Source organism: Artibeus jamaicensis, unplaced genomic scaffold (genome assembly GCF_021234435.1).
Source record: "Artibeus jamaicensis isolate MK-2021 breed Jamaican fruit bat unplaced genomic scaffold, CSHL_Jam_final contig_387, whole genome shotgun sequence".
Classification (NCBI taxonomy): Eukaryota; Metazoa; Chordata; class Mammalia; order Chiroptera; family Phyllostomidae; genus Artibeus; species Artibeus jamaicensis.
The window spans coordinates 16,750,264-16,894,442 of record NW_026521812.1 but is presented as its reverse complement, the minus strand read 5'-3'; the positions used below and the strand labels follow the sequence as shown (position 1 = coordinate 16,894,442).

The 144,179-nt window shown below is 39.4% G+C and overlaps 2 protein-coding genes, 1 non-coding gene and 1 pseudogene across 10 annotated transcripts; 3 read left to right on the top strand and 1 right to left on the bottom strand.

Annotated features, from left to right (window-relative positions):
* The first annotated feature begins 24,888 nt into the window (after window positions 1-24,888).
* Window positions 24,889-85,684, top strand: DSE (dermatan sulfate epimerase). Of its 8 annotated transcripts, none has more exons than XM_053664850.1 (7): window positions 40,242-40,300; window positions 43,516-43,603; window positions 47,712-48,180; window positions 72,261-72,514; window positions 78,291-78,530; window positions 80,587-80,794; window positions 83,070-85,684. In XM_053664850.1, the coding sequence occupies exons 3-7, from the start codon at window positions 47,765-47,767 to the stop codon at window positions 84,817-84,819; spliced, it is 2,868 nt and encodes a 955-aa protein (XP_053520825.1). In that variant the 5' UTR covers window positions 40,242-40,300; window positions 43,516-43,603; window positions 47,712-47,764; the 3' UTR covers window positions 84,820-85,684. The 8 variants fall into 8 exon arrangements, with proteins under 8 accessions (XP_037014003.2, XP_037014000.2, XP_053520823.1 ...); XM_037158107.2 differs by having other exon boundaries at window positions 40,265-40,316; XM_037158108.2 differs by lacking the exons at window positions 40,242-40,300; window positions 43,516-43,603 and adding an exon at window positions 24,889-24,908.
* Window positions 85,685-103,292: 17,608 nt separating this feature from the next.
* Window positions 103,293-105,560, top strand: CALHM6 (calcium homeostasis modulator family member 6). The gene is made up of 3 exons (XM_037158114.2): window positions 103,293-103,425; window positions 103,680-104,316; window positions 104,975-105,560. The coding sequence occupies exons 2-3, from the start codon at window positions 103,771-103,773 to the stop codon at window positions 105,398-105,400; spliced, it is 972 nt and encodes a 323-aa protein (XP_037014009.2). The 5' UTR covers window positions 103,293-103,425; window positions 103,680-103,770; the 3' UTR covers window positions 105,401-105,560.
* Window positions 105,561-118,322: 12,762 nt separating this feature from the next.
* Window positions 118,323-118,458, top strand: LOC119058727 (small nucleolar RNA U109). Its single transcript, XR_005084305.2, has one exon. It is a non-coding gene; the product is annotated as a small nucleolar RNA U109 (small nucleolar RNA).
* Window positions 118,459-123,654: 5,196 nt separating this feature from the next.
* LOC119058692 (amine sulfotransferase-like) lies at window positions 123,655-134,325 on the bottom strand (annotated as a pseudogene).
* Between the last annotated feature and the right edge of the window lie 9,854 nt (window positions 134,326-144,179).

Sequence of the window (144,179 nt, the reverse complement as noted above, 5' to 3'; positions counted from 1 at the left end):
TGTTGTGAAAATATTAATAGCTGTGATAGATACATATATAATAATATTTATGACTATAATGAGAATAGACAGTGATTTCCTGATAACCCCTGTTTACCTTTCACCTTTTAATACAATAACCTTATGAGTTGTAAAGACTATCATTACCCCAATTTTACTGATAAGGAAGCTGAGGCACAAACAGTAAGTGTGTGTTCAATGTTGCACTGCTGACACGTGGTAGAGCTGGTGCATAATTTAAAATAATCTGACTCCAGAAGCCTTGCTGCTCTCTGCCATGCAATAGCACCCCACACATATGAGGAAAGCAGAGAAGAAAAGTTGCTTTGTGCAGCATTTACTTTAGCTAAGATTTGCAATAGTCTCATTATTCATCATTTAAAATTAGAAAGTCTTTTTTAAAAGATTTTTTATTTATTTATCTTTAGAGAGGAAGGGAAGGAGAGAGGGAGAGAAACATCAATGTATGGTTGCCTCTTGTGCATCCCCTCCTGAGAACTGGCCTGCAACCCAGGCATGTGCCCTGACTGGGAATCGAACCTCAAATCTTCTGGTTCGCAGGCCTGCGCTCAATCCACTGAGCTATACCAGCCAGGGCTAAAATTAGAAAGTCTTAATTGCAGAATTAATCTGGATAAAATGAAAAGCATTAGTATTACTAATGATTACACAGAATCTTGAGGTCAAATAGAGGCTGAAGATTCAGACAAATTATATTTTGACGAAGTATGAGGTTTCAGATAGATCATAGTAAAATGGATTTAAATACTTCTTAATGACTGTAGCAAAAATGTCCTGTGTGATTTGCTGTTTTTGAAATGGCTCTGAGAACACTGAATATAAGTTAAGTCTGCTCTGATAATTTAGACGTTTTATTCCTACATTCAATAAGACCCTTGGCAGTTTTGGGGGGTGTTGTAAAATTTACTATAACTATAAAGATTACACCTTCAGTAACTGCAACAGAAATTTTACAATTATAGGTTTCCTCACACTATCCAAAAGTAATGTTTCTGTGAAAACTTTCCCAAGACAAAATAGCATAAAGAGTATCCCCACTCTCTGAAAGTTTGCATTCCTCCATTTCACTTTTAGGGAAGACTTATGTCATATCTGTTCTCACTAAATGAATGAAATCTGAAGAAGATTTTTGCTTCTATAAAAAAAAACATTGTCATACTAATGCACATCTTTTGTAAAAGCAAAATGGCATAATGCAAACTTTTGGAAAGCAGGGAATACACGTACATCGATTCTGTCAGGTAAGAGAAACAACAACAATCAACAATAAACTTCATTAGTTCACAACCACACATAACAAACTTCATTAGTTCTTTTATGTAACAAGAGCTTTGTTATTCTTCACATCTTTATTTGATATCCTGATTAACCATCCTTTTTTTAAAAACTCCACTTACCTTTAATTAACATGCATCCTTTTATATTAAAATATTTTAAGTTCAGGTCTTATGAATTCAGAGTTCACTATAAACCATAGAATAAACCAAAGGTCACTTTTGGCATAAGTGCAGAGATTAAAGAGACTATCTAAACAATTTGACCCGTACATAACCAGCATTGGCAGAGTTTTTGTAACCTAATTTGCAAAATCCAGGTCACTTATTCCATTCACAAAGCTGTAGAGTGATAGCAAGCTCTTTTGGTCTTTAGCAAAGCACAGTACAGGCAGCAGCATGTTTATAAAAGCAGCTGATGCCAGTTCATCAAGATTCTTCAGCTTCCTATTTTCAAGGGTCTCTGGACCTCTGAGGGTTTGCCCAGGTGAATCTGGAAGTATAAGTTTCTCTATGGTTCCAAACGGCAAAACTGAATATTCCAGAAATAGTTGCTCTAATCTTTGTTATATTTATCTCACATGCCCTGCGTTAGAAGCTCTGTTCATCTGTATCCACTTACTAGCAACTTGCTCCTGTTCAGTAGATGAATTAGTTTGTCTTTTTGTCTGTAAGTGGTTGAAAAAGTCCAGGGTGGCTCTCCTCCATTCCAACCCTGGGCATCTGCTCACCACATTCCGTGGCCACGTGGCCTGAGCTTCTCATCGCCTGTAGCTCATGTGGCCACACTGCACTACCGAGAACTTACATAATGTTAAATCTTAGAACATTTACAAGTTCTCAGGAATGTGACCGCTCACAAGTCATAACCCTTTCCCCCATTTTTCTTTCTCTTTCTGTAAACTTTATGGTTTATTTCAGTTCAATTAAAATAGTCTACAGGGTTTTTTTTCACAACTGGAATTTGGAGTTGGTGAAGGAAATTGGTAAATAGGCTTTAGAAAGGAAATGTTCTGCTAACAAATACAGATTTTACTTTCTTGAGCCATAGGAAACTATGGTTCAGTTTTGTTGTTTTAACAGGAAGTGAAATCATCAGACCTATAATTTAGGAATATTAATCTGACTATGATATTCTGGATGGATTAAAGAAAGATGAAAACAGGGTCATGAAAGCCAGTTATTGCTGTCAGATAAATCTTTGGTGAGAAAAATAATGAAATTCTGAACTAAGGAAGTAGCAGAGGACATGAACAGGAAGGAAAAAACTGTCAGTAAAATTGGAAGAACTTAGCAACTGAGGAAAGTTGGGGGAGTAGGAAAGTCGGCAGTAACTGAAGTCTCAGATTGCCGCTTGCTGACCCTTAGAGTTAACGGTATTTCAGAAATATGGAACAGCAGAAAAAGAATCTCTACTTTGCACTTAAGAGGCTAGTAAAATATGCAAGAAGAGGTCTCTAACCGGGCATTGGCAATGCAGAAGCCAAAATTTGAAAGTTTCTTTTTTTTAAAGATTTTATTTATTTATTTACTTACCTATTTATTTACTTATTTATTTATGTTTAGAGAGGGGAATGGAGGGAGAAGACAGGGAGAGAAACATCAATGTGTGGTTGCCTCTCATGTGCCCCCTTATGGGGACCTGGCCTGCAACCCAGGCATGTGCCCTGACTGGGAATCGAACTGGTGACCGTTTTGTTCACTGGCTGTTGCTCAATCCACTGAGCCACACCAGCCAAGGCTGAATGTTTCTTTACTGATGGTCAGAGAAATGAATAGAATTTCTACGTGAGAGTAAGTAGTATAGAAAGATAAGAGGTGTATAGGATGTTAAAATGCACTCACAGAGAAGAAAAGGATTGAGAGAGAAAAATACATAAGGGAGGAATAGTCGGGGAGGTTTAAAGGAACCATGAGGGTACACAATCACAAAAAGCTGGGGAGGGAATTTCATTCAGAACGTTTATCTATCTGGGCTTTGTTGAGCCTCTTGGATATGCAGATTAATGTTTTTAATCAAATTTGATAAACTTTCAGTTATTATTTTTTCCAATCCTCTTTTTGTTCTCCTCGCCTTGTGAAGCCCATTATATGGATTTCAAGTACACGTGCCATTGTCCTACAGCTCTCTGTCTTCAGCTTGATCTGTCTTCACGTCCACTGGTTCTTCCCTTCTGCCATCTTGAGTCTGTTACTGAGCTGTTACAGTGAACTTTTATTTCAGTTTTCAAATTGAAAACATGCATTTGTTTTTTCTAGTTTGTATCACCTTACTAAAAATTTCTATTTGTTGATTCATTGCTATCATAATTCCTTTAATTCTCAAACACGTCTTACTTTAGCTCCTTGACATAAATAGCTACTTTTACAAATAAATGCTTTGTCAAAAACTCATAGACACAGACAACAGTACGGTGATTACCAGAAGGAAAGGGTCGGGGGTGGAGGAAGAAGAGGGTACAGGAGGGATAAATGGTGACAGGGCGTGTAATAGAATTGTATGTTTGAAACCTGTATAATTTTATTAACCAGTGTCACACCATTGAATTCAATAAAATTTTTTTTAAAGTACTTTGTATTTTTTTGTCTGAAAAATCCAACTTTTGGAACCAACCAGAGATTATTGCATTTGACTGTTTTATTTCCTGAACATGGGTCACATATTCTTGTTTCTTTGCATATTTAATAATTATTTTATTGAAAACAGGACATATTGGACATTGTTGTAATGAGTTTGGAGTCTGATTATTTTTACTTCTGAAGGTTGTTGTTGCTAATTTTTCTTTAATAACTTGTCTTGGCTAAATTTGTAAAATTTTTCTCCCCTGCCACTTGCATGTGCTCATGCCTCTGCTCAGTTAAAAATACATACATAGAAATCTGTACTTGAACAACAATTAAAATAAAATAAAATAAAATACATATGTAGATGTGGATATATGTGTGTATATATGGATAAACATATATATTATATGTCATATGTATATATCTACTTAAACAGATATATACATGTATGTCCATATATCAGTATATATGCATATATATATGTGTGTGTGTGTATATATATATATATATATATATATATATATAGAGAGAGAGAGAGAGAGAGAGAGAGAGAGGGAATATCTACACACACAGCTGTTTTTATTTCTAAGCCTGGTTTCCTAAGGCCATATGGCTCAGAGGTTGGACAGAGGTTGTGTGCAGCACCTTGAGCCAGTTAGGGTTGCTGTTGTCTGCCAATAAATCTCTGTGTGAGTAGAGGAGCTCATTCAAAGTTCAGACTGTTTTCAAGTCTGCTCGAGCTCCAGCTTTTACTCCCCACTGGGCCTCTTTTTATCTCCTCTGTGCATGCACACAGCTCCAGAGTTGGCCAGGAATGTGTGACTAGCTCAGGCTGTCTCTGGTCTCCACATATATTCAGCCAGGAATATGCCTCAACCATGACCACAACCCCAGACTAGTAGTACTATTGGCTCTCCCTGTTTACCCAGCCAAAAGATCATCACTTCCACAAAAAAATGCTGCTGGGAGCGGCTGTCTCCCACCAGTCCAAACTGAGTGAGCTCATACTTACTATGACAGAGAAGTTGCCAGTGGTCATGGCCTGCTCAGCCTCTACAGAACCTCTGTCCACAGGGGCTGGGGCAGAAGCACAGTGGGGGCGGGCGGTGTGGGGGGAGAGAAGGGGGTGAAGTAGGGGAGGAGCATGAGGTGGGGGCAATTGCTCTTGGTCAGAATGTCACAAATTCTCCTTAATCTTTTATTTTGGTTCCGAACAAAGCTGTTTTATTTTTAAATATTTTTAAATTTTTATTTTTAATAAGATTCTCATTATTTTACTCAAAGTTCAGCAGTTTTTCAGGCCTAAATGTTTCTCAGATTGCTGTATGCTTTTGGATAATTTTCAGAACTGCTGAAATAATCATTTTCATCAACTGTATCCAGCTTTACTATTGTCTTTTGGAGAGAAAATTTGCCAGTCTCCTCCTTGGCCATAATCAGAAACTCCACCCTCATTTATTGTTTTAAAAAGAATGGATTACATATTAATTATGTTTCATATTTACATGGATCAGATTTTTCAAAGATTACCTAAGCATATTTCTTCCTTTTAGAATGCTTAGGATTTCGACTTTGTAATTTTAAGAGACTAAATAGCCCTGACCTAAGTTTCATTTTCAAGTTTTATACTTTACTTTTCTCTGTATCAAAGTGATTTATGTGTCAGAAAAGAATAGGGTAATAAGAAAATTGAAAAATAGTCAGACCATTTCAAATGCCTCAATTAAAACTGTCTGAGGTTACAGTTGAGAAATTGCAGGAATGCCAGTGTAGTACCAATCAATCTACATTATTCTAGGACCTACTACTTACTCACCGAGTGGAAGCTGCCTACTTCACTAACTCCTGCAGCAATAAACTTTATTCTAATAAGCATAATCACATCAAAACTCTTTCTTCTGACAAAGAAACTTGCATATTTCCTTTTCACATCACAAAAGCTTATTCCAGAGAAGCCTGGGCAAGTCAATTTGAAAATCACATTCAGAACTTTCAGGGTCTTGAACTTCTACTCAGTTTATATTAGGGATTAAATAGGACCCTCGTTAGCTTATTATCATATAAAATCCTCTACGAAATTATCTGTACTTTGAGGGAGCAAAGAACCCAGTCAGGCACTGTGCTGTATTCAATTGGTGACTGTGATATTTAAGACCGTTTCTTAAACAACAGTGTATATGGCTCTCTCAGTACCAGGCATACCTTCAGTGTTGTGATGGTTTTCTCAAAGAGGACTTGTGCTCCACACATCTATTTTCACTAAACATGTAGACCACTATACAATCTGCCTCCAGTAAGGGGAAAAAACTAGGGCAATACTTGGGTGTTTTCCATGATGATAGACATGATGGAGATAGACTGTTTCACTGTGTAAGGGTTTCTTTGGCATACCTTCCTTTCAGAAAAAAATAGGTCCTGAAAGTTCTTCTGTTTCATCAAACAGTCCAGTCTTTGCTCTGCATTACAATACTTGACATAGAATTTACAGTCCTGAAAAGAAATGTTCATTTGTAAAAGCTAGTCAAATTGGTTAATATTATTGATATTATAGTTTGTTTTTACATGGTGTTTAGTAGAGCGTTTGTTGTTATCAAGCACAAATTTGATTCTTTGTCTACCTTTCTCTTTTGCTCCAAAGAGTGAACATCATTAATAACTTCCCTATGGCAGAGGTGAGTTCCCAGTCTCATGAATCCACAATCTCAGAACACTTATTTTAACAGACCAGTCATCTGATCTCAGTTTGGCTCTCCCATACCCAGCTCTCCTGGCAGCAACAGAATAACCCTTGCTGGTTAACCCTATGAGGGAAAACAAAGGGTCTGTTTTAAGTGTGGTAGAAGGTAAAAAATAAATCTGATACTTCATTTCACATATTAACATACTTTTATTTTTTATTTTAAAGAAAAGTGCTAATAAATTGGTAACGTATTAACTTTCTTTTAAGAGAGAGAGAAGCATCAATTTGTTGTTCCATTTATTTATGCACACACTGGCTGATTCTTATATGTGCCAAGACCAGGGATTGAGTCCACTGCCTTGGCATATGGGGGCAGCTCTCTGACAAACTGGGCTACCAGGCCAGGGCCGTAACCTATTAACATTTAAATTCCTAGCAACAACTTTGTTAGCTGAGTGTAATATTATATTCTTGTTGACTAAGTATTACACAACTACATTCTATTATATTGTTTTAGTGGTGTTTACTTATTAATAACTTCATTATTTTCGTCTCATCAGAAAATAGCTACATATATACTAAATTTTTAATAGTGTTCCACAGAAGAAAAGAATAAGAATTATAGACCATGTTGGGTTACATTTTATGAATCCAGAGTCCTCAAGTATATAATTTTAGCAACTCAAGTTTATCAATTTAATTCAAATGATTGGTCTTTGCTAAGCAGTCTTCGCTGGCATCCAGTGCACTCCAATTTTAATCTCAGGGCATTTAGGAATTTGAGCTTTGTCTCAGAAAGCTCCCTGATGAGTTATGAATGGAGACAAAGGTCTTAAGGAATATTCAGCCCAAGTCGAGTAGAACATGGACAGTTAGTTGTCTCTATATCTTATTAGACACCTTTCTGGAGGCTGCAGTTCTCTCATCCCAGAGCTGCTGTTTAGTTCATGTTTAGTACTTGTGTGTAACCTCCTTGCTTGTACTTAGTTTCCACTGAATTATAAGCAAAGCTCATCTCAGTTCCTACCCATCACCTGAAAAAAGTTAAAATCTCAGGCCTTAATTCTGTCTAAATATGTAAAATGAAAGGGTCAGACTAGATGTCTGGCTGTGACATTTCATGATTTTAAGAGTATAAACATTCTTGAAATCAGTACCAATACACAGTGGTGCCTCATTGAATGTTTCTTTAAGCAAATCAACTATTATCTATCTACCTCTAGCTTCCTTGGCACAACCAGTCATTTCAGACCTTTGCTTGTCCTGTTACTATGTCTAAGGAGCAATTCAGCTAAATCTGCCAGTCATAACTCCTTCTGCTCTCAATCACAAGGGTTCCCAAGACATAGGGCTGCCTCAGATGATGAAGTACCTGCCTTAGGAAATCTCTCCATATGGTTTTGAATTGGGATGGGTCCTTAATTCCAAATTCTTGACTCTGCATGGAGGTAGGTGTGCTTAGAATGCTGTTTCAGACAGACAAAGGGATTTAAAACCCACAGGTTTAGTGCTGGGTGGAACAGAAGTCTGTCACTCTTGAACTAGGTGGTAAACATCAAAGAAAGAAAAAACAAAAAGTAGGAATGTCGGGATGCTTCGAGGAGCACACCTCAAACTGCCACAGCCTCAGCTGCTGTTTGTGTTAAAGAGGTAAGAAGGCCAAGAAGAAAACATTCGTCAGGTCCAGGACTCCACTCATTCCAATAATAAGCTTGGCAGAGAAATCACTGCTCAGTTTGCAGCATAGCCTCGGGCAAGTCTGGGCAAGCTCAGAGTGGGCAGAGAATCGGCCTCCCGAAATGATCTGCTCGCCAACCCAATCTACACACATGCCCTGTGCATGGAACCTTCTTTTGCCCCCTCCTTTCCTCATTTTGTCCCCTTTCCCTTTTTCCTTCCTCCCTTTTCCCTGCTGCTGCTCTCTTTTCTTTCCCTGCTCGGATGATCTGTGGGAATGTGGAATGTGTGTGTCAGACAAATCCATCAGGGACGGGTAAGAGTAAGACAGAGGCACGAGTCCTGTACTCATCATAAGTGCTTGAGCTCCCCTACCAACTCATTCTTTTATGTTAGCTAAGTACTAAAATTAGGGTTTTTACTAATTTATACTTCAAATATACAGGGGAGTAGTGTGTTTGTGTCTATGCAGGCACATGGAAGTGTATGTGTGTGTGGGTCCTTGTGTATAAACACCGATGGATGTTTTTCCAAATGAATTGATGATGACCTCTAATTTGTGGTTTAGAGAAGGAACTTTGTGTTCTACTTTTCCTCTAGAGAAATGAAGAGGCTACGAAGGGTTGTGGAGAAATAGCATCATGCGTGTGTGTGTGTGTGAGTATGTTAGTGTTAGGTAATATTGGGTGGAAATTTTAGAAATGTTCTCCTTTGTTCTACAAATAATGTTCTACAGATAAATCTGTTATGTCATGGACAGTTATCAGGAATAAATATGTTTTTCATAAGGGCCTTCTTAATTTCCAGAAAAATCTCATAAAGGTCTATCAGTAAGGTCTTTTAATAGACTTTGTTTCCATTATCGTTGTTGCTACCTTTGCGCACTTACTCTGCTAGTCATTGTGTCCACCACTCTACATTCTTTGTGTTTTGTGCTCATAACCTCACAAGATGGGCTTTGGCATCCCCAGAAAACTGAGATCTGGAGAAACTAAGCAATTTGTCTGAGGTTGTAGGACAAATAAATTATATCACCATTATTTGAACATAGATCTGACTATCTCTTGCCATTGGATACTGACAATCGTGACACACAGGAATCAGATGGAGGGGCTTATTTTATCATTTTTAATGAGATCTTGTCTATTTAGATGACTTCTTTTTTGTGATTTTAATGGCCAATTTAAATATTTGATAATAATTATTTTCAGTTTAATAAAATCCTAGTGTCAATCTAAATGCAATTATATACCACGTCCGGAAGTTCGTAGTTATGGTTTTGGAGTAGACGTGAGCAGCCTTCAGACAGAATCACAGGGGCTTATCTGCTTTTATAGAGTGATGGAGCATTGCTTTCTAGAACTTAGACTTCAGGTAGCTTTCAAATATACACTTAATATGTAGCAATATTTACAGGTAATATTTCCTGAAATATAGTTCTTCTTTTAAAGAGAATGAAGATAATATTTACTGCATACTACACAGGAACATAGAGAATCTCCTTTCTCATATTTGTCATTGAGATCCAAGGTGAGGATTAGGGATTAAGTAAATGTTGACCCAGACTATTTAAATTTAAAGGTGAAAATCTTCTAAAAAAAGTTTTAAGGGGCTTGGAAAATAGTAAGTAATGCTGTTTGAAAGTCTGTTGTGTGCTCTGTGCTGCCGGGGTCTTAGATAACACAACCTCACGTGGATGTTACAACAGCTCTGGGGATCAGACATTGTTCTCAAGCAAGGCTTTTCCTTGCAAGAAACAGAGTTTCCAAACAGGTGGGTTAGTTTAAGAAAGAGTGGAGACAGGGTTTGTATAATGAGGGAACCAGGAAGCTCGGGGGCTAAATGGACAATAAGACTCTACCAGAACTTCAGTTAGAACTCTTTCAGAATGGGAAGAAGCTCAAGAAACTGCACCTCAAAGAGGGTAACATTTTTCTGGTATGTATTTATGACTGTTATATTTTCTTGATGAATTGACCCTTTATCATTATATAATAGCCTTCTTTGTCTCTTGTTACCAATTTTTACTTAAAGCCTGTTTTTTCCCCTGATGTAAATATAGCTACCATTGCTTTCTTGGTTTACAGTGGAATAGGTTTTTACATCCCTTAACGTTAAACCTATGTGATCTTAAAGCTGAAGTGAGTCTCTCATAGGCAGCAAACAGTTGAGGTTTTTTTTTAAATCCATTCAGCAGCTGTATGTTTTTTTATTGGAGAATTCAATCTATTTACATTTAAAGTATTTATTGACAGGTAAAGACTTACTTATATCATCTTATTTTTATACTGTTTTGTCATTTTCCACTTTCTTTCTTCCTCTCTTGCTGCCTTCCTTTTTTAATTGATTATTTCCCATATTGATATCCTTGGATTCCCTTCTCTTCATTTTGAATCTACTGTAAGTTTTTGCTTTGTGTTTGCCATAAACTTACATATAACATCTGATAGATATAAAAATCTGTTTTACATTTATAATTAATTAACTTCAATTGCATATCATAACTATTCCCCCTTTTACGTTTTTGATGTACACTTTACCTCTTTGTATGTTGTGTATCCATTGCTTTCAGCATTTTTTATAATTGGTGAAGAACTTCCTCAGCTTTGTTGTTGTTGTTGTTAGGGAAAGTTTTTATTTTACCTTTATTTCTGAGGGATAGCATTGCTGAGGGAAATATTCTTGGTTGGAAGTATCTTTCTTTCAGCCCTTTGAATGTATCACCCCTTTCTCTGCTGGCCTGGAAGGTCTTGGCTGAGAAAGGTGCTGGTAGCTTTAGAGGAGTTTCCTTATATGAGAAAAAATATTTTTCTCTTGATGCTTTAAAATTTTCTTGTTGTCTTTGATTTTAGACAGCTTTATTATAATGTGTCTTGGAGAAAATCATTTTGGATTAAAATTTGGTGGTGATCTATTAGCTTCATGAACTTGTGCATCCAAATCTCCTCCCAGATTTAGAAAATTCCCACCCATTATTTTGTTAAATAAGTTTTCTGTCCCTTTCTCCCTCTCTTCTTCTCTGGGACTCTCATGATACGAACACTGGGTTCTGTGATGATGTCCATAGGCTTTCTTCATTCCTTTTTATTCTATTTGTTTTTCTCCTGTGATTGAATAATTTCAAATGATCTATCTTCTACATCACTTTCTCTTCTTCTTAAGTCAAATTTGCTTTTGAAGTTCTCTTCAGTTCTTCAGTTCAGTCATTGTATTCTTGGGCACCAAAAATCTGTTTATTAAAATGAAAATATAAAAATATCTTTTCAGTATTTCTCTTTGTTGATCATGTCATTTTGTTCTTGTATTGCTTTCCTGATCTTGTTAAGTTGTGTCTGTGTTCTCTTATAGCTCTCTAAGCATCTTTAGAACAATTATTTTGATTTGTTTGTCATGCAATCCTTTATCTCCATTTCTTTAGGGCCAAGTCCTGGAGGTTTTACAGTGTTCATGTTTCCCTGATTCTCTGTGATCACTGTAGTCTTGTAAAGCTGTCTGTGAATTTGAAGTAGCAGTCACCTCTTCCAAATTCCATGGGCTGACTTTGTTTTAAGGAGACTTTCCCCTGTGGGCAGGGCACACTGGAGCGTGCTGTGACCCCAGGTCTGTGACCCTTGGTGCAGGGCACCAAGCATGAGCACAGGGCAGCACCAGGTTGGGGAGCCACGGTGTCTCCTTGGCGCAGACTGCCGGGGTCCACAGCATCGGCAACTCTGTGGTGCTTGGTGAGCACTGAGGGGCATTATATGGTGGCTGCAAAGGCTGTTGGGGTCCTCAGCAGTGCTCCCAGGTCCACTGGCTAGAAACCAGGCCCCAGGAGGGAATGGGAAGGGACTCAAGAGGCTGGCATCAATGAATGAGAATTCCTGTGGGGTGAATGCTGGTGAACTCTGTGGGGGGTCCGTGGCAGCTATATTAGTCATTACTTTTCTTCAGTGGCAAAGACTGCAGATCAGGTCACTGTGAACTACAGTTGCTACTATTGCATGGCTTCTATTGGTAGCTTCTGCTTTCCCCCCTTATTCCTAGCCATTTCTGTATATCTCAGCCCTTCTGGTCTGGGTAGGGTGAAACCAAAGCAAATTCTCTGTGTAGTGTTTGAAAAGGCTGAATAAGCTTTTCCTTTCGGGGAGGAGGGAACTGCTTCTCCATGAGAAGTTCCCTCTTGTCACTGAACAATGACAGCTGAGAGAGGGGATGATATAGGCAAAATGAAACTGTCTTCATTCTCCTTTTGTGTGGTTGTTCTCAGGTTTTGGTTCCAGTTTTCATAAAGTTTATTAAGTGGATTCTAGAGCTCTTCCAGAGTTATTTTTGTTTGTGAATAGCTGTGTCTGCTAATTTTTGTGGGGGTTCTCCTGTGGCACCATATTGGTCCCACCTATTGTTTTTGCCCAATAGTTTTAAAAACCTTTTTTTCTGGTAAGGTGACAGGTAGACTCATCCACACTCAATGCTCCTTTTCTTTCCCTTTGATATAACACTGTCTGGAGCTAATTCAACATAATTTCAACTTGTTTTCTGAACATTCCCTGGTAGCCTCCTGTGTCCGTGCATAATTGGTTTTGGAAGTCCAGAAGGCAGACTTCTAATGCGTATACCCATCCATTTTTTCATGTCAGAAATATTAAAATATTCTGAGACTCTCCATTTGATAAGTCATCTCAACCATCTGTCACCGCTCAGTTGAAGACATCTAAAAGTGGGAATTAGTCCTAGATGGAGGGCAACCAGTCTACGCAAACATTGAACAGACTCCAACATAGATCTGTAACTATGCAGCTCCATCAAGGTACCAGCTAAACTGTTGATGGGTTAAAGAAATATTAAGAATCCTCCTTGTTTATGCCCAAGCCATTACCTTTTATTGTAAAAATGAAATACAGGTGTGCTGTCTCCCAGGGAGAGCTAGCCCTTCTCCACAGAAGACCAAGCACCATTTTTAACTCAGTACCTGTAAACACCTACCGTTTCCTTGGGGAAGAACTGTTTATTCTCCCAGAGGAAATAGTTAGTCAATTGCACCAGGAAAGGCCTTTGGTGTGTAATCACTTTTGTCTAAAACATATTTAAGCAGAGGCCCCAGAGTGAGACTTTGGATCACACCTGAGGGAAGGGTGCTTCACTTGGAACTGTTCCCAGATGGACCCTGAATATGACTGCCTCCAGGATTCCCCAGTGTCTGTATTAGGGTGTGGGCGTTTTTCCCTTATGGTAATGTATGCTCTTAATTCTTGCTTTCTCTTTGCTCTTGCTGAATAAATTGCTTAACTAAAGCAGATAGCTTCTTGGAACATTGATCAAGCAGATAGCTTCTTGGAACATCTGTTAGGGGGGAAAATTTTTACCCCTAGCATGAGCCCCTAGGCCAATGGCTAACCTGAGCACGAGCTGTTCATGAGTCCTGCCAGCCAATCATCAGCAAGATCACGAGCCCTAGCATAAACCCCTGAGCCAATAGCTAACTGCCACCTTTTGCTTCTGGAAGTTGCTTGCTTGCTCACTTCTATAAGAACCCTAGCCTGTAAGCATTAGGCGTGACTCTCATCTGCAGCCATCTTGGCACTGGTGCATCCGGAGGCACCCCGAGAGTTCACCCCTGCGCAGGTAAAACTTTGGCCAATAAAGTAATATCTTTGAACCTCAAAAATAATAATAATAATAATAATAATAATAATAATAATAATAAATAAATTGCTTACCTATTCACCTTTAACTTGGGTTTTTATTGTCTGCAAATTTGAAATTCCAAATTAGGTGGGCACGATCTCATAGGTGGCCCTTAATGGCACGCAGGTCCTGGTTCATTATTCTTTAATACATTTTAACATGAAAAAGTTAGACTGCCTTCAATAACTGAGAGCATCCTACCCTGTCAGGATTAGTGGTGAAACCTCCCAGCCCACACAGCAAATAGAAAATGGTCCTCTTGGTAATTCTATGGAGAGTCTCTGGAGAGATGGCTAATCACATGCCCACTGCTTCCCTTATTCTACGCACTTCTGAATAGGGTTAAAGCTCAGTTAGGCCAGTGAGGAGGTTTTCAAACACTGCCCTGTGTGAATGAACTGGCTGCATGTCAGACTTATCTAGTGAGATTTTCTAAGATATGACGCTTTGCTAAGAAATGGGGTGGGCTAGGAAACATTTTTTAAAGTTCCCCCCATAATTTTGGTGAATAGCCAGGCTTTGCGCCTATGGTTCAGAGCATTAAAGAAAAATGTAGCTTCTGCTCCCATCCTGAGAACCTTACACTACCCTCTAGACCTGCACTGTCCTGTATGCTGGACGGGAGCCATTGGCTAAACGTGGCTATTGAACACTTGAAGTGTGTGTGATTACTCAAGATTCCAGGCATGTCAAAATGACAACACTGTGGACATATTAGGTTAAATAAAAATATTATAAATCATTATTTTACCTTTTTTAATGTACTTAATGTAGCCGATGAATATTTTAAATTACATATGTGGCTTTTATTATATTTCTGCCAAATAGTCCTGGTCTAGAAAGTATCTGTCCCATAGCTTAGAAATGTTGACTCATAAAATTCTGAAGTTCAAAGAACCTAATGAGGATACTAGCATCCAGATAGGTAAAATGACTTGTTTAGTTCACCTGAGTTGGTGACACACCCAGGATGTCCCTAAGTCTCACATCTCTGGGTCCCCATTCAGTATAAGCTTCTCTGTCTCATGCATGTTTGGCTGCGGTAGCCACACTGAATTTGTTTCAGAATTTCTAGTCTGAGACACAGAATAGCTCACCACACACAGACCCCCCTGCAGTCTCTGCTCACCAGGTTTTTTTCTGTACAGCTAGTGCTTTCAAAATTCATTACTAAAGAGCCATATTTGGGCCTTAAGTCAATGTCTTCCCTTTCTTATTAATGATCTGTTTTGACTCCACATATAGCTGTGATTTTAGTGAGGTCTTAGTATCTTTTCAAAGGATGGCCCCAAAGTAATCACTTTTAACTAATTGAGAAGTGTGGATGTTTGAAATTCATTAATACTATTTTCCCCCTCCCCAATGCGTACTACATCTTAGTTGACTTGGGATCCACAAAACAACAGTCCTCTCTTTTCCAGTGCTAGTCTGTTCTTCAGAAGGCTTAAGTGTTGATGGGCAGTGAGGCATTCTCTGGTTCCTGCCCTTTAGCCATAAAAGCAAGTCATTTTTTTACATGGAATCAGCAAAGCCTCACTTATGTAAGACTATTTCTTAAGCCAAAAATATTTTCCTTCTTTCTTGTCCTTTAATAAACTACTTGAGAATTTTAAGAGAATAGTGTTATTGGTAGTATCCAAAATATTTCTAGAATCCCCACCAACTACCATCACCAATAGGAACACTTTTTGCTCTGAATGGTGCAATCTAAGGACCTACGTGATGCCAAGCCTATTAGGATCCATGTATGGACATGTCCCAAAATGCATGAAAATCCATCTGTATGTGTGTGTGTGTCAAAATCAGTGATGATACAGAGAAATGCTTGATGTCTTTGCACTTAGATATATATCCTTCTGGTTTCTTTAGGTTTAAGTTGAGCTGTCAAGTGCAGAATTTATAGCAAGTAATTAACCCAAGTCACCAATAAATTAAAATGCCCCTGGCAAATAAGAATGTGTGAATAAATCTGGTTTTAAGGTTTCTCAAGACCATGCCACAGAATGCCTTCTAATTTTAGTCCTTTACTGTCTAGTTGAATCTTCGCTGCTGGCAGAGGGCCAGCAAGTCTTCTTGGCCTGGCTCCAAAGCCCTGTATCCAATGCAGCAAGAATTTCTGATCATGGCCCTCTTCCCCTCATTATCTATAGATGTCTTTTGCTGCTGTTTATTCTCTTTGACCATACAGATATTTACTCTGTGAAAATAAATAAAAGCAACAATCAATAGATGACATATTTAGAGATCACATTATCAGCACCATCTGCAACTGCGAACTGTAACCTCTGCTGGTATATACTACCACACAATTATTTATAAATGGAGGAGTATTTAGAAGTCTTTAGCTTTGTTGGGAGAAAAGGCTACTTTTTAGTTATTAAAAACCTGAGGTGAGGTAGTAAGAAAATATGATGGGTTTGGTCTGGGATGCGCAGTCCTTGGATGTATCCTTCTCAGTGGCAGGAACTGGTCATACAGTGGACCAGTTATAATGTGGACCATAATGTGGTCATAAAGTGGACCTTCTCATTGATGAACGGATGACTTCTAAGCTGTTGGGAAATCCTGGTGCTCTCTAACAACTGCAAAATTTTCTTGGTGTGCCTCATAAACACATGATATTCCTGTTAGTAGATCTATGTAGCTGTTGGGAAAATCTTAAAGGTAGTGTGTTGTTTAAAACCGTGTCTATTTACTACTGTTCCCTTCTTCTGCCAGTGTGAGCAAGTTCTAGGCAAGGTTGCCTGTACTTGGTTTGGCTTAGGCATCCAGGCATCTTCTTAGGTGTTCAAGAGTCAGATTTAATTGAACAACAATAAAATAAAAAGATATTTGTGAAGTTCAGAAGCCTCTTGGCTTTCAGAGAATGGCATTTTAGAGATTAGGGACATATCAAGATTAAAACTATTTTTTAGACTCAAAATAGAAACCTTTTAATATAGAACTTTAATTTCAATACAGTATAAATAACAGTTATGTGGTTAAGTGGAAACAGCTGGGAGTTTCACAATATCATTATAAATCAGAATTTAAAGCATTTGTTAATCTCATCTCCTCTATGGTTCTAAGTGTTGATGTACCTTGCTTTTCTCATAAAATGATATCCATTGACTTGTGAGGCACCATCCTTTAGGATGCAGTTGTTGAGTTTTCCAAGTTTATAGGAGACAAAAACTCTTTTGGGATATGTCCTAGAACACAGCACTCTCAATTTACAGTCTTAACCCATTTGTCTTCCCCCAACAACATTAAAATTGGTTTAATTCAGGCAGATTCACTCTAAGTGACTTTCCACTATAGTACACTCTAAGAATGTTGTGTTCTATATTTTACGTCTGCTTCATAATATTTGCTATTTGTTGCATATATGTATATACATATATACACACATACAAGTATATATGTATCTATGACTACATGTGTATATGTGTTTGACCTTCACATTGTAACATTAAACTGCTTACCAAGAACAGAAACATTGCTATCTAGCATTACCCTTCTTGTATAACAGCAGAAAACTTAAAAAAAAATTGATACATGCAATAAAAATATGCAGATTTGTTAAAGACTTTTGAATACCTTAAAAATCCCAGTTAAAATGAGGATAAATGACTCAAGATGGATAAAGTTTATTGAAGATTGCACCTTCAGGAAAGGAGTGTGGTTAGGTAGCAACTCACCACTAGGTATGTGGTGATGAGCTTACTGTGCCCACAGGCCGACGGAAAACTATAAGTAACATACACCATCAAGTTTAACAATGCTACATGGAAGGTACCATCACATTTCCATTGTGAGTAGACATTTGATTTTCTCAAAAAATAAAGCTTATTTCTCCTTATGCATGGACATTTTGTCCATGGAAGAAATACATCTTTACATTTTTCTGTAAATTGCCACAGTTCATGTAAATATGAAAACCTCAAAAGGAGAAGTCAGTTGCACTTTCTTGGCCAGTTATGCAGAGGGAGAAGTGGGAAAAAGAAAGTTTGAGTGGGAACTAGGGGATGACTTCTCTTCTCACCTCTGCCAGTAATTAGTAGCAGGAACTGGTAACTATTATCACCTCTGTTAACCTTGGTTTCTTTGTAAAATGAAAGGGTTGGCTCATAATTATTCCAAGTTTCTTTCTACTTTTTTGTACAGATGGTAAGTGCTTCTAAGGAATGCTGTTTTTCTATTAGACTTTAATCAGGCTTTTAACTTTTGTTATTTTAGCATTTTAAAATATTACCCATGTTTTCCATTTGGCCACAAAGAGCAAAAATGGCTATCTAAAAATGGCACTATTTTTAAAAATCATAAAAATTAAGACAGAAGAAAGAACAGTCTGTATTCTTTGCTATTAGGTTAGAAAAAGATATAGAAAGTGTCATTGAATTACAAATTTAGGTTTAATATCAGCAAACTATCGATTATTCCTCATCTAAAAGCTATAAATGCAAAACAGACAAGATTTTCTTTGCTCGGTACTGTTAATCTCATCAGCAGAAGAAAAAATCTGAACAGACTGTTAACTGTTTTATTGAAATTCATTATATAATATCTGGGCAACAGAAACATGAAGTGAAACATTAACTACACTCTGGAAGCAATTTAACTAGTTCAGATAATACTGAAATCAAGCATTATTTCTTCAAACTGTATATCTAACAAAAGCATAGAAATAAGTATGTCAGTGAACTGGTGTAAATGGAAACCCTTCTTCACAATATTTTATTAATTATTAAACTGTACGAACGTGGCAAGTAAACGCATTGTCTGAACCTAACGGTTCATTTGGTTCAAGCGCCTGCTCAGAAGCACTTCCGTGGAACAGTAGTTCCCAAACTTCCCGTATATCAGAATCTCAGGGCTTTACACATGCCAGTCATTATTGATTGGTAAAGGCTATGGCCTGGGCATCAGAAGTTCTAAAAACTCTTCCCCGATGGTCCTAATGGTCAGCAAACTTTGGGAAGCACTGCCTTGGAATACTGGTTTTAACTGGCTGCACACTGGAACCACCTGGTAGATAAAAGCATATGGGTTGTTTGGAGCTCATCCTAGAAAGAATTAAATCAGAATTTCTGAGACAAGGGTGTTTTACATATTCCCCAGGTGACGCTAATATGCAGCCAGGGCTTTGAATTACCCCTACAGAATTCTGCCGGAGCAACTCCTTAGCACCTCTTGAATATGTTAGCATGGAATCCCAACAGGCTTGGCTTCCAAACTGGTGCAAACATGGTGTAATCTCTACTTTTAGCAGGGTTGAGTTTTCTAACTTTGTAGGAGACAAAAAATTCGTGTGAATGAGTGGGGTGCATGGAGACAAGTTGTGCTATTTCTTGAAAAACAGACCATAATAGCACATAGACATTGGGAAATCAGATTCCTGGACCATGAACTTGTCCTCAGAACTTCCTTCACACAATTCTTCCTTAATTGCACTTTTTCTGGAAAAAGCCAGAGCTTGGTAAAAAGAGGAGGATTAAATACTATCCAATTATATTAATAAGGGATCACCAGATTGAATTAAGCCTTAATAAACATTCATTTTCCAAACTCCTCAGTGATGTCTACAGTTCCTTACAGTTCTCAAAAAACACATGTGTAAGAAAATATGAAATGCTCAGACTTCTTTTTATCTGTTTTGTAATTCTGAGGGAAAGAACAAACTTCTTTTATATATATATATTTTTATTGATTATGCCATTACAGTTGTTCTATTCCCCCTCTTCATTCCCCTCCACCCTGCATGCCCCTCCCCCACCATTCTCCCCCCTTTAGTTTATGACCACATGTCTCAAGTTCTTTAGATTCTACATTTCCCCTACTATTCTTGCCCTCCCCCCATCTATTTTCTACCTACCATCTATGCTACTTATTTTCTGTACCTTCTCCCCCCTTCTTCTCCCACTCCCCTGTTGCTAACCCTCCATGTGATCTAATTTCATTCAGTCATGTGGCAAATATCATTAACCATGTTTGTCACTCTGGAGAACAGTGCTGTAATTTGGTAGATGTATGGGGCACCTGGGGTAGTTTCAAATAAAGCAGGAGGTGGTATAAAAATCTTCCATTTCAAAAGTCAGTCAAGAATGGAGAATAGCTTTCACCTGAGGCCAGGACGCTCAAACTACAAGTGGGCTTTAGATAATGAAAAGTTAGTGCAGGCTAGTGATTTAGTGGAAAGCACCTGGATTTGATATCAGGAAACTTAATATATGTGTTCTGAGCCATCTTGGGAAAATCCCTTCAACTTTCTGAGCTTCGTTTCCTCATGAATCAAATGAGCATAGTAATACAACACCAGAACCCATGAGGGTAAAACGAAACACACGGGGTCTGGCACTCAATAATCTACTAGGAGATTGTGAGGCCAGGAGATATACACCAGAAGAATTAGATGTACAAGTTTCCAGTTGGGACCAGGGTGGAGAAGGTGCAACTCAATTCTGTTTAAGAATGTAGGTAGATGTTTCTTTTTTGTTTGTTTGTTTGTTTTTTAATTGAGGCAATACTGGTTTATAACATTATATAAGTTTCAGGTGTACATTATAATCTGACATCTCACCACCAAAATGTTTCCATCTGTCACTACACAAATGACCCCTTTGCCCATTTTGCTCTTCTCCCATCCTTTCCTCTCTGGTAACCACCAAGCTATCGAGTTTGTTTTTGTTTTATGTTCATTTGGGGTTTTTTCAAAAAATCAATATATTCCATATATGAGTGAAATCCTATGGTACTTGCCTTTCTCTATTTCACTTATTTCACTTAGCATGATACCCTCATGTTCCAAACCTGTCATTTCCTTTGGTTTTAATGATGAAAAGTAGGTTTAGGAAGCTTGAGTCATCTGGAGATGAAGCAGTAGCAGCAGAACCAGCAGCCTGGGTTATGGAGAACAGCAGGTCACACTGAAGAAGTCGTGGGAGGCAGCAGCCCCAAGTGAGAGGGTCTGAAGAAGAAGCCTTGGTGGGTGTCTGACCAGAGCAGAATGCCCAGAAGTGGAAGGGGAAGCTGAAAGAGATTATCTCCAAGTACAAGTGTAGGGCAATGGGGCTTAGGTAACTGAAATGATCATACCTCTGCAGTGACTCAAGGATGAACCTTTCAGGTGTAGGGTAAAGTGGGGTTTTTGGGGTTTTTTTTGGTGCGTGTGTGTGTGTTTTAACAATCAGACTAATTTTGCCTGAGGTAGCAAAAACATCAAAGCATTTCAAGGATCAAAATAATTATATAGTCATGAACCAGCTGGCTGGCTAGTAAAACCTAAAGGGCAAATTTGAGTTTAATTTAATAACTAAACAAGGGAACAGAAGACATGTACTTGTGATATCCCTGTAAGATTGGGGTCTGTTGGACTAGAGCCGAGAATAAACTAAGGACACCTGAAAAAAATGTGCTTTTTTGTTTTTTGTCCCGGTAAGCAGAACATAGAAAGGGTGCTCCTACTTGGATAAGCAAATGACGAGCCAGGACTAGTTCCCTTTTTTCTTTCTCTTCTCTGTCATGAAAATATAACCATTCAACTGAAAGAATAAAAGGAACTTTGGAAGAATTAATTAAACACTAAGTGAAGAACTTGTAAGAAAATATACTAGATCCCTGAAACTTAACATCTCTTGCCTAAAAAGTTACATCACAGCAAAGAGAGTTTAAATATTTAGGACTTCCACCTGGAATCAGCACCAAAAGCTATGAACACTAAAAGAGTGGACGTAGACAAATAAGTTTTCACTAAAGAGCAGCTTAATTCCACAAACCAAGACATAGGGCTTTTCACAGATCTTGATCAAAATTAATAAACCTACTATTAAAGTAATATCTGGCCACTTAGAAAAGTAAGAAGAAATTAAGAAGTTAATGAGAATTCACTAAGTAGTCATTTCCTTCTTATGACAATGTTGCGACACCAGCAAAGCAAACTCACTGGATGGACAAAGAACATCTGCTGTTTGGGATTCCGTCTGGGAGGAAGAGGTCAACCCCTCTGCCTGAGTAAGGGTGGCATACCTTCTTCTAATTTCCACAAAGATGCCACTGTACCTGAAAGCAGGTCTGACTGCCTGCTGCAATGAAAGCCAACAGTCAAGAGGCAGGTACTGATGTAAAGGAGAGTAATTTATTTTCTACTATCTGGTTGCCAGCACCAGGTTGCCAGATGCCGGCAACCTGGAAGATGAGGGACTCACATCTCAAGGCTTATCTCCTGGGAAGAGGCGGGACACGCATCTTAAAGCCCATCTCCACATCTCATTGGAGGCAGAGGTTTTCATAAGGAGGGAGAGGGAAACAGAACAAAGAGATCAAGGGAGGGGGTTGCCAAGTTCTCGACCTGCAGACAGACGAGTGGAGTCCATTCTGATAAGGCAAGTGATGGTCTGGTGTGCATCATCCTGGTTTAGTCATTTTGGGTTCACATCATCCTGTTTCACCTCATCCTGACTCTGTGGTTGAAGGTCAGCAAATCTCCCGGAGCTGGGATGACTAAAAGTTGGAGTCTGTATCTTTTGAAGTTAGTTCCCAGGATTCTTATACAAACATGCTGCTCATCTACAAGCTACACATTAGTCAGAATCAGCACTTAAAGAAACAAGGTCAAAGAATGGTGGGGTGGGTTCAATTTCCCACCGTTACAATTTTGCACTGTCACAGCATGCAGCCATGCACATTAAATGCTGCTCTGGGACAAGGAATGAAAATAGGACTCTAACACGTGGGGCCCTATTTGATGTGATTATTCATCAACAGTATGCTAATTCCATTTCATTTGGCATGAAAGGTACAGGAGAATGGGAACATAAGTGATGACATAGCACGTTGATCAAATTTACAGAAGACATGAAATCGGGAGGCAGAATTACCCAGTTACATCACTGACATCCAACATGTGAACAATCTAAGGGGCCCGACTTAGCATGATAGAATTTAATAGACAAACGCGTTAGGCGCTAAACGCAAATTGTAATCTGCGTAGATTGAGAAGGTGTGTTTTGCAACAGTTGTGAAAAAGACACTACTGCTTGAGAATTTTAGTAAATTGTACTATAGGAGTCAACAAAGTAGTATTACAGCCATAAAAGCTCCCAGGATTTACTTGGGGAAATACAGTAATTAGAACAAAGCCAGAAAAAGAACAAAGCCATTAAAATACTTTTACTGTGTGTTATTTGGGTAAAACGCTGAATTAAATTCTTGGGATCAGACTTTCAGAGGGTTGATGGCAAAGTAAACCAACTTCCAAAGGCTTTCAGAAAGGCTGAGAAAAGCTGTAAAGTCAGTAGGTACCCAGGCAAACTGAAGCACTTTTCTGCAGCATCAAGGCTAGCTGCACCCCGGAAGACTGCAGAGGGTAGAATTGCAGATTTTTGAGGCCTACTGTTGGGGGGCACTTTTCAAGAGGTGGATATTATTCAGTGGCAGATTTCCAGGTCCATGGAAGGTAAAATTGGGGGTAAAGGAGCAAATGCCACTTCGAAGAGATCTCCTGCCTCCTTTGAAGAGGTCTCAACATACTGCTTGCACATTATGATGATGTGGGAAGAGAGTTTAAAATGCTGATGCTTAAACTCTAGCCCTGGGGATTCTGATGTATTGGTGTGGTGTGGTGCCTCTGTTAAAAAATATTTTATCAAAGCTCCCCTGATGATTTGATGTTCTAGGCTGAAGAATCACCAAGGCTAGATGACTTGTTGAGCAGTTAAATAAATCAAAACAAATGCTTTTTCTAAAATCTCTTCCAAATTCGAAAAGATAAATGGAAATGAACAAATGGGTTACATACTACAGCTAAACATTTTCAGAATTAATCATCTCCAATATTTGAATTATTACATGTAAATCCCTTAGCACAGTAACTGGCATCAAGTAACTCTCAAATATAAGCTATTTCTATTGCACCCTTTCTATAAGTGTTCTAAGAAGGTATTACTCCTCTCCATTACATATGAGGCTTTGAGGTTAGTTTTCCAAGGCATCTAGTAGTAAACTGCAAAATAAGGATTTAAACCAGAATTCAAAGCTAGTTCTAAATTCTCAAGCCCCTTCTGGTCTCTTCCACAGGCCACCTCTAAAACATCTGGAAGTTTATGCAAATCAGTGGTTTACCTGAGTAAACATCACAAAAAAAAAAAAAGAATAAAACCACTTCCTCTTGACCTGTTTGTAAGGAATCTCTTCAAATGCAATTTCTGAGTTAGAAGCCTTAGGCATCCACATTTTTTCCTGACACGGCCTAAGGGAAACTCTCTGCCGGTCTGCAGAATCTCCGAGGGGGGGGGGCACGGATGGAGGTGGCTCTTCAGAGGCCAAAGCACTTTGAAGCAGAGGAAAAAAGAGCCCTGCTCTCAGGTGAAACATCTCCGTTCTAAGGAATGGGTAAACATCTGTCATTCCTGTACTGTCTAGCGCTGGTTGGTTAATTACATGCTACCTCGGAGAGGCGAAGTTAGCCCTGAGGTGATGGCCTGGGGATGATCTGACACCTCTCAGGAGCCATGTTGGAACAGTGGCTGCTTTTAAGAGAACTGCAGAAACTTCCCCAAGGGAGCTGCGATGACTAAGGTTGCAGAACTCAGACGGCTGAATGCTGTCCCTCTCCTTTTCCCCACCCACCCACACAGGCCTAGGAGATAAGATAAATGGAATTTCTTCTTGTGAGCTGCAGGCATTAAATGCTCTGTTCCTCACCCTTTACCTTTGATGATTAAAATCCATTCAGTTTGCAGGGTTCAGGGGTTTCAATTTAGTGTTTGTTGTTAGTACAGTTACAGTAAGAAGTACTTTTAAATAGGTGATTTTCTGCCTTCTCTCTGAGAGCAGAGTAAAACTGAATGCGGGAGAAAAGGAGGAGTTAACTATTTTGAAAAATTTGAGTGGAGTAGGCAATAGCCTCCCCGCCTCTCCTCCCCGCAGGAAGGTTCTCCAAGTTTTCCTCGATTTCTTTCTCCGGACTCTATGGAAGCATCAGCTCCTCCCCGTGGGCCTCCAAACTATCTTTCGTTTGGGAGTGATTCCTGAGTCCAACCAGCAAAGTACGAGTCATTAGAAACGATTAAGAGCAAGTCAAAGCCAGAGGCCTGGCAAGGCAGGGGTGCTTGGAGTCGTGGTCAGAGTGGAGGGGAAGGCCGGGCGTAGCTCCCCAGCCGCGAGGCCGGGGAGGGGCAGAGGGAGGGGGAAGCGGGGTAGGCCGGAGGTCGGGGTCCCGCAGGGGGAGGGGGTCCCCGTTTCCCCCCTCCCCATCCTCGCCTCTGAGGGATCTGGTGACGTTGCGGTTTCCTCCTCCCTCCGGCTGAGCCTCTAGCCCGCCGCGTCCCGCCCTCCTCCGGATTAGCCCAAACCCCACCCGCCTGCGCCCCACGGGCTCCAAGTAGTGCCACCCGAGGCTGCAGCGGTGCACCCCGAGGCGCGGCGCCCACCGGCACCAATGGCGCGGCGGGCAAGCTGAGGACTTGGCTCCGAGGGCGCTGGGCGCCCTGGAGTTGACGGGCCGGGAAGGGGCTCTGGAGCCTGGGCCGAGGCTGGTGGGGCGACGCCCGAGAGGGCGAAGTCGCGGCAGGGAGCGGTGAGCAGAGGGGCGCGCGAGAGGGCGGACAGGGGCGAGCGGCGGGCTCCGCTCTGGGTTCCCCGCGGCACAACTTTCTTTCGGAGTCTTGGCCGGTGGCGAGCGGGAGGCGCAGAGCCACGTCCCCAGCCGGGCGCAGAGCGCCGTGGGCTGCGTGCCCGGGCCGGACTCGGCGGGGTGCCTGGAGGGTGCGCTAGGCGTGAAGTTCAAGCCCTGCGGTGGCAGGACTTGGGGACAGCCCTTCGTCCCTTTCCACCCCTTGAGTGCTAAGTGCAGAGCCCGGCGCACCGTAAGAGCCCGGAGATCGCTTTCGGTGCGTTGGGTCTAGTTTAGCCACGATTTTTCAGACGGCCTGCTGGGCTCTGGCAACACTCTGCTCGTGGTTGGGGGACGCTTGACTCACAGGCTGGGAAGCTCTGTAAGCGATGCCACATGGGCTCAGGATCTGTCGCTGCTGGAATGGAAGCCAAGTCTGTGACCTGAGAGCTTGCTCATTTTCCCTGCTCACTTGATCGAGGTAGCAGCCTCTGCTTAGGCCTGCTGGCGTGAAAGGTTGAAACCGCATCCGTTGTTTAGAGGAAGGCAGTGCACCTCATTTACCTGGAATTCCTTAGCTCAGGCAATGACACATAATTTCTAGGGATCTTCGTGTAGTAAAATTATTAAATTTTTTGTTATAGAAAGTCATGGTTTAGTTAATGTAACATTAAATTTGAGGATGGACATTCTCACTTAGAAATAGTTTTAAAATAGGGTTTTTTAAGTATTTTTCACATTAAGGGATTTAATCATCTAGTAATTACCTATTTCTCAGGTTTTTTGACTTCTCAGTGTGATAACCTGTGAAAAATACGATGTACAGTAGTCTGTAGAATATTCAGACAGTACTGCTAAAATCGAATCACAAAGATGTTTGTAATATGCAGAAAAGAAATAAAATGTAGGATTATCAATCTGAGTATTTGACTATTTGTGCCAATTTTCTCTGAATATTTGAGTGTTCATGCCAATTTTCTTTTGAAGTCATCAAACAGATGTAAGTCCTTTTATGAAGTGTTGTAGGTAAAAATGTGTTCTAGTAAAATGGAGAAAGGATTGCATTTGATACCTCCATTGTTTAGTGACCCATCTGTGTGGGTTCAGCAAAAAGTACAAGACAGTGTGGTCCATTTCGAGGTATGGAAGGGAATGCATAGCTGTCTTGGAGTTGCTAATGTAGACGGAGAAAACTTAAGTAAATGTTTGAGAGTTTGAGAGCTTGGGAAGTATCCTTTTTCATTGATTGGCGTATGTCAGATCAGTGTCATCATTTTAGTTAATTAAATGAAATAAAAACAGTGGCCTATAAAGTACATTTTTACATCCAGGTTAAAAAATATTGATAATACAGCCCCCGAATAAAAGGGAATGCTCTAAAAAATAGAAAATCTTGGACAAAGAGGGATTTGCAGCAAAACACACTGTATGTAGTAGGCCTTTGCTACTGAGGGGATGATTGGGACTTTCCAGGTCCAGCTGGGTAGACACTGGTTAACATTCCTCCCTGAGGGTAGGGGCTTGGCTATGGACACACCCGCTAACGAGGCAGCTAGGTCTGCCGCATGAGATCAGGATCTTCTTAGTAACTGATTTGTGTGCGCACCTACTTTTGTACTTATAAAACTAGTCCACAATTTAATTTCTGCAGATACACGTTTTTGGTGAGGTTTCTGGTCTTTCCAGTTTGATACCCGACAGTGCTGCTGGAGAGGACCTGGTGGGTAACCATGGGGTGAGGCTCTTAACTTCACAGGTGTCCCCTGCCTTTCCCGATGCCTCATTATAAAGATTTTATAATCTCTAAAAGTGTTTTAAAATCATAGGTGAAAGTGCATTCTGTAATTCAATAATGAAATATTAATACATTTCTCAATGTTATTTGTGGTAGATTATTTTGGTATTTATTTCTACTGCCTGAGATCATAGTGCATTGTGTGAAAGTGCATTGTGTGAAAGCCATTGTATGATTCCCTTTTAGTATTATGATTCCAACCAATGGTTAGAGAGGGATAAAGGAAGATAAAATATTTAAATTTGGGTTTTAATGTATCAGTAATCTTTGTTTCCAAAAGTAGTAAAGAAATTAGTAAGGAAAGACTAACATTTTTGTGGTTGCAGTAGTACTTAACCACTGGCATGTTTGAGTTCTAAGTACTTCTAGTAAATACTCTTACTCTTTTTCACCACCCTAATAAAAAGAGAAATAATTGTTATTAGCCTGTGATGTGTATTGTGGCAGGCCTTTGAGGAGATCTGGCCTGTGGTGGAGGTAACAGCATCATCATACCGGATGCTGTAATTCCATTCACTGGGAAGGCTGGATCTTTACTTTTCTGAAAGCAGGGGGAAGGCACCTGTTGAGATTCAACGACCAGCAACCTTCTGCAAGTGTCTAAGCAGAGAGCAGGACAGTTCTTATTATTTATGCCTTCAGGTTTTCTCATTACATTACCTTCACCTATAGGGATCTGTGGAATAAAACTCTTTGGGAGTCGCCAAATTCCCAGCAGATGTTTGGATGACACAATACAATTCTCTAAATCTAGAATCAGTGCCCAAAATGGGAATTTTGAAAGTGTATAAACCCACAGTACCAAAAAGAGAAATTGTTTTCCCAGGAAATTCACACGGTGAATTAGTGGCAGAAGGGGAAGTAGAGATTAAAATGGCAGAATCCTGACGCACTGATCCATTTGCTGATAGCCATGATTACCAATGGATGAATCCTAAAAAGTCTTACTAACTCCAGTGTGCCATTCTACTGGGGAATTCCTTTTTAAAAATGAAACTTTTCACTAAGTGGATACTATTTAATTGAATAATTGTTTTTTTAAGAAAATACTTTTTATGTAAATAAATGTAGTCCCAAGTTCTGACCCATCTAAATTTAGTGTTTTACAACTTCTAGTTATGTTTAGAATAGTAGTTTCATTAGCTAATGGTGGAGAAGTGTTACAGAAAAAAATCAAACTGGAAAGAGAAATGCAAAGTATTGTGGATTGGTTCAGAAGGGGCCATTAGAGTGAACAAACTCTTCCTTATAAATTCATTTGTGTTTGCACAACTGAAGGAAAGGAAAAGTCCCCGTAGATCATACAGCTACAGGAATACTTGCATTTTAAAATTACCTGGTACTTTCTAATTTTTTTCAAATCTAGTATTTTCATATTTTAGCGCAGTGGAAATGGAGAGTGATGTACAACAGGTAACTTCTCTTTTTAGGAGGAAATGGAAATACTGTGAAAATAAGCAATCTGTTTGTAATCTTGCATGCAAGTTAGTGGCTATTTTAAAAGTGAGATTAAATTGCATGTTTAATTATACTTTTCTCCTTTAATTATACTATACTCCAAATTTATTTTATTAAAGACTCTTGCATTTTATTTTTCTACAGATCCAATTTATTGTCCCTTTTAATACTCACTACCGTCCATGAACTGTCAGTTCTGTAGAATAGTTCTGTGCTTCTCAGGCTTCTGTAAACTGTCCACTGCTCCCTCCTCTTCCTCTCTTCTATATCTTTTCTCAGGCCTTACAAGGATTCAATTGTGGGCCTCTGTTAGTTTTTGTTGGGCCCTTTATTTCTGCAGGGCCCTCGGCTTATCACTCTGTTCTCATTACCTGGCCTCAGGTCTTTGGTTGCTTTACCAAGTATGTTGCTTCCTACTGACTATGCAGGCAAGCTCCAGCCTGTTGAGGGTGTAGCAGATCCTCTTTCAAATGCCCAGAAGAGTATAAACCTACAGGAGATAGAGTGTTCAGAGACATGGTTGGAGATCAAAAAGAAGAAAAGGGATTTGGAAAGAGGAAAGAAAACTACTGATGTCATGTGTTTATTTCTTGAATGCAGTAGTTAGTTCAGTCCTAAATTCACAATAACATTATGAATTTCAGTGTGCTTAAAGATTACCACTGGATTTCTGTTTGTTCAACTGTCTTGGGATATCCCATAAACATGAGTTTGGTTAGTGTTGTCACTAAATGTTAGTAAACAAGTCCCGAAGGAACAGAAGTTGCCTCTTCAGTAATATTTAGAAGCTAGAAACCTACTGATAATAAGCATTACTTATTTTGGCATTGCATATTTGGGAGTAGTTATAACTATTAGGCAAGTAAAGGCCTGTTTTTAAAAATATAACAAAAGACATATGCAGTTAAGTCTCAGGTACGCATATGTGACACATTCATTGTTGATTGTTGGTTGTGTCCACCTGCTTTTCCTAGACATGGTCAGAGTGAATTTGCAACTGAGTGTGTCTCCATGCCAAAATATTTTTTGGTATTATTTATATAATTAATAATGCCTTTTTCCTCTCCAGTTAATGTGGAAAATAGGACAATCATAGTAAAATTCCTTGTGTGTGTTTAAATGAATGTACAAGCTCTTTTGGTAGAGGTGGAATAGGTTCACAGTCAGTTGAAAAAGCTGCCATTTAAATCTGAAATATTTGTCACACACACATGCCATAGAGACGTAAGTGTGTATCTGTTGATTAAATCAAGACCTTTGTGTTAAACTTAGCTACTAAGCAACAGGTATTTAATACATGCAGATGTGATACCACAACAAAGTTGAATCAGCATTTCATAACTCTTAAAAGAGATTTGTAAAGGAAATCGCCTCACCAAGCTTGTGGGTCTATAATATTTTTATTGATGAAGTAGGCAGGCAATATACTGACTTTACTGTTGCAGCCTAATGGCGATTGCAAGAAAAATGAGAATAATTGTTAGCTTCCTGGAGTGGAAGGTAACAACATTAGGTTGCTTATATAAATTTTGGTCTAAAATGTGATCTGCAGATTATGTTGTGAATCTAGTAGCGGTAGTTCATTTAAAGAAATAATGGGCTGCAAATTGACACTTTGATTTAGAGTAGTCCTTTAGATGGCAGGGTTGCAGGAGTTCCTGCATTTCTGAGGTTAGCTTACATCCAGAAAGTTGTGTCAGTGACAAGAAACTCAAGAACTGCATGATAAAATCACCAAGCAGTTCAGACGTATGCCATGCCAAGGGGCCCTCCCCACGACACGCAGAGTGACGTGGCAGTGAAGATCAGGGCGGTGGGCTGCCGGGCAGTGTTGCTTACCTTCTTTACAGCTCTGATAAAAAATGTCTTGAAACTGAGCTGTTTTTGTTGTTTGACTGTATCTGAGGACAGACTATAAGCAGTAGGTTTCTAGAATTTCACACATTCTGGTAAAGAACTGTTCGTGGGGTCTTTGCAGTTCCAAGATGTTGTTCCAGGAGGGACAAGTGGGGCGGGGCTTGCCAGCCCCGCGGGTCATCAGGCCTGGGCCAGCTGGGTTTAGGAATCACCTGCGGTGTTCACACTTCTCCCGTGGGCTGGGGTGGGGCCTCTGGCGGGGGTGTTGGGCCTGGCAGGAAAGACAAAGGAGCCCGAACGGGGATGCAGAGCAGCTGCTTTCCATCTTCCCTGAAGGAAAAGGAGAGGAAATAGACTGACAGCTGGCATCAAGAGGGATTTATGCTAAACACAGGGAAGTTTTTCTGGAATTTTTAACCTTCAGAATAGATTTCTGATGGAGGCCTTTGAGGTGTTCTCTGTTTAGGAAGGTTTAAGAAAGGCTGTCTTGAGGGGATATTAGCATTCATCTCCTGGGGGTTTAACTTCATGACTTCTGCTCAGCTGGAGTAGAAAATCGTAGAAATTAACGATTATTTAATTACAGTTGACCCTTGAACAACACAGGTTTGAATTGGGTGGGTCCACTTATGTACAGGTTTTTGCAATAAATACATACAGCACTGTAAATGTAGTATCCTTATGACTTTTTTCAAGTAAGATTTTCCTCTAGCTTACTTTGTATTGTAAGACTACAGTATATAATTCATATACAAAATTTGTGTTAACTGTTTATGTTATCAGTGAGGCTTCCTGGTCCACAGTTGGCTACCAGTCTATAGAGTTTTTGTGGCATCAAAAGCAATATGGAGATTTTCGGCTGAGCTGGGGGTGGTGTCCACTGCGCAAGGACCAGCTGTATCCTGAAGGTAGAAGACGTGGTCGGTTTTAGTGTCTGAAATACAGTTGCCTTTACTGTTTCTACTTAGCATTTTTATTTGTTATTACAGAGTATGGGCTAACTGGTTAAACATTGAGCATACATTAAACTCCTTTACCTTTCCATGTAGGTACACATTACAATAGATGAAAATCCTCTGTGCTTCGTCTGTTTTTACTTCAAACAGGTCACTTTTCTTTGTATTTCTTTTTGTTTCCAGAAAATCTTGAAAGGGGTTTTTGGCATCGGACCGTGGTGTTCCATTTGGGCTTTCAGTAACAATTTCACGTTTCTCTGCTGCGTGTCTCACACTAGAGCTAGATGGGCCCCAGTGACCACACAGGTCCCGGGCATTCATCGGTCGTTGGGCAAACTGCACAGGTTGCGTGCATCAGAAAGGGTCTTGTGCCAGATTTGTTGTAGCAGTATCGATGCTTGAAACTAATAATGATATTTGTAGAAACAATGTGAACTTTGATTCATTTTTGTTTAGGAAGATAGAATCTCCAGTCGATCGATTCTGTGGTTTAAGGCCAGTGGTTCTATTTTTTCTCAATATTAAAATTAGGCAATACTGAAGATGTAATTATCCTAAAAGAGGGTTCATTTTGATGAGTGAAAGGTATTTGAAAATGCATTCTCAGCCAAATTGGATCGGTGGACTTGGGGGATGCCAAAAAATTAAGCCCAAGCAAGTCAGTGTCTTAGGCAGTTGGAATTAGTGTTCCAACTTAGTTTTATAGCCCCTGTTGTAAAGCAGTTTTGAAATGCTTTTCACAGTTACCTTTCTCAAAGACAACTGATTCTTGGGAGTACTAAAAAAGATGCAGAGTTATCTTAGGTAAGAGTGTTTTTTGCTGGCCCCTTGAGTTGTGAAGTTAATTTCTTCTTTCCTTCTTTATTATTTATTGTAAAAATCGACAAGTTAGACTCTGTTGCACAGGTGGCAAACACAAGGCCCGAGGGCCAAATCTGGCCCTCCACCTTGTTTTTATCCAGCAGCAGCACCAAGCTCCTTGCTCCTAGCCAAGGAGTAGTTGCTTTTCTACAGTCCGAAAGTTACATTTGACCCTTTGAAAGCAACTGTGAGGCTGATGTGGCCCCCAGTGAAAATGAGTTTGACATACCTGCCCTATCAGTACTAATGAGAGCCCAGCATAATTGGAGAGTGAAATAAGAATCCATCTGTTGCTTTTGTGTAGTAGTTCAGCTTATCCCTTCCTAAACACTGGTGTGAAATTTTAAGATCCACCTTTTTCCCTTAAGGAGACTAATATTGTTCAGATTGGTTATCCATGTGCTATGATACGGTTCTAAGATTTTCACTGTTAAATAAAAAAATTTAAGTTTATTAATTTTTAGAGAGAAAGGAATGGGTGGGTAGGGGAGAGAGAAAGAGAGAGCAAGAGAAACATTAATTTGTTGTTTGACTTATTTATGCATTCATTGGTTGATTCTTGTATGTGTCCTGACTGGAGATTGATCCTGCAACCTTGGTGTATTGGGACAGTGTTCTAACCACCTGAGGTACCTGACCAGGGCACATTAAGAGTTTTAGACATTTGTGACTTGCATAGCATTCTGTATAAAAGTCAAATTAATAAATGGTCTTTGAGTATCTGCTGCGGGAACTTGGGAACTTTTAAAATGCAATTTCACCTCTCCTTTTTACATTTCATGTTGCAAGTTTTAGGTTAAGTTGGACCACTTCCAATGCCTCTTTCTTGAGGAAGAAATGTGTGGCGGTATTTATTCTACTAAATTGCCATAAAATGATAAATCCTGTGCCTAAACAAGTTGAGTTGAGCTCGCAGCATTAGGCAGTTACATAACAGATGCTTCTTTGTGTGCTTATGCCTTTTTTCTTTTTGGTGAAGCCACTGAAGTTGGGTTCAGTGATTGCAAGTTTTAGAAAAGATAAATCTGTGTTACTTGGCAATGAATACTTTGATATATGACTGTTTCCAATGTACTTTTGAACCTGGAGAGTCAGATGAAAGAATGTTATACTTTAGCAATAGAAATACTGAAAGGATTTAGTCATTCAGCAAGTATTTGCCTGGTTGTGTTTGAGGGGATATCTGGGTGGAGGTCAAGAGGGGAGGCATACAAAATAAATATGACATAGTTTCCAGCTTTGGGGAGCTATAAAATTTGGTTGGAGAAATAACTGAGCCATGGGTCTTTGTGAGAACAATTAAATGCATGTAGTAGAATTGCAGGCGGGAAGAGATCTGTAAAGGTTGCATGGGCAGAGAATACTCAACTAGGAGGGGAGAACGGACTAGGTCTCAGAGGATTTCGTGCCAAAAACGGAGGGAGAAAAAAAAAACATTGTAAGGAGGGCAGATGCACAGGAAGAGGAGTGGGCAGCAAAATGGGGTGGCTGTCAGGTCAAGGAGAACTAACTAGAAAAATTACGGAAAGTCACTTAATGATATTTTCTTTCTTCCTTCCCTTCCTCAGTAAAATCCTCACCATTGAGAAGGAAAGGGAAGAATTCAATTCTCCCTTCATCTTGTGGACTTTCAGATAATCATATATCACCCAAATTTACAGAGAGGACTGAAATTTACCAGTGCAAGTATAGTGTCCCTGATCTTATCTTAATACCCTTATCTCCAATACCAAATGGCTAGAAGTCACAGATATTGCTATGCTGGAAAGAAGAAAGGCAAAAAGTAGATCCTTTCAGGAGACAGGGAGCATACGAACATCCCAAGGCCTGCTGTGACCTGTCCATTGCTGTGGCTGCTCTGGGAACAGTTCAGATATAAGGCAAAGAGGAGATAGACGAGCCAAGGACAGCTCATTCAGACACACACAGGAAGAGTGTCATGTGAAGATAAAGGCAGAGAGTGGAGTGAAGCGTCTACAAACACTATAGCACATCATACCTTCAGATGGTTTGTCTTGTTGCCCAAAGATTTTTATTGCTTCTATTTATGTAATTAAGTTTATACAGCTATATAATTATATGTATAGTTATCTCTGAGTTTTTGAAGGTTTATATCTTCCTTAACGCATTAGTTAATCTATTAATTAATAAATCTGAGGGTTTATAAATTGCCTGGCACTCTTCTAAGGTGTTAGGGATATAACAGAAAACTAATGCCCTCATGGAGTTTACATGCAGTCTTGATGAGAGAGCCAGACACATAAAAATGAGTAAATTATATAATAGATTAGAAGATTATAAGTACAATGAAGAAAAATAAAAACCCAGGAGGGAGCTAGGGAATGGTGGTGATTGTGTACGGAAAGGGTATGATTTAAATAAGATGCTCATGGACAGCCTCACTGAGGAAGTGTCATTGTAGCAAATACTTAAAGGGGGTGAGGGAGCAAACCCCATGGATCCCTGGGGGGTCAGGCACGCAGGCCCTGAAGAGGGAGGGCTCCTCACATGTACAAGAATAGCAACAAGACCACGTGGCGAGAACTGGGAAAGCCAGCCTCGAGTTGTCGGATGAGAAGGCAGGGAGGTAACAGGGCCAGACCACCTAGAGCCTGGAAAGGTATTGTCAGCGCTGTGGTTCTTACTCTGAATGAGATAGGGAGCCATTGCAGGGTTTTAAACACAGTGGTGACATAATCTGAATTGTGCTTAGACAGGATGGCTCTGGTCCCGATGTTGAGAAGGACCAGTAGGAGGTGAGGGTGAAAGCAGAAAAGCTAATTTGGAGGCTTTTGCAGCAATTCAGGCAAGATGTGGTGTGGCTTAGGCCATTATGGGGGTGGCACAATTGGCTGGATTCTGAGTGTATTTTGAGGGTGGATTCAACAGAATTTGCTGATGGTTTGGATATGGGTAAAGGGGAAGGGAAGGAAAGGAGGGGCATTTGGGCCTGAGTTGCTGGCAGGATTTGTGGCCGTTAACTGAAATGAGGAAGTCTAAGAAGGCAGTGCCTGCGTCTTTGGGTTAAGCACATCTGTGTCACTGTTTTACAAACCAAATCTGTGGTGTTCTGGGATTTGATTATGATTCATAAGAGGACGTTTGGAAAGTACTCAGATTTTGATGCCAACAAACTATGATTTGTGATACAAAAATGACAAAAAGTACATACAAAAATGTTTGAGTGTGTGGAAGGCAGCAAAAAAAAAGAAATTTATCATTGGTGAGTATTTGAAGATTGAAAAATGGAAGAATATTTGAATATAAGGAATAAAAAAGCTTTATGTATAGTGCTAAAAGTATCAATCCATATATATTCATCCAATAAATAAAACTTGTATTTTAAATTAATTATACTGGAAATGTAGGTTTAATGCCAACAAAGTACATTCGATGAGATTCTTCAAAGCTTTTTGCCTACCATCTATTTATTTCATTTTTAGACAATACCTAAAACTTTAAAGTGGTTTGTAAGTCCAGCATTTTCTGCTATGTACTTTGTTCTAGTAGTAACATCCTTGGATAGAATCCTTTTTTCTGGGTTTAAGTCAGAAAACAATAACAAAAGTTGAGTAAAGAGAAGGATTTGGTGAAAAGTATCACAACATTTTTTATTCCAATAGGAAAGAGTATTGTAGCAAGACTCATAATTTTAACAGGAATTTAGATGACTAAAACCAAAGGTTGGTGTCCCCGAGACCACTTTTGGGCTCAGCAAGTCACTGGAAGGACTCACATAAAGCTGTTAGAATCACGGTTTATACAGCCGAAGGATAAACAGATGACAATCAGCAAAGGGGAAAGGTGCATAGGCCAAACAGTCCAGGAGAAACCAAGCCCAGGCCTCCAGGTGTCCTCCCTAGTGGAGCTGCACTTCAACAACAATATGCGACCACCCGTGCAAAGTGTTGCCAGCCAGCGGAGCTCACTCCAGCCTTGGTGTCCGGGGCTTTTATTGGGGTTCCATCATGTGGACAGACTCTAGCCTCCCGGAGCAACACTAACAGTTTGTCATAAATCACACTTAGTTTAAACTCTCTGATCACACTGGTACCACCTGCCTCAAGGCCTCAGGCACACAAAAAACTCATATCAGAATATCACAAGGGATCCAGCCTTGTCTACCCTGAGCAAGACAAGGGCCAGTACCGAAGACAGGCCTTTTTTTTTAAAACAGGTCTTAGGAAGGTGTGGTGCTTGTGCACTACGCCTGCTGATTTAGCACTTTTCTGCCTAGCGTGGTAGAGCCTTGAACGTGGTATTAGTGCTTCATAGAGTCATTATTATTAGGGCTAAACTTACAGGACCTGATCCTGGAGATGAAATAAGGACAGACCCCAAATATGCACAATGTTAGGTAACTTTGCATAGTGTTTGCACAGTGTTTGTGAACCAGAGTAGATCACATACAAGAGGTTAAACATATTTTGTGGTACTTTGCTTAATAATCTGTAATTGATGTCGTGACTCATGCCAAAGAACCTTGCAGGTACTCATCTAGAAGAGCAGAAGAATGTGTGGTATTGGCTGGAATCAGGAAGGAGGTGGAAAAGAGGAAATGGAGCCTGAAAGTTGATGTTCAGGTGGAGGAATGAGCTCGTGTGACTATGGAGTCTGAGATGCCCTGGTGTGAGTTCCAGTCGAAAGGCAGGAGAAAACTGGTATCCCTGCTCAGCGAGGGGGGGACAGTAAGAGTGAGGGAGAGCAGGAGAAAGTTTTTCTGTATAAGTGTGTGTGTATGTGTTATACATTTATACACACACACACACACATATTAGTATGGTATGTCTGTAAGCTTTATCTCTATATAAATTTTGTTGATGAATAGACAGTATTATATTTGAAGACTTCTTTTCTCCTTTGATGTCTTCAGTTACTTGGAATATGTACCTCGAAAGTTATGTGCAGTTGAGCAGCAAGAAGGAAGACCTCTTGGCATCAAATACTTTATATTTGTCAAAATATTTGCTATTTTTAGTGTCTTGAAAGTCCCCAAGGTTATGAATACACAGTACACTGTCTCTAGTTTTTGTGAGCACCTCCTCCTGGCATACGGCACACTCCCTCTGGTTGGAATGACCTTGGTGTTCTCCTTGATAGACAGTGATGCTTCTGCAAGCCTTTATTGAACGCTTTGTAAATCCTTGGCACCCTTTTATTGCTTGGAGTGTGTCAGCTAACTTAAGGTCACAGAGACCCTGTGGGGAAGGCACTGTTATTTCATCCATACAGGCATGGCTGAGGATGTAGTAGTACAGGGATTTGAACCCTGGAAGTCTGGCTCCAACTTATGCCCTCAACCCCTAACCATGTTCTGAGGGGAATGATGGTCAACTAGTATTTTGAAGACACACTTACCAGAAAGTGGTAAGTGTTTTATAGGTGTTATCTCATTTAATCTCCCAGCCAGTCTGGGAGAGAAAGGCCATTTTTATCCTCACATTAAGTGACTAGGTTTAGATGCTTAGCTCCTGAAGCCATACAGTGGTGAAGAAAGCCACTCGGCCGCCTGTGCACTCCTCTTAGCCACCTCTCGGGGCCGCACTCGTGAGCCTACGGCAGGGAGAGCGTTTATGCTTTAGTTTTCATGGCCATTTCATGGGTTGGTTTAATGTTATTTGAAACTGTGTGTCTTTATATTTAACTGTTGGCTTCGTTATCTCTATTCATCTTCTTTTCTCTGCTTTATTTTTTTAGCCTGGAGTGCCAGAAAAGAGTGTTTTCATGCTTAAAGCTATTGCAGAGAAAGCTATAGGTGGTTTCTCAGACCCTTCCAGACAACCTTTGGTTACTTACTGTTAAGAAAAAAATTGAAAAGAAAGATTTTTCATTTTCTTTTGAAGTCAGGCACATAATTTAAATAAATTGCTTTGGACTAAGGGAGAAATTCCTATTTAACTTTAATGGCAGACAGAGTAATACAAATACTGCAGTTAAAAAAAAGAACCTCAGAAACACCAGTTTTTTAGATTTTTTTAATCCTATAGTATTTAGGGCAGAACATAATTTTTCTTGTTTACATTGTCTCCTCATGGCTAGCACATTTCCTGGGTTTAACAGCTGCTCAGGACATAGCTGAATTAATTAATATATATAAGAAATTCTTAACCCCAACATGGATAAGGAATTGATATTCTATTCTGAAAAACAGTGCATTGGAAAATTTAACACATTTAAAATTTAACGCATAAAAATTACTTTTTAAAAGATTCAGAATACCAAAAATAAATACACTTAGTTATACTCAACATTATTTTGAAAATAATATCAGAACTAAAAATTAAGATATTGCATTCCAACACCATCATTGGGGAAATCAATTAAAAGTGTAATAAAGAAATACCAATCAGATGTCCAGTTGTTAGACTGCTAGATAAACTGGAATTTACTTACAGCATAACTTAGAAAGTCTAACCATTTCTTTTTCTATGTTAGCCTTTTTAAAGCAAAATGGAGTATTCCAGGAGTTGGGTCCGTGGATTTGCAGGCTCCCCACTCTGCTTTCTCTTTGCTCCATGAAAGTGATGCAGATTTAACTTCCTTTCTACATTTTATATGACAACCATTCTCTCAAGAGCTGGATCTTAATGGTTCTTAATTTTGTAATAATGTGCACCAGGCAAAAACTCTACTACTAAATTAACGCCTGCAGCTAGATAGCCACTAAATTACTCTTTTAAGTAGCCTCTGGTGAGTGGGAGATGAAGCCTTCTGACTTGACACCAGAAAACATGTATAGCCCCACTTTAAACATAATTTAGATTAATTACTGTTTTCATAAAAGGAGGTTCTACAACTGTCATTGTTGATATAGGAAAGAAGTGAGCTTCAGATGTGTTATGAGAAAATGTGGCATGCACAGAAACTTTCCTGGGGACAACGCAGAAATGTTCCTTGACTGCACAGAGCTGCACTTAACTTGCAAACCTAACCTGAAGTTTCTCCAGTGTTGAGTGTGGAGGTTGTGAACACCATTATTATACACAGTGTGGTTTTGCTGTGTGGGTTCAGGGTTATAATTACTCCCTCAGTAGTTTGTGTAAATTCTTGGGGGTTCCATGTGGTATAATTTCATATTGTGGATTTTTGTTTGGAAATGACTTTTTAGGGAGATATATTTCATTTCACCCTTAAATAAGGAAACAATAAGCCCTCAGTAAAAGGAACTTTCATTTTGATTAAGAGCCCTTGGTTTTTAAATTTTTCTCTTTTGGCTGAGTCTGCAGACTTTACACATCAGGGAGTATAATTTTAGGGAATGATTGTATAGTACCCAAACCATATGTTTTCTTAGGATTTGACATTTTTAAGAATAATGTTAGATTTATTTCACTACAAAAATTTACCAAGAACACGTAAGGTTTATTTTGCTATTTCAGAAAAAATATTTTTCAAAAAATTATTCTAAATATACATTTAATAAAATTGAAATAGAAAAGTAAGGAGAACTTTAAAAATATGTGCATTCCATAAATTAAAATATGTGGAAACAGTGAGGGTAGTATGTATGAGACCATGGTGAGATGTTTCTCAATTACAGGGTCTGTCTGAGAGTTAAATGCTACACTAGATCAGAGAAGGAAATGCGCAGCTCCATTAGGATATGTTAGTGCTCTCAGGCCATCAGAGTTCGCAGAAAACCAGATCAGAGGTCTAAAGAGGGAGGGAACTTGGGTTTCGGTGGAAGCACGAATAAGGAAGTGTCGCAGATGCTAACTAATGCAGTGTCCACACATTTTTCAGGGGAAAGGGTATGACGTCAGGAGCATCCAGTTATCTGGTCTGCTGGATTGTTTTAGGCCTTTATTGTGTTTCCTGCCTTTGTGTGGAGGTATTTGACTCTCCTAATCATGTAACTGACTACGAGGCCCATCCATTGGGTTAGAAGAACTGGAACGGGTACTCTTGGGTGAACGTGAGTCTGTTGTGGGGGGTAGGGGTGGCAGGAGCTGTGGGGGATGTTCATTTTTGATCTTCTTTCCTAAATGCCATGACTATTCAATTTTTAAATTTTTGTTTTTAATGACATCCCAGATGCTGGCAATTCAGCCCCCTTTCAAGTGCAGTTATGGCGGTGATCTTGACTGGTTGAGTCGCCCCTCCCACTGCTTGTGTTCTGACTCTTTGTTCATCAGGCAATTATCTAATCATTTTACTTCTTGTGTAGTTTTTTGATGAAGCCAGAAATATTCTCCAGTCTGCTCGATCATTTTATTCCTTATAAATGAATGCAGACATTCTGGTTTTATTTATGTTGGGGAAGGAGAGTTTTAGTTTTATTAATGTTGGAGAGCATTTCCTGGGCTGATCAGCGGAGATATTGGTGACATTGACTGAGCTGAGCCCTGACCCTGGACTGAGGTTAGCACAGCAGTTCTGGCAAGGACAGCAGATGTCCCAAGAGAACTCAGGTACCCCTTTCATAATATAAATTCATTACTAGGAAACAGATCCCCAGCCAGAGACAACAGTATTTCTCAGTCCTTACTGTATCACTTGGCCTTTCTTTTGAAATGATGCAGTAAGAAGTGTCACCTTTTGTACATCAAGAATTGCTGGCCTTGGGAAGCAATCAAACTCAGATAATAGCTTATTTTGTTGTTGTTCTTTTCTTTGGGAGCAAAATCCCCAACAAATACTTAAAACATTTCAAGGATTGCATGCTTTCTTTCTTAGTGAGTGTTGAGCTTACTGTGAATGATGTGTTGAAGAGTCAGGGGCATTGTGTTGGAGCTTCAGCTATCTCTTAACACGTGCCAGGACCTTGTCCTAGTCATTTCCCATCTCTGGTTCTCATTCTTTTGCTTGTAATATTCCATTTCTTTCAAATAAAATAGTTTATGGGTAGGATAATATAATCTTACATGTCTACAACTTCTTCTCCTTTTGAAAAATTGCAAATATTTATTGAGCTCCTACTTCATGTTAGATTCCGCATTACACAGTATTTCATCTCCCCGTGAGGTTGGGGCCATTTTACAAATGAGAGAATGGAGGCTTTGGGACCAAAAGTCACTTGATCAGAACTAGCAGACAACGCAGCTGCAATTCCATGCCCATGTCTGCCCAGCCCGACGCACATTATGTTCGTCGTAATGCCGTCCTCCTTAGACTTGGCACATCTTATAGAATGGTTTTTAATCCATCCTAATTTGGGATATGTTTTACTTTCTACAGGTTGATTTCTCTCTTCCATTCTTATACATTCAATGTTTTAACTTTTTTTAATTATTTTTTAATCCTTTTTGTATTTTGTAAGGCCAGAGGAACTGAAAGAACATTTGCACTGCTATGCGTTTCATTTTTAGACACTCTCAGACCACTTGGGAACGCACTTCATTTTGGAAACTTGGTGGACCAATCTAGTTTTCAGTTCTTTTCACTTTCATACTCTTCTGGACTTTCTTTGTGGAAGGATGGCAGAAATGTTGAATTGTTAAAAATTTGGTTACGGGAAAGAATCTTGGCTTAGGATTTAGGAAATTCGAGTTCTAGTTCTGTCTCTGAAGTTTAAGACACTGTTAGAGTAACAACATGCAGTAACTCTCCATACTGTCTTGCCACCTTAACTTATTGTAAGTAAAACATCAAATATGTGAGAAAGCATTTCACACGAAATTCCTCTGTGTGTCAGAAATCAAAGTAGCTGCAGTGGACAGTTGGGACCAAAGCTAAAGCAAAATAATTTCAGGCATATTTTTGTTGTACAAGGACCTGCTTAGGATAATTAGAATTTGGAAATCTTGTTAAATACTTTTTGTGTCCTCTGGCTTGGCCTAAGCAAAATGTCAAACTAGGATTATTGCAGGTATATGTAGGGCATACGGGCAGAGAGGTGGTCAAGTTGCTATCCGAGCTGTCTTGTAGTGACAGGTTAGTTCTTAAAGGACTATATTGTATTCATTAGTTGGTTATACATTTGGGAATGTTTTGCTCTCTGATCTGTGTAAAAGGAGACAAAAGAATGGGAAAGAAACCTGGATTAGGAAAACCAGTGTATTATAGTGGAAGAGAAAAGACTTTTAGGGGAAATGAAGCCTAACACAGTCTCTCGGAAACGTCCTGAGAACTGACTTTTGGGTAAGCTGTATTATTAGAGTCGGCTGTGGAGGGTAGCCTGCAATTTTGCCATGTTGAAAATGCCATGCTTTTGAGCTGGGCCAAGTACAACTAAAGACTTAAGTGAGTTGGCTCTTGCTGGGTCTGCAATGCAATCAACAAGGTAGGAAATGACTAGAGAGATCACCCACAGACATGTGGAAGTACAGAATGATTTGTCCAAGGTCTGCGTGTGTGTGTTTTGTGGTGGGGGAGTTGGCCATTCTGGTAAACTCATTAGCCTTTAACGGCCACTGTTTCATTTCACTCAGCATTCTCAGCGTTTAGTCATTCAGGCAAGACCTTCAACAAATTTTGCCTTATCCATTTACTTAAAAAAAAACCACCCAAAACTTTAAAACTTAACTGTGCTGAAACAGGAACTTTCTGTATCTGTTGAAATCTCAGGTTTGTTGTGCTAGTTACAGTTTTTCCTGGTGGTTATTGAAATAAGTATGTAGCTTAACACTTGTCCATCTGAGGTTCACCGAAAACTATGTTGAGAAAAGTTCCTTTCATCTAATTTTAGCTCTTCTCTTTACACAGTGAGTGCACGGAATGCCAAGGTAGAGGGGAAAGGGGAAACACAGGGCTGAAAATAGGGGCTTTGGATGGAATGTTCTAGACAGACTTAAGATGGTGGTAGATGGGAATCAGGTTTCCATGTAGGTTATCAGCCTAAAGTAAGCTTGGGTTAGACTTTAGTTAAGTTTAATTCCTTCCTTCCTTCCTTCCTTCCTTCCTTCCTTCCTTCCTTCCTTCCTTCCTTCCTTCCTTCCTTCCTTCCTTCCTTCTTTTAAGGCTACAGGACTTTCTAGGCCTTGTAGGTGTTTCCCTCCATTAGTTTCCTAGCAGACATTTTTTTCTGAAAAATTCTAAACTTGCATTGGCTTCGAATAAGAGGGAATAAGGTTTCTCCTTGCTCACTTTTAGTGATGATATCTACTCTGCCAGATCCTAAGCCCAGGAGTCGGTTCAGTTCAGCCAGAGTTTATGAGCCGCTTTTTGTGTGTCAGGTACAGTGCTGAGCCCTGTGATGCGAAGAGAAAGCTGTGGTCCTGCCTCCTGTGTGGCACAGCGTGTAAACAGCCAAAACAACCCAAGGTAATCCAGCCCGATGCAGGGAAAATGAGTTCTTCGGGTAGGTGGACAAAGGCCTTAGTAGCTGGGAGAGTGCTGGGGGCTGGGCGTGTGGAGGGTGATATAAGGGAGGCAACACACCTTTCGTTCCGCCGTGAAGGCTGTGGCTTTTTCTCCCCGGGCAGTCTTTGCTAATCGTTCTGCAGAATTTCTGTGGGTTCTGCACTGGCCCACATGGTGTTCCAACAGGAATTAATGTTTTACATGTGCAGTAACGCACAGCCTTGCTGCCCTGACACCCTCACATGAATTTCAAGTAATAACTAGGGAACCTTCCATAACAGTTGGCATATTGAGATGGCACCATTCCCAAAACAACATCTTAATGAGGTTCTGTGCTTCAGGAGCAACTCTTTTTGTTTAAATATACTCAGGTACGTCCTACTGAACGGGAAACAGTGTGGCAGAAGGGGCTGGGCTCGTAGCGTGAGCCCGAAATTGTGAGGGACTCTGTGGAGCAGCACTGACTTCCTCGGTGACTCTGTACCTGGGTAGGAGGAGGTTATGCATGAGGAAAGAGAAAAATAATAAAACAAATCAGCCTTAAGCACCTTGACAGAATGTTTGTACGGCCACCTCCTACCCACCTAGAATGGGAGCTGCACTTTCAAAAACCAGGCCCCGGCCAGGCAGCTCGGTCAGTTCAACTCTAGGTAGACCTTCGGACCGTGAGAGGGTTGTCCTGATGTGCCAGGGTTGCAGGTTTGATCCCCAAGAATCAACCAAGGAATGCATAAATAAGTGGAACAACGAATAATTGTTGCGTGTTCTCTCTCTCAAAATCAGTTTTTAAAAAAGCAGTGGAGAGATCTCTACTTCTATGCATGTAGGGGTCAGTTAAAGGAGAAACTAACAACCCATCCACACTCTGGGTACCTAAACCCCCCACAGTGTTAATTTTATTGATGGTTGCAATTCAATCTTAAACTTTGGGAATTTAATACATACAGGCTTGACAGAAATTGTTAGCATAATTATTGTCTAAAAGAGCAAGAAATAAAGCTGGGGTGGGGTGGGCAGTGGGGACTGAGCATTATCCCCTCAGATCCAGCCACATCTGTGTTGCCAGACACCACACCCCTTCTCAGACACAGCCGCGAAGGATTATTTCTTTTGGCCAGGTCTCTGACCTTCAAGAATCCAGCCAGCTGCCTTGAAGCTCTGGGTGCTAGACATAATATAGGCAGAGTCCAAGAGTTATTTCTGTTTTATATATTTTATTTAGTGTGGCTATATTGATCTTTCTTTATTTACCACCAGTTCCACTCTTGAAGTAAATCTAAAATGCTTGGCAAAACCACTGCCACTGATTTCTTACACTGTGTGTATAGTCTGCAGCACTTTGAGAAGTGTAAAGAATACTAGAATTTATGGCGGTATCCACCAGGGAGGCCTCAGTGCCTTTCTCTTGGAGATTTAGCAAGTTGGGAACCTGGATTGATCTCTAATGTGTGCTAAATGCTTAGTTTTCTTTTTTCTGAATGTGATGAGGCAGTTTTTCCTTGGAAAAATAGTTTCTGTTCAGCTGGGTGGGTTGATTTTTCTCCATCAGCTTCTCCCTTTAATAATTGAAAACTACTGTTCATTATTTACATAAAAGCTGTCTTTTTCTGGTCTGCTTTCTATAACCTTTCCCCTCTGAAGAATTTTAAGAATTCCCTGACTTTCCTCTAGGGGATTTTATGCGTGCTTTATCCCAGATGTGAGACACAGACGACTAGGCTGAGGGTTTTCTTTCTCTTTTTTTTCCCTAATGATCCTACATTTGAAAGACGTTCTTTTAACCTGTGAGCAAAGCTGCCACTGAGAAAAGTACTTTAAAGAAAGTTAAGTAGTAAGAAAATATGTGAGCTTGGTTTAAATGTCTGGCTTACTGAATGACACCAAAATCCCATGGGCACAATGAAAAAGTAGACAGTAGTTTCAAATAATAAGGGGGAAGTGCACACGTGTTATTTTAGCCTTTTAATTCTGGGATTTTATTTCCTGACTGAAGGCATGTCAGTTTCTAGTCCCAGCAAGCCGGTGTCTGGTCTTCCCCCGCGTGCTTGCTGATGGCGGCCTAGGGAATGAATGCCCAGGCCTGGCAGATGTTTATCCTGGTTTTGTCTTCTCTGTCCCCACCTTCTGCTGACACAAAGAGGATATTAAGCCTTACTCATAATATTTTGTCTGCTTACATTCTTATAGACATATTGATCCTAATCCCCGGTTCAAAATATAGAATGTTAGGAAGCAGGGAGCGATTAGAGTGAAGGAGACTATGTTAAGAAAGATAGGATTTTCTGGGTTTTTTTTTCCTAATGTCCATTTAGATTCCCAGACCACATTTCACCACCAGCTTTTGGTTATTGTGGTTTTCATATCAGTGACTAAAAAATAACCATAAAACCTAAAATTTTTTGTGCTATGAGAAGAATGCCTACTTACACAAGTATTGGATTGGCTGGAAAGTTCATTTGGTTTTCTCTGTAAGATGGTTCTAGTAGTGCTTAGTTGTCTTTAATTTCATTAGAAACAATTTTGTTAGATTGTATTGTGTCAGCGTGCATTAAAAAATAAAACTGATCAAAATTGGTGAATTTTTGTGAAGCCATATTAATATTGAAGATAGAAGAAAATATGCAACATTTTCAGCATATTATGCTTTAATATTTCAACAAAAGTAAAAACACACAACTGAAACCAAAAGGAGATTTGAGCAGTGTATAAAGAAGGTGCTGTGACTGATCGAACATGTCAAAAGTGTTGCGCAAAGTTTCATGCTAGAGATTTCTTGCTGGACAATGGGTGCTCCATGGGTGGGTAGACCAGTTGAAGTTGATAGCAATCAAATCGAGGCATTAATTAAAAATCAATGTTATACCATGTGGGGGAGATAGCTAACTCAAACTATTCAAATCAATAAAGTTTTTGATGAAAATGAAACTACATGTCTTTTATGGAAAAAACCACATGGAGTTTGGCCAACCTAATATCATTCTGTTTCGCCAAGTCCAAAATTCTGTTTTCCACAGTGAATATATGCCTGGTGTATCATGCCTAATTAATTAATTTTAAATTATTAAGATTCAGTGAGTTTCTTCCTAGTTTAAATTTTGTTGTGGGTAAGGGGAGGTGTAAGAAGGTAAAAGGTGGTGTAAATGGTGATGGAAGGAGACTTGATGAAGGAGACAGATGATGTGTTATACAATTGTATACCTGAAACCTGTATAATTTTATTAACTGTCACTCCATTAAATTTAAAAAAATAAAGCATATACATAGTTAAAAAGAAAAAATCTAAATCATATGCTTTATTTTTTAATACAACGCCTGTCTGGGAAGAAGTCCAGCCATTGTTAATATAACAAGAACAATTTGTGCAACATTGATATAATCTGGCAGCCAAGGAGAGTGGACTGGAATGCACATGTGTGAACAATGACGACTTCACTGTACTAGTCATTGGGGGTGGTAGATGCTGTTGAGTGAGCATGTGTGGCTATGGCATTCAAAATAACTGAGTGAGTAGGGCAATAAATCTGCATCAAATTTTGTGTTAAGCTGGAACATTCCTCTGTGGAAACTATTTGAATGGTTCAGAAGGGCACAGCTGTGTGCAACTGGTGATTGGCGGCTTCATCACGACAATGTACCCACTTGTGCATCACGTCTCATGCAGACTTTTATGGCAAAACATTAAATCATCCAGGTGACTCAGTGCTAGATTTGGCACGTCGTGACTTCTGCCTTTTCCCAGAACTAAAATCACCTTTGAAAGAGAAGCAGTTTCAGACCATGGATGAGATTCAGGAAAATATGACAGGGTGGACCATGGAGCTTGGGAGAACTGTGTGATGTCCCAAGGTGCCCACTTTGAAGGGGCCTGAGGCATCACTGTCCTGTGTTCAGTGTTTCTTGTGTCTTGTATCTTCAAGAAATGTTTCTGCTTCTCATATTACATGGCAGAATACCTTCTGTATAGTCCTCATATTTAGATCTTTTCCTAGTAAGTGGGGTGGCTACCTACCATGTTTCTACTTTGCAATGTTTCTTCAGTTAACATATTTTTCTTTTCTTTTTCTTATAGTATCTTTCGAAGATGGTTTGGCTGCCTTGGAGATTTGGAGATCTGATGCCACGATGAGGACTCACACACGGGGGGCTCCCAGTGTGTTTTTCATATCTTTATTCTGCTTTGTGTCAGCCTACGTCAGCGACGAGAACCCAGATGTCATGATTCCCTTCACCAATGCCAACTATGACAACCACCCAATGCTGTACTTTTCCAGGGCGGAGGTGGCGGAGCTCCAGCTCAGGGCCACCAGCTCGCATGCGCACATCGCTGCCCGGATCACGGAGGCTGTGCATACCATGCTGTCCAGCCCCTTGGAGTACCTGCCTCCCTGGGATCCCAAGGACTACAGCGCCCGCTGGAATGAAATCTACGGCAACAACCTGGGTGCCTTGGCGATGTTCTGTGTGCTGTATCCTGAGAACATCGAAGCCCGAGACATGGCCAAAGACTACATGGAGAGGATGGCAGCGCAGCCTAGTTGGTAGATTTTTGTCTTTTTCTTCTTACTGTATAAACTTTGCAATTTAAAGAAACACGTTTATACTCAGATAAAATATCAGGAGGTCGGAGTTTCACGTGTGTGTGTGAATGTGCATGAAGAGAGGAGTTACTTGTGATTTGTGTTACCAGTGGCTTCTCAAAGGTCCACAGTTTCAAAAGATCTAGTAACTTCGGTGTTTAAAGTTAGAAGAAAAATATTTAGATACAACCTAACTAACAAAAAAATAATTTGCTGAGTTGAGTAAACAGTACCATGTTGATTATTGAGAGTTTCTTCCATGTTGTTTAAAAAGTATCAAGGTATGTGTATATTACTGTCATCTGCCTTTAGGTTCTGGTTGACCCTATCCCGAAGTGGTTAAAACCTTTATTCATCAAGAAATTTCAGACACTTAAAAATGTTTTGCATGCTAACATTTATTTTTATAATAATTAGGAGCTAAAAGTAAATGTAATGGGATTAACTTGCAGTTTATAAACAAGATCCTATTTAGTTACCAGCAAATTATACAAACTTGCAGGAAAACCGGTGTTGTAGGATAAGTGGGTGAGGAATTCTTATTTGTAATCATTTACATTTAGAAATTCAGATTTGAGGAGAAACTTTCTCTTTCTTTTTGATTAATTAACTATATTTGTAACTGATGTGCCTACTTGCTTCCAAAAAGATATGGATAAATTGATTAATTTAGAGATTCAGTGGGTATTCTTACTTAAACTATGTTTTAATACATATTCATGGTTCAGTTGCACTAAAAAATTTACAAACTATATGAAATATCCTTTTAAAGTTATATAAACTGCTACTTGTCATAGGGCTAGAGAAAGGTCATTGTTAAATGCTTAGGAAAGTCAGTGAATGTGTTTAATGCTGTGATGAGTTACATTTGAATGTTACATTTCATAGGGGTGAGGGATGGTGGTTTGCAGGCTTCCTGAGTTTCTCTTATGGGGTAAAGGCATTTAAGTCTTTCTAAATTTCTGCTAATATGGTAAAGACTGCTGTTTGCCTATAGAGTTTGAAAATTTTTCTGGATTTTGTTGCTGAAAAAGATTATGGAAGAGTTTGCATTAAATCTATATCAGAGCTGATTTTAAAGACATATTAAGTATATGACAGTAAAGTAGCATTTTTTCAGTGGAGATTTTTTTTAGCACAAATATAATAACATTTAGAGAATTGCACAAGTAGTGCCCTTTTGTTTGCTATAGTATTAAACATTCAGGCATATAAATATCGGCTTGAATGAATGCCGTTATTAGAGAGGATTACACTCCTATCACAAAGGAGAATAAGTGACTTCCAATAAAAATGACAATTTTTACATAGTGTTTTTGGGCTTACATTTGCTGGTTATTGGAAATGTGTAGAAATTTACTAGAGGACTAGTACTTTATTCATGTTAGTATTGATAAAAATAGGTATAACTCTGTGCCATTATCCAATAATCTAAAAACCAACCTGAACAATTGTCTTCTTGTGCTTGCGCTCTGGAAAGCTGAAGGCTAGAAATTGAGAATTTATCTTTTCATCTAGTTTCTAGTTCCAGAAGGGATCCTAGCATAAAAATTTGAGCTACTGGAACATTTTGTCTTGGCAAGTACTATTACCAGGCTGTGCTTTTTAATGATTTTATGGAAATTTTAACTTTTTAAAAGCTACCACACCTAATCCCTAGACTCTTAGATTTTCATTTTAATTTGTAGTTGAACATAATCACTTTTTGACAACTTAAAACACTGCTTGGTATTTTTATGGTTTAACTGTCTCTGTTTAAACCCACTATGCATCCCCACTATGCACAGAGAAGTGTAGTATATCACAGGGGCAGGCATTGTCTCAGGATAGTTCATTTATATTTTCAGAGGGGAAAAAAAGACTAGCTATTACAAAAGATCAATAATTAATATTTTGGGGCAAAAAACCTTTTTACAGTGGCTTCATCAGACTGAAAAAATTTGCCATTTCCTTGAAGAACATTTCCACTCTTTAGAAAAACCAATAACCACATTGTGTTCGTTGACTTAATCAACAAACACTGAGTATCTCTTATGACATGCATGAAGAAAGAGCCCACTGACTTTATAATTTGCACCTGGGGTAAGGGGTGCAAATGTCGGGCATTTGAAACTGAAGCTGGGGCTATATCCTCTTCTCTGAAATGAGTATACTGGCGACGTACTTAAAGGTCTGTGTCCTGCCGCCCTCCAATGCAGCAGAAGGGGGCAGTACGGGAGTCTGGCCGCCGGGAGGCGGACCCCAGCTCCCGGTCTGCAGCTGTGTCTGAGTCTCAGCAGTCTGACATATAAAGTGACAGTAGCAACAGTGTCTACTGCATAGGGTATAAGGATTAAGTGAGATAATGGGAAGTATTTAGCACAGTTGTCATCACATATTAAGCCTCCAATAAATAAGAATATCGCAGTAATAATTATTGTTATTCTTATTTACTTAGCCCTAGGCCCTGTTTGGTTTGTAATTTGGTGTACGTAGGCTTTAAGGAAATAGTATTTGGGATTTATTTGGAGAGTTTACTCATTTTTGTTCAGATTGCTCTGAAAACTCATGAAATTTTCCTTTTGGCTTTGTTCCATTAAAACTTTCAGCGGTGTTCCCCTGGGCCTTTCTTCGTGCGTCTAAGAATCTGATGGTGACACCAGTGAAGAAGGTTTAGGGCAAAGTCACAATGACGCATCTTTCGTCTGGTATTAGAAAGACCCACATCTGAGATAAGCATGAATACAGATTTATTCATGTGGTTCATTTCATTTGAGTAATTTGTACATGAAAATCTGAAAGAGCACATCTGTGGATTCACTTAATGATGATGAAATCTTGGGCCATTGTAAACGTTAAATGGGAAATGTTCTCCAATTCTACTGATCTTGTCATGCACCCATCTGATGTAATGTGCTGCAAAGTGGAAAGGAAATCTGATAGACATAATGATGTGGTGGAGATTTGTCACCACAGAGAGGAGACCGTGCTGTGTCTGCCTTTGCAGAGATACCCACATCCTGTTGCAGAAGCTTTTTCTCCTTTGTTCTCCCTTCTGCAATGTTCATAGTCTTCATAACAATAAAAGTACCATATTTTGCCAAATAGAATGCACATTTTTGGCCCAAATTTTTGAGGGAAAATAAGTATGCATATGATACCTGGGTAGTACCTGAAATACTTTGTATCTGTTCTTGTGTTTTGTGATTATTTGTTACATACAATTTCTTAGACCATTGTATGTTCAAAAATAAATGCTAAAATTATTTTATAGTACAAAAAACCAAGTATCTAAATAGAAATAAATAAATAATTGAATTAAAAACTTAAAACAAGATTTTTTTTGAAAGTTTGGGCCAAAAACATGGGTGCACATTATACATAGCAATTTGCTAATTTAAACTTACACTTAACTTAGTTCTAAAAATCAAATTTTGAAAGATATTTTAACATATATATGTAATGGCAAATTATTTTTTGCCCAGTGAGTAATGTCTTTGACATTGAACTAAGCCTTTTCCCCACATAGCTCTCATCTTCTGAATGAGATTTGGGTTGCATTTGGCTCTGTGTTAGGTGAAAGCGTGGCTAGAATTTATTATGCTACCATTTTAAGTCTGCTTAATGAGCTGAGATCATAAATCTAGGGCTAATAACAATAGAAAGTGCATCTTAATGCACTTAAATGAATTCATTTTTTATACAATATCACCTAGTCACTAGAACAAGTTCTGTATATGCCAGTCGGCACATGGGGGTATTCTCATTTATAAATGGTTGCTTCGTGCATTCAGTTCTGGCATAGTTCAGAAAAAGAGCACAGTTGAACTCCAAATAACTAACCATCTTTCATTATTTTTTTCCTCAAGTGTTTAATAAAGTAGCAAAATAATAAAAGAAGTTCTTTTTTTAAAAGAAGATTTTATTTATTTTCAGAGAGAGGGGAAGGGAAGGAGAAAAAGGGAGAGAAACATCAATGTGTGGTTGCCTCTCAAGTGCCCCCCACTGGGGACCTGGCCTGCAACCCACACATGTGCCCTGACTGGGAACCAAACTGGCAACCCTTTGGTCACAGGCTGGTGCTCAATTCACTGAGCCACACCAACCAGGGCATGAAAGCAGTTCTTAGTAGAGATTTAAAGCAACGTCCATAAAGTCAGTTTCTATGATGAGTTTTTGGAATCAGCACATACTATTCTACTCTCCTAATTTTTTAAACATTTATGTATGTGTGCATGTATGTATTTATCGTTTGTGTCTTTCCTTCAGAAGAGTAAGGAAGCGTAAAGTATAAGACTCAAATTAGAAGTAGCTGAGAAAGAAAAGAGAGGAGAAAAAGATGAGGGGCACCAGCTAGACCAGGAGTGAGATAGTTGCTGAAATGTATCTTGTGCACCGCGAGTGGGCCATGGGTGGGCTCCGCATTTTTTAGCCGTAGAGGAAGGAGGCTCAGTTAGTTTTCAGTATACAGTGCCTTGGGATTAAAAACAGATGAGTTTTTAGAAATGCTGTTTTAAACCTAAGGATCAGACAGAAATTTCTCCTGGGGTTTTCATGAAGAACTTCCACTGTAGTCTCAGGAACATCCTTGTTTGACATGTGATGAGTTGTACAGTGCTGTTGTCTTTACACAGACTAGACCAAGGGGCAGGACCATGTGTGTTCTGCTCATGTGTGCATCCCTGATATCAAGTGTATTTCTGCCGAATGCATGCATGAATGCCGTAACATCCCTGGATGGAGGATCTCCAAAGTAAAGTTCCACGAAATGAGGTGGAGGAGAAGAGCATATGGTTAAGCCACAGGCCCCTATTTCCCCCCAGGTCTAGCCTAATCCTTCAGTACAATTTTGTATACATAGAAAAATGAAATGACTGCATGTCTATCAGGCAGCCCCCCTATACATCGTGTATCTCAGCCCAGTTCTTGATAGATGTGGTGGGGTTGACATCACGGTCCTCAGAAAGTTCTTACAGTAATTAATCTACAGCTGAAATAAACAAAAAACTCACTCCAATGATTATTGGAAAGCCCTAGAGATCCTGAATTACTTAAGAAAAGGGCAGTTAGGTTGACCATATTTTACTTAACAATATGAAAAGGTGAATGCATTTAAAAGAGATTGAAGGTAGGGTTGTAACAGCAAGGATTTGTTGGCCAAGCTCTAACTGACAGTGTACAGTCCTCTGGTGCCCACTGCCAGTCCTCAGGCTTGGGGACTTCTGTGTGAGCCTGCCAGCCACAGGGAACAGGCCTTGCATGGCGCGCCTTGCACTCGCCTCTTGCCAGTTTATTAGCCAGGCGCCCTTTGGCAGATCGCTTAACTTCTTTAAACCTCAGTTTCTTCATCTATAAAACGTGGGTGATTCTTTTCATATATCAATAAGATTGTGCCAAGGACTAAATAAGATAATGCATGTAAAGCTCCGAGTGTTATGTGCCTGGCACATAGTTTCAATAAAAACTTTACTGTTATTATACTGAAGTACATATGCACGTGTAGCTTTATTTTTAAGCTTCTCAATACACAGCACTTTCCCTACCTGGTCACTCTGGAGTTGTGTGTTTGAGAAGTATTCATTGGGAATTATTCTTTCCCCATTTCTCTATGGCATTTTTGCTCCCTTATCATCAGAAAATAAATCACAGAGGAAAGAAATTACTTCACTCTTGCATGAGAGCCAGTCGGCTAAGGAAATCAGAACTGGTGAGGGAAACAAAGGAAGTTGAACTTCGGGCAGAGAAGTAATTATATTTTTATTTGCAACAAACTGCATATTAAGTCCTTACCTGTGAACTACAAGTGTCTGGAGAGTGACATCTGAGGATGTATTTGCAAAATAAAATAAAATTAAAATAAAATAATAAACAGAGAAAAAGAGAAAGAAGAGCCCCTGGCACATTGAAATGAACCCATCAGTTTCATTTCTGCGCATTCCAAAATGATGACTGTGTCTGTCTTGCTCAGCCCTGCTGGGCTCCAAATGCAGTTCCCCTCAACTGTTTTTGTGGGCTCTTTACTTTTCTAATTTGCATGTTAAGGCTGGGAATCAAAGTCGGGGAGGAGGTGGCCTGGCCCCCCAACACGAGGAGCTATAGCACCATGAGTCAGGGTTTCCTCCACTGTTTGTCCTCCTTCACTTTAGAGTGGTAAAGAAAGGCGGCTGAACCCAGAATGCACCTGGAATCCATTGCGGTCAAATCCAGTGGACTCTGGAAACAAAAGCTGGGCTCTCAGAAAACCCAGCCCCCATTCCCCTGGTTTGTTCGCAATCATGTTTTCCCTTCCTTCTACTCTTCCTCCTCTCTCTCTTTCTGCCTCTCATTTCTTCTGTTCCTTTCATTCTGAGATCTAAGGACACTTATCCCCTTTTATTCCACTTAAGATCCTTGGAAATAAAATGCTAAAACTGATGACTTGAAGGTTTTTAATATGATCGGATTCTTTAAAAGTTATAGAAACACATTTTAGGAACCTGGTCACTGGGATTTCCCTTTTTCAAAAAGCAGGTTATTGTCAGCATCTTTCCAAGTGAAGATATGGGGCAAGGTCGAGGTCAGGTGACCTGTGGCAGGGGAGGCATGGAGGAGTTGCTAAGGGAGAGGTGAAGTCAGCTGTGCTCATTAGCTGAGCATCTCAGCGTGATTGTTCAGTACTTACCAGGCAAACTGGGCTTCATCCGTTTCAAATGCAAATGAGGATAAAGTAGTTTTAATAAGGCTTCTTTCTAAAAACTATTCGAAGATACCGAACAAAAGTGGTAATAATACACAATTGAAAAGAAATCCAAAGTTCATTTCCTTTGTGGGGTCTGTTTGTTGTTTGGCACTTAGATTCAGGATTGGTCTGAGCTTGCTGAGGTTCAACACGTCTCTGTGATGAGTGACTCGCTGTCCCCTACCTCCTTCCCTTTCATTATCGTGAGCTGCCTTTTAAAATACAAGGTGGGCTTTCAGAGTTGCTGAGGGAGCTGTGCCTATAAGCCAGGGGAGTTTTCCTCCTTTTGTGGGGGTTCTAAATCAGCACCCCACATAATGCAAAGACATGGATATCTTAAGTTCAACATAGTCTTTAAATTTGCCTCTTAAATTTTCCTTATTAAAAACTTGCCAGTGATGATGTTTATTTAAATTTTGTGCATTCCTTGCCCCATGTATTGAGGGAAAAATGTTAGTTAGCAAGTGCTACATATATGAGGTCTGTCCGAAAAAAGTCAAGCCATTGTTAATATAATGAGAATGGTTTGAGTCATACAGATGTAACGTAGCAGCCAAGAAGAGTGGACTGGAATGTGTACGCATGAACAGTGACAGCTTCACTGCACTAGTCACTGGGCAATAGAGCCATTGAGTGAGCACGTGTACTGTGTGGCCGTTGCATTCAAACTGACTAGTGAGAAGAGCAGTGAATCTACATCAGATTTTTTGTTGAGCTTGAACATTCCTCCATGGAAACTATTCATATAATTCAGAAGGCTTTCAGGGACAATGCGATTGAGTGCAGCACAAATAAAAGTGTGGCACAAATGCTTCAAAGATGCTCGAGAATCAGTTGAAAGTGATTCACACTCTGGAAGGAGGCCTGCAACAAGCAGAACACCTGAGAATGTTGAGTGTGTACAGGCTGCAGTCAGCAAAGATCAGCGACAGTGGGAGAACTAGAAGCCGATCTGGAGATTCCAAAAAACTACTGTGTCTGAGATTTTTGACACAGGACCTTGGCATGAATTGTTTTGTGTCAAAATTCATTCCACACCTCTGCTACCAGGGCAGAAGGAACATGTTGCTGCGGTTGCTAATGACTTGATTCAAACCACTACCAATGAACCCGATTTTCTCAAGAAGGTGGTAACCAGAGATGAATGGTGGGTCTATGACTATGATACACAAACAAAGGCCCAGCTGTGCCAGTTGAAGTCCACCTGACTCTCCACGCCCAAAGGAGGCAGGGCAAAGTTGCAGCAATACCAAACCATGTTAACTGTACTTTTTAATTGGGAAGGTGTTTATCATAAGTACACTCCTCCAGGCCAAACAGTTAATAGCAGTACTACCTCAGTGTTCTTCACTGGTTGAGAGATGCAAAATGGCAAAAATGGCCACAGCTATGGGCAACTGGTGATTGGCAGCTTCATCACGACTACGTGCCCAGGTATCATGTCTCGTGCAGAATTTTTTAGTGAAACATCAAATCACCCAGGTGACTCAGTGCTCCTATAGCCCAAATTCGGTACCCTGTGACTTCTGGCTTTTCCCAAAACTTAAATCACCTTTGAAAGGGAAGAGTTTTCAGACTCATGAGATTTCCCAAATCATGAGATTTGAGAAAATAAAACAGGGCACCTGATGGTGATTGGGAGAACTGTGTGAGGTCCCAGGGTACCTACTTTGAAGGGGACTGAGGTGTCATTGTCCTATGTACAATGTTTGTTTCTTTTAAAGATTTTATTTATTTATTTTTAGAGAGAGTGGTAAGGAGGGAGAAAGAGAGGGAGAAAAACATAAATGTGTGGTTGCCTCTTACAGACCCTGAACTGGGGACCTGGCCCACAACCCACGCATGCACCTTGACTGGGAATTGAACCAGCAACCCTTTGGTTTGCAGGCTGGCACTCAGTCCACTGAGCCACACTGGCCAGGGCTATATGATGTTTCTTGTATCTTCTTCAATAAATGTCTATTTTTCATATTGCAGTGCTGGATACTTTCTGGACAGACCTTGTATATCTGTATTCTATTTCAGTAATGCTTTATAATTACTTTTAAAAGTTGGTTTTATCTGTGAAGTGAAATAACTATTCACTTTTTATACCACTTAAGAATAGGGTCTTACTCAGAGAAAGACCAATACCATCTGATTTCACTTACATGTAGAATCCAAAGAACAAAATACACAAGGAAACATAACTAAAACAGACTCATAGACACAGAGAACAAAATGACCGTTGCCAGAGGGGAGGGGGGAAAGCACCGCATGGGGAACATAGCCAACAATAGTGTAATAACTATGTGTGGTGCCAGGTGGGCACTCGGAACATCGGGGCATCACTTTGTAAAGGATATGGCCGTCTAACCACTGTGTTATACACCTGAAACTAACACATAATAATATTGATTGCAAAGTACATTGAAAAATAAAATGAAAACAATAGGGTCTTGCTGACATTCAGTTCTTACTAATGCTGTATAGACATTTATAAGTGCTAGAGAGTAATGATGACAGGTATATGCCCATGGAGTCTCATAAAGCTGGGTAGTTCATTTTACTGTAGTTATCTTCACAATTGCTTTTTTACCTCTTCATTTCCTTCTGCCATATCCATTAAGGAAATGTGGTTTAGCCATGCTTCACACAGCTTCTCATCCATCTTTCCTGTTCGTTTCCAGCGTCAACATGCTGGCATAGGGCAGCAGGCAGAGACACGGCCAGGGGCCAGATCGTTGCCAATCCCATGTAAGCCTGTGGTTTAGAAGCTTTGTGTGTGGAACGCCTTGGAGGTGAGAAACCAGGAGGAAGGGGACGCAGTAGAAGCTCATAATATTAGTCTAGGAAGGAGATGAAAACCACAATTAAGACAGTATGGTGGCGAGAAGGTGGGATGAATTTTAAGAGACGTTGCGGACAGAGTAGCTACGTAGAGATTGGTCAGATAAGGGACAGTTTTTCTGAAGTTTGATTCTTTCACCAGAATCATATCAGTAGTCTTAAAAAGACAGCTTCCAGGGCTCTGCCCAAGTTCAGTAAATGATTTCTTGGAGTAGATCAAAGAGCCTGCCCTTCTAACGAGTCCCCATGTGATCCTGAGGCACACTGAGATTTAAATGATAAAGGAAAGGGAGGTGTAAAGAATGGTACTTGGTTTTTGTCTTGGGTGAATGACAGCTCAAAGATGCCGCAGATAAGATAGAAGAGAAAGTAGGTTTTGGGGGAGAGAAAAGATAATTCACTTTTCTACATGCCTTTTTGAGTCACTCTACCTCACCTTTATTCTCCCCTTTTCTCCTCCCTCCAATTTATTTTGTTCTTGTTCTTGTTCTTGCTACATTGCAAATACATTTTGTTAATTGTTGTTTGTGTCCTTACGGCACATGGACACCTCCTTCAAGAAAAAGTATCTTCGGATGGTAAAAAAAAAGTTAGCCTGTCATCACCGTCACTATAAAACATGCCTCCATCCAGCAGAGCTTACAGATTTTTCGAGTCTCTTTTTTCTAGAACTTGGTGATTTTAGTGTTTCAGGCTTTTCACTGACAGGCATTGATGTGCGCTCCCCAGTGGTCCGCTTGTACCAGGTGCGCTGACATTTGCAACTCTGCCTGGGTCTGGCGGTGATACCTTTACAGACCAGTCCTGAACTGGCCTTTCTGCTGCAGGGAGCCCAGACTTATCCGGCCCTTCTCCTCCTCCTTCCCCTCCAACCCTACTCAGACTTCAGGAAGCAGTTAACTTCTCCTTCCTCTATAACATTTTCTCTAATGTCTGCCCCTCTCGAATCCCATAGTTACCACTTTTCATGTGACTCCCTGGTTTGCAAACATTAACTGGGTTACTTTCCTTGTTCTCTCATCAGAAGTGTATGTCTTCAAGATGTAGCCTCAAAGAAACTTCTTTTAGAAACCTCCTGAAGTCCAACTTCTACTCATACCTTTGCCAATGTGATTGAGATATGTCAAGGAACCCATGCAAAACTCTTAGAGGATGCTTCTCCTGTACTCTGATTCTTGGTTTATTTGTTTTCCTCTCCCACTAACCTAAGCTTATTGAGGGTAGCGCCATCATCATGTTTTGCTGTCGAGTCCTGAGACCAGATGTGTTATATTGCCCTTAAAGGCTCTAGTAAGACATAGTTAATGAATGAATAAGTGATCTTATTTTGATTGAGAGTCTAAGCTTACCAAGAACAGAAGTCCTGGATCTGTATACAACTTTAAGTCTGGTTTGGTGCCTTGTACACTGGGTGCTAGCTGTCTGGTCTCACATCCTCTCTGAAGACCTGCCTGTTGTCTGCCTGTAGTCACAAAGGCATTGCACCTTTGGCCTAGTTGGAGGCCGGTAAAAGGTACGTCAGGACTTGACATCTGGGTGCCTAGTTTACTAGAGAGTCTTGGATTAGTTGCACTTTGAAGTGCTCCTCCTGCACTTGGTATTTTCTCCTCCCTACTCCTTGAATTTTGTCATCCAGCATCTAAACATATATGTGATATTCATGAATGTTTCCTATCAAATAAACTCAATAATTTTTTTTAATGCAGAGCCACCTGTCTCAATCTTCGAAATGAGTGGCAATGATGTTAGATGTTGGAAGGTGATGCTTTATTGGAATTAAGGGCAGGAACTGTGGAGCCAGACTGTCTTCCAATCCCATTCAAGAGCTGTGTGACTTAGCGCATGGCACCTGACTTCTCCGTGGCTCACTTTCTTCACTGTAAATTGGTGATAAATACAATACTTACCTCATAGTGTTGTGTAGAGGATTAAATGAGTTCATGAGAGCAGCACCTGGCATAATGTGTCAGCTTTAACTATTACTTTGTTCATATTTTGTGTTCTTATAAATTAATGCCAGCAAAGGCGATTTTAATTTATAATGAATGTATGCATGTATCCATTTTATGTAAGTTTATTGTGTACTTATTCTGTTTTAGGCATTGTGCTAGGTATCAGGGACACAAAAAAATCTGAGGACAAGTTAAACATCTTGCCTTCATTTGTTGACCTCTGGAAGATATAGACTAATAGACAGTGTGAATGCAGATGTTAATGTTGCGAGAGGGGAAAGTACAGTGTGTGATGGGAAGACGCCAACTTGGAGCATCGGGGAAGGCTTTGCCACTGGGCCCTGAAGGACATAAAACAATCAGTTAAAGGAAAGGGGAAGAGAGCACATTTGAATGTTCCAAGCAGAAGCGACTGATGTTCAGAGAGCGGATCTATCCCATAGCTAGTAGTACCCCAGTGCCCACGAGGCGATGTAGCTCCGATTTCTTTTTACCAGGAAGCAAGGAGGCTGCTAAGGAGTGTTTCTGGAAATTGGACAGAATAGAGACAGGAGCAGATAGAGATAAGTGTAGTAAAGACTCAGGGCTGGAATGAAGACCTAAATTTGTACCGCATTATAGCGTGTGCTATACATGTACCATATATGGTATAACATGTTATACTGGTGAGGAGAGAGAACAGGCTACTCCATAATGAGGGAGTGAAGCAGCGTGACTCTTTTTAGAGAAACTTAACAGACAGCTTATCTTGGTAGTAGGAGAAAGAAATAAAAATTGGCTCAAAAATTCACAAACACTAATTGAGGGTACGCTAGGTGTCCATGACCCAGGGGTGCATAAGCCAGGTGAGGAGAAGAGGCAGCAACAATTAAAGTTATCAGAGCACAAAGTGAGTCCGCATTACCCAAAATGGTTTAAGGCAAAGTGAAATTAAAAGCCAAGTAAGTGGAAGTTCCCATGTTATATGATTCCGTGTATGTGAAATGTTCTGAACAGGGAGATCTTTGGAGACAGAGTGTGGGTTAGCGGCAGCCTAGGGCCCAGCAGAGTAGGCCTGGGAGCCTAGGAGGGTTATGAGCAAAGAGTGTTGGGTTCCTTTCCAAGGTGGTGAGTGTGTCCTCAAGTTGACTATGGCGATGGTCACATATGTCTGTGAATTTACTGAAAACGATCGAAGCACACATTGTAAATGGTTTTGTTGTGTGGTATGTAAATCATATCTCAGCAAAGCCATTATATGAAAAAGGTTAAAAAATAAAGAGAAAGCAGAGACCTTTTGAGGAACTGAAAATTTAATGTAGGAAGGAGACAAGCAAGCTTTGAGTGGAGAACCAGATGCTGCAAGGCCTTGCCCACCCTGTGAAGGAACTTGAACTTTTCCTTACAAGCACTGTGAGGCCAGTGCAGGGTTTTCACAGGGCAGCGACACGATCCGATTTGTGTGTGACAGGATATTTTTCTAACCTTTTCATTGCAAAATGAAATAGAACACCATACAGACATGTGTAGCTTAATAAAGCAACTAACACCCATTGCCCTGGTAACCACAGCACAGGTTAAAAAAGAGAACTTGCCAGCCACCCAGAGAAGCCCCTTCATGGGCCCCATTCCAATCACAGTTCTCTCTGTCCCCACAAAGACCACCCTGACTTCTATACTTATCATGCCCCTGGGTTTCTTTATACTTCACTCAAGGGTGCATCCCTGGGCATATGTTTAGTTTTGCTCACTTTTAAAAAATTGTCTTTTGAAAGTCATTTTTATCAGCAGTTTTTCTTCCATCTCTTCACTTTTGTTGCAATTATCTATGAAAGGACCCAAGGCTCTTCGAAGACCTGTGCCACGTTCCATAGTCTGGATGCTGTTGACTGTACATCAAGGTGTAGCTCTGAGTCACCCCGCCTGGGGTATTTCCTGCAGACTGACCACAGGATGCTATGGCTTGCTCCAGCTCAGTTTTGATCACTTTGACACCAGCATGGGTAGTGGCTGTGCTCCATTAGGGGACAGAAAATGGCTGCTGGTTTCTCCATGTGACAGATTTGTGCTTTAGGAAGGAAGAATCTCTGACCACCTGGGGAGAGCAATTGCAGAGGTCAAACCAGGAAGACCAGTTAGTCCTTTTGTGTTTATCCAGATGAAACCCTGGAATAGGGACTCAGAATGGAAGGAAATAATGGTTTTGAGAAAGAATTAAGAGTTAGCATGTATGAGACTTGACCATTGTATTTGATGACAAAGAGGACAGAGAAATACCTTTCTGGGATGCCGAGAGGACAGTGGGGTCTTTCCGTGAGAGTAAAACTTGGAGCTGTCGGGGAAGGCTAATAAAGTGTTTGGTTTGGGATATACCGAATTCGAAGTGCCTGTGGACGGAAGAGGAGAGATCAAGTTCACATCTCTCAAGCATTATTTTTAACCACTTCCTGTTTGCCAGTAGTGTATTGTGACTTAAAAAAAATGTTGCCAACAAAAAAATTGAAATATTTTTTCAAGTACAACAAACATAGTTTCTGTAGGTGATAAAAAAAGGTAGAAGGAAAATTCAAAGAAGGTAAGGTTTAATTCAAGTGGGGCTCTCACTATACATGAATGAATAACAGCCAGAAGCATGAAAAGAGAAAGCAAGGTGCTACAGAACATTCTAGCCACATGGGTGTCCTCAAATCACTTTCCGGAAGTGAAGTGGAAATGAAACACCGTGTGGTGCCTCTTTAAGAGGGAAGCATCAGCTTGAGTGAGTTACGCTATTTTTTTACTGAAGTTAGAAAAAGAAAAAAAATTCTTGATGAAGCACAGATAGTGGTTTGGTTTTGTCACAATTTAGTGAACAATTTTTAGTTCATTTCTGTGATTTCTTTACAGTGAATTCACTGTGACAAAAAATCAGGGGAAGGAAGAGATAAGAATAAATTCACAGATATGGCTAAAACTTTATCTTCTTGCCCTAAACTTTTATCCACAACTAGAAAAACCACAAGGACTTTACTATTTTCCTTTCTTTGGAGAGTTTTTTTGACCTGGGGGAGATTTTAAAGTATTACTGAAGCTAGTTTGGATTGAAGCCAGTTTGAATCTTTGACTCTTTGCTTTTCTACCCTGGCCTGTCACTTGGGGCGGGGTCAACTTTCACTTTCAATATGACAAATAACTAAAGATCTGGAATTTGGGAAACTGTTTAATGACCATGACACGTTGAAGACAGCCCGCAATTTTGACTCATAATTTAATTTAAATTTAATTTATTCATTCTTTTTTGTGGCAGCATATGAGATAGCACATCTTCCAATTTTTTATGATCCCCAAAGCACAATCCTAAACTGACTTTGTCCCACTTTATTGCCAAATACTTTTGAAGAAGTGCTCCTTGAAACTGTGTTCCCAGGACATGAAATAAATACTATTCGTGTCGGGTGCTGTTCACAGGCATTGTTTCATTACCCCACTGGAATAGAAATGGCTTCAAAGCCTAGCAGAACTGTTTTGGGGGATAAGAGATGTTTTATTGATTTTTTTAAAAGATTTTATTTATTCATTTTTAGAGATAGGGGAAGAGAAAGAGAGAAATATTGATGTGTGGTTTGCCTCTCACATGCCCTGTACTGGGGACCTGGCTTGCAACCCAGGCTTGTGCCCTGACTGGGAATCGAACTGACAACCCTTTGGTTCACAGCCCAAGCTCAATCCACTGAGCTACACTACCCAGTTTTATTGTTGTTTTCCCACACACTGATGAATTATTCTTTTGCTCCTGCATTGGCTGCCTAGACTTATTTGGTGTTTCTTATCTGCCTTCATCAGACAACACCTTCTGCCCTCTACTTGGAGCAGTTGGCACTTCTCTGGTGTCTCGGTTCCTTCCTGATGATCTCACAGCCTCAGTGCTGGCCCCACATCCTCTGCTCTGAGAAAGTGCTTTGGGAAGCCCAGGACTCAACCCAGCTCCACACAGGGAACTGGGTCCGGGTCCTCTGCCTACAGGAGGCATTTGAGGGACTGCTTGTTTCATGTCACCTTTACTTTCTAAGACAGTGGTTTTCAAACCTTTTTTCACTGTGACTCACAATAAGAATTAAAGTTGACATCACATCCCAATGTAGACATCACTGTAACTCTACATGTGTAAATAGTAAAAGTTGCACAAATGAGCCCTTGCATTTAGACCATGCTTTGTAGTCTATTTTCTATTCTATTTCATTTCATTAAATTACACTAAAAATATGCTTGTCATAACCCATTATGTTTATTTACAATCTGTTAATAGCTTGTAATTTATATTTTGGAAACTCTGCCTAACATTCTGATAAACACGATTTGTTTTCAAAGAATCCCTTCTTAATATACCCCTGATCTTGGCTATCTCCAGAGAGGAAACCGCTTCGATCTTTGAGGTGGCCACTTTATTCCATACTTTTAGTGTTTACAGAGTACTTGTTCCTAAAATATACTAGGAAGCATCTTTTTTTCATTAGGAAACAGTGCAGGTCTGTGATTGATGACTCCATTTCAGGTTTCCAGGGCTGAGTGGAATAAATTCTTCAGTTTGTTATTTCCTATTGGCGCCCAGAATAAAATAGGCCACAGTTAACTCCCTGTTTTAAAAAGGTAACTTCAGCAAAAACCTTTAAAAGTTATATTGTAAAAGAAAAAAATTGATAAAGCATCAGAAAGTGGGCATCTTGTGTAAATACCACCCTTACCGAGGAGGCCACAAGGAAGCATGAAGTGTCATTGTATGTACCTAACACCTCAAGATCCACCTCATTCTGTTTTTATGTTTTCCTATCATTAGGGTGCCACGATTTACCAATTTGAGTACAGTTTTTGCCATTGAGACAGTTTAATCTATCACTTTTTAAATGTTACACTGCAAGAAATTTTTTGCATGTGTTGTCGGAATGTTAGAGGATTGCTCTCTGAAATAAGTGGCAGTGTGTGTGCAGGCGGCAGCAGGGAGATAGTGGGGGCATGAAGACTGTGATGGTGGGTCGATTCCGTAAGGTGCGTGTGCTCACGGCCAAGACAGGTGCAACAAAGCACCACAGATGGGGTGTCTTAAAAGAAACCCATTAATTCTCTCACAGTGCTGGCGGCTGGGTGTCTGACACCAAGGTGTAGCAGGATTGGGTCTTCCTGGAGGCTTCCAGGAGAAATTGTCCCATGACAATCCCATGCCACTCTCCTAACTTTGGGTGGTCATAGGTGGCCCTGGGCATTCCTGGGCTTACAGATGGGTCACTCACCTGTCTCTCATACAGACCATCCATCACCAACACCTGTATGCTCTTGTCCCTCCATCTTGCCAATATAGATAGGGAAACGTTGTGATTTTAACTAGATGAATATTGTGTTTGCGTATTTTAACAAGGCAAAAGCTATTGACAACTGAACCATAGCATGTACTTAATGATCACTTTTCAATTTGCACCTCACTTTTTGTTTTCTCTAGGATGGTTAGCTTCTTTCCTTCTTTCTTTTTAAATTCTCATGCAAGGACATGCACACGGATTTTAGAGAGAGGGGAAGGGAAGAAAAGAGAGGGAGAGAAACACTGATGTGAGAGACGTCAGTTGGTTGTCCTTTGCATGCACCCCAGCTTGGAACTGAACCCTCTATCTAGGCATGTGCCTTGACCAGGAATCAAACATTTGACCTTTCAGTTTACAGGATGACGCTCCAGTCTACTGAGTCACACAGGACAGGGCACAACTTTCTTGTTTTACTTGCTTAGTTTCCTATACATTTATTACTATTACCAGCCAGACCTGAGGGTTAATCTTCTCAATCCATTCATACAAGACGTCATTTTTAAGACATTATTTGTAACAATTCATCTTAAAGAAGTAACTGCCAAAGCCACTTGGCTCACCGTGATCTACCTCCGTACAGCTGCCGACTTGGTCTCCGGTGTTGCCTGGTATTGGCTCTCCTGGCCATGATCTCACATATGTTCCTTTTTGTCATACGCCTTAATTTTGGTGGAGAAATTCTCCACTAGTTTCCAGAGGAAGTATTGAAGACAAGTACATTTTGCAACCCCAGATGCCTGCATCTATTTTTTCTGCCCTGGTGCTTAAGTAGAAGCTTATCTGGGTATGGAATTATAGTCTGGACATTGTCTCTTATTTTCAGTGGTACTGTTTTTGTGGTCTTCTGGCTTCTAGTGCCCTTTTGAGATGTGTGATTCCACTCTGATTCTTGATACTTTGAATGAACGCTGATTTTTCTTTTTGAAGCTCTTAGGGTCTTTTCTATGTCACCGGTGTTATGAATTGTAGGATCATGTGCCTTGGTTAGGGACGAGTCTGTTTTCACTCACATCCTATGAACTTGATGGACTATTGCAGTGTGAAAACTCATGCCCTATAGTTCTAGGAAATTGTCTTGATATAGTTTGATTTTTTCCCCCCATTGTTTTTTCTTGCTGATTGTTTGTTTGGGGGTGGGGCTCTTTTCTTACTCAATTGTTCAACCTTTTGGGACAATTCTTTCATTTTCTTTTCTTTCTTTTTTTGTCTTATTTTCCTGCTTTCTCGATATTTCCTCAACTTTCCTTTAGCCCTTCTATTGAATTTGTCTTTCTGCCATCTTATTTTTCATTTTCAAGAGTTCTTTTTTGTTTTGAAATTTTTTCCTCCCTGCATAGTTTAATTTTATCATTTTGTTAATTTGCTGCATTTATCATTTTGTTCACTTGGACCTCTTCTATTAAGGGATTTCCTTAAATCTCTGCTAGTCATTGAGCGCCTACTCATATATTAGAGTAGGTATTACATGTTTCCTATTGTTGCTGTCACAAATTACCATGAACCTAGTAACTTAAACAACACAGGCTTAGCTTACATTTCTGTAGCTTAGAAATCTAATGTGGGTCTCTCACTGGACTAAAATTAAGGTGTTAGTAGGATTGTGTTCCTTTTTGGAAGCTCTAGGGCAGAGTTTATTGCCTTGACATTTTATAGCCTCTGGAGGCTGCATAAATTCCTTTTCTCTTGCCTTCCTTCCTCCATCTCCAAAGCTAACAATACCGCATCTCTGATTTTTCCACTTCGGTTACATTTCTTTTTGACCACAGCTGGAAAAGATTCTTTGCTTTTTAAGTACCCATGTGATTGGATTGGGTTTACCCAGATTGTCTAGGACAAGCCCCCACCACAAGGTCCTTACTCTGATCACTTCTGCAAACTTCCTTTTGCCATAGAAGGCAAGGTATTCATAGATTCTGGGAATTAGGATATAGACATCTTGAGCGGATTGTTATTCTGCCTTCCACAAGTTCTAAATAGCTGATTATCCACTCTGTGAGTGTATTGTGGGGGATGGCGGAGGCAGTTCGAAGCACCATAAGTTTGACAACAATTTGGCTAAACCTTCCTTGGGAAACTCTTGATGTGAAAATCTTTTGATCTTTATTCTCAGTTCTAGAATAGTTACTTTCCCTTGATATATCATGTTATGTTTGAAATGGATGGCATGTTTTTAATGTTGCATGTTACAAAATTTACATTGAAGTTTAGAAGGTAAATACATAAAAATACACAGAATTATAACTGATCAGTTACTGTCAGAGCCAACATTTATAAATTATCATTTTTCCTGAACTTTTTAATTTGAAAAATTTCAAATGCATAGAAATTAAATATTATGCAGTTGATGTTACTTATATTCTCAATATCTGTATTCAGTTATTTGTATTTTCAGAGAACCAGTTTTGCCTTTGTTGATTTTTCCCTTATTACTTGTCTGTTTTGTATTTCATATATACATATATTTTTGTCTAATCCATATTATTCATTTAATTTGCTTTTCCTGCTGGAAGCTCAGACTGTTAATGTTATACCTTTTTATTTTGTGCTCTAAGACTTGTAGCACCGTAAGTCTCCTCTAAGGACTGTGTCAGCTGTATTCTACAGATTCAGATGTGTTGTGTTTCCATTGCCATTTGCGATGATTTATAATTGTGCTTACAACTTCTTCTTTGACCCATGAGTTATTTAGAGTTGCTTTTATATAACTATATGATATATTAGTAAGCTCTTAAGCTCATGGTAGCGGATAGAAGTTTACCAAAATTCTTGTTTTCACTTGAAAGCTCAAAATTTGTCATTGGCAACCAAAACTTTTAGTTTTCCTTGACCTGAAAAGCTTCCTTGTTCATTTTTTTACAAAGCGTCATTTTAAATACCCAAGTCCAGATAACTCTAGTTTATTAGTTGACCATTTTCTCATGTAAAAATGGCGTTTCATGAAAAAAAGCAGCCAGTTCAGATCCCAACTCAGTGCACAGTTTCTCTCTCTGTGACTGTTACTGCATGTGGGTATGTGTCCATCATGCTTTTAATATATTTCCCATTTCATCATACACTCAAAGAGTGTAAGAAATACACTCAAAGAGTTAAGATTTTATAAAATTAATTATTGTACCACTTTATCAAGGATAGTCTTAAGGGAAACTGTTTTTGTTGTTGTTGTTTTAATTTAGAGTGCATGGCAGCAGTGAAAAATTATATAAGGATTACTAGCGCAGTTCGGTGCCCCTGCCTGGAGTTTTCCTAAGGCACCAGCATTTTTAGCCATTAGTGTTTTGCTCCATCAGTGCGTAGGTCAACATACAACATCTTTATATTATTATGAAAAACTTTTTACTTGGGGAGCCCCTGAAAGAGGCTTGGAGACCCAAGGGGTCCATGGACCTTACTTAAGAACATCTCTCTAAGGAGAGAAAAGTATAGCTCATAAAAAGAAGAATACACTAAAGGTTTTCCCAACTTGCCTCCTCTTATCAGACTTGCCAGTGAAATTAACCTCCAGTCCTTGCTGGAGGGAGCAGAAACTCTCACAGCGGGCCAGGAGGGGCGGGAGGGGCCAGGAGGGGCGGGAGGGGCCAGGAGGGGCGGGAGGGGCCGGGCTGGCTGGCCATTCTCTGTTACGTCCATTCATTTCTCTTCCCACCAGTAGAGTTACCTGCTTAGCAAATAGCAGTTGTATTTATTCTCAAACCAGTTGATGCCGGTTTCACTAATACTTGTAATTACACAATTGTAATACTATTATGTAAATAGAGTAAGTGTGTTCAAAAATAAAAAGAATTAATGTTTGAAAAACCACCCTCAATGCTTTGGAATGACTTACTGTAAAACACTGCTGTCATCATTTAGTGTGGATGAGATTTGTAAAAGTTTAGGGGAAAACTCATAAAAACCTGGAAGGATTCTACAGTCTTTTAAACATATCATTAATTTCTCCCTTTATTATAGAGAAAACAAAGCTAGAAATAGTGATGATGTGTTTCTTGAAGGAAGGAAGAATGAGACTCTAGTCTGTAGATAATCAACTATATTCAAAGAAAGACATTTAGCTCACCTTCAAAATAATGGTGAATCTGTGTACATGTAGGTGTTTTAAACCAAAATAAAATTCATAAATTAATACTGACCTCCTTGTTTAATGATTCCCCACTTAACCATCCATTCCACTAAACTGATTAACCACTGGTCAGAATTGTATTGCGTAAGACGGTTTCTTTGCTGCCATCCGTGAGCTGGAAGAAAATTCCCTTTGTTTCCATGGCAGTAAAACACTCTCTCTTCCATTACTGTACTTTGTATCTGAGGCTGGGTAAGGTTTCATTGGTAAAGGATTTAGATAACCTTTTAGAAATATAGTTGTTACAGGCCAGATTTTGTAACGACTTAGTAGTGATGAACCCAGTGGTGCCGTGAACTATTTTATGTCCGTATACTAGTATTTTATTGAATTAAAAACTGCTTGGGAGCAATAATTGTATGCAGGAGCTTAGAAATTGTCACAGAAATTGTATTATAATATTCCCTGAAGAAAGAGGCTATATTAAATGACCTATCTACAAAAATAAGTTTACTGGTTAGTCAGATGTGTCAGGGGTTGGTAGATGGTCATAGTTCATCGATGTCAGTTTTATTGCAGCTAGGTGCATATGCTGTCACCTATAGATGCAGCATGACATGGGGTAGCAACATGGAGCTGGGAACCACATGAGTTGGCTTCTCTGCCCGGCTCACCAATCACCATGAGTCAGTGGAGACTGTGTTCTTAACTCCTGGCAGTGAGCTTGCAGTGTGAAGTGTTTCCCCTCCATTGTCAGAAGCAGGGACTTAATTCATTCTCTTCACAGTCTGTTTACAACCAGTATACACTGGCCAGCTGACTGGCAAGGTGACTTTGTGACCAAATGGTTAACGAATTCATCAACCTTAGTCACTTTAGCCCCAGTCTATATCACCAGCACAGCCAAACTGATATTATTCTGAAATACCAAGGGATTCCTCCAAATTTCTGATTTCATAATGATTGCATATTCATTGTCAACAGTGTGGCCTAGCTTTATAAACTTGTTCCTTCATTTTTTTCTTTTAACAAAAATATTTTTTGAGTGTCTACTATGTGCTAGACACTGGTGTGGGATTGAGGATCCAGCAGTGAATACGACAAAGAGGGAAAATAACCCTGCTGTTGCGGAACTGAAATTCCAGTAAGGCATACATACACATGCAGTACACACACACACACACACACACACACACACACACACACACGCAGTATACATACACACGTGCAGTTTATAGAGACATGCTATTGTATTTTAATTGTTACTAATTGTAACTGAAGTTTATCATTTCTTCCAAATTATAAATATAGATAACCAACCATAGTAATATTGGGAGGACCTGTAACTTTGTCATAGCAATCACGGATATTTTCATACCATATTACGGTTATTATAGACATCTCAAAATATTGTTGTGCTCATCACTACTTTTAAATTATGGTAGTTACTATCCTTGCTGTTAAATCTTATTATTCAATAAAAAAGTGCCAGGGGCACCCCAAAACAGAATTTATTTATAAAAAATTGTGTTATTCATATATTTGTAAACTTCAGTCACCTTCGAAGTACTCTCCATTTGATGTAATGCACCTATCGGCATTTTGTCCACTGTTCAAAACAGTTTTCGAACTCATCACTTTTGATGCCTTTTAGTGCTTCTGCTATTTTTTTGTTTCACCTCTTCCACATGGGCAAAATGTTTCCCTTTGAAGACTTTTTCATCCAAGGAAACCAAAAAAAAAAGTCTCTTGGGTCGAGATTAGGTATTAGGGAAGGTGGGGCATGGGGTCATGCCATTTTGGGGGGAAAACTGCTGAACACAGTGTGGTGTGGGCAGGTTCACTCGTAAATCACCCATCATGAAATGGGCAGACGCATCGGAAGAGTCCTCAAAAACGATGCACTGAAGCCGTCTGCAGCCTCTCCCAGTGGTGCCAGCTGATACACTGATGCAGTGGTACACTGATGCAGTGGTACACTGATGCAGATGAGTTCCTGTAACATTCACCTAATGGGGGAAGCCTGTACAAGGGGCCTGCCCTCCAGAAGATATTTCTGTTTTTGTTTTTGCTTTTGGTGGGGAGGGGGCTTCTCCCTCGTATTTATCACAATTAAAAAAAAATCTGTATTAATAATTATATTTCAGAGTAATAGGTTTCGTTATAGCCCTATGTATTTTAGCTCATGAATTTTAAAACACATTGAGAAAGACTAAGGCTTTACTAAATTGCCAAAAGGAGCTCATGGAATTGAATTGTTAAGCTTTCGTTTAATCCCTAACTGAGAGCTTGCTTCCACCTCCCACAAGAACAGCACACTCTTCATTTGCTTTCCTCTCTTGGAGATTACTCAGATACATCCTGAACAGATGGGGAGGGTTCTCTGGATAATACCATAGAACTCTGATTGTGGCAGATCCTTTTAGCTTCCTGTTTAGCGCAGGCCACACACTATTAAAATACTTGCTGAATAACGTAGCGAGTCAAGCAGAAATTTGACTTCCTAGAAAAATGAGTTTTAATGCTTCACAGATCAGCTTTTTAACTTCTCTAAAAAATACTCGAAAAAGCCAGTAAAGGCAGTGCAGTTTCTTTTCTGAGAAGAATGAGATGTAGAAATAGTTAGAATCAGTTTATTTCACTCATTTACATCAGTGTTTTAGCCACTCTCTCCATCATGGTGTTGACCAAGTGGGTCTGTCCAGATTGACAGGCCATAAACTTACATAGAACATGGCACCTTCGCCTGGACCAGCCTATGGGGAATAACACAGGATATTCGTATCTGACAGTTTTAGCAAGGCAGCCATTGGAACAACCTCTTAGGCTGGTGAAAAGGGGAAGGGGAGCACTAGTTAAATGGGTGTGCTGGAGAATTTTGCCTTGCTCCTCCATGGTATGGGCTTCAGATCTCTTTTGATTCTGCTACCTCTCCACCAAGAGAAAAAAACAGCAATAAAAATTCTCAACATCCTGATGTTGCCGGAATTCTGAGAGAAATGTTAACTCTGTAATTTTCACATTAGATAAACTTTGTGCTTGTGTCTGATGTAGAAGGAAGCTGATTCTGTGTGGTTAAACCTGTTGGATCATATCTTCAGTTGTACCCTTGAGTCATGAGTAATAGGCACTTAAAAAGCGTGATGACAGCTGGGAGCCTTGTTGCCCTCATTTGCCTGCCTTATGTTTCTTTGCAGGTTGGTGAAGGATGCCCCCTGGGATGAAGTCCCACTTGCTCACTCCCTGGTTGGTTTTGCCACTGCCTATGACTTCCTGTACAGCTACCTGAGCAAGACCCAGCAGGAGAGGTTTCTTGAAGTGATTGCCAATGCCTCAGGATATATGTATGAAACCTCGTACAGGAGAGGATGGGGATTTCAATACCTGCACAATCATCAGCCCACCAACTGCATGGCTTTGCTCACAGGAAGCCTAGTTCTGATGAACCAAGGTACGTGAGGGCTGTCCAGGCTGACATGAGTGGTGGTTGCCACGTGATGAGCGAAGCATTTTTATGACTATTCTTAGAACATGTTTATACTTGAACCTAACGAAGCCTATGAGATGAAGTAATATGTAGGGCATCTCAGAGAATTGAGACACATCTTTCATCATTTCTGCTAGGTACATTAGCATGCAAGTTATTTAATCACGGCTTTTTGACCATCCCAGCCATATTGCGATAGCACAGGATCATTGGTAAATATTGATTTTTCCAAAGAATTTTGACAGTGAAGACAGCCAGTCTGGCTAAATGGAGTTTTTAATATCTAAATGGGTGGCTTATTATTTGAAATGAGTGTTCCTTGCACAGATGTGCATCATTGTCTCAGTACTCTTTCATTCTCTAAAGACTTAACACAACCAGTATAGATCACTTAGGTCAAACTGGAAGTAACGTTTGTGGGTTGCGGAGCTGTGTTTCCTTACGTATAACATAATTGCTCTGTTCTTATAATTCTGACTTAATTGCAAGTTCTGTGGAAATCCATAAATTACTAAATAAGATTGTATTTAAGAAAAGCAGCTCTAAAATCACAGTGAATTGTGAGGATATTAAATATATACTTGGAGGCAGCAAATCTAAAAGAATTTAACGCTTAATTATATTCCTCATAAGAATAAATAAACATTTTGTAGATTCTCCAACATCAGACTTTCCTCAAGTCTAGCTTTCTTTCTTGTCGTATTAGCCAACTATCACATTTGATTAGATCTTAGAGGAAAAGTAACACCAGTTGAGCATTTGACAAATGCTGATTCTTGTCCGTAGTTCATCTAATTCTCACATCAACCATTCAAGGAAGGTACTTGGGATTTGGACTCAGTTCTGGTCAAACTCAAAGTTCATTCTCTTTTCACTATATTTGGTTGCCACTCTGGGAATAGGAATTTGATTTATAGTATTAAGGAAAGCTGCTTACTTAAGAGGGTGAATCTTCTTTTTTACTGAATTTATTGGGATGACATTGGTGAATAAAATTATAAAGGTTTCATGTGTACAATTCTATAATACATTGTGTGTTCACCACCCTAAGTCAAGTCTCTTTCCATTATCATTTATCCTACCTTTACCCTCCTCTACCTCCCCCACCTCCCTTTCCTTTTCTGCTAATCACCATGTTATTGTCTGTGTCTATGAGTTGGTTTTTGGGGGAGCTAATCTCTTCACCTTTTATATCACCCCTGAATCCCAATAGTTGTCAGTCTGTTCTCAATGAGACAGTTTCTGTTTTGTTTGTTAGGTTTTTTATTCATTAGATACCACATATGAGTGAGATTATATGGTACTTGTCTTTCTCTGACTGTCTTATTTCACTTAGAATAATACTATCCAGGTCCATCTATGCTGTCGCAAAGGGTAAGATTTCATTTTTTTTTTACAGCCCAGTAGTATTCCACTGTGTAAATGTACCACAGCTTTTTTTATCCACTCATCCACTGATAGACACGTGGGCTGCTTCCAAATCTTGGCTATTATAAATATGCTGCAGTGAACATAGGGGTCCATATATTCATTCAAATTAGTGTTTCATTTTGATTTTCTTTGGATATGTTCCCAGAACTGGAATTGCTAGGTAAAAAGTCAGTTCTATTTTTAGAGTTAACTCCATACTGTTTTCCACAGTGGCTGCACCAATCTGCATTCCCACCAACAATTCGTGAAGCTTCCCTTTTCTCCACATCCTTGCAAACACTTGTTTGTTGACTTATTTGGATGTGTATGAGATGATATTTCATTGTGGTTTTAATTTGCATTTCTCTGATGATTAGTGATGTTGAACATCTTTTCATATGTCTCTTGGTCATCTATATGTTCTTTTTGGAGATGTGTTCATTCAGGTCCTTTGCTCATTTTTTAATTGGATCATTTATTTTACTGGTGTTAAGGTTTATATGTTCTTTATAAACATTGGATATTAACCCCTTATCAGGTTCTTATTGGCAAATATGTTCTACCATTCAGTGGGTTGTCTTTTTATTTTGTTGATGGTTTCTTTATTGTGCAAAATCTTTTAGTTTGATGAAGTCCCATTTGTTTTTTTTTTCTCTTTCATTTCTCTAGCTTGGGGAGATGTATCAGAAAAATAATATTATAAGAAATGTCCAAAATTTTACTGCCTGTGTTTTCTTCTAGCATTGTTATGGTTTCAGGTCTAACATTTAAGTCTTTAATCTATTTTGAGTTTATTCTCATGTGTGGTGGAAGAAGGCGGTCTAGTTTCAGTTTCTTGCACATATCAGTCCAGTTTTCCCAACACCATTTGTTGAATAAATTATCTTTACCCCATCACAAGTTTTTGCCTTCTTTGTCAAATGTGAATTGACTATAAAAGTGTGGGTTTATTTCTCGGCTCTTTATTCTGTTCCATTAATTTATATGTCTGTTTTTATGCCAGTACTATGCTGTTTTGATTATTGACCTTTGGCCTTATAGTATAGTTTAATATCAGGTAGTGTGATTCCTCCAACTTTGTTCTTCTTTCTCAAGATTGCTGTGTCTACTTGGGGTCTTTTGTGGTTTCACATAAATGTTTGCAATATTTGTTCAAGTTCTGTGAAATAAGCCATCGGTAGGAACTGTGTTGAATCTATAGATTGCTTTGGGGAATATAAACACTTTATTTTATTTATTATTATTTTTAATTTTTTTAAAATTGTCATTGTTTACACTATTACAGTTGTCTTCACTTTTCCCCTCCTTGCCCACCTCCACGCAGCCCCCTCCCCTCAGGCCATCACCACGTGGTTGTCTGCATCTCTGGGTCATGCATGTATGTTCTTTGGCCAATCCCTTCATCTTCTTTCATCCAAGTCCTCCTTCCTCCTCCCCTCCGACAGCTGTCAGTCTGATGTGTCTGTGCCTCTGTTTCTATTTTGTTTGTCAGTTTATTTTGTTCATTAGTTTGCACATGTAAGTGGAATCATGTGGTATTTGTCTTTTACTGACTGGCTTATTTCACTTAGTTTAATATTCTTCAGGTCCTGGAGAATGGACATTTTAATGATGTTAATTCTTCCTACCCACAAACAGAATATGTGCTTATTTGTATCTTCTTATATTTCTTTTTCTAGTGTCTTATAATTTTCTGAGTACAGGTTTTTTTTTTACATTCTTGGTTGAATTTATTCCTAGGATTCTTTCTTTTAAGCAAATGTAAATGGGGTTGTTTTCTTAGTTTTCCTTTCTGATAGTTTATCATCAGTGTATAAAAGTGCAACTGATTTTGTATCCTGAGGGTGAATTTTCATCCTAGCTTTCTTTGCCCCCTACTCTCACAAAAACAAAATTTAATCTCAAGGTCTGTGACTGGTACAGACTGGAGCAAAATTTGTACTTCCCTGGCAGGTGTTGTCATCTGCATTCATTTTCTGGTTGAAGTCATAGGTTGCTCTGGGATGCACTGTTCTAGAGCCCCTACCTAAGCAGTGCACACATTTATAAGATGACAGGGTAGAAAAAGGGATGAACTGTCTGGTTCTGCATATCTCAGTTAATATTTGGCTCACAGTCCTTTGTTGCATACTCACCCCAACTTTAGGAGCTACTTTGGCCTGGCTGTTTCCATATTCTGTGTTCTTTAGACCAGGCTTGTATAATACGTACTGCCCAAGGTGGCTTAGAACACACCTGTAGTTCCAGCTGGACTCACGTGACATCCCAAAAGTGGCAGAATTAGAATTTTCTGTCTGTTCTGCTAACTCTGTCTAAGGCTTGGTGCACAGAGACCACAGGACCCCATGCAATCAGTTTACAAATCATTTGGAAAGAAGAGAGATGTGAAGTGTTTAAATGATTACTCAATAGTTATAATAGCACTGGGGAATGAAATAAGAGGTATCATGAAGTTATGGTTACATATCAGTTGAGTGTATTAAATTTCAATTCAAAGGAACAACATTCTTTAGGTAAGTTTGAGAAGGTTCATGGAACTTTGAAGGATGGATAGGATATATTAAGTGAAACTATGAAGAACACTCTAGAAAAGGTATGTGGATGGTGGAAAAATAGCATCAGTAATGATGTCACAGGTATGTCATATGATAGAGTTGAAGTTTACGAAGTATGTTAGTGGGCACTGCCTTGTATTTCCAGAACAGGGCTGTTAACCAGGAAAAAATAGGGAATATCAGGTAATGTGATACCCAGGGAGCAGCAAGTAACAGACCTGATTCTAGGCATCAGTTGCAATGGTGTCTGGTTGCAGATGGAGGAAAGAGAGAGGGAAAAGATGAAGGTGATTGGAATTTTAAAACTGAAAGATCAGAAAATGGAAATTGAAAAGTGTATCCAGAAGACTGGCATGTCAGGTGTGGAGCTGGATGGCAGGCAGATCAGGGTGCAGTTAACAGTCACCTCTTCCCAGACGAGCCTGAGAATGGTGTTGCCTCATGAGATGGGAGAGGGACTTAGCCTGCGACCTTGGATTTAGGCCCGAAACTGTGGTACTGGGCCTCTGGCAGCCCCTCACCCAGCAGACCTCGTGGACCACATGGAGTGTTCAGCACGGATGGTCACGTACACACCTGTGGGTGTGAACCAATAAGACTCCACCCACATTAAGAAGCAGTGAGCTTAATTTTATCCTCAGGGATTGCATGTTTTAAATGCAAGAAAACAAAACAAACCTTAAATCTCAAAACCTGGGTTCAAGTCAAAGTTCTGTTCATTTATAGTCATGTGCCAGAGGTCTTGAACAAGTCAGCCTTTCAGTAATTGGGAGGTAATAGTGCGTTAACTGAGTTGTTAAAAGGATTAAGTAAGATTATGTTCAGTGCTGTGTAAATTACAGATGTTATAAAAATGTGAGGAGTCGTTATTGTTACTTAAATGCTAGTCTCACAAGAATTACAGAAGGCTGGCATTTCTGAGTTGTATGGATTTTTAAGAAGTTTTTAGACCTTTAATTTTTAGTTGGGGAGATGCATGAAGGTAACAGGTTGAAGAACTGCTTGAGCAAAATCACATAGCTCATTTTCGACAGATTCTGGACTCCCAGCTGATTTTTTTCTTTTTTGCCCTTAACTTGCCACTCCAATTGTCTCTTCACTCAATTGTGCTGCCTTTTCAGATCCAAAGGAATCCAAAAGCACAGAAAAACATGAGAAATTTTCTAATGATGAAACAAATTGAAGACTGCTTGATTAGCCTTTATAATATATACAGCTTATTATAAGTCCTATAAAATAATGGTGAAGGTTTTGTAAAGTGATAAACCTCAACAAATATTTTCAAGTAGTTTTCAGAAAAATTGAATTTAAAAGTCTCAATGTACAGATATTTTCCTGCAAACATAAAGTTGTATGCAATTTGTGATTTTAGATGTGATGTAGTTTTAGTTTATTAAAGATTGGGAAATGACTAATACTCACTTTAAAGGTTTATCTTCATTTAAGTAATAAATGACCTGTATTCTAGAACTTCTTAACTTATATCACGTACCCATCACAAACTGGGACTAGCAGGATGTTATTTATAATGTTGACAAATGGGAGTTTTTCAAAATGCAAAGGGGGGTGAATATGGGTGGGAGAGGGTGTGCAGGATGGAGGGGAGTGAAGGGGGGAAATGGGACAACTGTAATAGCATAATCAATAAAATATATTTTAAAAATGCAGTTTGTAATATAAACTAGTCAGATAACTGAGAGGGTTTTATTTGTGCATACTTTTATTTCTGTTTTGTACAGCCTCAGTCATTGTCTCCACATGTTTTCTTCTCTCAGGGTATCTTCAGGAAGCCTACTTATGGACCAAACAAGTTCTGACCATCATGGAGAAGTCACTGGTCTTGCTCCGAGAGGTGACCGATGGCTCGCTCTACGAAGGGGTCGCGTATGGCAGCTACACCACGAGATCACTCTTCCAATACATGTTTCTCGTTCAGAGGCACTTTGACATCAACCACTTTGGCCATCCGTGGCTTAAGCAACACTTTGCATTTATGTATAGAACCATCCTGCCAGGTACAGTGAGGAATCACTAGTGGGTCAACATTAACTCTGGTCATTTTTCCAGATTGTGAAAGTGAGCTAGAGAAACATGGGGTTTGAGCCACATTGCAGTTAAAAGGACTTTTAAAAAAATCAAAGTAGTGTTCAATGTAAGAGTTATATAGCCAGAACATCTTGGGAGTTAATGTGAAAGATATATGATTTAGGTATTGTGAAGTTGGAGTGTAATGGATCAAATATAATCTGTAGCCTCCACAGAAACTTTTGTCTTTGTATCTAGAAAACTTGCGTACATGTACAAACTGATTTTCTTGAATCTAAATAGAATATAAGTATTTATGATTACATGTTAGTTTTCCTTTATGTGTGATCCTTGATCAATCCTATTTCAGTTTTTAGTTTATAATTTTTTTCTTCCAAACTATATAGACATGATTCAAAATGAAAGCTTACACCTACATGTTTAAGTTGTAGCTTGAATTATTTTCTTTAAATATTTTATTGAAATAAGTAGTATAAAATATAGGAATATAATGCAAAAAATGCATCTATAAACCTAATCATTTATTGCTGTATAGTTTAGTCTTCTAAGAGAACTGGCTCAAAAAACTAAACTAAACAAAAACGTTATATATAATTTAAGAACTTACTTATTTCTAGGAGAGCCTATGACTCTCCTTATTTCTGAACAGGACTAAGATGTAAGGAAAAGTTTAGGAGGTATTTTTTTTCATCAGGATGGATTCTTTTCACCCTAGTGAAATGCAATTTTTAGGTGGTGATTCTAGACCTAGAGTAAAGAATCTAGTATTTCAGTCTTTTTGCTGTGGTTATTTACACATGGATTGGCTAGAATCTCCATTTTTGGACTAGTTTTCAAAAAAATACTCCAGAACAAGAGAACCATATTAAGCTTTAGTTTAGACTTACATTCAGAACTCTATTTGTTTTATTGCTTATTATTAGATATTCAGGAGAACCCTGTTTTGTGGTTTATCTTGATAACCAAAGGCCATCTATAGTAAGGGACCTTTATTGGTCTCAGTGTTCTGTAATTTAGCTGGAACCCTACAGCCACAGCAGGGCCAGGGTCTGCTGTGAGCTGTGTGTGTGGCTGCTTCTTAAGCTGAAAAAGGCAGTGTGAACACCTTTGTGCTGGGCAAGTGATTCAAAGAGGAATAAAACATATCTGTTTTCAGGATCTTACAAACCAGTAGATGATTCAGAAAATCACATTTTATAATAAGATTTATTTAGAAGAGCATTTACTAGACTGCTAGAAGCAAAATATTAGCTCCGAATGGTAGAAATATGGTCATGGTACCATTTAGAAGGAATTCTGTGTTAAGTCCATCTGTTTCAACAACATTTCTCTTTTTCCCACTGTTCTAGTCATGATTAGTCCCGTCTGACCCAGAGATCTCTCCCATTCTTTTTCAAGAATGCCCGGAGCATAGCCTGCCTTAGCTGCTTTTATTTTCTGACCCATTTCGGTATGATCTTTCCCTCTTTTCTTTACCTGCCAGCAACACATACTGGCAGGATCTTCTGTGGAAATTGTTTTCTTCCTGTAGGAACTCAATTTCTTCCCTAAACTTTATAACTTCCACTTTATTGGAGGCCAAACTGGAGCATTTATGTTATATATTGGCATAGGCTGTGGTTTGAGTTGGTAGGAGAGCTCGTGCTCATTTGGGCGCGAGAGGATAGCACATGTATCTGTGTAAATGTAGCGCACATACCACGGACACAGGAAAGTGAGAAAGGTGGGCTGCATGTGTCGTCAGTCGTTGCGGCATTTTCATCACCAGTGACAAGTTGACACATAGGTGCAAATTTGAACACAAGGTTTGTGGAAGACCTTCAGAGGGATTCTGATTAATTGGTCTGGGGAGGACTGTGGGCATTGTGGCTTTGTTTGTGATTTTGTATCTAAGATACACAATTAAGTCTCATTTGCAGGCAGGATTGAACAACAATAAAAATAAAGAAAAAAACCATTGTTCAGGCGTTTATAGGAGTATGCAGTTTTAAACTTATCTTAGTTCTATCAAACTTCTTTCCCCAGGGTTTCAAAGAACTGTGGCCATTGCGGACTCAAATTACAACTGGTTTTATGGTCCTGAAAGCCAGTTAGTGTTCCTGGATAAATTTGTCATGCGTAACGGCAGTGGTAACTGGCTGGCTGACCAAATCAGAAAGAACCGCGTGGTAGAAGGCCCAGGGACACCATCCAAAGGGCAGCGCTGGTGTACTCTTCACACGGAATTTCTCTGGTATGACGCATCGCACTGGCTGGGGAAAGAAATTGTACCCAGGGTTACAGTGTGCAAGTTTTTTGCCTTAAAAAAACAAAAACAATAATCCAAAGTACTTTATAACTAAGCACTTGCAACTTTGATCCCTATCATAGTGTTTGAAACTGTTAGAAATATTTTCTTATATTTAAGTCTAATTACTATTCGCAGATTTTTTTAAATATTAGAGCTGTCCTAGGCTCACACTATTTCATAAATATGCATATTTTGATTTACATTATTTTTGAAACTGTGTAAAGAGAAAACAACAAACTATAAACTGGGTTATTCTGAAAATCACACCAAAAAAGGTTGTAAAATATTTTGTTTTATTTTGGTAAATGGAGCATTATAATCTTCTAGTAGCAAAGCTGTTACTGAGTTTTCAATTTGAAAGTGTTTGACAGTATTTGATAGTTTCACTTTGATAATAAAAGAACCATGTAATTTTTTTTGTCTTAATCTTTTAAGCCATGAAAGAGAAGCCAGCATTTCCTTTTTAAAGTACTGCCAAATATATTGTTGGCATCCAATAAATTAAAATAAAAATTACAGGAAAGTAGTTAATAGTGAATCCCTGACATATTTTTAAACTTTGGGTATTTGCAGTGAATTCCAAAATAATCTTCTGTGGTTTACTTGTTTCTCTTCATTTTTTTAAAAAAAATTTAAATAGTTAAGAGGAAAATAACACTACAAAAGAGGTATAGTTTAACCAGCACTTTTAACAATTATATTCACAGGTGAACTAAATATATTACCATATTTTTCAGACTATAAGATACACTTTTTTTACAACATTTTTTTTGCCTTAAAATTTTTTCCCTACCTTCCTCCTCTAAAAACTAGGTGTGTCTGGGGTCTGCACCATAAGATACACCTAGATTTTAGAGGAGGAAAATAGGGGAAAAAATTTGAAGCAAAAAGTGTGGTAAAAAGATGTGTCTTATGGTCCAAAAAATACGGTAATGTGCAACCATTCTTGACTCCTTTTAGGGGTATAGTTATCTAATTGTGTTTTCACTTACACATAAAAAAGCAACCAAGAAAGTTCTACAGAGCTGACTATAGGAGTCAGATTAGTGCTAAGTCTAACTTGGTTTAAAATCTGCTTTATAGGAATATGCAAACTGACCAAAAACTGAGAGAAGGATAGAAGATTCAGCTTCTATCTGGATTTGTTAAATCACAAAATGAAGCCAACATTATTATACTAGACCTAAGTAGAGACACATTTTCTTATGTGCTGAAACTAAGACTCTCGAACAACAGATGAAATGGCCACAGTTAGGCACCAATAAGATTAACTCCTCCATAGGTAATGGAGTCACTTTAGAAAAAAGTATCTAAGAGCTAGTAATACAGGTCTGCCTTTCTGCCCTTGAGCAGGAGATTATATGAGCCTGTCAAGGACATTACTTGAAATCACCAGAAGTAAACAGTCATGTTTATTATTATTTTTGTAGTCTTTCTGAACCAAAAACCTGTGTTCTTAATCACTTAGAAGTTTAATGTTAGCTCTCTGTTACTTTGATAATAAACATTTATCCTAAATAAAAATAAGGTGTCATTTATTGTCCAAACTTCATGATATCATCTGCAGATTAAAACAAAACCTTTAGATCTGGGCTAGGCAGTGGAAGCCACATTTAGAAATCCTCCAGGATTAACGGTTTCCTGAATTTATCCATTTTTATTCTTAAATGTGGTATTCACAATAAATTTTATCTAATATGTAAAGCTCAACCCTATTTAAAGGGTCAGAAGTACTCTGCCAAACTTTAACAAAACCATTTGTTGTAGAACAATATTTCATTGCAACCCAAGGCTTGTTAAATTCTAGACTCTAACACAGGGTTCTCTGAAACAGGAGCCCTCCACACTAGATGTCTGGATGTGAAGGGCTTACTTCTGTGATCTGTGAGCCCCAGCCATTTGGACAGCTCTGTTATGGTTAAGTGAAAAAGGTTCACAGAGTGATTAGCAGCAGTTATCATTTCAGGCTCACATCCAAGGATCACATATTGTAAAGAGATTCTCCTCTCCCTTTCCCAAAGGGTGTTCCTTCCACTGCAGTCTGATCATCCAAGGGTGTTGCTGGAAATGTCCCAGGTAGAGTCTGCTCTGCCGGCACTTCGGTGACGTTTGTGTATTAACTTCTTCCAGCTGCATGACCATGTGGCATCACAGTTCTCATATGCTATTTTCACTTCCACCAGAAAATCAATTAATTTTTAAAAATTAATTCTTTCAGGTATGACGCCAGCTTGAAACCTGTCGCTCCTCCTGACTTTGGTACCCCGACGCTGCATTATTTTGAAGACTGGGGTGTTGTGACGTATGGAAGTGCACTGCCTGCGGAAATCAATAGATCTTTTCTTTCCTTCAAGTCAGGAAAACTTGGGGGACGTGCAATACACGACATTGTCCACAGAAACAAGTACAAAGATTGGATCAAAGGATGGAGGAATTTTAATGCAGGGCATGAGCACCCCGATCAGAACTCATTCACTTTTGCCCCCAATGGTGTGCCCTTCATTACTGAGGCTCTCTACGGGCCAAAGTATACCTTCTTCAACAACGTCTTGATGTTTTCCCCAGCTGTTTCAAAGAGCTGCTTTTATCCCTGGGAGGGTCAGGTCACGGAAGACTGTTCATCAAAATGGTCTAAATATAAGCATGACCTGGCAGCTAGCTGTCAGGGGAGAGTGGTTGCAGCCATGGAGAAAAATGGAATGGTTTTCATCCAAGGAGAAGGTGTGGGAGCTTATAACCCCCAGCTCAATCTAAAGAATGTTCAGAGGAATCTAATCCTCCTACATCCACAGCTTCTCCTGCTTGTGGATGAAATACACCTGGGAGAGGACAGCCCCTTGGAGACAGCAACGAGCTTCTTCCACAACGTAGACTTCCCTTTTGAGGAGACGGTGGTAGATGGGGTCCATGGGGCCTTCATCAGGCAGCGAGATGGTCTCTATAAAATGTACTGGATGGATGATACTGGCTACAGTGAAAAAGCAACTTTTGCTTCAGTGACGTACCCTCGGGGCTATCCCTACAATGGGACGAACTATGTGAATGTCACCATGCACCTCCGAAGTCCCATCACCAGGGCAGCTTACCTCTTCATAGGGCCATCTGTGGATGTCCAGAGCTTCAGCATCCATGGAGACCCTCAGCAACTGGATGTGTTCATAGCCACCAGAGAACACGCCTATGCTGTTTACCTTTGGACAGGTGAGGCCACAGGGCAGTCTGCCTTTGCACAGGTCATTGCAGATAATCAGAAAATTCTGTTTGACCGGAGTTCAGCCATCAGGAGCACCACAGTCCCTGAGGTGAAGGACTATGCTGCTATTGTGGAACACAGCCTGCAGCATTTTAAGCCAGTGTTCCAACTGCTGGAGAAGCAGATCCTGTCCCGGGTGCGGAACACAGCTAGCTTCAGGAAGACTGCTGAGCGCCTGCTGAGGTTTTCAGACAAGAGACAGACTGAGGAGGCCATCGACAGGATTTTTGCCATATCGCAGCAGCAGCAGCAAAGCAAGTCAAAGAAAAACCGAAGGGCAGGCAAACGCTATAAATTTGTGGACGCCGTCCCTGATATTTTTGCACAGATTGAAGTCAATGAAAAAAAGATCCGACAGAAAGCTCAGATTTTGGCACAGAAAGAAAAGCCCATAGATGAAGATGAGGAAATGAAAGACCTTTTAGACTTTGCAGATGTAACATACGAGAAACACAAAAGTAACGGCTTGATGAAAGGCCGGTTCGGACGGATGGCAACAACTACTCACAGCAAGGCTCCGTCACTGTCTGCTTCTTACACCAGACTGTTCCTGATTCTGAACATTGCTATTTTTTTCGTCATGTTGGCAATGCAACTGACTTATTTCCAGAGGGCCCAGAGCCTGCATAGCCAAAGATGTCTCTATGCAGTCCTTCTGATTGACAGCTGTATTTTATTGTGGTTGTACTCTTCTTGTTCCCAGTCACAGTGCTAGCACTGACGCTGTTGATTGCTTGACCATTTGTACTCACAAATCTATGCAAAAAAAATTTATTGCCCTAGTTTATTATTGGATTTCCCCCCCCAGATTCATTTTAACGAATTCAGTGCAAGACATCTTCACACTAGAAGGCAAGGGAATGGAGAAATCAGAATTGGAACAGGCAAAGAACTTGTCGGAGGAATAAAAGTTGCTTGGTTGTCACAAGATGTTTCTGAAGTGTTTAGTTTGACTAATCCATATAATACTACTCTTAGAAGAAACAAAAAGTCTGGTTTTAAGTAATATTTAAGAAACAAAAAAGACTTAGAATTGGATTTTATTAATATTAATTTAATGCTTTTAGCAATCTTCAGATACTATTTTATAAGAAGGCTAAAGCAAACAATTCTGAGAAATGAATCTTGCTAAGTCGGGTATGGTGGTGTCAACTGCCTGGGAGAGTAGTTCATTAGTTAAGCAAATAACAGCACCTGTGTTTTGGATTACTATTCAGGTAATAGTAAAAATGGCAGAAATTCAGCAAAAACTTAAAGTACATTTCCAATAGAATACATGTATCTGTGAATGACTATTTGCTTGATGATGTCAGTCTGCACACACAACTGATTTTGCTTTTATTCATCCATTGGTTATCCAATAATGACAATTACAGGGAATTTGATTTCCTATTTACTTTATATAGAAAACTGTTGAAGTCCCAATGACTAAACTTCAGAATAAAATATTTTATATCCTGAACATTGCAATACCAAAGAAGATGGGGAAGCTAACATTTGGATATGATTCTTATGTTTTTTAATAGAAAATTTTCTTTAAATTTATTTTGTTAAATAAACATTATAATTGTGATTTTCAATAGTGTCTTTCTACTTTGTTCCATTATATTCAATACATGCAGCAGTTGTGAAGTCTTTGAAGAGAAATGTTTATTTGGGCATGCATTAATTAAACCTATAAAAGTGTTTGAATTGAAGTAATTGCTTACTTCCCTTGTATTATTTAAACATCTTCAATACTTAAAACAAAAGCCAGCTTCTGAAATGTGCGTAATGCCACGGTTATAAAAACAAAATTTTCTTATTTATTTGCCGTCAAGTCTTCAGGAGGTTAACAGCAGCGCAGAGGACTGGAAAGACAGTCCACAGTTTACACTTCAGCATAAGAAAGTGACATACTTCATAAGAACTGAAGAGTAAATGATCTTACATTTGGCATACTTGAGTCTTCTCTATTTCTCCCCTGAAATCATGTTTGCCTCCAATTTTACCATTAAGACATGTTCACCAATTTGTAGGTCTGACATCATAATGGCAATATTTCCCTTTCACTTCTTTTTGTTTGTGGAAATAGCAGTAGGTAACAGAAAACAGTACCACGGAGAAGCTCCTTTATGAGCACCTTTTTACAGTTCTACTTTTGAACCTTCTTCCACAAATAAAACACAAGTCTGACTTTTAACTGTGCTTTGCACTCATACTGGGAATCTAGAACATGACTTCTGGGGAAGTATTTTTTTTTTCTTTCACGGAAAAGGCCTCTAGGGAGGATGTCATTACACACTGTTTAGAAGAATAATGTTTTCAAAAGAAGAACGCTTCCGTTTGTCCTGCATGGATGATGTTACTGGGATTTAAACTTGCTTTATGTGACAGATTCTCCATTTACTTAACCCCATTCGACATTCCTCTCTTCTCCTCTTTCTCATTCAAAAGGATGAATTGTCTGAAATGATCAAAAGCAAATTTTGGAAAAAAAGGGAAAATTGCCCTTTGAGGCCACCAAGCAAACCCGATCTCAGATCCAAACGCCGAGGCATACTTAGCTAAGAGATGAAAAGTGCAAGCAAGTGCCAAATCCAGCTTTCCTCTTGTTTTCATTAGTTTAGGGACAGATGAGAAAGCAGTTTAAAAGTAATTCTTAAGGATTTTATTTATTTATTTTTAGAGTATTTTTTAAATGTGGTAGTCATATATCTTTAAAACCAAATTAATTACATGGGGTTTTCCCCCCTTCTGGTGGACCTCATATCTATTTCACTTAAAAAGAAATTTCCACGGGCAGGGGTTGAGTAAAAAAATAATAATGCGGAACAAATCCCTGCCCTTCACACAAGTCATGTTTTGCATCAGGGCTAGTGCCTATTTGATGAAAACTAAGGAACTCTTTGTATCTTCCAGAAAACCAAGCAATGTCAAATCTCCCTTGTAGCTGAGTAATCAATTATGGAATCTGTGTCAGTGCTGCTCACTATGAAAGGAGTGTTTCAAGTTCGTGGGATAATATGTGAGCTGTAGTTCAGGGCATTGGCAGGACTTTTCGTCCTGGCCTTAAAGAGCATTTGGGAATCACTAATTAGCATACAGAGGCTGTCTGTGCAGTGACGGGGGCATATTCCCCTTTTAGTAACTAATTAAGTAATTAACAGTTGTGATGATGGATAAGACCTTTATTATCTGCTGAGAGAACATTCTCTTGAGATCATCATAATTGGTAATAAAATTGGAAGACCTTATTCTGTGACTTATTAATTAAAAATCTATTGTTTAGAATATTGAATTCTTCCACAATGTCTGTCATAATTTTTAAGAGTACACAATGTTCTAAGGTTATTAAAAATGATTTTAACAGAATGTTATACACAGTGAATTAATATATTTTTTAAAAGAATAGTTCACATTTTCAATCTGTTTCTAAAAAATTCTTCATGGTCCACAAACCACCCACAAAGAAATCAAATCTCTCCAAATTTTTTTAATTTTAATTGTTCAAGTACATTTTTCTGCCTCTTACTCCCATCCCAGTCCCCCAAGCCCTCTCCATCTCCCTCCTGTTTCCACCAACCACCCCCCCCCCGCTTGTTTTTGTCCGTATGTCCTTTAGATTTGTTCCTGTAAACCCTTCCCCTTCCCCCTGAAATTCCCCACCCCCTTCTCCCCTCTGGTCACTGTCAGTCTGTTCTCTATTTCAGTGTCTTTGGTTATATTTTGCTTGTTTGTTTGTTTTGTTGATTAGGTTCCTGTCAAAGGTGAGATCATTTGGTGTTTGTCTTTCACCGCCTATTTCACTCAGCATAATACTTTCCAGTTCCATCCATGCTGTTGCAAAGGGTAGGAGCTCCCTTCTGCTGCATAGAATTCCATTGTGTAAATGTACATTTTCACTAATATGTCTCCTAGAGTAAGTAAGGGACATAAAGGAAAGAATAAACAGATGGGATCTTATCAAAATAAAAAGCTTCTGCACAGCTAAAGAAAACAGTATTAAAAAGAGAACCAACCATATGGGAAACATGTTTGCCAATGATACCTCAGATAAGGGTTTAATCTCCAAAATATATAAAAAGAACTCATGACTCCATTCTAAGAAGACGAACAACCCAATTAAAAAATGGTCAAAGGACTTGAAATTCCTCCAAATTTTTAAGAGAATTCAAGTTATGAAATATACAGGGGTGGGCAAAAGTAGGTTAATAATAAATAATACAATAATTACTTAAAAACAATACAAGAGGAGCAAACAACAGATATGAACTCAGACAGTTGTAGGAAAACTAGGGTATATGATCATCAGTGTCAGAGATTAACTCAGGAAATAAACGGGGTTAGGGAGGTGTGTGGAGGTCTAACTTGGAGTTGAGTGCTAAAAAACGAACTTGAGGTGATCTGATCAAGCCTCCAAAATCTGTTCAGAGAGAAAACAGGCTTGAGCAAAGGGGCATTTCTCTCTCCCACTCCTGGCCCTTTGTATATTCCTGTGCTTATTTCAATTCTGTTGGCAAAGCCCGCTGACTTGATTCTCTCCTCTTGATGTTTATGTTGAAAAAGGGTCAGTTTCTGCTTTATTTACCTCACTGGCAAGAACAACATATTTACCAGCCATATTTCAGCTAGACATCTGCTTTGTGCTATACATCATCAATGAAGTACTGGCAGGTTTTCAGGAAATGACAAAGCATGTTTCACTACATGGACTAAATATTTAATTTTTGGTCTTTTATGTTATATTTTTAAGTGTATTTTATTGATTATGCTATTACAGTTCTCCCATTCTTTTTCTCCCCTTTATCTTTCTCTGCCCTGCACCCCTCTTCCACCAGCATCCCCCACCCCCCTGCCCTCGGCCTTAGCGTTACTTCATGTCCATGGGTCGTAACAGACGTTCTTTGTCTTCTCCATTTCCCATACTATTCTGCCCTCCCCCTGTCTATTTTCTACCAACCATCTATGCTTCTTATTCCCTATACCTTTTCCCCCCATTCTCCCCCCTGCCCCCTCCCAGCTGATAACCCTCCAAATGATCTCTGTACCGATGACTGTGATCCTGTTCTAGTTTACTTGGTTTTTCATTTTTGTTTTATTTTCTCCTTAGGTTCAGTTGATAGTTGTGAGTTTGTTGTCATTTTACTGCTTATAGTTTTGATCTTCTTTTTCTTAGAAAAGTCCCTTTTAACATTTCACATAATAAGGGCTCAGTGATGATGAACTTTTTTAACTTGACCTTATCTGGGAAGCACTTTATCTGCCCTTGCATTCTAAATGATAGCTTTGCTAGATAGAGTTATCTAGGTTGTAGGTCCTTGCCTTTCATAACTTTGAATACTTCTTTCCAGCCCCTTCTTGCCTGCAAGGTTTCTTTTGAGAAATCAGCTGATAGTCTTATGGGGACTCTAGGTTCATTCATTTTAAAAGATAGGCCCAAACTCTGTTAAACAAGACATTAACACAATGTGAAGAGTAAGAGTTGAAGTTGCATTACAACTTTTCTCTCATTTTTCTTAGCTGTATTTTATATTAATTATAAATATATATGATTGAAAAAATCATACTAGCAGGCTTATATTTTTAAAACTTTTCCCACTCTCTTTGTAACCTTATAGAAACCTTTTCTTTCTCCTGGCCTTTTATTTTTATTTATTTTTTCCTTTGACTCAAACTGGCCTCACCCGGCGCCCAGACTCACTGCCTTCTCCCTTCATAGCCCTCAAGCCAATGAGGTTGTGGTCCGCATCCAGTAGTCTTAGGAACAAGGACCTCAGTCTATATAGTAATGAGACTGATTTAAACATAATATCTTGGCCTCAATTGTGCTTTAGCACTGGACCCAGGAAAGTGGAACAATCCGACAGGACAAATCCTTGTCAAATTGGACAGAACAACTCCAAGGCTGACATCAGGACCAAACTTGATGATCAGTTACCCTGTACCTGGGCTCCAGCCAGTCAGTAGAGACCACAGCCCTTAATCACCATGATTACTGATTTTTTTTCTTAAATGATCCACCCCCTAGAAGGCATCTGGGAGCCAGGGCTTTGAGCATGAGCTACCTGTGACTCCAGCACAGTGCCATGTCCTTAATAAATCCTTAATTTCTTTGGCTGCAAACTCCTGTTTGTGTCTTACGGGGCTTTGATGTGCACAGGCAAATGGACCCCTTCAGTCGGATAACACCTTCTCACTCTTGATTCATGCTTCCCAGAAGCAACCAATTTCTGATTATCTTAGCTGTTATATTTATTATGTCCCTGTTTAGGATAAGGTCTAAAACTTGTTACCCATGAGGAAGAGGATGAGATTTTTTTATCCATCTCTTTCTCTTCATACCAGTTTCATTCATCCCCAACCTTCTAACAGAGTTTTCATAATTTTTGGTTGTCAGTATTTAGTATTTGTGTTACAACTATGTAAATGTAGACTCACAGGTTAGCCATGAAGAGTACTATTTTCCCTTCATACACAGCTTTGACTTCCTCGTAGTGATTATTTCTTTTTTGCATTTGCTTAGTCATCAAGCAATGTTCTTTTATCCCCCAATTTCCTACCCTAAGTGTACATCTCCTCACTGTGTGTTCAGGCGTGCCTCTGTAACCCGACAGTTCTTCTTGTCCTCAGGGCCAGCCCTCCTTGCGTGTTGGTTGCCCTCAGGTCTCCTTTCTGCATCCGTCTGAGGATTCTGTACGCCTCTTTTCTGTGTGAAGATGTTTTCTGAATTGCATGGTTTCCTTTTTCTTCATCAGTGCCTCATTTTGGTGATGCCTATTCTCCCTGACATTCCACGGGGAGTAATATTTTGCCTCCTTTCATTTTTGAAAATATCTTTATTATCTCCTTCATTTGATTGATCACTGAGGCCAACAATTCTAGGTTGGAAGTAACTTTTCCTGAGATTAGTGCAAATCTGATATTGTTGAAAAGTCTGTTACAGAGTTTTTCTCTCCGACAAAGCAATTTTAAGCAGAGAGAAGCTCCAGTCTTCTTTCTAGTTAGTTTGGTGGATGGATGCTAGAGGAAGGAATTGATTAATAGGACTAACTGTGTTCTCAAAGTCAGTTGAAGAAAGGGAGTGAGAGATCTCTGTTGAGTAGGCATATCCTCTGATTAACTATAGTGTCTCCAGCTGTGCTGTGTCTTTAAACCAGAATCCCTCTTCTCTGTCTTTATAGGGAGTTATCTGCTGAAATCCAAGTGCACTCTGCCTGCTGTGGTTCCATTTTCCACTCAGGTGCATTCCCACTTTCAGAGGTACCTGCTGAGCAAAAAGACTTGTTTTTGTCAACTACAACCCTGTTCTCTTGCTGGCTGGGATTTCAGCCTCCTATTTAGTTGCCATTCATCCATCATCTCTCAGCTGTGGGCTTGTTCAATTTCTCCACTCATTCATTTTGCAAATATTGTTTGAGCACCCACTAAGAGCTAGGCACTTTTGTGGTGCTTAAAATATGACAGCGAATAAAATTAAGATCCTGCCTTCTTGGCATTGACATTCTAGGAATAGGTTTGGCAAATTAGCCTATGCATAAGTAAGTTATACAATCGGTCAAAAGATAGTAGGTGCTATAAGGAGTAAAGGGAGGGTGAGGAGACTGAGAGCAGAGGCTGTGATAGGGTGGTGAGGGGAGGCTCTGCTGAGGCTATGTCCCCACTCCTATGCTCTCTTTTTGGTGTCAATTTAATGGGATTTTGGGAAGGAACAAATAAAATTCATATACCAAACCTAATGTGTTTAACTGAAAGCCCAACATCATGTTTCAGGTAGGTGGACAAATAAAAGGAATGGACACCTGTTCACTGAGCACCTACTATGTGCCAGGCACTGTTTTAGAAATGAGATTTGGTAAAGAACAATAAGAAAATAAAGTCTGGTCTTCACGTTTATGTTCTGATTTTGGGAGGGGGAAAATAGCGACACAAATACATTATGTCAAGTAATGATAAGTACTATGGAGAAATAGCAAGGGGAAAGGATATAGAGTGCTGGTGAGATGCTACTCTATACAAAGAGCTTTCAGATGAGACGACATAGAGGCACTTGGAGGAGGTGAGGTGTGACTCCATAGGGATATCTGGAGAAGAAGAACACTGCAGAGAGAGAAAATAGCAGTTACAAAGATTTTGAAGTCAATGTGTTTCATGTATTTCAGGAATAAGGCCAGTGTGGTTGAAGCAGATGGGAAAGAAGGGAGTGATGGGAAGCAATATTCAGTCATACGTGTCCTCATAGATTGTAGCAGAGTTGGATTTTGAGGTGGGAAGTCCGCTGAACGGGTAGAGCTGCAGCTAACTGAGGTGTGGTGAGCTGTAGGAGGTACACGTATTGGAAGGTGGGTTCTGGACCTCGCACATTTTCTAAACATCCAAGAGTAAATGTGCAAGTTTGGAATCCACAGGCAAGTCTGGCAGGAGATAAAATTGTTGGTGTCTTCTCAAAGGCTAAATGGAAAAGCACTGGCTATGTAAGAGGAGAAATGCCTTCTGGGTAAATGAACTAGCACACACACACAAAAAAACAAGCTTTGCTCAAGAATTTACCCAGATTGATGTGGTTGGCTCACAGGGTATATAATGGGAAATGGTTGAAGATGAGACTGGAAAGGCTGGAGGATTTTGTGCGGGACCTTGTATGGCATGCCAAGGAATTTGGACTTTATTCTGCAGTGAGTGCTCCTTACCATTTTGCATGTCTCAGCATAACTGAGGGGCACAACAAACACCCCTTACTGAGCCAGAAAGGCTGCATTTTCACCGGGTGAGATATGTGGATGAGGGCAATAATGAGCTGGGTGAAGGGAGATGATGATGTCACATCCTCATATGTGGAGGGTGGAGGTTGAAAAATCTTTCAGGTGGTGCTGATGTGCCCTCCTTTTCCATATATTCACTGTGGGGAGGGGTTTCCCTTTAAGTGAAAATCACTGCAAGCAGTGGGAAGCCACTGAAGGATTTCCTTTCTTTTTTTTCTTTACTGCAGGGAAATTGGTTAATAAAATTATATAGGTTTCAGGCATACAATTCCATAATAATACATTATCTGTATATTGTATTGTGTGTTCACCACCCAAAGCCACGTCTCCTTCCATCACCCTTTATCTCCCCTTTACCCTCTCCTACCTTTCCCACCCCTCCCCCTTTCCCTCTGGTAATCACCATACTGCTGTCTGTGTCTATAATTTTTGAGGTTTGTTTTTTTTTTTTGCTAAATCACTTTACCTTTTTCACCCAGCTCCTCAACCCCCCTCCTATAGGGTTTGTAAATAATCCGATTTGCACTTTAGATGGATGGCTTTAGCTTCAACACAGAGCATGGAGAAGAGATTTGGAGGCTATTTTCCTAATCCAAGCAAGAGATAACCAGCTTCTTAACAAAATCTAGAGAGGGAGTATTTATGGCCTAGCTTACAGGTAAAACGTGGCCAAAGGAATGTAAGTTTTGTGGGAGTATCCGTACAAAGATGATAAACCTAAGGACCTTCAGGATGCTTGTGTCTCTGTGTCCCATTTACTGTAGAAGAACATGGCAGCCTACCATGGCTCTGCCCCAGTTACCCCGACTTTCCCTTAATAAACTTGGGAAATTGTCACATCTTCCTGCCATTGTCATCGTCGGCCCACCTGTTTAGTAGTGACTCCACCTGGACTGTTGTGACGGGAGTGTAGGGTATGTAATGGCAGGTGGTGGAAAACAAGCCTGGGAAGGTAGACAGGGCTTGCAGGGGATGTCCCCCCTTATCCTCTCCACTTAGTTTTTTAAGAATAGTGCCAACCATATGAGCATGGTTAACTCAGGCGGTTGGAGTATCTTCTAAATGGGTAAAGTAAAGATGCCACTCTTTCTGCATGCTCCTAGAAATTAGTTATGGGAAGCCTTTGTCAGGCAAGGATCACATGACCTGAGTAGTGAGTCCCAGAGGGAACACTCAGGACTTGGGATGGGCCTTTGAGGCTTCGATTTAAAGTAGAATTTCTTCAAGCAACAGCTTCTAAAAGCATTTCAGGTGGCCAGAACTTTCCAAATTAAACAATGAAAAGTGATGCTAGTGGCCCTGTCTGGTATAGCTCAGTGGACTGAGCGCAGACCTGTGAACCAAAAGATTGCAGTTCGATTTGCAGTCAGGGCACATGCCTGGGTTGCAGGCCAGTTCCCAGCAGGGGACGCACAAGAGGCAAACATACATTAATATTTCTCTCCCTCTCTCCTTCCCTTCCCCTCTAAAGATAAATAAATAATAATTTAAAATCTTTAAAAAATAAAAGACTAAAAAAAAGAAAAGTGATGCTAGTATATATTTAAGGAATTATTTCTTGCACAAATCTTCAATAGTCAAGAACCTTATTTTTCTTCCAAAGAAATAGTAACAAAAAGATAACTTTTCTCTAGGAGGGGAACATCTAACCAGTTTTTCCTGCTCTCCACTTTCCAGTCTTTGTTGTTTACCACTTTTTAAATGTTGTCCAGGATAAGAGACAACTGGTAAAATAAAGGAAAATCCCATTTATTGACTTCTTATACAGATAACCTTGATTTCTTAGCTCCTTCACGGAACTAAGGAATTGTTTTTTGGACAATGGATCTATGTCATTAATTAGTTCTGAGGAGAATTTCTTTGAGTATTATGCATATTGTATGTTTTTGACATAAAAAGAACTGAAGATAGGAAAATGTGATTATTTTGAAAGGTGAATTCACAGAATTTTTCTAAATCAAAGCTGAAATATAAGTTGCCCCACCCTCCCTAATCACCTGATGTCACCACAAGAGACTTTTTTTTGCTACATGGAGTAAGTCCTTGAAGGGAAATGTCTTGTCAATGTGGAAGAGGCAAAACAAAAAATGGCAGAAGCACTAAAAGGCATCAAAATCAATGAGTTCAAAAACTGTTTTGAGCAGTGGAGAAAAGTCTTATTGGATGTTTTGCATCAAATGAAGGGCACTTGAAAGGTAACAGAAGTTTAAATATGTGAGAATAAATAAACAATTTTTAATAAATACATTCTAGTTTATTTTGGATCCCTCCTCATACTTGGTTCTTACACAGTCCTGGCACAAACATGGTATTCAAAAAATTGGCATTTGGCAATAAGTAAATAGAGCACCGGAGACTGTGGTCCCCAAAAACCTTACGTATAAAGCTCCAGCTCTTACAATGAGCTAACATCACTAACCTCCCACAAAGCCGTGGACTTTGGCCCTGAGAGATGCTCCAGCTGGAGCCGTTTCATCATTGTCACCTCAGGGCTGTGGTAGCCCTAAAATTCAACCCCTGACACAGGGTATATCAGAAAGGCAGATGTAAACAAGCTACACCTGCAGTTGCTGTATAGCTGTTACACACGTGTTGGTCCCAAGTGGGATAGAAGGCCCAGATCTCAAAGCACAACTTAAAATAACACACCATTTGTGTGGGATGCTGTAAACCACAAGTCATCAACAGGTTGTTGCTAAGCTTCAGCAATTGCCCATGGGAATGCCTTTTGGATTCAGAACATTGTGCAAACCAGCAAGCATGCCTCACCAGCACAGCTGACTTCCTAGAGAAAAATGGGGCGATGTGGTGTGGGTGCAGGGGATGTGGGTGAGCAGAGGGGCCGGTAGGGCTGCTTATGCAGCTGGTTTTCAGCCACACCTGCACACATGGAGAGTCACACCCTGGCACCTCAAAGAACACTAGACTTTCTGAAAAAGACTCTGGCAAGGGGAGTGTCACATATAAGTTACTACACGTTTTTTCCACTTCTAAATAGCTTCTGTGTTGCTTAGTGGATGTGTGAAGAGCATGATAGATGATGACAGGACCTTTGCGAATTCACTGCCGAAGAGAGGTCATTTTTAATAAAAATTTAGGATGCCGGAGAAAGCAATAAGTAATGAAAGAGTATTTGGTAATTCTGTGAGATAAGTTTTGTTGTAAAAAATGGATAAAAGGAAACCACATGCTAGGTTTATTTTATAAAATGTGTTGAAGTTCATGAAAATATTGCTCAGTCCATATTTATAGCATTATTATATTAAGACATAATAACAATGATATTAATAGCCATCTTGCTGAGGCTTATAGATTTTAAGAACTTTGCACACATCTGCACATGATTCTGTAAGGAACATACTATGTATATCCTCATCTTATCAATTAGGAAGCTAGGGTCAGAGAAGTTAAGAAATGTGACCTGAAACATACAGCCAGCAATTATTAAGGGCTTTTGCATGAAGCTCAAAATAAAACAATGTTTTTAATATTTGTTTTTAATTGTTCGGAATTTTCAACATGCTATTTTGTAATTGTTTAAACTATCAATTTATGAGCATAATTATATAGAAACTATGTCTCACCTTAATGTTCTACCTTTAATTTTAAGAAACTGAAAAGAGCAAGAAAATTTTTTTGGTCCAACTAGATTTCTAAAAATAAGATAGACTAAAGGACATACTCATATTTCAGAAATTACTACAACTATTTGTCACAAGTTAGGATCCTGCAGCATGGCTTACAGAGAGCATAAGATACACCATCAGTGCTAAGTCGGACTTCTGTTTTCTGTTTCTAGTCTTGCGTTGCACTCAAATTTTGATTCTTTCATTGTAGAAAATCTTCATAAACGTAAAAAACAAATTATTTACTAATTTCTTTATATGCATCTCTTTGTTTAGTGCTGTTCCCTGGACTTTGTCTTTGGTCATAAATGTTTGTTGTTTCTCAGGTAGTTGAAATGAGTGACATGATTGTAAAACTATAATTCTTTCAATGGGCCGGCTAATACTTTATATAAAATAAGCCTACTTTATCAACCTCTCCTAAAGAAGACACACGTCTCCTAAAGAAGATAATAATAATTGGCAGGCGTGGAGAATTAATGTGTCTTTCAGACAGTCACATTGCATTTAAACCCTAGCATCATTTGGAAGGAAAAAAATGCATCTACAGTTTTCTTTTTTTGCCTGTTTGGGCAGATTTTAAAAATTCTTTGCTTTTAGCTGAATTTTGTCACTGCTTGCTTCAGAGTTACTATCTTTTGAGATCGTGCCTGCCCTCTTCTAGATCTAGAATTGTGTGTTATAGAATGTTAGAGTCGAAGAGGAGTGCGAAGATGAGCCAGTCCACCCCTCCCATTCTAAGTTGAGGAAATGCCTTGCTTGGCATCTCGTCCCTTTAGGGCAGGTGAGTGTAACACCTAAATCAACATCAGCTGCTTTGTTTGACTTTTTCACTGCTAGTTGGACCAGTCCTCAGGTGGGGAATAAAAAAACACAAACAAAAATAAGTTTATGACACCATCAATCTGCCTGTTGGATTGTTCTTTAACAAAATATTTTCAAGTAAGTTATAGACTTAAATGTTTGAACTACATTAACTTATCTTATTGAACAAAGATGGATGATTTTTTTTTTTTTTTTACCAAGCATCTAATTCTTCCTTTGGTTCCTGCTTAGATGAATGAACAAGTCAAGTGTTAACAGCCCATAGAGCGCAATAGTCTATTATGGTGGTGAATTAGCGCCCTCTAGCACATGTCTGAGTCACTGCTACTTCAAAAAATCATGAAGTGTAACAAACTAAAATGTTCTAAATACTGTGCTGGGTTCTTTATATTATCTCATTTTAATTGTCACAAAAATCATATGACATCCTTTGAAACATTTTTAAGGAGATAAAGCTAACATGCAATGTGGTGAGGGCTCCTTCAGGTGTGAAAGGAGAGTTGTGAACGGGGAATGATTCATTTCATTGAGGAATGCAATGATGAATAAGACGTCCTGGCTCTCTGGGAGCACTCAGATTAGCAAGGTAAACAGGATTCTAAAAAGGAATGTCGCAATAGGCACGTTAAGAACTATTTCAGGATTATTATTTGTTTAATGGTGTGGAAGAGACTAAACTGAACCACTAACTCTGCCTGGAGGTTTTGAAGATGGCTTCAATGAAGAAATGACTTAGAACAAAGTATTAAAGGAGGAGAGTAGTTTTCCAGGTGAAGAACAGAGAAATGTCATTCAAGGCCGCAACAGAATAAAGGGGGACCATGATACGTAAGTTCAGGTACTGTTAAGGGGGTCATTGTTGTTGGAAACTGGGGTACGTGGGATGGAGTGGGGTGGAAACGGATGGAACGAGTCCAGGAAGGGCTTCTATGCCAAAGTAGGGAGTATGGAGCTTGTCCTCTTGACCGTTGGGAGCATTGGGGATTTTCGAGTGGAAAATAACGCAATTAGATTTCTTTCTTTTCCTGCCTTATACATTGAGAAATATAACTGATAGTCAGAAAACTACTAAAACAAATATACTATAAAAGCATAATTATAAAGCAAACACTTCCATACTCTCACCCTGGTATAGAAATATAACACTGTTTATACCCTACTCCTCCCTGATGCCCAAATCCTAGTCCCCTTCAAGTCCCACTGTCTTTGTATTCTTAATCACTGTTTGGTTTTCCTTTATAGTTTTATTGGCATATCCTCAGAACATAAAGTTTAGCTTGACTATTTCTCAACATCTTACAAATGGAGTCATACTGAATGTATTCTTAATGTTTGATTTCTATTACTCAACATTATTTTTAAGACTCATCCTTGTTACTGCTTGTTGCTATAGGAGTATTTATTTATATTTATTCCTGTACCACTCTTTTTTTTTTAACATTTTACAGTTTATCTTCTCTGCTGTTGTCGAAGATATGTTCTTTGATTTAAAAAAATCAGTTCTTGCCTAATACAAATGATATCATTATGAGTTTTCATACCCTGTATCCTGTTCATCTGTGGCTAACAGTGTGTAGAACATATTCAGCTCCTTTTTTCAGGAAGTTAGCTGTGATGGGACTGTGTGGCCCAAACTGCAGTGGTGTGAAGTACTAACGGTCTGGTCCATTTTCAGTGAGGGTGGAGAGCGAGGTCCCATCCGAAGGACAGTCCGGAGACAGAGCGGGCTCACCGGAAGTGGAGTGTCGCCCTCAGGTGATCCTGAGTTTTCCTTAAATGACTTAGAAACTCTGTTGGAGAACTAAGTTGTTAGGGGAAATGAGTTCTATTTTGGGTTTGAGGTGACTGCTGGACACACAAGTGGGAAGGAATATCACTAAGCAATCAGAAATGCCTATCTAGAACTTAGGAAAGGGAGGAGCTAGACATGAAGATTTGGAAGTGGTAACATACAGTCGGTTGTCAAAGCCATAGGAAAGGAGAATAATGATAACTGACAATACTTTTTGAGCATTTGTTATGAGCTAGGCACTATTCTAAAAATGTTACATGTATCAATTCATTTAATCTTCACAACAACCTAACGAGGCAGGTAATCATACACTAGAGAATTGCAGCACAGAAAAACTCAATTAGCTTTCCCAAGGTCACACATCTAGTCACTGGTGATGCCAAGAGGAGATTATTTGAGAAGTGTATGTGGAAAGGATCAAACTTTAATGAGTATTAATATTGATGATGAGGAGGAGGAAGAGGAGCCTGGGAGGAAGCCTTAGAGGACTAGTTATGGAGTCGGGAGGAGAGCCAGCGAGTGTCATTGATAGCCTAATTTAAGTGAACTTAATAAGGAAGAACTGCAGGTGCCTGGCACTACTGTAGGAAGTTAAATGCCAAAGTAGAGTCATAGTCAAGCTCTGAAACTTGGTGTTAGCCAAATCTATTCAGGCTTGGTTCCTTGCTTCCAAGAAAGAAAGTGAAAACTCCTAAGGAATCCAATAAAATATAGAAAAATAATGATTTGCTTTTGGTTGCAGTTTATGGCTAAAGCATAAAAAAATCCCTTCCTTAAGGAACTCATTATGTGGGAAGATGGGAAGATGGTGGGAAAATGGGAAAGGTAGTGGGCATCCCACACCAGAGAACTCCGCCGAGTAAACAAGCTGAGCTGGGCAGGAAGGTGGGAAGGAGGGAATCAAGGGAGAGTCCCTGCTCAGCCAAGGCCCGCAGCTCCCCCATCCCTACCTGTGGCCCGGAGACTCTGATGAAAGTGGGTGTCTAGGTGACCCTTCATCTGTGCCTGAAACCTGCCCCATGGACCTTGCTTCTCCCTGCTGTTGTCTTGTTTCTCTCTGGATAGACTTAACTACTGTTTGTCACAAGGCTGGCACTTGAAATGTCATTGGTTAAGTGGCACTCCTATGCCAAGGAAAAGTCTGCTCTTTCTTTCTGTTTAAACTTCCATAGGAAGAACTTTTATAAACATTCAGAAGTCTAAACATAATAATAAGTTCCATATTTTTAAATACATTATTTAACCTAAACAATATATCTACAAATTATAACACACAGAATGGTATTCTTTAAGATTAAGAGCATCACACTTTTTAAATTGTTAAGTTTGGCATCCAGAGTTGTGTCTTGCACATGATAGATATTTGTGGGTATCAACCTTAATCTGATTTGACTCTTGTAGGTGAGTCTTGGGGACAGGATTGACACTTTGCTAGAATCTAGCAGTTCTATCCAAGGAGGGCCAGAGCACGCCAAGCATTAGCCAGAGTTCTCATGAGGGTTACAGAAAGTGATGCTTGAACCAACCCCCTTGAAGATGATTGCAAAGAACAATGTGAATGTGTGTTTCATTTCAAGAGTTTATCTTGCTTTTCTGAGAAGTTTTTCATGGTTTCTGAAACCAGTGATAATGATAGTGTTGAGAAACAAAGTGGTACAGTTCACAAAAACAAATAAAACCAATAACCACTGGTTTTCCATTGTGCTTAACATGAGACTCTCTTATTTCTTAAAAAGTAAAGGAAATTGGTGTTGAATTATGAATTTTTAAAAGTGTAAAGGTCTTTCAGATATTCTTTAGCCTAGCCTCAGAAAAAGTTCTTGAATCCTCTATGCATCATTACTTTTTATTTTCTAGTTCCACTAAGAGTTAAACATCTGAGTGATGTGTTCTCAGAACAGACCTGGGTGTAAAAGGCTTGGTAATCTTCAACAGACCCAGAACTAGAACCACTCACTGTCCCAGAGATGACAGGGGTGGATGCCACAGTATTAGACTCAGTTGCAGGTGTTGGGGGAAAATGTGGGCTGGCAGGCAGCACCCAGACTTTCATGGCTCTGGAAACATGTGACAAGGACAGAATGATCATCAGTATCTGTGGGATACATAATTGTTGCAGACTCTGTCCAGCAGAGTCCACCTGTTGTGGTTGACAACGAGAATCAATGCACAGGTGACAACAATCCTGTGTGGAAAAAGGGAACAGGCACAACTACTCTCTCAAGGGGAGAGTGCCTATGGCGCCTCGGCCACTCCCTCAAGAGGGGAGCGCCCCGGCCCTTGCCTAGACAGGCTTTTATTGTTTTCCTGAGGTCTTGTATGATAGAAAGATTTATTATTTATCACATAGAATATTATTGTCTACATTCTAGGTACAATCAAGGAAATAAAAATAACAGGCAAAGAGGAATGGCGATGAGCTCATTAGCTCTGTCCTTGGGACAACTCATACAGGCTTTGGATATTATCTTGAAGACAGACAATACACATTTGTTGCTTTAGACCAGGGTGATAGAGTTTTAGCAAGAGCAAGCCATAACAGTCTTTAAGTATTTTCTAGGCCTGATTCCCACGGGAAAACTCGGTTTGAAGGTCTGGCTCCTGCCCACCACTTTGCTTCTGTAGGTTTTCCATACAGAGCTGAATCACATTTGCCAGGCCAAGACAAATCAATCCCCTACACATAATGGGGAAGCACAGTGGTAGCAACACCACAGTGTGGTGTTTGGAGACACGAGTGGACAGAATAATAGGTAGGGATACAGCTCAGTCTGTAATGCGTTCCAGGGGCAGGAGTTCCTGGTCTATAAAGACTTTAAATCTGAGGTCGACCTGGAGCTCTGCCCCCACAACGGGCCATCTTCCTTCTCACCCTCGGTATTCCTGTCACTTGGCTTTCTGTCTAACCACAGAATGCCAAGCTCCTCGGCACCCTCGGAGTCTTAGTCATTCCGATTTCTGCTCAAATGTCCTCTCCTCATAGCAGCTCTCTAGCACAGGATTCTATTCTAATAATTTGCATAACCTTTGAGGATGTTCCCCTCACTATCGATGAAAGCTGTTCATCTGTCTTTTTCTTGTTGTATCCAATAATCCCAGTCACATCAGGGTCAAGGACTTATGGACATGGAAAATGGTGTGGTGATTGCAGGGGAGAGGGGGTAAAGGGGGCTAAATGGTAACAGAAAACACAATAAAATTAAGTCAAAAAATAAAAATAAAAGAACACTGCTTAAAAAATCCCAAACTTGCAATGTAAGAGGCAATCTCTTACATTGAGTGTTCATTTAATTTTATTTTATTGATTTGAGACATGGAACAATGGAGGAGGAGAGCAAGAGTGAGAGAGAGAGAGAAACAGAGATTGGTTGTCTCCCATACACATCCTGGCCGAGGCTCGAACCTATAACCTAGGTATGTGTCCTTACCAGGGATTTAGCCTGCAACCTTTTGGTATACAGGACAATGCTCCAGCAAACTGAGGCACAGGGCCAGGGTAAGTATTCATTCAATAGGCACACCTTATACGTAAAAGTGCTTTACATATGCTAATCTATTTACTTAGCTCAGCAATCTTGAAAAGTGAGCTCTATTATCCTGCTTACACAAACCGCAATGCTGAGTCTCACAGACGCTAACTTATTACACACACACACCGCACCGAACTTCAGAGGCCGTGTCCTTGCCAGTTCACTTCACCTCTGTCTGGAGCCACCTCTGTGGTGTAGGCTCAGCTTCACAGAAGTGCTTACGCTTTGTGTCAAAGGACTGGTATTGGAAAAAACTAAAAGGAGAGGAAACAACATGTTGGTTAGATGTAGCTGCAGTTTGAAATGTTTTGGGTTTAAGCAGTATTTTTGAATGACCATGTGCCCCTTCACCCGCACTGATCAACTTGTTAATCACTGAGTAAGAATTTGACACTCCTCCAGGGACCAATAGGATAAGGATATACCTGGAGAAAAAAGGGAAGAAGTTAATAAATCATATATTCAGCCTAATATTCTTTGTGACCTGTGGGAAATCAGGCAGAGGAGAGAACGGTCAAGGTGAATGAGGCTGGGAGTCTGTCCAGAAGTGAGACAGGAGGGGGGCAGATATGAGGAAGGTACTAGACGAGCAGGGCTTTGTTTTAAATTAGCTTGTGAAAGAGAAACCAGAAATCTGCCCTTGAATAATGTTTCCTGTAAATGGTCATGGGATTTTTTGTAGCTGTTTGGTCTTACTGGGTCAGGAACTAGGGTGGCTGCAATAGAGGAAAATCTGCTCTTTTTTCCAGCAGTTTCCCCAAGTAAGAAGCATTGTTTGCATTGGGCAGATGCATTGGGGCAGGAAAGGTAAGGAGAGTCTTCTGGTTCATTGTCAGCTGGGCAGAAACAAAAGTTACCATGGAACAGAGTCTACTCCCAGTCAGAGTCCAGGAACTGGGGAAGAAAGGCCACAAGTGCAGTAGCATTGTGAAAAGTGATATATTGGGTAGCGCAATGGTGTGCGTGACTGAACTGCCTCCTCAGCCAGGAAGATATGGTTTGGTTGAGGTAAGAAAACGAAAGATCACAAGGCCTGAGAAGCCCTCTAACCTCTTTCTAAGTTGACTCTCAGCAGAGCAGACCACAGTACAAAAGCATCTGAGGAGCAGGGCAGCCAAGAGGTAGAAGCATCGGGCCTGCCTGCTGTGCCAAATGAAGGAGCCAATGGAGAAGCTTAAGACGGTACTGGAACTGCACTTGAAGCACTATGGAGTACTGGGTTATGGTCTGGTGACTGCGCTGACTGCGGGGCTGGAGCGCATCTTCTCCTCCACGGTGTTCCAGTGCCCCTGCAATTCCACCTGGAACCTGGCCTATGGCCTGGTGTTCCTGTTGGTACCCGCTCTGGCGCTCTTCTTCTTGGGCTACCTGCTCAGCGCTCGCACTTGGCGCCTGCTAACCGGATGCTGCGCGCCAGGCGCCTGCACCGGCTGCTGTAGCGGGATGCTGCGCAGGGCCCTGGTGTTCACGCAGCTCAGCGGGTGGGCTGCTGTTGCTCCCCTCACCTGGGTGGCCGTTGCACTGCTCGGGGGCGACTTCTATGAGTGCGCGGCCAGTGGGAGCCAGGCCTTGGTGCGGCGCCTGTGCTCGGGCCACCGCGACCCCAACTGTACTGCCCTGCTGCCGATGGTGCCCTGCGGGGATAAACAGGCTAAGGACGTGATGGGCCTCCAGAAGGATCTCAAGGCACAGTCGCAGGTAGGCGCTGGGTGCTATAAGGAGCTATAAGGAGGAGAGGAGAGGGAGGGCTTCTGTGCACTGACCGAATGAAGTAGAGATCTGTGCCCTTTTCCCAGACGTAGGACACGTAAGACGAACTGGAATGGCTTCTTGCTTCTAATGAGCTAACAGGCAAACGTTTTAAATAAACAAATAAAAAGCAGGAAAGGCGATAGGTCCTTTGATTCCTGCCTTAGTCTCCTGCGTCTTCAGAGAGAATCCACTGAGTCTAGGTCAGGTTGTTTGCCCCACCCAAAACGGCAGAATTGGTGCAGTGAAATGGGTCTGCCTGGCTCCTAAGCCACCACCCCACACGGCTTCTTGGAATACAAAGCTCAGAGGTTCTTGAAAATGAATGCTTGCTTCTTTGGATTTGCCGCTGTCCCACGTTGAGTTCTCGGGCAGTGACACACTGGCATCTCCCTGGGCTCCATGACTTGGAATAGACTGACCTGCACAGCAAGCAGTTGTACTGAGGGTTTCCAGAGGTCACGGCCACTCTTCCCTCTAAGAGAGCACAACTTAAAACGGTTGCTTGTTCATCATCATAACTGCTGAGTAGTTCCAACTTCAGCTGATGATTTTAAAATTACTTGTAAAAAAAGGTGACTAAATTGGTATTTTGCTGTTTTTCTAGGTGGCGGGCTGGATCCTGATAGCAGCAGTTATCATCGGCCTTGTGATTTTTGTATCTATCACACGATGCCGATCTCCAGTTAGTCTTCAGCAGCTGAACTTCTGGAAAATCTATTTGGAACAAGAGCAGAAGATTTTCAAAAATCAGGCCACAGAGCATGCAACCAAATTGGCAGAAAATAATGTTAAATGTTTCTTTGAGTGCTCGCATCAAGAGGGGGAATACAAAACCCCAAGCATGGAAGACTGGCAGCAAATCTCATCACTGTATAGTTTTAATCCAAAGGCGCAGCACTACAGCACATTGCACAAGTACATTAACAGAAACAAAGAGATGAGCAGTGTGAAACGTCCTGAAGAAGGTGAGCTGGTTTCTGCTCTCAGCTTTGTAGATGCCTATGGGCTGAGCACCACTGTTGGCTTATGACCTTATGAGTGAAAAGGAAAAAAAGGTTGTTTTGAATTATTGCTTCATTTAAAAAAAATAAAGATTAATATTTTATGTTGGCTTTTTTGTGTCTTCCAAATTATGGAAACATGGAATTGCAGGTTTGAAATAAAATTTTAGAATTTTGCCTCTTCGTTATATTAATTATTTAAAACAGGAGTGAGATTAAATGATTCATTGAAATTGACAAACTTGAACTAGATCAACAGTTTTATATCCTTCACCTAGGGCCACTTTTATTGAATAATATTGCTGCTTTCAAATAAAAGACTTTATGTACTAGCAAAAACAACAAAAGGACAATTGTGCTTCAGGCTTTCTTTTTTTACCTAAGGCTAATTTCAAGTTCACCTTCTTGCAGGCAAGACCTTCTCACGAACTTCAAAATACTGACATTGAATGTCTCTAAAATGGTTTTTGAACAAAAATACAAAAATTTATCCTAAAAAATAAAGTGCCATATTTTTGGACTATCAGACACACTTCCCCCCCAAATTTGGGAGGAAAATGGGAGTGCATCTTATAGTCTGAATGCAGTTTTACATTTACTTTGGTGAAATATTATGTTATTTATGTTATTAAATATTTCACCCCATTTTTGCTTCAATTTTTTTTCCTATTTTTCTCCTCTAAAACCTATGGGTGTCTTATGGTCCAAAGAATACAGTAACATTCTTTAAATACAAAATTTAAAAATCTAGTTTAGGTTAATTGCAGACAATAATTGCCTTTAGTTTGTAGCATCCGAGGGAAAAATTTCAAGCTGATTATTGTAGTAAATTTCAAATACACACAGAAGTAGAAGAGTTAATATTATGAAACTCCACATAGTCATTGCACAGCTTCAACAAAATGGGGAAGCCCAATAAAACCCAATACAAACTGTGACTCAATTTAGATCAGGGGAGGGGTGGGTTCGGAGGAGTCTGTGAGAAACACAAATCTGAAGGAGGAAGGCATTTCAGTTTGCAGGAATAGTGTGAGTGAAGGCTGAGGTGACACAGATCTCAGCAGAGCTGGAAGCCTTAAAGGTAACTGGGGAAAATGAGCAAGGGACTGATTGTGGAGCCTCTTGAGGTCGTGCAAAGGGTTGGGGGGAATATTGATATGTGTTTCTTGTGGAAAAAAAGAATGGCAGGGGGAAGAGAGAGAGCCAAGGTGGAAATGGAGAGTCTAGTCAGGAGGCCTCTGCAGTGGGAATGGATAGGAGTAAACTTGAACTCGGTTGATGAAGAGAGAAAAAGCAGATAGATTCAAGGCAGACTGTGAATATAGACATAACAGGATGTGTTCATGGAAAGGGTGCAAAGATTTATTAAGAACAAGTTTATCTACAGATAAATTGTATTGCTCAGTTATGTCCGGATTTTTCAGGGCACATTAGGTTGTCATTTCTGTCCATCCCACAAATTTATGGCTGTTTTGTGCATTTTTTAAATGTGAGTTATGAAAACTTTAAACTGTGAAACAGTTGAGCACTGATCATTTTTGGTCCTTGCTCTCTTGGCTGACCCTGGTGCTGGTTTTGTTTGCCCTTTGTCATCGAGGGTCATTACCATGAACTAGTCAGCAGGACTGAATATCCTGTGATTGGGAGTCATATACAACGAGACAGTTGGCAACAGAAACTACATCATCAGTTTTTCTCTATTTCCTAATGAGTACTTTTGAAAACCGTATCGTGCCTGCTTTCAGTTTTGCTTCTTTATTTCATTTCCCAATTTCTTTTGTATATTCTTCCCTGCTAATATGTTCCATTTTCTCTTACCAAATCTTTATTTTAATTTTAATTTAATTTTATTTTATTTTAGTATCCTCACCCAAGGATACACTCACTAATTTTAAAGAGAAACAAAGGGTTGGGGAGAGAGAAAAAGTGAACCAGAGAGGGAGAGAGGGAGAAAGAAAGAAAGAATCATTAATATGAGAAACATGTTGGCTGCCTCACAAACATGCCCCGACTGGGAACCAGCTCACAAACTGGGTATGTGTCCTGACTGAGGAATAGAAGCCCCAAACTTTTGGTGCATGGGACGATGCTCCAATCAATTGAGCCACCAGGCCAGGACTTACCCAGTCTTTAATAATTACTGTGAAAGTATATATGCTTAAGATAAAAAAATAATAATGCTAGAAAAGTATGTGAAGTAAAGCATAAAACTTTCTCATTCCTTTGCAATATGTTCTTCCCAGAGGAAACCATATACTCTGTCTACACAAATATTATTGACACTGAAAATGTGGTTCTGCAATGTGGTCACCTAAAATATTGTTCCATGTACATATATAGTAATTTGCATCATAAATATTACTTCATAGTATTCTGATTAGTAGACTATGATCCCCTTTATTAAAAAAGTATATGTGCACACACATACATAACACTTTTATATAAAGATACGCAGCAAATTATCAAATTTGGTCAATTATAAACATTAATAATGAAGGAGGGAATTTGTTTCTAAATCTCATGCACTTCTGTTGTTTGGATTTTTTGGTAATGAATAAGAAATATTAACTGTTGTTAGAAAAGATTACAAAGATCCTCTACACTGTCAGCAAAGCAGGTTTTGCATCTTTCATTTCGTTTTCGTGTGATTATCAGATACCCATGCAACACACCTGTCATATTTATAAGTGAGGAATTAAAGATTAGAGAGGTTACATTACTAGTCCAAGGTCACATGGTCAGTGAAGATAGAAGTGAAAAAAGAGGGTTGGTCTTCTCTGGATCGTGTGGTACAAAGTGGCCACATGGCTATTTTTATTACAGATTTTTCTTTTGTTTTTATCCCATGTCCTTATAAGCAGAGAGAAATATCAATGGTATATGAACTGATTAAAGAAGCAAGTCCCGAGGGAAGCATACAAAAATAGAACTAACCATGTGTAGAAATGTCTCTGACTGAAAAACACCTTGGAAACTTAAAGTTTCCTACCTCACTAGGTGGCCTATTGTAAATAACTCTTCCCAAGAGAAAATATGGAGAGATGCCCTCTGAGTCAACTCCAGCAGCAACAACCACTGTCTATTCTGTCAGCCACAAACCCCCCCTGAGTGCCTACCATGTGTCAGATACCCGGCTGGCCTTTGGTTGATCTTCTTCTGTCTCTTACTCTGTGTTACCTGCTTCTGAGGGATCTATTGCCAGTGCAATGTAAGGACTGCAGGACTGACTACATTCCATTCTGACCCAAGGAAAAAGACTTGCATCGAAAAAAGGAACATGTTCTATCAAGACCTTTTGCCACAAAGAACTGAACATTGAAAACTTCCAAATGAAAGAAAAAGTGTACCAGATTAGGCGATTTCTTACTCTAAAATTTGGGAGCCATCAAAGGTAGGGAAGAGTAACTGAAACATTCACATACAGTTTAAAGAATAATGCCAGCCTGGCTGGTGTAGCTCAGTGGATTGAACATGGGCCTGCAAACCAAAGGGTCACTGGTCCAATTCCCTGTCGGGCACACGGCTGGGATGCAGGCCAGGTCCCCAGTAGGGGATGCATGAGAGGCAACCACACATTGATGTGTCTCTCTCTCTCTTTCTCCCTCCCTTCCCTTCCCTCTAGAAAATAAATATATAAAATCTTTAAAAAATGAAAGAAGAATAATGACAAACATCCATGTAACTACCACAGAACGACCACAGAGGGGAGAGAAATAGAACATCTCCAGTAACCCCAAACTCCTTGCTCAAGTGCCTCTCCACCAACTCCCCCCCCCCCCCGGCAGTGTGTGGTGAGAGGGGTCATTTCCTTACTTTATCACCTAACTGTGCATTCCTAAACTATTAACCTTTAGTTTTCTCTGCTTTTGAACTTTTTATCCATGAAATCATTCTCTAAGTGTTATTTTATTACCTTTTTTCTTTGAAAGATTCATCTATATTATGTCTAGAACAACTTATTTTGACTGTGGTATAATATTCTACCACATGAATATATACCACCTATAACAGTCTACTTAGTCATTTAACTGATGGGGTTTGTTCTCAGTTTCTGGCTCCTACGAGCGATGCCGGAGTGGACATTCATGTATTTATATTCTGGTGGACCTGGGAGCGTTTCTTCAGGGTGTATTCCCAGGAATAGAGAGTGCCACAGGCACATATTCTAGTTTAGCAGATAATGCGTCAAATGTTCTCCATAAGGGTTGTACTGATTTACACTGTAAGGAGAGTTCCCAGTGCTTCTGATCCCTGTAACAATTGGTATTTCCAATTATTTAGTTTTGTCACTCTGGTGAACATATAATGGCATTTTCCATTACAGTTTTAGTTGGCATTTCCCTAGACATTAAAGGAATTTGGCAGCTTTTTATGTTTACTAACCACTTGAATATCCTCTTTTATGAAAGGTCTATTCAAGCATTTTGCCCAGTTTTTAATTTTCAGGTTGTCTATCTTTTTCCTGTTGATTTATGAGATTTCATTATTATTTTATTCACTTGAACCAACAAGTATTTATTGAGAGCCTGCTAAGTCCTGGGCATATTTTAGGTATTTGGGATACATCAGTGAACCAACAGCAAATCTCCTGACCTTGTGGCATCTATATTCTAGGGGAGGAGAGAGATAATATGGAATAAGCATTATAAAGAAGTAAATAATTAGGTGTTTTAGGAGGAAAAGAATAGCATTAAAAAAGGAGAACATTCTAAGAGGTATTAGAAATGTTGGAGGTTGGTGAACTGTTACCCCACTGGGGCAGAGGCTTGAAAGGGTGGCTGGGGCAGCGAGGTAGGGGACAAAAGTAGACCATGAGGTCAAAGAGGTAAGGGTCTGGGGGGCAGATCATGTCAGTCCTTCAGACCCTTGCAAAGACTTTGGTTTTTACTCTGCATGAACTCACATGTTCCTTACACCTAAATCACCTGGTGACTGAGTCAGACCATTGGATGCTCTGAGGTATGAAGAAGGCAAGAAGATGCGGGTTTTAAAAACAGAGGAAGTGATGCTCCCTTTTAGAGGACGCCTGCCCGTTGCCTCAGAATTGGTCACGTGATGCCTGAGACCTAACGGAATATGTTACTGTGGAGTTAAAGTCAGGTGGGAAGTGTGTGTATGCATACATGTGTGTGTACATGAGTTGTCTTACAGTGCCTTGTGTACATTTTTAATACTTTGTTTTGCTAGGAGGCTATGACTTAAGAAACTTAATTTGGCAAGATTACTGACAGTGGTCAGAAATGAATTTATATATTCAATAGTTACAGGTTGCTTTTAGAACTTTGCAGCTCACTTTTCAGTGATTCTCCTTGTCCAGTTTTGGGCTCCATTTTACCAGTGCCCTCATTTCACCATCAGCTTCTTAATATATTCACTTTCAGCCATTCAGAGAATGTCCAAACACGTATTGAAAAGGCCTATATGTGAGAGTCTTTGTAATACTAAGATTAATAATTCAGTCACTGGAGGCAAAGTACAATTACTAAGTGGCTTATGAACAACAAAAACTCATTTCTCACAGTTCTGGTGGCTGGAAGTCCAAGATCAAGGCACCAGCAGATTCTGTGTGTGGTGAGGGCCCGCTTCCTAGTCCCTAAGTGGCTGGTTTCTCATTGTGTCCTCACATGATGAAGGGACAAGGGGGCTCTCTGGGGTTTCTTTTAAAGGACATTTTTCACCTTTTCAGCCCATCTCAAACACAGTTTCTTCTCAATGCATTTCCCAATGACAGCAGTCCATGGTAACGTCTTCCTTCTCTGAACTCTTATGATTTCACCTCTCAAAATTGTACACCTCTTTGTATTGTATTAAAACTGTTTTCTGACTTCCAGCCAAGATGGAGGCATAGGTAGATACACTTTGCCTCCTCGCACAACCAAAAGAAGGACAACAACAATTTAAAAAACAAAAAAACAACCAGAACTGACAGAAAATTGAACTGTATGGAAGTCTGACCACCAAGGATTTAAAGAAGACACATTCGTCCAGCTGGTAGGAGGGGTGGAGTCAGGGAGCTGGGAGGAGAGGACTCTCTGCAAGGCTGTAGGACCCAGCTGCAGAACCCAGCAAGGTGGTGGCTAGAGGAGCAGGTGGTCCCACATTCATATGTGGATAAACCAGGAGGAACCTGGGGAACAGGACAGATCTCACCACCCAGGGTTACAGTATGGGGAAATAAAGCCTCAAACCACCCATTAAAATACCTGTGGGAGTCGAGGCAGTATTGGGAGAAACTCCTAGCCTTATAATAGAGTTCCTTGGAGACACCCACAGGGTCCTAGAATATACACAAGCCCGCCCACCTGGGAGTCAGCACCAGAAGGGCCCACTCTGCTTGGAGGAAGCAGTGGAAGTGACTGAAATCTGGCAGAGAGCAGAGCAAGGCCATTGTTCCCTCTTAACCCCTTCCCTGTATACAGCACCACAACGCAGTGAAATGGGTTTCCCTGCCCTGGTGAACACCTAAGACTCTGCCCTTATATGTAGCAGACACACTGAGACAAAAAAAAAGTGACCCAAATGAAAGAACACTTCAAAGCTCCAGACAAAATACAAAGTAAGTTCCAGACAAACTAAGCAATGAAGAGATAGCCAACCTATCAGATGCACAGTTCCAAATACTGGTAATCAGGATGCTCACAGGATTGACTGAATTTGTTTGAAAATTAGATGAAAAATGAAGGCAATGCTAAGTTAAATAAAGAAAAATAAACAGGGAACCAATAGTGATGGGAAGAAAACTGGGACTCTAATCAAAGGTGTGGAGCAGAAGGAAGAAATAAACATTCAACCAGAACAGAATGAAGAACTAAGAATTCAAAAAATGAGGAGAGGCTTAGGAACCCCTGGGACATCTTTAAAAGCTCCAACATCCGAATTATAGGGGTGCCGCAAGGAGAAGAGGAAGATCAAGAAATTGAAAATTTATTTGAACAAATAATAAAGGAGAACTTCCCTAATCTGGCACAGGAAATAGACTTCCAGGACGTCCAGGAAGCTCAGAGTCCCAAAGAAGTTGGACCCAAGGAGCAACACACCAAGGCACATCATAGTTACGTTAGCCAAGATTAAAAATAAGGAGAGAATCTTAGAAGCAGCAAGAGAAAAGAAGACAGTTACCTACAAATGAGTTCCCACAAGACTGTCAGCTGATTTCTCAAAAGAGACCTTACAGGCAAGAAGGGGCTGGGAAGAAGTATTCAAAGTCATGAAAGGCAAGGACCTACATCCAAGATTACTCTAACCAGCAAAGCTTTCATTTAGAATAGAAGGGCAGATAAAGTGCTTCCCAGATAAGGTCAAGTTCAAGGAGTTTATCATCACCAAGCCCTTATTATATGTAATGTTAAAGGGATTTATCTAAGAAAAAGAAGATTAAAAATATGAACAGTAAAAAGACAGCAAACTCACAGTTATTAACAAACATACCTAAAACAAAAGCAAACTAAGCAAACAACTAGAACAGGAACAGAACCACAGAAAAGGAGATCACATGGAGGGTTATCAATAAGGGAGTGGGAGGGGGAGAGAGGGGGAAAAGGTACAGAGAATAAGTAGCATAAATGGTAGGTAGAAAATAGACAGGGGGAAGTTAAGAACAGTATAGAAAATGTAGAAGCCAAAGAACTTATATGTATGACCCATGGACATGAACTAAAGGTGGGTGAATGTTGTTGGGAGGGGGTGTGCAGGGTGGAGGGAAATAAAGGGGGGGAATGAGACAATTGTAATGGCATAATAAATAAAATATATTAAAAAAAACTGTTTTCTCTTTCCAGCATGTTTATGCCTTATAAAGAGTTTAAAAAGCAGGAGCATCTTGTAAATGCCATAAAAGAGCAACAAGGGAGATAAAAAAAGTTTTTAAAAGCCAAGTGAGAAATAAATTGGATGGTTGCTTCTCAAAGGCCCCCAACTGGAATCAAACCAACAAAACCAACAAACAAGCAAATTATAACCAGCGACATTGAAACAAAGAACAAACTGACAGTAACCAGAGGGAGTGAGGAAAGGGGTAATGGTTGAAAATAGGGGAAGGGCCACCAAGAACATGTATAAAGGACACAGGGACAAAGCCAAAATGGCTAGGATTGAGGGTGGAAGTCGGGTATGGGGGCATGGTGGGGAAAAATGGAGACAACTGTACTTGAACAACAATTTTTTAAAAAGAAATATGTATGGTTTACCTTTGAGCTGATGGCTATCCGTGCTGTAATATCGGCCTTTGCTAACGAGATTTCCTGAGAATTTGACTCTCTGTTTTAAGGTTGTAGAGAGAATCCAGTTAATACAGAGGAACACAATAAAAACTAATCAGAAAAAAACAAGTGAGAAAGATTAAATGTTTTATTAATTTATTAAGAGGAAATAGAGTATTACCAGCATTTTTTGACATCTTAAGACACAAGATACACAACCATAGAAAACAAACCAAAAACAGAAGCCTGCACACATTGGTGGTTATGGTGTCGCTCCCAGACTCAAAGACTGTGTGTGCAGAGACCAGGCTATTTCTTGATACATGTTGGCCTTTTGTGCATGACACTCCATTTCTTACAGACAAACTGTAGTAGAAGGAAGGCAATTACCACATGTAAATATATTTACTATTTTTACATATAGTAAAGAAACAAAATTTAGAAGAACAAAGGTTGTTTTTTCTTTCATGGAGTACTCACCAACAACTTGGGTTATTGATGTTCCACAGAACACAGTTTGGGAAACAGCACTGCAGATAATCAGAGGCAGATGAAAAATCAAGCGTTGTTTGGCTTACTTCACCATATTCTTAAGTCACATAGTCTGTCCAAAAATAGCAACATGAATAACCTCAAGATTGAGACGTGGTTAAACGGTGGGGCAACTACTACAATGGCCAAGCCAGTTGACAGATGGACAGGGGATTCGTTAAACCACACTTTATCTCATGGAGACCAGACAACTGTGTGTCTAGGCATCTTTAGAGATACTTAAGCACACTTGGAGAGAAGGCAGCGTATACAATAAAAAGCAGATGTTTTTCCTGTTAAAAATCAAAGCACTCCTAACCCCTTTCTTAGTTCCCAGCTCTGCTCAAGCTTTTCTCGATGAGATAACTGTTCCTAACTTTTCCACCAGATGTACAGTGAAGCTCTCACTATAAAATAGCTACTGATTTTTTAAAGACCTAAACTTTTGTTCCAGATGCTCAATATTCCCACTCCAATATAAGATTCAATAATGCACACTTTTAAAAATAATGCTTTGTAAAGACAGTTCCTGGCAGTGAAAGACAGCTGAGAGAGGTACTTCTGGTTAAAAATGTTGGTATGAAAATACATATTCAACCACAATGAAACAAAAGCAAAGAGATCTTTTAAAAAATGTTATAAAGCAGAAAAAAGATTGAAAAAACAATGCACTTTTTGGAAGTTGAAAAGCAGATGGAAAGTGGTAATTGGCCTAAGCCAGAACCAAAGAAAGATAAGAAGCAATATAAGTTGTACCATGGAATCTGTGTTTTAAAAAGGGCTCAAAAATGAGCAGCACCAGTTACCTGTGGCAGTGGGGACCAGAGGCAAGGCTGAAGACAGGAGTCACTGAAAGCTTCAGAATCAGCCCCTCAGCCCTGGCCAGGTGGTTCAGTCTCATGCTGTGCACCGGAGGGCTGCAGGTCGATCCTCTGTCAGGGCAATACCTAGATTGTGGGTGTGATCCCTGGCTGGATTCGTACACGAGGCAGCTGACCTCACTCTCTCTCTCTATTCCTCTCCCTTCCTCTTCCTCTAAAATCAGTGAACACATCCTCAGATAAGGATTTTTTAAAAAGCACTAAAAAAATAGCCCCTCAGAGTTCTATTCCCATGCCAAACATCTGGGCAACTGCTTCGCTTGATCCCAGCAAAATGTGGGAGTCTTAATCTCTAGATGTTGCTTTCCAAAAGGTTTCTTAACTGAGAGACACTAGACTACATGAAAGCAGGGACACTAGAGAAAGAAATGAGAATCGTATCCAAATAAACACACCGATTTTTCCCCCAACCTTATTCCCAAACCTGGCTCCCTACTGCTGGCATTCAGCCAGTGTTCTCCAGGCAGTTGATCCTAGAAAAACTGACTGCTCAAGAGAGGAGACTTCAATAAAATGACTCATTCTGATTTACATTTAAACCCCCCACTAATCATACTGTGTTGAAGCTGATAATCTACAACCTCCAGCAAAGTTCATATTTTATCCAATGTAAGTAGATAACCAAGGAGCTCCAGAGATTTGAGAAATGCATGAAGGACAAAAGCCAAAACAAACTAAACTACTTGTAGGAAACAGAAACCATGCACTTTTAAGAAAATGAAAAATAATACCTCTCATAATTTTAGGGATATAGGAGACACTACATGTATGAAATAAGAATAGAATGGTGTTAAAACACATTTGAGAACAAAAGAGTTCTTGTGATGAGGACTCTGACCAGCAGTGTCTGTGGTGTTGAGGATGAGACGAGACGAATTCACACAAACTACCAAAGTCCTGCGGAGAAAAAGGGGTGGCAAGGCCACTCTCTCAAGGGGGGAGCACCTTGACCCTTGCCTGGACAGGCTTTTATTGGCTTTCTAACAGCATTCATCAAAGAAGGTTCTCATTCATTGTGCTCAGGTTTGCTTTAGGTGATTACTTTTTACGGATAACAAAGGAAAGGATGTTACTGACTACTTCTTACAGAGTAACAAGGAAAAAGGTTGCAAATGCAAGGGAACAATAAGAGTGATTGGTCTGGTTACACTCTGTCCTTGGGAGGTTTAGCACAGACTTCAGGAAGTCACTTTAAAGATATGCAGTAAGCATTTGCTGCTTCTACTCAGGGTGCAGGCAGTACGTACACATCTATGATGAAGTTTAATTTATAAATTAGGCATAGTAAGAGATTAACAAAAACAATGACAAAATAGAACAGTTACAGCACGCTAGAATAAATGTTATGGGAATGTGGTCTTTGTCACTAATAACCGATCTGATAACTGAGTTGGCTACCAAGTAACTGAGAGGGTAGCGTATGTAGGCGAATACTCTGAACAAATGGGTAATTAAAGTCCTCTTAATAGTTTTCATAAAAATTTCTATGCTGAATACAAATTAATTGTATATCTTTCTAAAACATCTAAAATCACCTCTGCTTACCTTCAGATTGTGTGTGTATTTAGAAGCCCTAATGATGTCACAAAATTATTTAAAAATTTTTTTATTTTAATTGTTGTTCAAGTACAACAATTAAAAACAAGTATAGTTTTCTTTTACTCCCATCCCAGTGCACCCCCCACCCCAGTCCTCCTCATGACATCTTTTTCATGCTAAAATTTATGACATGAGATACAATGGAAGAACTCACCAAAAAAATTTCACTGATAAAGTTAACATTTATAAATAAAATATAGAAATCATGCTGCTTTGTGACTTTGGTGTTGTAAGGCAACACAGTTTTCATGTGGGAACACGCCAGAGCAGAAAACATAAAATCTGACGTTTATGACAATATTCAGGTCTCCATACAGTAAAGGATCCCCTTAAAGAAAATAGTAACTAAATAAAAGGTTGCAATGCAGACATAAAAAATCATTTAGTGGCTTAGAAAAGTCCCACTGTCTGTAGAATTAGGGACAGTAATATAACAAGGTACTTCTATTTATTTCAAGAACAAGCACAGGAAATTAACATGTACTGAATTACATGTGTGTGTGGTACGGGCAAATGTTTTTCACATTTGTGACTTTTTATAACCCTTCTGCTTCCTGTCAGTAAATATTCTTACTACCTCTTTATCTAGGAGTAAGTGAGGCTCCATACAGTCCAGTGCCTTGGCCAGGGTTACCACAGCTAAACTATAACCCTGTGAGCCTGGTAAGCCTGACCGCAGTAGGCCTGTGGGACTCTGGGCTCACTCCACTGCCCTTGTTGTTTTTCCCACAATTCAGAGTTGCTTGTATTTAGTTATGTAAGTCAGGTTGAAAAAATATTAGTTGGCTGGACATAGTCCAGAAAAGTAAAAGAACTTGGACATGGCATCTGGAATTTTACTTTGCTCTCAGTCTTACTAGATTTTGGAATCTCTGATTTAGATACGTGACGTTTGTTCTCAGCAGTGGTCGGCAGTCCCTGGTTGGAGCGTATCGGAGGCTGGCACACTCCTGAGGTGGCCTCACTATTCTGTTGCCTGGGAGAAAATGAAGGAGGTTTGTTGTGTGCTTCAGTTTTGATGCTACCAAAATTTTTTGTCACACTGGTGCATAACATAGACACAAAATACATGTATTTAAACACATTTTATGACACACTTTAAAGTTCTTACCATTTTTCACTTTTTATTTTAAAATAATTATAAGTTCACACAAAGTTGCAAAAAAAAAAAAACAACTGGGAAGCCCCATAAACCCTTTCTCCAGCTCCTCCCCGTAGCAGCATCTTGCATCACACGCGATCGCCACCTGGAGACAGGCTGCCACTGAGCAGCCCCCAGAGCTCCGTCACAGCCCACCAGTGTTACCAGTGCTCGTGTGTGCACGCACGCGTGTGCAGTTCTGTGCAATTCTATCACCTGCACAGCTTCACGTCATCACCACCGTAACTCTGGCAACCAGTGGTCCATCTTCAGCTCTTCAATTTTATTTCAAGAATGTTAAATAAAAGTAATCACATAACATATGACCACTTGAGACTGACTGAGATTCTATTTTTAAAATGTACGTGTCTAAGGATCTTTTAGATAAAAGGTTTTTTGGTTTTTAACTTAGCCGTGAGACTTGACTAGAAATTTCAAAAATGCACAGGTTTAAATTATTCTTAAGCTTTCACGTTTCCCTTCAAGTTAGGCAATAATTTACTTATTTATTCTTTCATTCACAAATTCATCCTGTTCTTGTTACACATTCTGTGTACCTTTCTAAACGCTGCACAAAACAGACAAAACACCCCTCTTCTCCTTGCACGTGGAAATGTGTCTGCCCCTCGTTCCTTTGGGAGTGGGAACCGGTCCACCACACGCCACATTAAAAAGGGGCTCTTGGGGCTGCCAACCTCACAGTGGACGTGGAGTGGTGGTATATTTCTCCCACTTAAAACATCCCTATGTTCCTAGAGCTAACCTAACAGTGGCGGAAGGCAGACCCTGGACATTAAATCGTGTAAATAATCAAATTGTTTAGTATATTGGAAAGAGATTGGAAATGAAAAAGGAATGGAGAAAACTGGTGATCAGAGGAAGTGCAGGAAGGGAATGCAGTCTGCAGTATTAAACAGCGTAGCTGGGGATAAGATACCCCAATATTTTCTAAGTAAATTACTTCATAACACAAAATTAGATATAGTGCGTTTTTCCTTTTGCCACAAAATGAGATTATCACTGAGGGCTATTTAACAAAATGTTCAGCTCTGAATAGGATGGCAGAGACAGCCTTTTGTTCTACAATGTAACTGTTCACTGCCCCATACAATTGATGTTGCTAGTCTTCCAGTATTCATGTTCACGTGGAAAAATTTGTCAGGGGTTTTAGCTAAGGTCAAGAAAATAGACATAGAGCACGCCCTAGCTTCTTGTTTGTCTAATTATAAGCTCAATTAACATTCTGGGTAGGGATTTATAAAATCTGGCCATAGTTTTGCTAGTAGCTGCCTAGATTTCCACAGCTCCTGCCAAACGCCCAAAACGCCACTCATCCCCATCTGTGCCTCCTGCCTCCTGCCTCCTGCCTCCTGCGGCGGTGGGGGCTGCGGCGGCGGCTGCGGTGGCCTAGTCATCACAGTCCGCAGCAGGAGCAGCGTTGGCTGCCTCGATCTGCTCTACAGGCCCTGAGCAGGTGCTAAACCCGGGGCGGCAACACCAGGATGCCAGTCAGAAAGGCAAAGGCCCCTTAGAAGCCTACTTTACTGATGTAGTCAGGCCAAGCAGGAGGCAGCCTCTGATAATGAGAAAGGCGCCAATCCCAAACTGCAGGGTGGTGCAGGCAATAAATGGCCTTATGAAAGATCTTATTAGAGGTTTTCGTAAACTTCGGTAAGTGAGATCTTGCCACACCTGGGCATCTTTTGGATTGAAAGCTGTATCTTCAGCAGGTAAAGTTTCTTTCTGACGGTTAATGTGCCCACCATCAGTACTGGGGAGCATAAGCCTTTCATGTTGCTACTGGCGGTCCCAGCAGTCAGGTCGGTGCGAGTGGGCACTACAACTCACGAAGTGGGTGGGGAGCTCACCCGCGGCCACGCAGTGGGCAGATGTGTCAACGTCCACACGCCCACCACCCAAGTGGCTCTAGAACCTGCGTGGAGGGTTTCTTCAGCATCTCTCGTTCACCTGTCCCCCAGCCCCAGATTAACTCCTTCTGGGAGACCACCTCATTTTTGATGGAATCCCTCTTTTATCATGCAAAGCTACAGGTATGTAGTTTGATGGTGTATTGATTCTCTTTGTTATATTCTTAGCTCACTTCTAGTAAACTCCCAGACTTATCCTTAAAACGTTTAGATTTGAATAGATCAGACTTTGTGGGGGCAACTTTGCCAGCAAGTCAACCCCCCCCCCCCGTCTGCCACGGATGAAAGTGAAACTACCAGGACATGACCTACTTGGGGAGGAAAGGTAGCCAATCTCTCAGAGGAGAAAGGCCAAGAGCCTTTTCCTCAATGGGCTTTTATTGGGTTCATTTGGACCAGAATATAGGTATGGATCAAACAGTAGATAGCATTGAAAGAACTACGAGGGCTTATTCTCAGTCAGGGTCAGATAGCTAAATAGCCATAAAACCTTGAGGAACAAACTTCTTGCTTGGACCCTTATCATTTCAATGAGAACATTCTAAACAAAGCAGGTTTCACAGGACTTTTAGGAACTTTTTCTTATGCCCAGTCACCCCAGGCCCTTCTTCAGCTGGCTAGGGGCTGCACTGCCTCCCCCATCATAGGTTTTCAGGCTTAAGTGGATTAGAGCCAAGAAGTGCTTCTCCCAGATGGAAATGGGGACTCAGGCTATGTCAGAACAGCCGGGGGGCGAGGCTCCATCACTCCCTCTTTGTTGCAGCCCCCTCCCGATATCCTTCCATGATGGCCTCCCAAGTGATCGTGTCTGGCTTAGGTTGCCCCTCCTCTGAGTGGTCTTACCCGTCATGGACTAACTAACCAACCAAGCGCTGGGGGCAAGGAGAGGAAGCAGAAGCAGTATTGCTGCCAGAGCTAAGCTTTGTCTCTTAAGTGGCTCACATTCTGGAGGTTGCTCACTCATCCTTAGCCATGGGGGGCACTTAGAACTCCTGAAACCAGGCAGAGTGGTTCCCAACAAGACTTCATTCAATTTTCCCAGGATTTCCATTTTCTCTAAAATTTTGTAATCACATCTCAGTCTTGCGTATCTCCTCTTCCATTGGTCTAACATGCAGCACACACAGCCCATCTGATCAGCCCCAAATGGCCGAGCCAGAGGAGAGGAGACGCGGGTGTTGGCATCAAACCTGAGTGAAATCCTCGCTCTGCTCCTTATGAACTGAGTGAGACTGACCGACGTGCGTGTCTAGGACCCTACTTCCTGCGCTGAGTGCACAGCGTGTACACGCTGTGTGAGGTTACTGCGAATACTTGCTGAATGAAGATTGAGAACAGCCTGCTTGTAGTGGGTACCCTCTGTGAAACTTGATGGCATTTCATTCCTATCTGGGCTCACTTTACAGGTAACGACTTTCCTGTGCTGCCTGAACATTGACTTGGCTGCCTTGTGGGCTCTTCGGAGTACAAGCATTTAATCAGAAGCAGCGTGGTCTCTGCCAGGCTGTTGCAGAGGAGGCTTCCACTTTGCCAGAGGCTGAGCCGGAGCCCTCTGTGCTCTCTGAGCTCCCAGCAGAGCTCGGGCCTGAGCTGCAGCCTCTGTTCCAAGGCTCCTTACCAAACAAATGCGTGATTTGTCCCCTGCCTGTGCTCTCTGCATACTTACTAATCTGTGCCTCTTCAGTAGATTATAATTCACCTTAGAATTTCTCACCCACTATATTCATTATGCCATTTAATTCCATTTAACCTCATTAAGAATGTGCATTTTAACTTTGACCAGCGAGTTCTATTTTTAAAATGTATTCTTTTCCAGTGTCACCTCAGTAACTAAACTAGAATATACGCTTTTCTATGGAAGTATAACTGTTTTTCTTCAAAATGTTCTTAACCACAGAGAGCCCACTTGTTACTTTTTGCAGACCCAATGTTTGTTGGTTAAATTTACTATAAAATGCAGATATGCCACAAGTTAAGATAATTCTTCTATAAGTATTCAAATTTAAATGATAATATTAATTTTATTTTACAGTATTTTTAAATGTCCAATCTCTTTTCCCCAATATCGCTGAAACATAAAGTTGGATTTGTATATTTGACCCCAAGCTCACACAGCTAGTTAATATCAAAGCTTGGAATGAGTTACATGCGGAGAATCTCCCAGCTATTCAGAGCCTGAGGCAAGACATTTGTAATGGAGTCGAACTTTGTTCTTCATTTCAACTTAGTGTGTTATACACACATCATCACACTTGGGATGAACTAGATGACACAAATCATATCCCAGAGCTTTCATTTAGGGGGTGTTGAGACCAGACCTTCACATTATGAAAGAGAAGAGCAATCAGGAGAGACCTGTTTGAGAAAGCCAAGTTGTACTGAAGCATGGGGAATGCATTTTTACTCCAAAAGGGCCAATCTTAAGAGACAATCTCACTGTAGGATCTACAGTGAGATCCTACTGGTGCAAAGGAGACCTGTGCCTGAGGTTGAAATTATGCTCCTGGGAACTAAGAGGAAAAGGCCTGATAGGGCATAAACCGTAAAGCCACACTGACATGCTGGAGTCCAGAGAGTAAGTACTTCACCACAGAAATCTGTGTCAGAGAACTTAACATTGATATATTGTTTTGGTATATTAATTCTATCAGTTGGAGCAGTGTTATGTTTGCTTAAATAATGCAGTTAGTTTTATTTGTATGTGAGTACATAATCAGTTTTAAGTTAAAAATGGAGGTAATTTCAGCACTCATTGAAAATAGCTCATTTGATAGATGACAGCTTTCCTGCAAGTCGTATTCTCTGAACATTGGATTGGCTGTTTTGTGGGAGTCCAGGCTTTTGGCCAGTTGTTATTTGGGATTATTAAGGGAACAGTTGATTCTGTCGACCTGACCCAGGAACTACTTGACACTTCCCTAAATTCAAAGGGGCAGAGATGCAGTACACTTCTCAGAAATCTGATAGCTCTCAACAAAATATAGCATGTCTGAGTAAAACTCACATGCAACTGATCTTTTCTCTTTTTCTCTCCTCTGTACCCATCACTATTATATACCATCACTGACTACTACAAGCAATGACACTGTTTTACTGCTGTGTCCCCTCCCATTAGCATGCATAATAAATACACGAGGGGGAGCTAAAGTATTTCCAAAGGGCTCTATCTCACCACTGTCAATAATGTATGTGAGTGGGTTCACTCTAATCTACACAATAGTACATTCTTTCTCACAATCTTCTTATTTATTTTACTGTACATGGACACTGAGTTGTTTTCATTTGTTGATTCTCATGGATGGTGGTGCCTCAAATTTACTAAACTCTTATTTTTCTCCCACTGGCTTTATGCTTCAAAAAATTTTTTTCATTTGGAAATTACAAACAAATTTACCTATATTTTTCTAGTAATTCAAAATGATTTTATATTAAATATTTCAGTGTCAATACATGTGGAATTAGTGATGTGTTATGAATAAATTTTTTATCTGAACAGTTAAACGATTGAACCACTAGATGATTAATTCATCTTTGATCCTCTGACCCTTTAGGGTAATTGGAGTGATCTGGTAAATTATTAAATAGAGGCATGTCCTTGCCTGAGTTCTCTACTTATTTTGACATTCATAATGATTTTAAATAAAAGAATTAATGTTTAATTATAATAATAAAATACAGTTTAAGATTTCATTGATACTAAATTTAATTGTAGATTAAAAAGTACACACTCCAGAAAGCTCTGTCAGAACATTTATAATTCACATTACACACTTTCTGATTTTCACTTTATAATACAGACTATCAATGCAGGCTATCTCCTAAATCACTTTAATGTTTGAAATTTCAAGGTGTTTATCAAACTCATGGCAACTAATCTAAACAGTTTACTCATTTTTTATCAATAAAGTTTTATGATTAACATTTGCATAACAAGTATAAATTAATGTGTCTATTAAAGTATGCTTCCTAGTCTGTAGACTATTTTATAATTTTTTTGCACTCATTTTACCCTTCATTTATATCCCAGATGAACTTCAAGGGAACATCGTGCATCTTCCTGTTGTAGACCGCTCTGCCTGATTTTAGGAATTATATCTCTACCCCTTGTGGCTAAGGGTGAGAGACGACCTTTGGAATGCCAGCCACAGGAGACAAAGATTGTCTCTGGTAGCAAACGCTACTTCAGTTCCTCTCCCTGCCCCCAAAGCTTGGTCGGAAGTCAATGACAGGTAAGACCCCCTCACAGCAGGGGGCAACCTAAGCCAGACTCCATCACTTGGGAGGCCTTCATGGAAGAACTGGGGGGGGGGGCTGCAACAAAGAGCAATGGACTCTCATTCCCCCCACCCCCAGCTTTGTCAAAGCCCAAGTCCCCATGTTCTCTGGGAGAAGCGCTTCCTGGTTCCAATCCCCTTAAGCCTGAATACCTGTTGGGGAGAGGTGCAGCTCCTTGCCTTGCATGAGCATGTCCTGGAGAAAAATCTGGCATCACAAAGACTTGCTGATTAACCTGTGAAATCTGCTCTGCTAAGAGTGCTTTCATTCATATAAGGGTCTGAGAGGAAATGAGTATGTCTCCCAAAGTTTCTGCAACTCTCTTTCTGACAGACACTGACTCATACTAAGCCCTCAGATTTCTTTGTAATGTTATGTACTGTTTGATCCTTGTCGCCTTGTATTTCTGTGTATTACCACCCAATAAAAGGCTATGGAGAAATAGGCTTGGAGCCTTTTTCTCCTTGGAGAAACTGGCTGCTGCTGGCCTTTGTCTCCCCTGAGAAACTGGCCACAGCCCACACCTCATCCCCAAGCAGATCTCATCTTGTCCCAGCCATATTTACTCATTCACGCATCTCCGTGGCACCGGGGGGACTCGAAAAGTAGTCGCCCCCACATCTTCCTTTGGAATACTTGGTCCAACCTCTCATTTTGCTCCACTGTCAAGTGATGTTTCCAGTCTCCAGTGGTCCCTAGAGAGATAAGCACAGGGCCAGCACCCAGGTGAGTAAGTGGTGCTTGCAGGTTAACAGTTTCTTCCAACCCACTTTAGTCTCCTCTTCAAGCCGAACTAAGTAGCTGATAGTTCTCTGTAGGGTTTGATATTTCAGGTTTCCTTATAGAAAAATGAACTAAGAAACAAACTTAAAAACGCTTCCAAAGTACACTATCCTTATACTTTCCTCTACCACTACCATTTAAGTATAACTTTTACTGAGAAGGTATAACAAAAGTGAAATATATGACTAGGTTAGAATTTTTACATATTTTACTAAATGCCAGGCACCATACTTGGCAAACTTGGCAAACTGGAATATAAATCTCTAACACAACTCTACAGTGTCACTATTTCTTCATTTTTTAATTAAAAAAGAAAAGAGGAGATTATGAAGTATAAATTAGTAGTTACACATAGTCATGGGATATAAAATACAGCATAGGAAATATAGTCAATAATATTGTAACAACTTTGTATGGTGCCAGGAGGGTACTGGAATTATTGGTGGGATCACTTCATAAATTATATAAATGTTTAACCACTATGCTATACACCTGAAACTAATCTAAAATAATTTTGAATGTCAACAGTAATTTAAAAATTAAAAATAAATAAATAAGTAAAAAGCTAAAGATAAATAAATAAAATTTTAAAAATGAGACCTACAGTTTTTCAAGTAATGAAGTCAAGGTCACAGAGAGTGTTCAGAGCTTCCATTGCTTCAGTTTTACTTGATGGAAGTTAGAAACTGTCATTAGGCCAATATTTTAATGAAGATTATTTGGCATCTTTGGCTATTGAATTTGCTTGTTTAAACGTTATCATCAGCATTTGGAACAATTAGCAAGGTATTAATGGGCATAAGAGTTGCTTTATATTTGATCAAGTTAATCAATGAGACATTAAAGTTGATGATAAATGGGGCAAAAGAAGAAACAATTTTTTAAAAATACTGGTATCAAAAGCAGCTTATATAATTAAGAATATCCATCATCAAAATGCTCTTATGAATAAATTAGTGAATAAAGAATGAATAAAATAAAAAAGAACAAATTATGTTTTAGAAAAATATACATTAAAGAGATCAAAGAAGTATCGGGGAAAAATATATTCATTCTTAACTCCTGGTATGCCATAAAAGCACAGTAAAAACTAATTGCAAATTGTTGAGTACTTGAATTCATAACACATTGGGTTAATGAAATATTAATCTACTTTTTACATTGAAGAAATCTGACCCCTGAGGCTATAACTATAATTCAAACTTCCTCCCCCACAACAAAACACATATTGTGTTTACTTTTGGAATGTTCTAGAAGAAATTGAAAAAAATTGGAGTGTCCTGGTCACATGTATCCATCACCTTCAGGTAAGTCTTACTAATTTTAAAAAGTAGGATCACATAGACTAAAAGGAAAGAATATAATATTGATCAATTAGGTTCACGTGTTAGGCTCTGTACTAAGGAACTGTTTAGTTTCCTGGGACACTTTTCATGGCCATTTTCAGGTAGGATCTTTGATTCTCTCTAGAGCCCAAGTGATGGTACTTGGAGACACAGGGTAGAAGTATTCCTTAATTAGTGTAGACACCAAGGACTCATGGGAACTCTTAACACTTTTGCTTCTATAAACCCCTGAGCATCACCTTTGCGCAGAAAACATCACTCATTTGTTCTTTTCCCAGTGTTATTGCTTAGAATATTCTCACAATTTGCTTCTACACAATTACTACACCATACTTGGCAAACTTGGCAAACTTGAATATAAATCTCTAACACAACTCTACAATGTCACTATTTCTTTATTTTTTAACTAAAAAAGAGGAGATTATGAAGTATAAATTAGTAGTTACACATAGTCATGGGATGTAAAATACAGCATAGGGAATATAGTCAATAATATTGTAACAACTTTGTATGGTGCCAGGAGGGTACTGGAATTATTGGTGGGATCAGATTTTATGTTCTGAAACATATCCTGTTTCACAATAGCTTCCACATCCTCTTCACTCAGTTCTTTCTCAAGAAAACTGTGGATCTTAAGCACAGAACTTCTGAGATCCTGAAAGAGTTGTGGGTATGAGAAACTGTTCAGCTTATGAAGAATGTATGAGTTATATCCCAACATCTTACACATTTTGAAAATCTGAACTTGATTGGGCTTATTGTAAGTCTAAAGATTGACGTGATATGTTCCTTCGCTGTTCCTTCTATGGAAATAGTGCTCTGATTGTCAGCTTTGTTAGAGCTTCCTAGTGTTTGGTTTTACAGGACAGCTCACCTTCATTCTCTCATTCAACCAACACTTTTAAGGCATCTTATATGTTTTAGAAACCGTGATAGATGCTGGAGAAGTTTAAGAAAACAGTAATGTGCTAGCAGTGCTTTTTAAGAGTTTCCCATTTTATGAGAGAAAGAGTAAAGCAAGTAAGAAATTCAATACAATGGCTGCCACAAAAAGGAAAGTGCAGGTCTCAGTGGCTTCACTGGTAACACCAACCAACCATATGAAGAAGAATGAACACAAATCCTCCTCAAACTCTTCCCAAAAATCAGAGGAAGAAACACTTCCAAACTCACTCTATGAGGCCAGCATCACCCTGCTACCAAAGTCTAATGAAAACACTACAGATAAAAAAAAAACTGAAGATCAATATCACTTATGAAAGTAAGATATGAAAATCCCCAACACATTGCTAGCAAAACAAGTTCAACTACATATTAAAAGGATTATATACCATGAACAAGCAGGACTTACTCCTGACATGCAAAGATGGTTCAACACATGAAAATTAATTAATGTGATACCACATTTACAGAAAGAAGGGGAAAGAAGCCACACAACCATCTCTCAATTGATGAGGAAAAGCATTTGATTCCTTCTAATCCAAAACCTTACTTATTTTCAGTGGATTAACACTGATCTCTAACTAGTTTGCCTATATTTTGAAACCAAGCAACAGCAAGACATTATAAGAATACTAATTTCACCCATTGTTATTCTAATATCTTTTAAAGGGCTCCTCATTGCCTTTAAGATTAAAGAATTGACTATCACTAACGTAGTCTACAGATCTTGCTGGGTCTGGTTCCTACACACCTCCCTAATCTTCATCTCATATCACTGCTCTTTAACCTCTCCCTTCAGTCTTCAAAGATATGCCATGTACTTATTTCTTCAGATAATTTGTGCATTCCCTTTCCTTGGCTTAGAATTCTCTTTTACCTCTCTTCCAAGCCATATTTATTAGTTTGCTTTTATCATATTACCTTTTCTAGAAATAATTGCCTATCACCTTTAATTATACCAGATCAGTATATCTCACATACTGATATCATACCTGCACTTTTCCTTGATAACACCTATCACAGCTTTTAATTATATATACCTACTTGGTGAATACATATCTTCCTGTTGGATGATAAATTCTATAAAGGCATCAGTTCTTTTATCTCATGATTTAGTGTCTGTCACATAGTAGGCATTTAATAACTTTGAATTAGTGAATCAGATATGTAGTAGTGAATCCACATATCTATCAGAGATTACAAAATAGTGAACTTCAAAGTGTTTGGTTCCTGCAATGTTTTAAAACAGTTTTGATTGGATGTCAACGTGTAAACATTATGCAATTTCACATGAAAGCTACATTTCAAGATTCTCTTAAGAAACAAACAAACAGGATGAACCCTCATCACAGGGCACACAATTACCTCTGGCTGATTAGGCACATCTTAGTGGCTTCTCACCCCAGTGTTTCAAAGTGCCTTTTTCCTTGTTTTCAAATCTCTGAACATGAGAGTTTGCCCTCATTGGTACAGACGGGTGCATGGAAAACAATCACTGAGAGAGGACTGTGTCTGGTGAGAAGAGAGCCCCGAGGAAATCAGTCATTAAGGGATGGGCAGAAAATTAGAAACCTGAGAAGTAAGGACCAAAAAACTCAGGAAAATGTGGTTGGTTAAAACCAAGATTTTTAAGAAGGGTTCCAAAGAAATAATTAAAAAAAATAACCCTCTCCTCTCACCTTTTTCTTTTCCTTGTACATCATGAACCAGAATATTGAAGTTATGTCTGTGCTCGTACCAGCCTCTGATGTGATCAAACCAAAGGCCTCCTGCCACTGTGAGAAAATGAGTAAGTAACAAGGTAGGATGTTGCACTCACTGACCAGCAAACTACAGTCTTTGTTTTCTGTTCTGGAACCCTCAAAGAGAAAAGGAAAGCCGGCATCACTGAACATCTATGTTACCTTTTTAAATCGGTGCCTTGGGGAACAGTTTCATGATTTTAATGGAAACCTGCCTTTACTATGTATGTAGGAAAGCAGTAGTGAAAAATAAGAATCCCAAAGAACTAATTTTCAAGACTAAAGGTAAGTTCTTTACTTTCTTACTTCTTCCACTTGAAAACATATGTCTTTATTTCTCCTTTGATTGCTTATTTTAAGATCTCTTGGCAGCAACTTTAATCTTCAAGTCTACAAGACAGGACCTGAATACTGTCTTCTAAATGAGAGTCCCCAATGCCACATTCCACGAGCCTCTTGCATCAGCCTCTCCTCACTGCGGAAATGACACTGTGCTGCTGCCCCGTAAGGCCAGCCATGGCTCCTTGACAGAACCCCAAAACTACATCCACTTTGAACACTGGTGATTTTGGAGCACATGGATCTAACTAGTTTGAATTGTTAGACCTTTGTGCTTCTTTTGTGATCTGGTCAAAATATTCCTTAAACAATATGCCTTTGCAACTATAACAGCCCCCAAAGTGATCTGGTGAGAATAGAAAAGCCACTGGGTGGCCAATTAAATGGACAGAACAACCACTTAGTGCATTCCAGCTTCGATCATTACCCTTCTGTATCTCCCTAAAATATGTTCCCTAAATTTGAGAATTTGACTACATGGCAATGTTGTTTCATAAACATGTGACTTGTATAAATAAGTTCATAGTTACCTTTTCCATCTAGAAACTTTTCCAAGAGTTCCTCCATGTTATTCATAGTTTCAAATACAACCACTAAATTTGAAAAATGAAAGGATGAAGTCAAAACATCCTTGGGGTTTCTGTAGAGGTAAATAATCTACAGGGGGAGTAGTAAAACACTTTTTAAACAATTATTGGCGTTTATTATCCTTAGAGGACAATTATTCGTCTAATTATCCTTAGAGGTGTTTTAGACCAATAATTATTGGTCTAATTGGGCCAACAATAATTGGTCTAATTATTCTTAGTGGTGTTTTGAACATCTACATAATATTTCATTATATGGATGTGAAATACTTTATTTCATCCAGTCAACTACTCATGGTAATTTAGGCTATGTCTGTTTTTTTCCTATTACAAAGACTGTTGAAATAAATAACTTTATTCACATGGTCTTCACATGTGCAAGCATGTAAGACTAATTTCTAAAAAAGTTAATCATTCATGTTGTTTATTAGTATTGCAAATTATATTGCATAGAAGCTATTTCAATTCACCTTCTGTGAGCATTAAGTGACATTTGATAAGAAGCCAAGGTAGCATTGGAAATTATTTTTAAAGGAAAAATATTCTACTTAATAGGTGATATTGAAACCAATAATTATCCATATAGAATAAAAATGGAATCATACCTCATACCAGACCAAAAATTCACTTACAAATGGATTAAAGATTTAAACATGAAAGCAAAACTCAGATATCTTAAAAGTAAAAAATTTATTTCTGGTCTTGGAGAAGAAAAAAATATTTCCTAAACAAAAAAATTATTTAAAATAAAAATTGATCAATTAAATTACATTACATTTTTTAATGTTATTAATCAATATATACCATAAAGGCAGAAAGCAACAAAATATGAGAGAAGTAATGCATATAACTGAAAATTTATTACTATTCAGAATATATATATAACAAATCAATAAGAAAAAGACAATAGAATTAAAAAATTGAAAAAAGTCATAATCATTTCGCAGAGTAAGAAAACATTATGGCCCAAAATTAATAAATATTATCATGGCTAATAAACATTAAAATGTGCTAATGGCAAAATCCTAGAAAAAAAGAAAATAGGTGACAATATAAAGTTAAGTAAAATTTAAGGCTAAATTATTTAACAGAAAACATATAACTGGTTTGCATAACTAACAGTCCAGAAATCTTTGTACACAAAATAACAAATTAGAAAATCTTAAATGATACACATCTTAAATGAGACAAATTCTTTAGACTTTATTAATTCTAAAGATTTTGACTTAGCAGCTATCATAATGGGAGATTTACACTCACTTATCTTTAGCACAAATATAGAAGGATTAACTAAATAAATTTACACAATTATTTAACAAAATTTATTTTATATACAAGGTCTGGTGCAAATTACACCACATTTTTATTACAAAATATTTTATTTCAAAATCATAAACACGTAATTCTGTAACATAACAATATTAAATTCAAGTATGCCATATAACATACTTAAGGTGAAATGTTCAAATTAAAACTATAAATTATTACACCCGTATTATTACCCTACCAACCACATTCAAGCAGGCCTTACTTCTGCCAGACCCTGTGTGTGTCACCGTCCCACATGGAGAGTACATACTTTTGTCTCATGGGGTCATGGAACATACTGAAAAAGTTGATCATATAATTGGCCATAAAACTGCTTACTAAATTTCAAACATCACAATACAATTCTTACAGTACCATTACTTCATAAGATATATAAGTAATATATAAGTATATATATGTATAAGTATACATAAGCACATATAAGTAATCAATAATAAAAAGTTTAAGTAGGAAATTTTTATAAACAGTTGGAAATTAAAAATCTTCAGAATAACTTAGACCAATTAGAAAATTCAAACTAAAATGATAGATTATTTAGATGCTAACAGTATTATATGTATAGCTACACTAAAAGGAATATCCATCATTTTAAAATGTTAATCTTTTTTTAAAAACACTGGAAGTAAATAATACTAAGCATTTAATTAAAGAAGACAGAAAAACAAATGCAAACAAAATGTGATGAAATAAAATGAAAGCAGAAATCAACGAAATAGAAAACATTAAATTATGTTTTGAAAAGAAGCTAGTTCATTGGAGAAAAATAGCCAATATAATAAAAAATTGCTGAGATCTTGAAAAATACAGAATATAAAAAAATTCCTCATTACAAATGATGATGATGTAACTATTAAAGATGTACTCAGAAAACTGGAGGAAATTCATCATATTATGAAAAAGATGTTGTAAAGTTTTTCTTTTCCTTTTTTTCCAGAGGAAGAGAGAGGGAAAGGGAGGGAGAAAGAGAGGGAGAGAAACACTGATGTGAGAGAGAAACATCGATGAGTTGTCTCTCACATGCACCCCAACCAAACCAGGGACCAGAGCCACAGTTTAGGCTCATGCTCTGAATGGGAATCAAACTGGGGACCTATTCTATTTGCAAGAGTACATCCAACCAACTGAGCCACACTGGATCAGGTCAATTTTTTCATTGCTTTGAAATATAGATAAAATAAGGATAATTTAATAAAATTATAAAACTGGTTTAGGGAAAAGCAGATAATTTAGATAAAGTGATTAGAAGAATGAAAACGTGGAACCGTAAAGCTGACAGGGTGAAATATAGTTACAATGGATTTTAACCAAATTTTTAAAAATATTTTATTTATTTATTTTTAGAGAGAGGGGAAGGGAAGGAGAAAGAGAGGGAGAGAAACATCAATGTGTAGTTGCCTCTCATGTGTTCCCCACTGGGGACCTGACCTGCAACCCAGGCATGTGCCCTGACTGGGAATCGAACCAGAGACCCTTTGCTTCACAGGCCCGTGCTCAATCCACTGAGCTACATCAGCCAAGGTTAACCAAATCTTTAAAAAGTTCAGTTCATTTATATTTTTAAACTACATGACAGCAAAAGGCTTCAAAATTTATTTTACAACATGAGAAATAGTGATACTAAAATCAAATAAAGATAGAATAATCATAGAAAATTACAGTCTATTTGAAAATATTTATGGATAAAAATTGCCATATTTTGCCATTTACAATGCACACCTTTTTGCCCAAAGTTTTGAGGGAAAAATAAGGATGTGCATTATATATGGGTATAATGATTACATACCATGGGTATAATAATCCCGCATATAACACACACAAAAACAAGGCTATGTGTATACATGGGAGAGCATTAACCCTTCCAGCTGTGTGTTAAAATAGGTGTCATTCTTTAAGCAAGCAGGACTTATCTCAGAAATAGAATATTATTAAAATATTAGTGGATTTCATTTCACTGTAGATTAAAGGGGGAGGGGAGGAACATGGCATCTTCAGAGTTGTCCGAAAAGTCATTATATGTGATTAGAACTTCTTTGAATAAAGGAAAAAGAAAAATAAAAGTAAACTCCAAGCAAACTAAGACTAGAAAAAAATTTTTTTCATTATGTGCCTTGCAAATCAAAACCAAGAAAAGATACTAAAAAATATTAGAGAATCAAAGACCAAGAAAAACGTTCATCATCACTTTTAGTATTCTATTTTTCTTAAGAGTTTAACTATTAAAATAGAACAAAACTGTAAATATTGGAAAGTAAAGGAAAAGAAAATGTATTATTTTAAGATCTAATATATTCCAGAGCATAAGGAGATAGTGGATAAAACTAACAAAACTGATTAAGGAAGCCACATATAATAAAGCAACAACACCAATGTTTTATCTTTATAACAGTAATAACTAAATAGAAAAGACAATAGTGAAAAAATTTTCCACTTCAAAATATCCATAAAAAGTAAACAAAAAAGCTGGAAGTTCAGGGAAGTATTGTAAGAAACATACGAGAAAACCACCACAGCACATTTGGTAAACATGAAGGTAGGCCTGGTAAAGAAAGAGCAACAAAGGTGCGGAAGCAATTTGGGAGTGGCGCTTATCTAATGATTGTGCCAGAACTAATGTAGGTATATTTCATCGATTACAATCGACATCTAAAAATCACTGGACAAATTAAGATATCAAAAAATAAAGTTGATGGGAATTTGCCTTATCAGTTACAGTATGTAAAACGGTGAAAAACTGCCACATATTACTTTTTAGAGAAAAGAATACAGAATCAGAGGAAAGGACTATAGCACTTTTGAATATCAAAATGTAGACTTAAAAATAGTAGAGGAAGAGTAAATGCTTAACAAGTCATATTGGGTCCATTGGCTAACTAAATCATTAAAAAGAGTAGAATTTAATGTATTGTCACAAAAGTATTTTTGCTGTATGCTTTATAATCACACTGCAAGCAATGTGTATGATGACTCAATTTATGTATATACTTATAATTCAATGTCTATTTTAATGTGTAAAACAATACAGAAGGTGGATGAGTAGGGCTGGAAAAATTATTTGAAGGAAGTATTTTTGTTTGTGCCGAAGGTCCATAAGCTATTTATATGACTTACTTTAGCTTTTTGCTCTTCAGACCTTTTGGTACTAAATTGTATGAGAGGCGAGATGCAAGGGGATGGTCTCTTGAGAAAGTCAACTTTGCACACATTGTATTCAAAGAAGGGGACTGTATCAAACATTTGCACATTTTCAGTTCCTTTATGATGTCTCTCAGAATAAACCAAACTTAATATCTGCTGAGTCCAGATGGTACCTGTAAAAATAATAAATAATCTCATTTTCAACCCCAAATTATTTATTTCTAAAAAATGTCAGGTATAAATGCTGTCTATCTCAAAATCATTTGGAGCTTTCTCTTTCTTTCCACTACTCCAAAAATGCCAAGAAAATGTGTCCAACTTTTTTCATTTGTGTGTATTTTACATTAAAATTAATAAAGATAAACTTAGGTGTTCTTAGCTTTTTATCAGAAAAGAGCTGTAACAGTAGTGATTCAAATGAATCATTCAGCTCCTTGTTGTTTCCTGGACTTCAGGCAGGGTCCGTTGGTACAATTTTCTGTGTCTTCCTCTGTTTTTCCTGCCTTAGTCTTTCTTAAAGCTTTATATTTTAGAAGTATAGACACATTAAGAGCTCAACATGCCTTTCACCTTTTTTTTTTTTTTTGCATAGGTCTTCTTACACAATATTGAATGAAAGTACTGATAGGCATTCTTGTCTTATTATTGATTTTAAATATCTCACTATTGCTTTTGACATCTGTGGTAGTTTTTGGTAGATTCTATTTATTGAGTTAAAGAAGTTCACTTTTTCCCTGGTTTGCTAACAGTTTGCCTCACAAATATACGCTGAATTGTATTAAATGCTTGCTCTGTCCCCGTGAAGTGATCATTCAGGCTTTCTTCTATACTCTTGTAATGGGGGTGAACTACATTAATATATATGTAAGCCAATTCTGACTCTTGAAATAAAGGCATCTTGGCCACACTGTATGTTTTAACGTTGCTAGACTTGTTTTGCTTATAGTGATGTGGTTTAGGAGTTTTGCATCCATGTTCATGAATATACAATCAATGTTCTGGAAGAATGCGAGGTTTTAATAATCTTGCAATCATCACTACTCAACTGAGTAGATTGACAGACATCACAGATTTGATAAAATTTATGGTGAATCCTGGAGAGTCACCAATCTGCCCTCTCAGATGAGAGAGAACCCAGCAGGGTGGACTGAGAACTGGTGTGTGGTGTCCCAAATGCTTGGGCTGCATTAGGGTAGTGGAAAGACTCTCATGGGCTGCATAACCTAAAATTAAGCACACTGGGGTGCCACCAACATCTAAGGGAGGGGAAAAAAACAAATATCAGCTGGTAAATTTTGTAGAGTGGAAAAAGCCAGAAAAAAGGCATTGTATCAACATTACTAATCTGAAATTCATAACAGAACATGAATTTCAAAGTAGATGGTAAAAGGTAGGGACTGGAGCATTTTCATAAAAATAAAAAATATTTTTTGTGTTGACAGACTCCAGTGTATCTTTGAGCAATATTAGGCACTTTTACAACATGGATTCAAGAACACCAATTGCCTTGTGTTCTAAAAAGCACAATATAATAAATAAACTTTTGGGGAAATGTAAGATTTGAAGGCAATTTATATTAGTTCAAAGGTATCTCATTATTATAGAGAAATACAAAGCAGTTAGAGCCATTGGAAAGCATGTTAGAAATTATTTCTGACTTAAATATGCTGCTGATGAAAATCCTGCTGGGTTTTTTTAATGTATTTTCTTCCATTCTCAAGCAAGCCGTCAGACTAGCATCACCAAGTATCTGCTCTTGGCTCAATATGTGGTTCCTGCACGTGTGCCTTCAAAAATGGCAATATATGCATTTCAAATGGCCCTATGCATTAAAATTTGAGATTTATTTAACTTTTTAAAACATTTAAATGGTGGTCCAAATGTAGACTGGGCTGCTCTTAATGTCTGGAAAAGTACACATTTGTACATATGTGTTACCAAACCAGAATGAAGACTGATAACAGGTAGCCCAATCCTCAAACATCAGATTTTGGGTCTGTGTCCATTTCAAATAAGTTGTGGACTGTGCTCTGCATGAGTAAATGCCAACTGCTTGTACTTTGGAGATGGTGCCCCCATGTAGTTGCAAGATATATGGTTTTATTATATTTTTGCAATTTAGTTTTTATCAGAAATCTTCAATAACGCTAAATAAGAAAGTCAAAATAAAAATAGGAAACAAATAGTCTAAAGACATATCTGTTCAAAAGTTGGATCAGCTCCCACTTAGAAATCTGTTCTTGACTGTTAAGATGAGATCCCAGCAGTTCTAATAACACTAGGTTTACAACCAACACATATTTCAGTAATGTACTTTAAAATAATTTCTGTGCATACCAAGAAAACAAATTTGTTAAAAAAGACACATGCCACAAACTCACTCGTATGTGGATCTAATGAACAAAAACTTGGTAAACGGATGAACAAAGTAGAAACAGAGGCATGGATGCATGGAACACACTGACAGCCGTCAGAGGGGCGGGGGAGGGGCACAGGATCAAAGAAGGTGAAGGGATTAACCAAAGAACACATGTGCGTGACACATGGACAGAGCCAACAGTGTCATGACAGGCAGAGGGGAGGGAGGGCAGGGCTTGGTAACAGTGGGCAAAGGTGGGGCAAATGCGAGATGTAGTTAAAGCAAATGCAAAGATGAAAGTGTGAGCCACTGTGACACGCTTCTGACACCACATGTATATATGTACACACACACACACACACACACACACACACACACACACACCCCAGAAAGCACCAACTGCATAAATTCTTGACTCTGAGAAAAGAGGAAACAGTGTCAGGCAGCCCACAAAAACATCCTCCTTTTTTTCTATGTATTATGTTTAGTCTGTCTGGCACAATCTCAAAGAGAGAAAATTGTAAGAGCTGTGTTGTCACATAAACAAGGGGGAAACATGAGGCGAGGGGTGCATTTTCACATAGGATCTCAGCATCGGCGAGTTATGTATTGTTGGCATAGTCATAATGAATACATGTTTTTTCTCTAGAAAATTAGCATTGGTGGCAGTTTGGTGTGGTCTGCACAGCAGGACAACACAACCATGTAATGGGTTTTATCATGCCCTGAGGTTTTCATGGTCATGATTTTGGCACCTTTCACCTTAACAGTCTTGTTTGATGGAACATCAAAGGTTAACGGGGCTTCATCCATGTTCCCAATCTGGCTTATTTCAAATCCATTTTTTTTCTTGAATCCACTACAAATTTGTGAAAAGACACAATCTTGGATTCATATTCTATAGTCATTTTTTGTGCAATCCTGGTTTTGGTGTGCAGAGCAAGGCCACATCTCTTTGTAAATCTGTGGCAGCGTGACGGTGATCCACTGAAGTCCTCGGCGCCTCTCTCTGCAGCAAGACGTTTGCTTCATATTGATCATTTCTGTAGATACTGAAAAGCTGTTGTTCCTGCGATGTATGATCCATTCTCTCATAAACACTTCTAACGGTGGCCATTTTGCAGCATGCCCATGAAAACATTGTTTCATTTTGTCCATTGTTTTTGCAGTTGACCCTCCTGTTTCCTCCATTCCCATATAATTTTTTTGGTTGGAGGTGGCCCAAAGTGTCTCTCTGCTGCTCTGTTCCCGTGTTCTTTGGCGTACTTCACTACCTCCAGTATAAAAGGGATTTTACATGAAATCCTTTTCTGCTTTGACATCTTTCCACAATTACAGTAGACTCAGCAGGAGACTACGGTACACTACCGTATCTTTCTAGAACTAAATATAGTAATGACAGAACTAGTAGCAGCACTGTGTCCTTCATAGTTATAGGGGCACCCGTAGCTGAGAACATCAGTGGATGACACACAGTTATGGGGGGTCTGCTGCTGACACTGTTTATGGAGGGGACCTGCTGCTGGAGGGCCACAGGTTGTGCAACACTCTTGTATGGGGACAGCAGTTTTGCACAACCTGTGTGGTTCTGCAGCTGTTGCCAAATTACAGCTCCCATCATCCCAAGCTGTCCAAGTATGATGGGAGTTGTAGTTTTGCAAGAGCTGCAGGGCCACATTGACAGGTGACCCTGAAGTGGAATTTGCCCATGTTAATGTTAATGGGGGACACACCAGTCATGTGATTGAGGCATGTACAGGCACCTGAGTCTTTCTCCTGAACTGCCTGTACCCTCCTCCCTAGCACCACAGTATGCCGAAGTGGGGACTCTGCTCCTGCCTCCCTTGCTTTGCACTGCAGGGACACCCGCACCTCCCAGCCAGGGCCCACAGCATCACCCTACTCCTGCCACTGCTGGCTTTCTGTAGCGGGGACCCTGCTCCTGCCTCCTATGACCCCGCTCCACTATGCTCCTCCTCCCCGCCACAGCAAGCCAGGTAAGCTACATTCGGACTATAAGACACACCTTTTCCTCCCAAATTTGGGGGGAAGTGTATCTTATAGTTCAAAAAATATGGTACCCAGGAATAATATTAACCTCAGAAACAATAAAACAAAAAGCAAGATGCATGATATTTGAAAGCTATAGGAACATATTCCTTAGGCATGAAGGATGCTTAGTAAAATATTTGAGACCAATCTCAGAAAGCCAGTGTTCTTTTTTCGGGATTTCATTGGAACCATCCTATGTAAAGCTGGCTTTGCTGGGACGTTCAAAGAACCTTATGAAATCACAGAGTATTTCAATCCATTCTCTAAAATGTCCAGGGTTGTCCTTCCTGAGTCATGCCCTTCCACTCCGGGAAACATTACTGAATACTCAGCCTATCTTCTTTTGCGTTCAGTACGATCATTGAAATACACCTCAGACCTGTCCTAACATCTCCATGGGAGGTTCCTCCCATTCGTCAGCCATTTGTTACCTACGTAAACCACTCTTTTTCTTTTGTTTTTCCATCACCATTTATGCCCTCTATGCCCTTCACCTCCACTCCCCACCCCGCCCACATCACCCCAGTCTTTGATCATCATTCTCAGGTTTCCACTGCCAACAGAACTTGGTCCTAGGGGAGGTTTTTCATCCTTCCAATGCACAAGACTTCACGGTGAGGATATAAAATTTAAGATGGAGGTAATTTAAGCTCATAAATGTTCAGCCTTCTTTTCTTTTACATCATGATTATAAATTAAGAAAACAGTCACTTTTGTGTGAGTGGCATAGCCTAAAAGGAAACCAGTGGGAGTAAATTACTTATGAAAAGGAATAGCTTAGCCAAGAATTTCTAACTTTATAACATGAATTCTTATTAAATTAAATGGTTTAGGGGCCTTTTGAAATTTTTGAGGTCCCCTCAAGAGCAAGAAATATGTCCCCTTTATTTATGTCTACGCCAGGCTGCAATTAACACTAGTGGAAGATTTATAGCATTGTATCTGCGACCAAATGGGTTGTTTCAGATTTCTCATTTCCATACCAAACAGTATGGTACATATACCAATTAAAATATCACTAACCTTTTGTTTCCATGGAACTTTCCACAGTTTGGTGAAATCTTAGTTTTCTAAGATTTTGGAAGATGTGCCTTTTTCCAGTAGTGGTCTATCTAAATTCCAACTAAAGACAAGATAAAAGAAAGCTTGTAAAATTATAACACAATAACTTGTTATTTTTCCTCAATTTACATAATCAATTCATCTTGCTTGTTCTTGTATATCTTTTAAGAGCTTGAAGAATTGAGGTAATTAGGAGCATATCACATTATATCACACCAAATTATAGCATATTGTATTTCCTAGCTCTGTCTGCTGAGGATGTAAAAGCAAATAGAAATCAGACAAATTACCACACTAAAAGCAAAGTCTTGGCTACTGAAAACCTTTCCCTATTGAGAGGAATAAAGAGAGATGGCGGATTGCATAAGTGAGACAAGGTAAGTACATACGGGCCTCAAGCATCTTATTATCCCACAAAGTAAAGAAACACTCAGAGAACACTGAAGACATATCAGAAGGCCACCAGAGCCAGCTTGGACTCTGAGAGAAATAAGGTGGTATGGTTAGGACCCTCTGACTCAAGTAACAGCTCATGCGCTGTGCATACCAGGGGTAGCTGAGCTTCAGTGAAGGGCCGGACAGCACATGTTTTAGTTCTGCAGGTCAAGTGGTAGGATCCCATAAATTAGGCGGTTGTTTATATAACAAAAAAAATCCACAATTTTTATGGCAAAATTAAAACTTTAATAATAATTTTAAACATTTTTTGTGATACACATCCCCTGAAGACAAGCTAGACAGACTCATAGGGGACAGTTTAGAGTCATAGGCAAGTTTCTTTTTTCTGTAAACACTTTTTAAAAATTTCATCTTTACTGTATATTTTCTATTACCATTTCTTCCCAAGTTGCTGTTCATGACTCTCTTATGCCCATAAATCATCAGTACAATGAACTGACTTGTTTCTACTTTATTTTTTATCTTTATTACATTTTCCATTACCATTTAGTCCCCTTGTGCCTCCCTCTCCCCAGCCATCACCACACTGTTGGTCGTGTCCATGAGTCCTTTTTCCTTTTTGCTCAGTTCCTCACCCCTAATTTCCTCTGCCAGCTGTCATCCTGCATTTCAAAGCTAATTTAATCAAACAGTGTGATCGATTGAACATCAGTAAATACCTCATCTTGTCAGGCTAATGAATCATTGTTAACAAATTTATCTTTATTGTTGCCTCATTTTGATTTTTTGCTTTTGTGAAGCAATTCTACTGTGATGAAATATTTTATTTGAAATCTCTAGATTTTTCTAGCCATTCCTTTCCTGTTAGTTTGGATTGTTGTGATAACTGCTTAATCTGGATATATTGATGTATACCGCATTCTTTTAACACAGCTCTAGTGTCACTGTATTAAAATACAATGTTCACTAACTTCTTCAACAACATTAATCCGCACACCACCGCACCTTAAAAGAATGACATTCAAAGTTTATTATTTTCTTGTCTTTTCCACAATGAGTATGCACTGGTAATAAAAATGTAAAATTATAAAAGTGTGACTACACCCATGGCACACAACACACAGCGAGTTATAATGACATGATAATCATATGTCATGGGACAAGCAACGGTCCAAAGCAGTGAGCGTGTGGAGGGCCACTAATGGTCTCTGTCACAATTACTCAATGAGCGATTGTAGGACAAAAGCAGCCCTGGACACATGTACATGAATGAGAATGTGTGCCAGTGGAACTTCATTCGTTTGCACTGAAATCCGAGCTTTATATACTTTCTTTCATGTAATTTCCATGTGTCTCAAAATATTATTTTTCTTTTGATTCTTTTTTAATCACTGAAAATTATAAAGCCATTAATTTACAGGTAATACAATAACAGGTGCTGAGCTGCATTTGTTCCACGGCTGTAGTGCAACACCCCTGATCTGGAATTATATCAGTCTGTACACTGGTCAAATGACTCGAAGCCCAGCCAGCAGGGTCTGTGTGTTGTAGCTGCAACAAAAAAATTCACATGGACTACAGAAGTCCTGCAGAGAAGAAGGGATGGCAGGCCACTCTCTCAAGGGGAGAGTGCCTCGACCTTTGCCTTGACAAGCTTTTATTGGCTTTCTAATAGCATACATCAAAGAAGGTTCTCATTCATCATGCTTTAGGTGATTACTTTTTACAGATAACAAAGGAAAGGATGTTACTGATTACTTCTTAGAGAGTAACAAGGAAAAATGTTGCAAATGCAAGGGAACAATAAGAGTGATTGGTTTGGTTACACTCTGTCGTTGGGAGGTTTAGCACAGACTTCAGGAAGTTATTTTAAAGATATGTAGTAAGCACTTGCTGTTTCAACTCACGGTGAGGGAGTTTTAGCAAGAGCAAACCTCAAAGCAGCCTAGGTATAATGCAGGCTTGGTTTCCCACAGGAAAGCGGTTCCGCGGGTTTGGCTTCCTGTGTGCTGACATGCACTTACCGGTTTTCCCATAGGGCTGGGTTATGTTTGCCATTCCATACAGATAGGTTCCCTATATTCTTGTAAATTAATAACATTATATCAGAAAGTCAAAAAGCAATAAAAGGATTGGAACATAAACTTGGAGAAATCTCCCTGGGAGTAAAGTATTAAGATAAAGAGATGAAAATAGAGAAAAGTGAAGAAAATTAGAGGACCAGTCTAGGAGATCTAACATCTTACTAAATGAGATTCCCAGGTAAAGCAAGGAAAAATGGAAAAAATAGAATAAGAATTAATCAAACAGCAATTCAATATCTTTTCCCAAAGGAAGGCCATGGACTCCTAGACTGAAGAGCTAGTTCCATGAGGTGACGAGCACAGTACTAGGATCCAGCCCCAGAGGGAGACACATCATGGTGCAGTTTCAGAACAATGGAGATAAGGAGGAGATTTTTCAGAGATAAAGAACAGGCCAGGTTTTCCAGACAGGAAGAATGGGCCCAGAAGCAAAAATTAAATGGCACTGAACTTCTGAAACATCCTGGAAGCTGGATGACTATGTCTTCACACACTTTCACCCCTACTCCCTCTTTACCAGGCAGTGACTGGAGTATGCACTCTTCCAGAAGGGGTAACCCAAGCAAGGAAAGCCTTAGGATTGTAGACACAAGGGGTCCCGCAGAAGATAGAGGAGAAGGGAATGTCTAAGAACATGGTGAAAAGAAAAGACAAAATGATGATAAATCAGGTCTCCGGGTTCAAATTAGCCTGACAGGGGTTAGTTAACATTAGAGAGAAATAAAGTTAACATTTTAACAAAATTATAAGTTCTTAATATTATATGGAAAAAAAGGATAGTGACCTTTTTCAAATAGTGTGTGATGGTTTTAAAAAAATGTCTATAGATTCTTTGAAATTCCTTCTTTCAAAAGACAGAGATTAATTTCCTCCCTTGCTTGTGTGCTGGACTCAGTTACTCACTTTTATTTATTTATTTATTTATTTATTTATTAAATACTTTTGAATTTTATTGTTGTTCAAGTACAGTTTTCTGCCTTTCCTCCCACCCCTCCCCACTACCCCAGCCCTCCCCACCTGCCTCTCCTGTTTCCGCCCACCCCTGTTTTTGTCCATGTGTCCTTCATAATTGTTCCTGTAAACCTTTCACCCTTTCCCCCCCACTACTGCTCCCACTCTCCCCTCTGGTTACCATCAGTTTGTTCTTAATTTCAATGTATTTGGCTATATTTCGCTTGCTTGTTTGTTTTATTGATTAGGTTGCAGTTAAAGGTGAGATCGTATGGTGTTTGTCTTTCACCACCTGGCTTAGTTCACTTAGCATAATGCTTTCCAGTTCCATCCACAATGCCACAAGGGTAGGAGCTCCTTCTTTCTGCTGCACAGTATTCCATCATATAAATGTACCACAGTTTTTGGATCCATTCATTTACTGATGGGCACTTAGGTTGCTTCCAGCACTTGGCTATTGTAAGTTGTGCTGCTATGAACATTGAGGTACAAAGGTTCTTTTGGATTGGTGTTTTAGGGTTCTTAGGATATAATCCTACTAGTAGAATTGCAGGGTCAAAAGGCAGATCCATTTTTAGTTTTCTGAGGAAATTCCATACTGTTTTCTATAGTGATTGCACCAGTCTGCATTCCCACCAACAGTGCAGTAGGGTTCACTTTCAATGAATAGAAAAAAAAGGTGGAAGTGAGGGTAAGCATCTTCAGAGCCTAGGTCATAAAAAGTGGTACAACCTTTTCTCTCCCCCCTTTTCTCTCTCTTCTTTCTCTCTCTCCCCAAATCAAAAGTGGTGAAGGCAACACAGTCTCATCCTAGTACTCCACATGGTCCAGTGGTCAGTAATGTTTTCACGGTCACGGCAGTGTCGCCACGTGTGGGGGCGACCACTTTCGAGAGGTCCCCCCAGTGCCACGGACACACGTGAGTGAATAAATATGGTCGAGACATGCTGGATCTGTTTGGGGATGGAGGGGTGGGCTGTGGCCAGTTTCTCAGGGGAGAAAAAGGCCCCAAGCACCCTCCTCCATAGCCTTTTATTGGGTTGTAATACACAGGAATACAGGGAGACAAGGATCAAACAGTAGATAACATTACAAAGAAATCTGAGGGCTTACTATGAGTCACTGTCTGTCAGAAAGAGAGTTGC

Coding starts and splice junctions, on each gene's coding strand:
- DSE (XM_037158108.2), top strand. CDS start 47,765: ATGAGGACTCACACACGGGGGGCTCCCAGTGTGTTTTTCATATCTTTA. Junction 48,181..72,260: donor ATGGCAGCGCAGCCTAGTTG/GTAGATTTTTGT, acceptor GTTTCTTTGCAG/GTTGGTGAAGGATGCCCCCT. Junction 80,795..83,069: donor CTTCACACGGAATTTCTCTG/GTATGACGCATC, acceptor TAATTCTTTCAG/GTATGACGCCAGCTTGAAAC.
- CALHM6 (XM_037158114.2), top strand. CDS start 103,771: ATGAAGGAGCCAATGGAGAAGCTTAAGACGGTACTGGAACTGCACTTG. Junction 104,317..104,974: donor ATCTCAAGGCACAGTCGCAG/GTAGGCGCTGGG, acceptor CTGTTTTTCTAG/GTGGCGGGCTGGATCCTGAT.